This window comes from Tachypleus tridentatus, chromosome 13 (assembly GCF_004210375.1).
Source record: "Tachypleus tridentatus isolate NWPU-2018 chromosome 13, ASM421037v1, whole genome shotgun sequence".
In the NCBI taxonomy this organism is placed as follows: domain Eukaryota; kingdom Metazoa; phylum Arthropoda; class Merostomata; order Xiphosura; family Limulidae; genus Tachypleus; species Tachypleus tridentatus.
Window position 1 is genome coordinate 57590308 of NC_134837.1, and position 144179 is coordinate 57734486.

General features: G+C 33.2%; 2 protein-coding genes and 1 pseudogene across 9 annotated transcripts in view; 2 read left to right on the plus strand and 1 right to left on the minus strand.

The window, feature by feature from the left end:
• Positions 1 to 1555: 1555 nt before the first annotated feature.
• LOC143239434 (uncharacterized) lies at positions 1556 to 39730 on the minus strand (annotated as a pseudogene). Its single transcript, XR_013021179.1, has 12 exons — positions 39598 to 39730; positions 22996 to 23337; positions 22584 to 22837; positions 22054 to 22251; positions 17962 to 20954; positions 17246 to 17451; positions 16260 to 16538; positions 7704 to 7820; positions 6992 to 7117; positions 6131 to 6294; positions 4916 to 5033; positions 1556 to 3715 (listed from the first exon to the last, which is right to left on the minus strand). The product of XR_013021179.1 is annotated as an uncharacterized LOC143239434 (transcript).
• Positions 39731 to 53130: 13400 nt separating this feature from the next.
• Positions 53131 to 118592, plus strand: LOC143239435 (uncharacterized). Of its 7 annotated transcripts, none has more exons than XM_076480487.1 (14): positions 53172 to 53270; positions 56131 to 56187; positions 68712 to 68967; positions 89532 to 89815; positions 90464 to 90624; positions 92192 to 92283; positions 93001 to 93123; positions 102347 to 102496; positions 108774 to 109143; positions 111260 to 111480; positions 114638 to 114928; positions 115298 to 115473; positions 116300 to 116335; positions 117471 to 118592. In XM_076480487.1, the coding sequence occupies exons 3-14, from the start codon at positions 68727 to 68729 to the stop codon at positions 117636 to 117638; spliced, it is 2313 nt and encodes a 770-aa protein (XP_076336602.1). In that variant the 5' UTR covers positions 53172 to 53270; positions 56131 to 56187; positions 68712 to 68726; the 3' UTR covers positions 117639 to 118592. The 7 variants fall into 7 exon arrangements, with proteins under 7 accessions (XP_076336600.1, XP_076336606.1, XP_076336604.1 ...); XM_076480486.1 differs by lacking the exon at positions 56131 to 56187 and adding an exon at positions 67999 to 68109 and having other exon boundaries at positions 53179 to 53270; XM_076480485.1 differs by lacking the exon at positions 56131 to 56187 and having other exon boundaries at positions 53131 to 53270.
• A 6898-nt stretch (positions 118593 to 125490) lies between these two features.
• Positions 125491 to 144179, plus strand: part of LOC143239436 (potassium channel subfamily K member 18-like) — a 21309-nt gene continuing 2620 nt past the window's right edge. Inside the window, exons 1-2 of the mRNA XM_076480493.1 lie at positions 125491 to 126534; positions 141989 to 144179. The exon at positions 141989 to 144179 is cut by the window's right edge and continues 2620 nt beyond it. Coding sequence (XP_076336608.1) covers positions 126132 to 126534; positions 141989 to 143019 — 1434 coding nt within the window. The 5' untranslated portion in view covers positions 125491 to 126131 and the 3' untranslated portion in view covers positions 143020 to 144179. The remainder of the gene's footprint in view (positions 126535 to 141988) is intronic.

Sequence of the window (144179 nt, forward strand, 5' to 3'; positions counted from 1 at the left end):
ATGTCTATTCATTAACACAAGGTATTTTATGGTATTCTCATTATAAGATGCTAGCTCTTAAACATTGATGAAAGAAAATTTTAGTAGAATATCTGAAAAGGATACATTAATTAAAACTACATTTATATTTCCTATGTTAACAAATGAGTGTTTATGTAATATTTAAAATACATTTTTATGATTTCTCAGTCTTCATTATTATCCAAAAATTATGGATTATGGATGTCTATTATTCAATTCTGTATTAAATATTTGTAAAGTTACTATAACAATAGCAATAATAAAGGTTTAATTCTACAGTCTGAAAGCTGTAGATGACTAAAGTAAATTCACTGATGGTCATCCTTCCTAATGCAACAAGTAGTTAGTCATTTCTGCTCACTAAAGCAACTATTTTTCAAATGAAATTAACTGAAATATGACCATCAGTATAGGTTTTCAATAACTAGCCAAGCATGTTTTGCTTAAACTTAGTAATTTTTATGATTCTTGCCACAGTTGGAAATGTTTTTAAATGGAGAAAATTCACTTAAACAGTTAATAACTTTTTTATTTGTACAAAAACGTAATTCAGATAAGTTATTAAATACTTAATGTGTTGCTATATGTTTTACCTATGGCTTTAATTTCATAAACACAAACAAAGCAGTAAAAAATAAAATTGAAAGTCAAAATAACACACTATGTATCTTTACCCTATTTCGGCTCCACTGGTTTCAAACATAAATTAAAATTACAAAATAATAGCTCATTTCTTTAAAGACTTGATATGTGTTGAGATTTTGGGGGGAATAACAATCTTGATGATTGATGTTTACTGCCAAACATATTACATCTTGCTATGTCATTTTCACTACAAAAAAGCAAAACCAAAATTTACTATTATTATTCTTTTTTTGAAAGTTTTATTTTCATAGTTGATCACAGCAACATACTTTGGTTATAAGTTGTTTGAATAAAAAGACATAACATGGTGATCTCTAGTAACTACAACACATTATCTGCCAAATAATGCATTGGCTAAAAAAAGTAACTTCTGCAAACTGATACTTAAGAAAACTTCTTCAATACCTTGCTCAGTGTGATATATTCTTATCTTTCGAATCTACCCACAATGAACTATGCTCAATAATTTATAAGAAAAATGTTTAATTATTGCTATTAAAAATGGTAAAGTACACAGTTAAAAAGTATAATCGTTACTGTTAAATGGTTGCACTTTTAAAAAATTGAAATTTATAATGGCAATTTTAAATGTTAATATAATAATTTAAATCTGTGAACAGCTTATTCAATTCTTTATTAAGACGTATCATGCAACACATTTTACTAATTTTAAAATAGTAAAACAGAAAGTTTAAAATTTACATATTGCTACTACTGGCCTATCAGAAATATAAAGAAATCATAAAAAAACACTAAACCATGTGTTATATCTAACTCCCAAGAGAAGATCAATCAGTTCCATTGTCCAAAACCATGTCAAGGACTTCAAAAATGTTTCTGGGCTAATAACAATGCCTTACACAACATATACAAAATAAAACCAAATATTCTTATCCAACAAAAAAAGATATAAATTTTATAAAGCTTTGCAGTGCCACTTCTTAATACAGAAAAAAATCTATAGTTAATGCTTAAATAACACATACAATTAAGTACATATAATCATGAAATATTTACAGTATACAGAGTAAAAATCTTAATATTAACAAATAAAAAACCTTTAAAGTCAGATAATACTGTCCAAAAACTATGTCCTCAATTTAGCACAGCAAACTGTCCATCGGTTTCAACTATTTGGTAACTTTTATATCTTACTTCATATACAACACACACTAATGTGGTCCTCATAAAACACAGAAAAACTGAAGAGCAGTATTGTGCCTCCTACCATGTGTGGTATGTCTGATATGGCATTATTAATGCTCTAAACGAGCTCACCAAATGAAGATTAGCTACTTGCATAGACTGTTATGGTGCTTATGCCAGTGGAGGCACGTAACACATAGCATTTCAGTACTCACTATACATCTCTATTTACATATTGTGTGGCACAGAGTGCATCCAGCCTGAATGGTAGTTATTCTGATTCTACAATGGGCAAGTATCTCTAATCAAAGAGTAATTATCATTATATAGCACGGTTGGTACTATAACAGTTTCAAACTGAGGACATAGTTTGTGGAAATTAAATGTATGTTTCTAAAAGCACCTTAAAGTTATTTAAAACCATAAGCAGCCATTAACAGTTTCACAAACACTCACAGAGTATGTTAGATGATGCATTTAACAACCATTTCTTATATTTCAACAGTCATAACTCCCAACTTATTATAAGATATATATATATATATACGTCAGTGAAAATGAATACATTTTAATGAAGTTAAATAAGCAAAATTACAAGGAAAAACTGCATTAAAAATAGCAAATTCAAACCCCTGACTAATTATATTAGTTTGTTATAACTTAAACAAGCCAAAACAAGAATAAATTAAACAAAAAAACACTGCACTTTTCCTTATTTTTATTTCAATTTTTTTCTTCTTTACTTGGGAGAGGAGTCATCTTCCTACAACTGTCTGCAGGCAGATGTGGGACATATTGGGCTTTAGCACCCACATCTCACTCACCTAATTTCTATTTCTATACCTATTGTTATGATTTTATTTCTTGAGTGAGACTGGCAAATGGTGGTTAAGACTGATAGTCGGTGTATCCCCACCACAATGTGGGTCCTACTTCCACACTTATCTCCAAAATCTAGGATAATTTTATAAACCTACATTTTATAATCCCACTTTATAGCTTGTACCCTGGGATCTTTTCAATTAGTACAGCATTTTTTATTTAATTTATTCTTGTTTAGGCTTGTTTTTTGAGCTATAACAAATGTGTGTATATATATCTTCCAATAAAAGTTACTACAATACTGCACTGTCTTAAGGCAAGTAAAAATAAAAGCAAAAATGTTAGCACATAGTGAAGACTAGATTTCTGAAAGGTAAATTCGATTAGCTGTTTAATAATCTTGACTATCAAAATATTTACCCACTTTAACTACTGGGGCAAGCATTTTTCACAATAAAGAAAAAAAAAGAAAGAAAGAAAGAAAGATGCAAACTTGACTGTTTGTGAAACCACTCAACTATAAATGGGCCTACTCAGTGGTATACTTTTTCGTCAAATTTATAAGATGGAATAACTTCATATTTCTACATAATCACACAAGGACTATACATTTTGTTTCTTCACAAGTCTGAGAAACTAAGAACACCAGTTCTTACAGTATACAAAAAACTGAAGACCATATTCAAAAGTTGGTGAGTACATGTAAATGTTCTCAAAGTTCTGCTAAACACACAATACAAATGCTATTTGTTACTTCCAGTTCAAATTAAAACAATATATTTGCTCAATGTGCAAAGTCTACACATGACTTTTGAGACAGCATTTGCTAAAATAACAGTAAAGACAGAAATAGATATAAAAACTAAACTGGCTTAATAAATCATATATTTACAAGATATATATATAACACAACATTACAGTTTAACAAACAAACAACTAACATAAAAACAAAATTCATTGCACTTTTTTCTACCAAAGCAGGTGAAGATGTCCAGGAAGACAATTTAACAGTTTCATCTCAATGTATAGGGTGGTATCAGCTGTGCTAGTTGTTGACATGAGAATCACCCAATTTTTCAGCCTATATGTTAAAGCAAAATGAATTTATCATATCTTACCAGAGTTAATTAATTTAATACAAAACAGTAATCTCATAAAGTGTCCTGTGTATATTTTGAAAAAAATCATAACAAAAAAATCTTAAGAAAAAAAAAGTCAAAATTATAATATTTGGTTGACACACACATTTAACACAAATACAGCATTATTATATTAACAATATAATCTTTAAACATCCTTCAAAATAATATTCAGATTTCAAACTTCAGTGGTGGATTTGCAAAGATATCTCATATGAAACCAGGGGATTACAGATTAAGGCTTATAAATTTTAGCTCAGCTAGTTAGGAGAAGCACTTGCCAGAAAATGTGGTCAGAGGTTTAAGTTCAACTGAGTTTGTCTTTCACTTTTTTTAAACATTTACACCAAATGCAGAATGACCAACAAGTAACTCTACTGAATGCTTTTGTAAAATCCTTTTTCTGATATTGATTTCTAACTTTTCATTACTTGTATACTAAACATAATAAGTGTGATATTTTATTTTTGTACTAAGCAAGTTCCAGGCCTAGCATGGCCAGGTGGTTAAGGCATTTGACTCGCAATCCGAAGGTCGCGGGTTTGAATCCCCATCATGCCAAACACACCCACCCTTACAGTCATGGGGAGCATTATAATGTGATGGTCAATCCCACTATTTGTTGGTAAAAGAGTAGCCCAAGAGTTGGCAGTGGGTGGTGATGACTAGCTGCCTTCCCTCTAGTCTTATACTGTTAAATTAGGGACGGGTAGCGCAGATAGCCCTCGAGTAGCTTTGTGTGAAATACAAAACAACCAAACTAAGAAAGTTCGTGTAGAATGTGTAACCAAAAGTTCAACTGGTGAATAACTAATGATGTTTTCAGCCTAAAACTCTATAATCCAATCAGCTGAAACCTTCGGTTGATATCAACCAGTCAGCTGGACAAATACCTTGGAAAATTTAAGTGCAACTAATACAAAAAGCTAGTAAAGTTTTAGAACTAGTCAAATGTGTTACTTGTGAGAAATGTTTTGATAAGTAATCTTTCACATTTTTTAATTAATTAATGATGAATTGCCACATCATACTTTGAACTGTCTTATCTTAATAATTCCTCTAAATTTTTCAAAAGACAAAGACTCAGCTGAATAATTTGAAACAACAAAATATAGTTGAACTGAATTTCATATACAAGTTACCTAGAGCTGACACCTTCAAGAGCCAGCAGCTGTTTCAGTTTGGTCTTCCAACTGCTTTTGAAGAACAGCCATTTCTTTCTTCAGTGCATTTAGGCATGTCTGAAGATTACTTAGAGGTCTAAGAATAAATCCAAAATTTAATTCATTATAAATTATAGCTACAAATCCTAATAGTATAGATTAATTTTATGCTAAGTAAAGACAATAAACAATTACTGGGTCTCTTGTATATTTTAATTGCTGTTTACCACATTTATCTGTTTGAGAGGAAACACTGATAGAGAAATGATAAACAAATGTAAAGTAATCTAGCAATCAAATTAGTTATATTCTGTAACATTAAATAGTGTCTGTTTTACATCATTTCAAGATATAAAACCAGATTTTAGCAAAATATAACACAAAGGAAAATACTGATACAGCAAGTAGTAGCACAATGTACTACAAGGTTTCAGCATGGTAAAACATTTATTAAACCTTCAACTGCAGTTTGCAGCATATGATATTAGTGTAGAATACTGCAGTTGACAACACATGATGCAAGCATTTTGTGTGCAACATTTTGAATGGCCTGCTGCAAGAACTTGCAAGTCTTTGTGTGTAGATGGATAGGCAGATTTATACAAGCTTTAAACAAAGGGTTAATATCACATTACACAAGTATCAACTTCATGCAACATCCAGAACTGTTACAGTACAACAATAAGTATTGGCATGATACAAACAAGCATACATATACATATATAATACCTAACATTAATGAATCTCAACACCAAGTATTATTAACGCTATATAACGCCATTAGGATGAAACATCATGCAACATCAAGAATAATCACAATTAAATGCTATGTAATAAAATCGTAAACCGTCAAACATTATCACAATAAAACTCTTAATAACATTATAAAAAAACCTAATATCACAATTAATAAACAAGCAACATAATAAAGAATAAGAATTATTGCAAAGAAATAGTGAATAATATAAAAAATACAAGGATTATCAATATTAAACACCAAATAATAACATGATAAAACATAAAAACACCCTGCATTAGCATCACAGCACTGAACATTTTCAAATGAAACAACATACAACATACTAAAATTCCTAGTATTGCCATCGTAGTACAGAAAACTATCACAATTAAAACACCCAAGTAGTAATATGATATAAAACTTCACCCAGTATTTAATGAAACAAATAAAATTACCTGCTTTCAGGAAGAACAGCACTCTGCTGCAACAGGGTTGTAATAAAGGTGTCATCGTAAGGAAGTGGAGATGCTGGAGGTGCTATATCTAGAATGCTAGCATCTTTAGCTTGATCATTTTCTGAAGAACCAATTTTACACATCAAGAGTTGATTTTGGAGTTCCTATGTTTATACAACACTAGCATTATGATTCATAATAGGAGCCAGCTTAAGAGGTAAGAGTTCATACTAATTTACACAAATCACTAAGTTAAAGGCAAAGAACTGTAGAAAACGAACCAGTCTTAACTTTATGTAAACTTACTGGCAAACTGGTAGAAACATGGAGAATCAAGTTTTACTCTTTAACACTTAATATACTTTTACAGTTTCCACTAAAACCCAGATGGTAAGAAGACTGGACTGTCCTGGAACATTACCAAGTAATCTTAATTAGGGTTGGAGGTAAATGCAAAAGAATATTATGAACACTTAAATACATGTAATAACTTTCAAATCTTGTAATGTCTCTATACATACTTTGTTAAGATTACTTGTGAATAGCACTAAATCTTGGATTTAAGCTTAATATTTCTTATTTTATCTTTTAATGGAACTTATTAGAATGGATGAGCTCTAGTCTTGAATTAAAGGCCTTGTTGGCAGCAATGTGGTTCATGTCTTCTTAATGGAAAGCCATACAGGGCCAGAAAAGAAATATTCCTTAAAAATCAATATAAGTTACTGTGATGTAATGACACACAAAATATTGATGTATATGTCACATTTTCATAGCACAAGTCATTATGCACCATAATAATACAAAAATACTTCTTTATTGAAATGATAGTAAACATTGTAAAATGTATTTCTTACATACTTTGTTTCGATCCATTGTGGACTTCAAGGCACTCCTAAGCTCTGTTAACTTGGTTTGATAGCTAAACTTCTCTTTACGAGTGTTGGAAAGTTCAACTTTCAGGTCTTCAGTTTCTTTCTGTAGATGCTAGAGACAAATTAATTACTTGAATAAAATAATAAAAATACAATCCAATTCATATATATATAAAAATGCTTTTGAGGGTCTTAAATGGTAATTCAAATAATTATTTCTTAAACAGTTGAGGTCATTTTGTGAAAAGTGAAGAAATTAGATACCATTAGAAAAAAAATACTACCTGTATGAACTAATTTGCAAGCTAAAGAAACTATCTGATAACAACAAGGAAGGGAAACACAACCCCAGTAGGGATGCTGTGGTAAGGATCAAAGATTGGAAGCATACAGTAAAGACAGTTGCAAATGGCAGAGGTATAGAGGAGGTTCTTTTATAAAATAAATACCTAATGAACAAGAATAAAAACACAACAATAACTTGGATTATGAAACTTTATGTATGAAAGGTCTGATGAGAACATGTACAAAAAGGACAGATACTAGCACATATATAAATGAAAAACATGAACCAGTATTGAGACCTTTTTCATTGTTCATTTTAATTTTGTTTTTACAAATTGAAAGTTGTTTATAATATGCTAAAACCTAATGTACTGCCACTGTGTTAAACTACTCCAAAATCACTATAAATTTACCTGTAATTGTTGATTAAGACTTTCCAGCTCTCCCTTGTGGCTTGTCTCTGCAACACAGAGCTGTTCCTTTATAGCTGCTAGTTCCTGTGTTTTCTCCTTCAAGTGCCAGCTCAGTGTCTGATATAAAAAATAAAATAAGAATATGGAAGCTTCAACATGAATTGTTGCCCAACTTACTTAACCTATAAAGTTAAGCTAGCATCAAGTTTTGTTAGAGTAAACAAAGTGTATACTCTTCCTTTTTTTAAAAAGCAAAAAATGTCTTAATAAAGTTAAGTCATTCATTTTTAATCTTATATGTGAAAAATATGTGTTAATCATCTAATATGATAAAGTTTTGTTCCAACAACAATAACAAACTTGAATTTCCTAAAGACAGAAAAAGAAATGTGTGAAACTGTTTCTGTTGTATAGAAAGAATTGAAACAAAAATATATACTTTGAAACATTATATTAATATATAAATTAAGAACACCAGTAAAATATCATTTACTTCCTATTTTACATACAGAGTTGCGTGAGTTAATGTGCAAGTAAGAATTGTTGAGTTGGCCAGTACCATGCCTTTTACCACTACTGACAAATTCCTATTTATCTTACCACATATTCATAAACACGTGACTCAAACTTGTTTACACAAACCATGTTAAATAACGTTATTTCATACAATAAAAACTGTACTAGCAAAAAAAGGCCATATTTGTACATCAACATCATTTAAAGTAAAACACTGTATAATAAAATAAGTAAAATCCAATTTTTTTAATAAATTGTAACCTGATATAAGTGTCTCATTTCATTTTGCTGGCCCATAAAAATTATTTATAAGAGCAAAACTTAGTGTTATAGCAAATAACAAACTAAAGAGAAAGTTTGTATATGTCGTAGCAACTTTAACGCTCCCATAAAGTTATAACTGTCCTATACTGAAAAGATATTTCCAATAGATACATATTACCTCTCACACAATTAGCTATTCTCATCCAGTGCTTCCCTCTACATGTACACTTTTTATTTGTGCATGCCACAAGCCTTGCACTGTTCCCTCATTAAAATTAGTAAATTCCAACATGTGTCTCATGCAAATCATCATGCATCATCCATCAGTCAATAGCAGCACAGCATATTCATGTGATACATGTGACTCCCTCTACACTCCTCTACTGAACCTTCACTTCAAACTTTTGCAGAAAATGTGAGCACCAGAGAAGTTAGGAGGAAGGGTGGGAAGTGTGAACAGAGATAAGTACCTAAAAGAAGAACATTTTCAGTATATGAAAATTATAACTTCTAATACAGTACTTGTCTCCTCTCACAAAATTAGCTAGAATCCCACAGTGTGAGAGAATAACAGAAACCTGCATCAAAGCCTTTGAAGGATACCCCTGACCATGAGAGAAAGATATTCAGAGATCAGAGGACGAAAACCTCACTACTTCTGAGTTGAGTATGCTACTTGCTCTTGTGTATAATTCATAAAACAAAATGAAGGGAATTGAGACACGTAGATTGGCTAGGGCATGTCAAACAGAGAAAGATCAACAGGTGTTAAGAGGAGTACAGATTGGAGCCTTAGAAACCAAGGTTATGCTGGCCAACAAAGTGCAATCAAGATAACCCATCAAAGAGTGGAGTGTACCAGAGAAATCACCTAATGAAGCAATTGGATGGGAGGATATATAAAGCATAGCCTGTCAATGAGGTAACAGCAACTGAATGAGAAATAACTGAGTATTAAGGCCTATAGCAAATGCATCAAATTAGGTAGAACTCCCTTGAAGGTAAAGGTCTCAGAAAGCGAGTGAAACCAACAGCCACTTCATGAAAAAGATTGGGCCCAGACATGATAGATGACCTTCAACTGGAATGAAAGTACCTAGCACATGACATGCAATGAGATTAATGTGATGTGCATGAGCCAAGTACAGAAAATCCAAATTCCAAAGAGAGAGATCTCTTCTGTGTCAAATGCCCCCTTTGTGGTTGGATCAGAGCATTCACCACAGAACTGTTTGCAAGAACTGCCATCAAACAGTAACAGGTAAGATAAAGGAAATAATGTAATACCTGATGAACCACAAAAAGGTTGAGAAAATTAATAAGTAAGACAGTCTTGTCTGCAGATCAACAGCTCAAAGCTTTATGGTGATTGATCCAAAGAAGTGACATACCTGTTAATTTATGACTGTAAATTGTCTCTCAGAAAATGAGTAAGGTAAATGGTGGCAAAAGAGGATATTGTGCAAGATTCCATTCCAGCAGTAAATGGACCGAGCCGAGAAGGTAGAATGAGCTCAAAGGTCAATAGAATGTAGACATAACAGAGAGGGTAGAGTGCAACTGATGGTGATTTTGAAGACTCCAAAATGCACAGGGAGTGGGTTACTCTAAGTAAGGACCTCTCTCATATAAACAACCAGCCCCTAGAGCTGTTTCAGAAGAGGTGGAGAGTGTAAGTGGGTGACTCCTGTTCAGAAGGAGCTTAAAGGAGCCATACACCCATGCAATAATGGAATTGCAACCCCAGAGCAACCTGGGGTAAAATAGCCCAGTAAAATGTGGACTATTGCGACCTGAGTGACCCACAGACCACACATTGGTGCATCACTCCCAGATAAAAAAAAATGATGAGTTAAAAAACTGTGACCAATGCATAGTCTAATAAGGCCAACTTCTTTCCAAACCTTACAGAAACAAAACAGCCAAAGTCCAATAAAGGACCATATCTGGAAAAGCTTGTTTTCACATTGCTCTGAGTCGACTGGCAAATGGTGCGAAACTAAGCCTTGAATACAGGATCATAGTCATGTATGGAACAGGCACAGCAGTGATAGCACCAGAGCAGACAGACTTAGCTGCTGCATCAGCATGCTCATTCCCACAAATATCAACATGGCCTGGTATCCAGAAGAAATGGGCCAGTCAGTTTTGAATATCAGTGAAAACAGGGTAAGATCTAACGTGAAGCAATTCCAGGGCCAGTAGAGAGATAAGCGAGTTGGTATAAATAATTCAATAAGTACTGCTTAGCTTCTATGTGATCCAGGGCAAGAGAAATGGCGTAAAATTTGGCAGTGAACACAAACTGAAGAGGACACAACAAACCATGGCAAAACCTATCCGTATAAATAGGAATGGAAGGATGGTTTGAAAGATGCTCAGCAAATAAAAGATGGTATTTCCATTCAAGAGTATTTGCTTTTTTCAGATGACTCGAAGTAAGATCACACTTGGGGATGGTAATAAGCCATGGTAGGATGGGCTGACAAGTGGATACAGAAATGTCATCCAAAGACAGCTCCAATTCATCCAATTCTGTCTGGATATAAATGCCAAAAGGAACAATAGCAGATCAACTGTTCTGAAAAAGTATGTCCCAACAAGGAAGGGAAACACAAGCCCAGGTGGGATGCTGTGGTAAGGATCAAAAATTGGAAGCATACAGTAAAGACAGTTGCAAATGGCAGAGGTATAGAGGAGGTTAATGAGACTATGTACAAACTCAAGACTAGGGAAGTGCAAAAATCTCCCATGCAGAGCCAAAGCCCCTGATGAGGAAGGGGTTCAGCATCTTCAAGGCCAAGGTCCTAGTAGAGTCATAGACCAGAGACCCATAGTCCAGTTTTGATCGAATGAGAATACGATATATCTTTAGCACAGAGAATCAAACCACTCCCCAATAGGTGGAAGAGAGGACAAGGAGGATGTTCAGTGGTCTTGTGTACTTGACTCGTAGCTGCTTAACGTGTGGAACAAAGGTCAGATTATGGTCAAAGATAAGCCCCAAGAACTTTGCCTCATGGACCACAAAAAAGCACAACTTTGCCAAGACAAAGTTCAGGATTGGGGTGTATATACAGTTGGCAGCAAAAGTGCATGCAAACAATTTTAGAGAGAGAAAAGTTAAAACTGTTTGCTGTGGTCCATTTCAGTAAGTGATTGAGAGCAGTCTGTAGTTGCCACTCAATAAACCTCATGTTTAATGACTGACAGGAGATGTGGAAGCTGTCAGCATAGAGTCTGTTTGCATCACTAAGACGGAGTTATCCAGTTATGGCATTAATCTTTACATTAAAAAGTGTGACACTAAAGACAAAGACCTGAAGGACTCCAAGGAAAAAAATTGAAAAGTGTCAAACCCACAAAACTTGGAGGTGTCTGCCCATTCAAAAATTTTTAATAAAATTGGGGAAATGGCCAAGCAATCCATATTAATAGATGTCTCGCAAAATGCCATGCCTCCATGTAGTATCATAAGTCTTCTCAAGGTCAAAGAATATTGACAGAAGATGTTGTTGCTTGAGAAAGTCTTCGCTGATTGATGTTTCAAATAAAATTATGTGGTCCACGGTGGAGCACTGTTGTTGGAACCCACACTGGGAGGGTGAGAGGAGGTTGTTTGATTCCTTGAATCAAACAAGATGAACATTAACCATCCTCTCCAAGGTCTTACAGACAGCTCATCAAAGCAATTGGACAATAGTTTGAAGGAATATTGGGATCTTTCCCAGGCTTAGAGAAAGGTAGGATAATAGCCTGGTACATCACATCAAGAAAAACATTATCCTGCCAAATACGGTTAAAAACAACCAAAAGAATAGCAAGAGAAGCAGGAGCAAGATGGCACAGCATCTCATAGTGTATATCATCAGGTCCTATCAATGTACTGCCAAACTGATGAAGAGCCAGCTTAAGTTCCACCAGAGTAAAGGGGCATTTATAGTCATAGAAATGATCAGCCCAAAAGGAAAGAGACAATCACTCTGTCTGAGTCTTAATGATTAATAAGGTGGAGGATGAAGCAGAAGTGCTAGATACCCAGCAAAAGCTTTTGCTGACAGTATTGGCTATGATCTTAGCATCAGCAACTTCCTAGCTATCAGAGAGCAAGATCAAAAGAGGGATAGAATTATACTGCCCACTGACCTTCTGGATATTGTCCCATATGATTTTGAAACTGGTGGTAGAAGAGGTGCTGGTTGTGAGTGTAATCCAGGATTCCTTTTGGCTTTGACGTCTTACTTGCTGAGCATGTGAATGGGCTCACTGAAAAGCAATGAGGTTTGAAAAAGTCGGATACCTACAAAAGGTGTCCCAGGCCTGTTTTTTAGCCTTCTGTGCCATGTGGTAGGTGAGATTCCACCACAAACGAGGATACCATGGTAAACGTGTTAAGATTTCAGGTATATATTGAACAGCTGCCTGGATAATAAGTCAGTCACTGCTGCCACGCAGTTGTATTTCAATGGTACAATCAAATTCTGCAAGAGCAGTGAAATAGGGCTAGTTGTCTTGGTGCAGCTTCCACCAGGGAACATGGATCGGGTGGCATCAGTCATGGCCAGTTTCTCTCAGAATGATAAGAAAATCATCACTGCCTCGTAAGTTATTGTTAATCCTCCATGAAAAGTGGGAAAGTAGTGAAGGGGAGCATGCAGAGATCAATAGCAGTAAAAGACTGACTAGGTGCATGAAAATGAGTATGAGAACCAGTACTGAAGATAGAAAGATTGTGAGCTGAGACCATGTGCTCTATGTAGCGACCCCTACCTTCAATATCAGCACCTCCTGAGAGGGGATTATGTCCATTAAATTCTCCAGGATTAAAAAGGAACACAGCAACTGTTCAATGAGAGCATCACGGTCTGATTGATTATAGGTCTCTGTCTCTCCAGGCAACAGGGAGAGAGAACAAACAGTGATGGTATGACCCAAGAAAACATTGATGGCTATGACTTTTAAGGGTGTGTTGAGTGGCAAAGACAGGATGGGCACATGCTGATCATCCAGCAGTACCACCCCTCCATACACTTGTCCATCACACAACCTGTCATTTATTTACAAATAAAACTGCTTAAATGTGACTACTGCATTGCCGATTTCAGAAATTTTTCCTGTAAGGAAATACACACAGGATGGTAAGAATCAATCAGTGCTTTGATGTTATCCAGATTAGAATGTAAATCTGGACAGTTCCACTGTATCAAAGTGGCCATTTTTACTTATGTATAGGCAATTTGGGAGTAGAGCCCTTTTGTTTTTTACCATGTCTTTTTTGACTATTTTCTTTAATCGAAGGAGGTCTATCAACCTCCATGGATCCTGCCCTGAGTCAAATGGTCAGGTCTCTGTTGTTGGAAGATTCCAGTGACTGAGGGCATGAATAAATGATCATTCTTCATCTCTGGGCTGGAGAAAAAGATGGACACAAGGAAACATCTGACAATTGAACCAAAGAAAGAGGATCCAAGAATCTGCTGGAAGGAATGGTAGGGACAGAAATAGGTGTTGACATTGATTCATCAACTTTCTTAATCATGAACAGCAAAAGACTTTTCACATGGTTTGGGAATGACTGTTTTAGAGACACAGAGAGATCCGTCTGCACTCCCACTGGTGAACAGTAACTTTTAAGCTTCGAGTTAAGAACTGTTTTCAAATGCTGTACCTCTTTTTCATTCACCCACCTAGGGCATGAACAAAAGTAAGACAGGTGAGAGCCACTAAAATTAACAAAATGAGGGTCTATTTCACACTCATAGGCATCATAGTCCTTTCCACTACAATGATCATACATCAAGGAACCACAACATGATGTCTTTGAGTGACTGAACGTCTGACATTGAAAAAACCCAAGAGGGTTTGGAATATATAGTCATACCTTGCAATTTAGATAACCTGCCTTGATGGTGTCAGGTGAATGTAGTGATGTAATCGTCAAAATTAGTATATTAGCCTGCATGATAATTATATTTTTGTGAATGGAGATACATATGCCTCATTGCAGAAACTCCTTGGGTGGAGAAACCAATGAGAATTTCTGACTCAGGGATGTTTTTCAAATCCCTCTCAACAATAACTCCTTGTGATGAATTCAAAGTAGCATGGGGAGTAATTTCAATGGGTATATCCACAATAGCATTTGAACAGAAGAGGAGTTCACTGTGATTAGTAGTGGATGTTTCTACCAATATGCCACCAAAATGGAGCTTTTTTGACTGACCTAGGATAGCCAACAACCCCTCTAGTCCCTTCTGAATAAAAAAAAAGAGACATTTGTCCTAAAGATTGGTCTGAAAGAATATATAGTATCAGAAAATGAGGTACAGGTGTTGACGATTGCTGCTCAGAATCTTCAAAACGTGGTTGTTTACCTATGGTCTTTTTTTTCACTATTTTATTTTTATTTGGGGAACCCATAATAAAGAAATAATATTTTGGTGCCCACAAGGGGATGCACTGCAATGCTAAACTAGGACAATGCAGCAACATCAGGGTTTTGAATGCACTATACCCAAACACCAACATTAGACACAATGTCCACAACACCCATTTAGAATGTCCAACACTGGTACTTGGTTGACCCAAGCCCAAATGGACCAGCTGGATGACCCTGGAGGGGCCACCCCAAAGCTGTCCGTCTACATGAATTCAAGGCCAAAGTGGTGTCATAGGGTTGGATCCCTAAACCACCAGTATCCTCTCCTCTCCTTCACAAGTTGCCATGCACAGCAAACATGTGGGTGGATGTTTAAATCCTAGAGGAGATAAACTGAAAAAGGTCAGGAAGCAAGATATCAGAGAAGAGTTTGTGGTAGACTAACAGTAGATTTGGAATCCACCTCCAAAAGAGGTTAAAAAAAACAGCAGCTGCCAATCAAAAAAGTATAGTCTGCCCAATGGTAAGAAAGGGCAAATTGATTAGGAGTCTTTAGGGAGCACATTAGGTAAATGTGAAGTTAATAGAACAGCAATAACAGGAATATCGAGAGAGGAAGTGAAAACCAAATACAGGAAAATAAAACATATAAAATTGAGTACAAAGTGAAAAAGAAACAGGTGACAGGAATATAGCAACTCAAATGTGAGACAGAAATTCCAAGAAGACCAAACTATGCCAAGGAGAAAGGTTGGACCATGTAACATTTGACCTCCCGACATATGACACCACATAAATCCATTGTGAAGCCACCAGGCATGAGGCCCACAAAAAACATTTTGAATGAACATTTGATATCTTTAAAACAAAAAATCTGCTCTTTTATTTTTTCTCCATTAGTCCCATGATTATATGTTCCAAAAATCACAAATTGTTATTCCAAACTTTTATACAATTCTACAAAAAGTCCTGTACGTGTGCATTGAAACAGTTTAATTTCAAAACACAGGTTTGCCCAGAACAACATGCAAAATAAACAATATAAGTTGATCATAAAAACATTTCAAAACATTAAAGCAAAATATTTAAAGAAAATAAGAACCCAAAAGAAAAAATTTGACTTTATTTATATTTCTCTTTAGCAGCATATATTAATATTTTATCTAATATTAACACCATTTACTTTGTTTTTAGTGTGAGTATAATAGTTTTATTCACTTGCCTTGAAGAAAACTTAACACTCTAGAATTTCAAATGTAAGTTATTTATGTACTTACTAACCATTTTCCTGGCTGTATGTTTTAAGTTCAGATATGTATGATGTATTATTTTTATTAAATAATGTACTGAAAGTTAATTAATTTTGATACTAATTAAGTACGAATAAAAACAATAACCTTCATCTGGTCAGCAACAGCAGGGTCTCGAGCTGCATGTTCCTCCATCTCTTGTTTTAACTGTTTAACTTCAGCTTGTGTTTTTTTATAATCTGTTTGTAGGGTCTCCATTTCTGCTCGATGTTTCAATTCAGCCTGATGCTTAACATTTAACTCTGATTGTAATGTTAAAACTTCCAGTCGGCGAGAATCTGCTATCTGGTTGGCTTGTGCTAAGTTTGACTTTAAACTTGTCATGTTTCTTTTAAGTTGGCTATTTTCTCGTTTGTCTTGGAAGATCTGTAAAAAATGCATAACATGTTTTTGTGGTAAGTTGTAAATATTATAATTGCAAATATAATAATGAAAAATAAAATTACATTACTTTTTTTTTTTTTTTTAGCATATGTTTTTTTATAATGTAGCTTATGTACAGACATACATATACAAACAATACAAAATATTGAGTGACAACCAGCCCTTGAGCATTAACATATTTTATAATCAAACCCTTATTAAATGTCTTATAGGATGTATACTGATTCTGGCTTGGCTTTTCATAATTTTTTACTGTGCAGATTTTGGCATTTACAGCTATATTAAATTTTGTCTTTAAGCCAATACTTTCATGAATACAAAAATGTAAGTTGGGTTTAGACTCAGCCTTGTAACATCTTTCATTTTGGGCATAATAATACTTAAAAAAAGTGAAATAAGTTTTCATTCATTGCTACCCTAATTGCAAACACACATTCAAGAATAATATTGAAAAAAAACTTAAACAATACTGGTTTTCTTCCTAATGAAAAAAGGCTAATTCTGGCTTACAAGATTTTTTTTGGCTGTGAATGTACATGCTTTCTCATTATTACTTATATAATATTAAACATTATTTATATAAAAATAAACCAAAAAAAAAAGTACTGTCTCCAGTGTCACACTATTCTAAACACTAAACCATTGTTATTTATTTAATAGAGATTAAGAATAGGTGCAAACATCCTTACTTGTCGTCTTAACTCTTTTGTAACAGTCTTTTCTTTGGTGAGTTCTTGTTCCAATGTGCATAACTTGTCTTTGTTTTTAACAGCATCTTCCTTGTAAGACAGCTCAACTGTCTTCAACTGATGATTAAGTTCTGTTAGTTCAGACTGTTTTTCTAACAGCTGGTCTTCCAACCCTGTCACATGCTGTTTGGTTGTGCCTAAACTTTCTGTAAATAATGTTAAAAAACTTCTTTCTGTATCTCAGACTTGTGAGAAACATGTAATCTGTTTGACATCACAGTTTTTTGTCTACTTCATACTATATATTGTTTTAAAGATTGTTTAAAATTTTTAAAAGGTTCAATGTTCAACATTATGACATCAATAATAATTAAACAATTGAATAACTATGCAAATATTCTTAAGGGCATAACAAATATGCACAATATTATTCAATTGTTTGGATTAAAACAGTTGTTTTAAAACATATTGTTCTCTTCATAAGAATACAAAATGAACAAACTGTATGTAAAAGATTAAAAAAAACAATTCCCCTATTTTCAGTAGTAAAGAACTTACAAAGAATTGTGTTTACTTGAGCACTTACTCCTCTAGAACTTCTCCAGTAATTTGTTTACATAAGAACTTTTCTAATATTTATCAAAATACTAATTTTTTGTCACAGTACCAAATCACACACTAGAAGTTTTTTCAGGGTTTGGTATTTTTTCACTTACCAGCTAATTGTCCTTTATCCTTCTCCAGTTTAAGAATAAACTCTTGCCTTTGTTTTGCAGTGAGCCTGCTTTCTTCTGCTTTTCTATGCAAAACTTTCAGCTCTTCTTCTAAATAATCAATCCTTTTCCTATGCTTCTCAAGTTGCATTGAGTCACATTCAGATTTTAGCTGCTCATTTTTCTTGTTTCTAAGATTTTGATTTGCTAGAAATTGTTCATAGAGATCATCTTCTGTTTGCTGTTCAGTCTCAGCAGTAGAAACCTGGATCTGTTGAAGATTTTGTTCAATTTTCTTTTTGGCTTTCATTGACTCTTTTAGCTTCCTTGTTAAGAGCTTGATGTTGGATTCATACATTCTTTGCCTTTTTTCAAATTCCTTTTCAGTTGTTTCAAGCACTTCACTCAGCTGTTGATGCTTCATCTTACAAGTTTCTTCAACATTCATGGTTGGATCAGGCACCCCATGCTTGGCTTTGGTAATATATGAGTAAGTGTCAATGTCATCTTGGTCTCCTTTAAAATTACCTATCACTGCAGTAAACTGGCAGTTCTGATCTTTTAGAAAGCTGACTGTTTCTTCACTAGAATGAGACAACTTTGTAATTTCTGAAATATGTTTCTTTAAACCATCTCTTTCTTCTGTAAGCATAGAAGAAGATTTCTGGACCTGTAGTAGTTCCTTTCTGGTTGCTTCCAGCACAGTTTCTAATTCATTTTTCTGGCACTGAACATCTTGTAACATAATCTCTGCATTTTTATTTTCATTAGTGGACTTGAATTCAAACTCTTGCTTTTGATGAAGAAGTTTTGCTTCTGCCTTCTCGAGAGAGTCTTCAATGTAATTCTTTTCTTTTTGCAATTGTTCAACAAGAGAAGCCTTGGCAACTAACTCTGTTCTCATCTGTTTGAAAGTACCCTCAACACAATTCAAGTTGTCTTTCAGATTCCAAAGAGTCTCATTTACTGCCTTCTTTTCCTCATTAGCAGATGCAAGAGCTATTTCAACTGCAGTTTTTCTCCTTTCAGTGTCATAATCTGTTCTTCAAGGGTAGACAATTTAAGCTCTGCAAGCTTCAATTTTTGGTCTGAATCTTTTAGCTGCTGTTCCAGCCATTGGGAAGAAAGGTCCTTTTCATTAATGGTCTCTTCATAAAATACCAGTTGTTTTAATAAGTCTGCTTGATCTCTTTCACATTTCTTTATCATTTCTTCCTTAGAAGTAATATCATTTCTGGCTACACTAAGTTGATGTTCCAGTTCAGCAATGGTAAAATTAAGGTTGTTAAGATTAGACTGCTCTTCTTCTAACTTCTTCATCCTTATAGTAAGACTTTCTTCAGCTGCTCCTCTGTCTTTCTGAATCTGTTGAAAAAGTGATTCTCTCTCCATCATATCCATTTCAATGGTCTCAAGGTGTTTCATCAAGATTTCCTTCTCTTTGACAGCTTTCTGTTGAGTTTCTGTCAACTGCTGTCTTAACTGCTTGTTTTCAATCTTCATCTCTTCTAGGATCTTATTACAAAAAACCTTCTCAGCCTGAGTCTTAATAAGATCTTGGTGAATATTATTTCGATTCTCATGAACAGAACTGAGTTGCTGTTGGTACCACTCTTTTGATTTCCTTAGGGTTTCCATTTCTCCTTTTACACTGTTTATATCATTTTCAAGTTGAACTTTTATTTGCAACAAAGTCAACACTTCAACATGTAACTCAGCTATTTTCTTCTTTAGTCCCTCAACTGCTACATCTTTTGATTCCATATCAACCTTAGTCTCTTCCAAATTAACTTTAAGTTTTGCTTTTGATATCTGAGATTCAGAGAGATCTTCCTTTAAACCTTTTATCTCAGCAATCTTGGAGTCAATGACATTTTGATACTCAGTTATAACATTACTCCAACCTCTATGTTCCTTGCTTATTCTTTCAAATTCTGCCATTAGTTCCAAATTTTCTTTGTTTAAAACTTCTTTTTCTTCTAGCTCTGCTTTTAACCTGCTTTCTAATGTTGCTACTAATTCTTTAAGTTGCATTTTGTCCTTCATAAAAGATTCTATTTCACTTCTTAAAGTATGAATTTGACCTTGAAAGTTAGCATTCTGACAAAGAATTTCAAAATACTCCAAATTGTCAGTTTCAGTTGCTTTATCTTGAAGCTGAGATGATTGTCTTTCAACTGCTAATGGTTGTTGTTCTAACTGTTGGATCCCATCAAAAGAAGAATTTTTATCTCGGTGATTTCCTGATGAGAACTTTAAATGAGAAGAGGGAACATTAATAAGTAATTTTTTAATACAAAACATTTCTTCTTCAATGCCTGTAACACTAGAAAAATTTGATTCTGTTTCAAATGATTCTGAACACACTGAATTCAAATCTCCTTTGTCAGAATCAAACTTCACGATATTGTTTTTTGTGTTTGGCTCCTTCAAAGGATTTTCTGAGAAATTTGTAACTTTAGAAGTCTGTCCCATTCTTTCTTTTTCAAGCCTATCCAGTAATTCCTCAGGGACATGCTTCCTTCCAATATGTGTACCAGCCATCTCAATTTTGGCCCCTTTACGAGATTCAATGCTTCCAATACTGCTTTGACTACTATGCCTACTTCTAGAAAATGTTGCTTCAGCACTTTTACAAAGACTCTTTTTTGGAGTACTTGAAACAGATGATGAAGAAGGATTCTCTGCACCTGAGGAGGAACTTGAGTTGAAAAACCCAACTTTCTTTTCAAAAGTTGTTGTTATAGCTTCTCTGGGATAACGAATTAATTCATTAAAAATTACACCATCAGGTATTTTTTGCTGACTCTCTCCTTTAATAGGTATTTGTTTTTCATTCTCAAAGTTTAATGAAAATTTTTTGGAAGACTTTTCTGTCATCACAGCACAATCATCAGAAACTGAAGGACTTGAGATAGACTGGTTAAGTCGTGCTTTTGTGGAAGCTACAATCTTTGCAACAACTTCAGGGGATACTGGTTTTATACTAGCATTTCCTATTGGAAATAATGTTTAAATAATTTATTTTAACATAAATGTAACACACAAAAAAAAAACAATTTTTCAAAATAAACAATTACTATTAAATCTTACCAACTAATTATCTCATCTTACCCATGAACAAAACACAAGTTTGGAGATAATGTCAAGCTAAATACAGTATAAAATCAAAACACAAGATCAATAACTACAAGAATGTGTGTGTTTATATATTTATATATATATGTAGATATATACACACAATGCTCCCAGGTTATATCAACATCACATACACTGTGGATTTGGATAACTGCAAGTCTTCCTTTCTTCCCTTCATCCTATTTTGGACTTGCCCAGCAAGTCCACTGTGGGTTATCCTTGGGGTTTGAGAACTCATGGAAAACATGACAAAACAATGGGTTGATACAGAAAGTAAAGAGTCAATATGCCATGTTTTGGCTGATGAAGATGTTGAATATGCCATCAGGAAGAATGCAACCAAATGTAGTGATTAAAAGTTGAAAAATCAAGATAAAGAGCCTGCCAATCTGTCAACTGCTCGTAAAACATTAAGAAGCTCAGAAACTGTGTTTGCAATTAGCTTCTCTGAACAAAATTGGTATTGCAGAAACAATTCTCTGGTACAAAACAACAAAAATATTTTAAGAAAATGATTCAGCTACAATTTCATGCACTTTATGTTAATGTCTATACATTTTTGTTTTCTATTTTGTTGTATCAGTTAAATAAAATTAAAAACAAAAAATTGTGTGCACATACTGTATTAGGTAATATAACCATTTCCACACTTATACTACAGGAGGTCTTATAACAAGATCATCGTATCTCCTACAAAGCCCATGCTATAACCAGAAAGCACTGCATACACATACCATAATATCTCAAATATTATCAAAACTGCATGTAAATTTAATAGTGAAGGTTTTTCATTTTCCTGAAGAAAAAAAAAAAACACAAGTTGGTTGCAATTGCCATATAGCTATGTTGAAATAAGCTAAACAGAAATTTGAAAATGCAATACATAACAATTATGATAAGTTTAGAAATTATTCTTATGAAGATTGTAATTATGCAATATCACTTCAGTATACTCACCAATCACAGACTGTTGTAAGGCTAAAGCTTCCGATGTGTTTGTCATAGCTTTAAATGGAGATGGAAAAATATTTCCTTAAATTCTTTTGAATCATTATCATCTTGCAAACTAGGCAGAGACAAATTTATTTCTTTATGGTATGCCTCCAAGGCTTTGGCACTAAGCTCTGGATTGTGTTCATTAAGGTACTGAGCAACCTGAGAGCAGTAATACAACATTAGTGAAATAAAATTATTTTGAATAATGAACCAATTATACATTATCAATGCTATAAAATCCTTTTTTTGAGTAGAAATAATGCAGGTAACAGTGCTATTTTTAGCTAATTCAACTCAATATCTAATACTATGTAAAATTTTCTTATCTGTTAATTAATGTAAACTGCAATATTACCTTTGTCAATTTTTTATTACATGTATATACTATTATGTGTAATGGTTTATCAACTTTTCATCAGTGCAAGTAATTTGGGTGTTTAATCAAATTTTCATAAACATCAAATAAATAGAATAATGCCAATGATACATACTGAATTAGATATATAAGGATAGTTTACAACAGCAGCATGATATCCATAGCAATAAAGTATGTCTTCATCATCATCTATCATTTTGGAAGCTTTACCATTGGTTAGTTTATTTTGGTCCTCTTTAAGAATAGCTTTATCATCATTCTCACTCTCTTGAGCTTCTGGAGGAGTGGGTGAGTTACCTGGTGTCAATTTCCAGTCTGGTCGAGAGGAGTAAGTCAACTTTCGACTCTTTCTTGTATGGTTTGTTTTTTCTGTAAACGTACAAACACAAATTTTAAAATTAGCATTTTAAATTTCAAACAAATATTTCAGATTATAATAAACAAAAACAGACACGTCACTTGAACATATAGAACACGATAAAAAGATGCAAGTTTATGAGAATAAAATACAAAACAATAATATTTACTTCTGTTTATGTCAGCATCACTTGACATAGCGAATTGGTGTGAAGAGTAAATGTCCTGTGAAATAGCAGATGATTCGTCTCTATGTTGACAGCTGTCTGTTGGAAAATCTGTAAATGGATCAACCACACTGTCAAAAGACTTTACACTGTGTTCATGATGAGGATGAGTCCCTTCTTCAAAGTTTACCTGTTCAACTGCCAACTGTACTGTAGCCATCAGCACAAGAAATTTTATCCTTTTCAGGATGTTTTCCTCCAGTAAGACAAAAATAACTCAACGTGATATCTTGATTGTGCATTTAGTATGGTAGCCAGTCATCCTGACTGTATGATTCCAGATGCCTAAAAAAAAAAAAGTAATGTAGAATGTCTTCAGTGAAACATTTAAACAATTTAAAACAGTTTCAAAGAGCCATTAGAACAATTGTTTACTTAGAAATTAAAATACATTTCAATCATTACAAACTTTTCAATATGTCAACAAATTTGTCTGATTTAGATAATAACTCATCTACAAAAATACAAATGCAACACTAACATCTTCATTCATAAGTATCAAAGACAAATTAGAAATTTGGGTAAAATTAGATTTTAAATATTAAGATCAAACATGTAAAAAATTTTTGTGAAAGTATACTATTTATAATCTTTTCAACTCAATCCAAATTTCAGTTGAGATAACAATATTACTTTTTATAAGTGAAAATTTTAAGATATATATTATTCATACAGATATAAACAAGTAAAGAAAACTTTTCAAAAAAGAATGTAAATGTATGGATGGCTAATGTGAATCCTCTAAGCCCAATGCAAACAAGATAGTAGGGATAACATTTGCATAAACCCTACTTAATAGCACAGGCACATAGTGTAGTTGTATATTTACATATTACTATGTGTTAATTCTTGCCTGTGCTATTTGTATGGATGATGTAATTGCTATATCCCTACTATCTTATTTGCATTGTTTTAGAAGGATTGATATTAGCCATTCCGAAATTTACTTCCATTTTTGAAATGTTTTCCTTTACTTGTTTCTTTATTGTTGTTTTTAATAGTCTTTAACAGACATAGGAAGGTTATATTTATAATCAAGTTCTAAATGCAATAAGGTTCCAACTATAACATTTTTTTATATATTATTGGCTGGTAATTCTTACTTCACACTGTACTTAAAACCTTTTAAAGGAACACAAAATTTCTGTAAGAATGCTAACTTCAAGGGTAATGACAATACTGTTTACTTTAGAATTATGATTTCTTTTATTAATACTGGTTATTAATAATACTTATAAAAGTGGATACTCAATTTGAACCTTTGTCACCTCAGTGAATTTGGGTGACACCATTATTTTTGATTTTTGAGTTACTAAGTAATAAAAAAAGAAGCAAAAGACAGAAAAACAAGAAATTTAAATTTTTTTGCTGTAATACTTACAGAGATTCCTAGAACCTGTGGATCAGTCATTACATAGATATTGTTATAAAAGGAAACACCGTATAGTATTGTAAAGTTCTGATTACCTATTGAGGAAATACTTAAAATACCATTTTAATAAACAATCATAGCCATCCTTACATAGACAATGCTGCCATATGCCCAATATATGTGAAAAATTAAGTTATCACAATTTCTTCCTCCAGATGTAGGCCTCTCTCAACACCCACTCATTACGGCTGGTATTAATAAAACTTTTATTAATATAAAATATAGAATAATGTTTTGACCTTCTTAAGTCATCTTCATGTCAGCAACAAGTGTTTTCAATTGCCTGTTGTTAGGCGAATGTCTTAGGGATAGGTCAAAAACATGAGGTGTTCTTGTTGTGTTCTTTGAATCTGGTGTCTATTCTTCTACTTGTTTCTCCAATACAAAGTTGTGACAACCATTGATTTGTATTTTATAAATAATATTGATGTTGTGTTTGTCAGTAGTTTTTACATAGTATGGACTTTTAGTTATGTACCTGGTTTTTGAATAAATTTGGTGTTTACTGGAATGTTGTGTTCCAAGTTTTTTCCAAATATTGGTTACTTTTTCCCTGATGTCAAGAATATATATACAGCAGTGTAAACTTTTGTAGTCTGTTGTTTCTTGGGATTTATTACTGTTTGTTTGTTGTTGATCTAAGCATGAGTATATAATTTTTTCAACAGTTTTTGAAGGAAATTTGTTGATGGTGATGAAATGTTGTTTTATTTTCTTGATAAAAAGCCGGAGTATCCTAAAACAAAAGACCTTGTGTACAAGATGTGAAAGAAAATCACAAATTGGGGTGCCAAGACATTCCATTAGTCATAATTGAGGTAAAGAAAGCTGAACCTGATGAAGATAGGACTGGACAAACACACCGAGATGAATAAAATACAAAGTCACTGTGAGAAAAGACATGGAAAGCTTGAAAAGCTAACCCAGACAAACAGACTAAAAGAATATTGCAGCTGTGTGAAGAGTCCACTTGAAAATGGGTTAGAAGAAGCAGATCATCCATGAAAAATAGAACCTCTTTTCCAATGCATGAATGAAGTGGGCTAATGGTAATACCCCACAATTCAAATAAACACATATGGAGTAGATGCAATACCAAAAGGAAAAGCATAGAAGTGAAAGACATGATCTTAGTGGGAAAACAAAAACATTTCTAGAAGATGGGATGATTGGAATGTAAACATAGATATAAACATTGGTCATCTGCATTCCGGGTGAAAAGAACCACTAGGGAGAAATGAACCCCTTCAAATGGATCCAAAGAATGATAAGAAAAAAACAACTGAAATAGCAGGTAAATAACTGGATGCCAGTCTCAAGAGCACTTGAAAACCACAAGACAAGAGCAACAACCAGGTGTAGGGGTAAATACCTTCTTGAAGGTACACTTGGCCAACAGACTTCAGACTACATCCTCAAGACACTGAATGTAAAGGAAAACAGAGAAAGGAGAAAAGGAAAAATAAAGGAAGTGAAGAGAAGAGGAAAAGTGGGAGGTGAGATCCTGCAGAACCAATCTGTTAAACTTAGGGAGGACAAAAGCTGATAAAGAGAGGCAGACAAATCCCAATCAGACCAGACCCAGCAGTGTAGTCACCAACAAGATGAATGATGACCCTGACACATGAAAGTTGGAAGACAAGTAGCAGTTAGGAATCTGAAATGGAAAGGAAAGACACAGATTCAGCAGACCTAGGAATAAGTCCAGAATGTTGAGAAAAAAACCAAAGTGAACAACGACTAATGCAGAACCACCTTAGCACAAATATCCAATGAGTCAGAAACACCCATGATAACCTCAAGGTGAAGAAATAGAACTTAACAGGTCATGGAGGTAAGCATGAGGAAGGTATATACAGTGGTACCTCGATTGTCAAACATACTGTTTGAGAAAAAATATGTCTTGGTTGTCGAACATAAACTCGGTTCCCGAACCAAGCTCTTGTGGTCCGAACACCTGAAATACCCAGACCGATGACCAAAACGACCCTTCGACCATTTTTGGCCCACGCCAAGCTTGCCCAAAACATTTTACCTGCAGTCGCCCAGTCCACACCCCCGCTAAAATCTGCTGTAAACATTCTCATTTTTCTTTTTTGTTGTTGTTTTTCTAAATATTCTGAGTAAATAAGCCACCATGGGGTCAAAAAAGTATAATGAAAGCAGCAAACCCAAAAGTTGTTAGAGCCACAATAGAGGTGAAAAAAGATCTCATAACAAAGTATGAGAGTGGTGTTCATGTGTCTGACCTTGCTACACAGTTTGGTGTGGCAAAGTCTACAGTATGCACCATACTGAAAAATAAAGAAGTCATCAAAGGAGCTAATGTTACAAAAGGAGTGACAATGCTTATGAAACAAAGATCACAAACAATGGAAGAGGTAGAAAAACTGTTGTTGATTTGGGTAAACGAAAAACAGTTAGCTGGTGACAGCATTTCTGAGACTATCATTTGTGAGAAAGCAAAGCAGTTGCATGCTGACCTCCTGAAAAACACCCCTGAAACAAGTGCTGATACAAGTGATGCCTTTAAGGCTAGTAGGGGGTGGTTTGAAAAATTTAGGAAGAGAAGTGGCATACATAGTGTGGTGAGACATGGGGAGGGTACCAGTTCTAACAAACATGCTGCTGATAAATTTGTTAGGGAATTTAAGGACTATGTAGAAGCAGAGGGTTTTATTCCCCAACAAGTGTTCAACTGCAATGAGACAGGCCTCTTTTGGAAGAAAATGCCAAAAAGGACCTACTTCACCAAGGAGGAAAAGTCACTGCTAGGACACAAGCCAATGAAGAACAGGCTAATTCTATTGTTATGTAGTAATGCAAGTGGGGACTTAAAACGTAAGCCTTTGCTTGTGTACCATTTTGAGAACCCGAGGGTTTTTAAGAAAAATAATGTCCTGAAAAGTAAACTAAATGTCATGTGGAAAGCTAATAGTAAAGCATGAGTAACCAGGCAATATTTTATGGAGCGGGTCCATGACGTGTTTACCCCAAGTGTAAAGAATTACCTCACGGAAAAACAGTTGCCACTCAAGGCCCTTCTTGTGATGGACAATGCACCTGCTCACCCACCAGGTTTGGTGGAGGAGTACAGTTTCATTACGGTGAAGCTCTTGCCCCTTAACACAACTCCTTGCATTCAGCCCATGGATCAGCAGGTCATATAGAACTTTAAGAAACTCTACACCAGTAAATGACCCAATTAAGAAGAAATAGAGCAGAAGATGTACAGGCCAGTGTAGTGAAAAGAAAAGGACAAACTTATCCAGAAAACTAGTTCTGAACACAATGAAGTGCCTCAGACATAAGAAGTGACAAGAAGTAACACAAGAAAGTGATAAAGAAAGAGACAACCATGCAAAGATTAGCCTCTGGAAAATTAAGATCACCCCAAACAAGTAAAAGAAAACCTAAAGTCTGGGAATTGAGGAACATAAGAAGAATTCTAGTAAGCTAGAACTATAAGACTAAAGTAAAGACAAAGACAATGCATGTTAGAATAGGTGTGCAAGTGTTTGAGAAACTAGCTACATGGATCCTTATGTCTTGTTAAGGAAGGAAAATAAAATAGTCTCAAGTACAAGTTTCATGTATTAAAGAATGGGATGAATCAAAAGACAAAGGAGAATGAAAAGAACAAACTTGTGAAATCATGTGGCTACAGTAAGTCTTGTCAGGGAAGATAATCATCATTCTAATGATCTAATCATAGTCAAGCTGGGAAGAAACAATAGTAGCTGAATGGACAAGAGGAGGTCAGTGTGCATCAAGGAACTCCACAAATACTGAACCCTGACCAGTGGCCACAACAGATAGAGGTCCCATGTTAGGATCATCACCACCAACACTGAATAAAGTAGAAGTTACCATCACCAGAGAATTCATAATTGGTAAGAAGAAAATAAAAATATTTTCTTAAGTTATAACAGAAATCAGTGAAACTTAAAATTTAGGTTTCATAAACTATCACAAATCTCACTTAATTGATTAATAATTTTAAAGTTACATCCATTCCAGAGAATTCCAAGGAAAAGAATGAAGTTATTTTGAGTGCAAGTGCTTAAGGGAAGTCACTGATCAAGGAGGTTGTGTCACCCTCCAACTGGTAGAGGGCTATCAACATAATGTTGCTATCATACATTAGCATAGCTCATGTTAAGTTAGTTGGTTGGTTGGTTTGGTGTCTTATGGCACAAAGCAACTAGGTTATCTGCACCAAACATCCAGTAAAAAGTTAAAATTAAAGTAAAATTATTAAAATTCATGAAAGGAATTTTAGGTAAAACAAAAAGTTTAATTTTTGAATTAAAACAACATAAATAACATTAAAACCAATTTTTACATCTAGCCTTCAGCAGTAAGAGAAAAACTACAGTAATACAAGCTGTAAAGGACTTTCTGTAGCATAACTGTAATTATCATAACTTGTCAGGAAGACTAACAGGTAAGCTCAAAAACCACCATTGGTCACCTGAAGTCGGCTTTTCCAGTCCTGGTTTTGAGTTATTTGACGCTATGGCCATTTTCTAATTTCTAATCAAACTAGATGTACTTTGATTCTCAAAAGGGAATCATATTAAAAAAGGTCTAATGTACAAATTAATAAACTTAAATGGCATTAAAAAGATTAATGGCCTTTAAAGTACTAAAAACATTTCCAAGGTGGACAGTGTCACCATCACAAATAACACTTTCTTGCATTATGGATAAACCTTGGGACAGAACATGTTTAAAATGTTGCCATCGTTGCAAGTTATAACGACGGCAAGACAGTAAAATGTGGCTTATTGTGACCTGAGTGTTACACACATTGGTGCATTAGTCCCAGATAACAGAAAATAATGAGTTTAAAACTGTGACCAATGTGTAGTCTAGTGAGAACAACTTCCTCTTTCTGATCATTACAGAAGCAAGACAACCAAAATCCAATATAGGGTTTTATTTGGAAAAGCTTGTATTCACGTTGCTCACTCCAAGTCGACTGACAACTGGCATGGAGCCAAGCCTTGAATACAGGACCATAGTCCATGTATGGAAAAGGCACAGCAGTGATTGTGCCAGAGCAGATAGGTTTAGCTGCAGTGCCAGCGAGCTCATTCCCACAAATACCAACATGACCTGGTATCCAGAAAAACTGGATAGAAGTACATGTTAAAGAGAAATGGGCCACTGTTTTCCAGGACCAGTAGAAAACTAAGAGTCAGTAAAAGTAGTGCAATTTGAGTACTGATTAGCTTCTATGTGATCCAGGACAAGAGAAACGTCGTACAGTTCAGCAGTGAACACAGAAGCTGTAGAGGGGATTCTGCATGCAACCACCAAACCACAACAAACCATGACACAGCCCACACAGTCACCTGATTTCAAACCATCTGTATAAATAGGAATTGAAAGATGGTTTGGAAGATGTCCAGCAAATAACAAACAGTATTTCCAATCAAGAGTGTATGCTTTTCTCAAATGAATTAAAGATAGGTCACTTTTGAGGACTGTAATAAGACATGGTGGAATGGGCTGAACAGTGGATACAGCAATGTTATCCAAGAACAGACCCAATTCATCCAACTTTGCCTGGATATGAAGGCCAAAAGGAGCAATGGCAGATCTCTGTTCTGAAAATGTATTACACACCAAAGAAGGAAAACAGCCCCAGGTGTGATGTTTTGGTAAGGAATGAAGTTTTGAAGAGTACAGTAAAGACAATTGCAAAGGGCAGAGGAGCAGAGTAGGTTCATGAGACTGTGTGTATGATCTCCAAATTGGGGAAGTGCAGAAAGCCCTGGTGCAGAGCCAAAGTCCTTGATAGTAAATGGGGTCCAGCATCTTAAAGGCCAAGGTCCTGGAAGTTACAGACTAGTGATCCATAGTCGAGTGTCAATCAAATAAGAGCACGATATATCCTTAGCATAGAACATTGATCTGCTCCCAAGTGGTGGAAGAGAGGACACGGAGGATGTTCAGTGCTCTTGTACATTTGACCCATAGCTGCTTGATGTGTGTTATAAAGGTCAGCTACAGTCACAGATAAGCCCCAAGAACTCTGTCTCAAGGACCACAAGCAGCACAACTTCACCAATACAGTATTCAGGATAAGGGTGAATACCCCATTGGCAGTAAAAGTGCATGCAAACAGTTTTAGAGAGAGAGAAGTTAAAGCTATTTGCTGTGGTCCCCTTCAGTAAACGACTGAGGGCAGTCTGTAGCTGCTGCTCAATATACCTCATGTTCGACAACTGACATGAAATGTGAAAGTCATCGACATAGAACCCATAGGCAAGAGCAAGAGGAAGTTGTTCAGTGAGGACATTAATCTTTATACTGAAAAGTGTGACACTCAAAACACAGCCCTCAAGGACTCCAAGTTCCTGCAGAAAAGAACAGGAAAGTGTTGAATCCAAATGAACTTGGAATCACCTGTTGATTAAAAAATGTTTAATAAAAATGGGCAAATGGCCATGTAGCCCATAAATATAAAGACTTTGTAAAATGCCATACCTCCATGTTGTATCATAAGCCTTCTCAATGTCAAAGAATATTAACATAAGATGTTGTCATTTGAGAAAGGCTTCTCTGACTGATGTTTCATGTCAAATCAGGTGGTCCATGGTGGAGCCCTGTCATCTGAACCCATGCTGGGTGGGTGAGAGGAGGATGTTTGACTTGAGGAATCAAACATTAACCATCCTCTCTAAGGTCTTACAGAGACAGCTCATCAAAGCAATTAGATGGTAGTTCGAAGGAATCTTGGGATCCTTCCCAGGCTTAGAGGAAGATAGGACAATAGCCTGATGCCAGGCATCAGGAAAAACATTCTCTTGCCAGATTTAGTTAAAAACAATCAGAACAATGGCAAGAGAAGCAGGAAATAGATGGCGCAGCATTTCATAGTGTACATCATCAGGTCCGACCAATGTACTGCCAGCCCGATGAATGGCCAGTTTGAATTCTACTGATGTAAATGGAGGATTGTAGTCACTGAGACAATCAGCTCTAAAGGAAAGAGGTGATCATTCTGCCCAAGTCATAATGGCTAAGGTGGAGGAAGAAGCGGAAGTGCTTGATACCCAGCAAAAGCTTTCACCTTGAGTATCGGCAATGCTCCAGGTATCAGGTACTTCGTGGCCATCAGAGAGCAAGATCAAGAGGGGGACAGAATTATATTATCCACTGACTTTTTGAATCCTATCCCATATGACTTTGGAACTGGTGGTAGAAGATATGCTTATTGTAAACTTAATCCAAGATCTCTTCTGGCTTTGCTGTCTTTCCCACCAAGCATGTGCACAGATCTGCTGGAAAGTGATGTGGAGCAAGAGTGTGGGATACCTAAGTAAAGTATCCCAGGCCCATTTTTGAGCCTTATGTGCCATGTGGCAGGCAGGATTCCACCACTGATAAGGACATCATGGAAAACGTGTCAAGGTTTTAGGAATACATTGAGCAGTTTCCTGTATAATACAGTCAGTTATTGCTGCCACACAGTCGTCTACTGATGGCTTACAGACGATGGCAGGATCAAGTTCTACAAGAACAGTGAAAGAGGGCCAGTTTGCTTGATCCAGCTTACAATGATAGGGAGCAAACTGAGATGCATGAAAATAGGTATAAGAACTACTACTGAAAAGAGAAAGGTTGTGATCAGAGAGCATACGCTCTACAGAGCAACTTCTCCCACCAATATCAGCACTTCCCAAGAGGGGATGATGTCCATTAAAGTGCCCCAGGATTAGAAAGGGAGATAGCAACTGTTCAATAAGAGCATCAAGGTTTGATTGATGAAAGATCTCTCTTGGTGACAGGTAGAGAGAACAAACAGCGATTGTATGATCCTAGGAAACACAGCTACAGCCTCCAAGAGTGTGTCGAGTGGTATAGACAGGGTGGGCACATGCTGATCAACCAACAGTACCATCCCTCCATGTACTTGCCCATCACACAGCCTGTCATTTCTGTACAAAGAAAACTGCCAAAAGGTGACTGTATTGGCAGGTTTCAAAAATGTTTCCTGTAAGGAAAGACATACAAAATGGTAGGAAGCTATCAGTGCATTGATGTCATCCAGCTTATAACGTAAACCTCGACAGTTCCATGGTATCAATGTGGCCATTTTTATTTATGTATAGGCAAATTAGGTGAAGAGCCCTTCTGTTTATGGCCATGCCTTTTTTCTTCACTGTCTTTATTTGAGGGAGGTCTATTGACCTCCATGGAACCTGTCCTGGGTAGACTGGGCAGGTCTTTGATGTTAAAGAGGATTTCAGCAACTGAGGATGGCATGAATGAATGATTGTTTTGCATCTTGGGGTGGGAGAAGAAGATGTACTTGAAGAGATGGCTGAACCCAGAACCAAAGAAAGTGGATCTTGGGATTTGCTGGAAAGTATTTGTGTTTTTGTGTTTTTTCTTATAGCAAAGCCACATCGGGCTATCTGCTCAGCCCACCGAGGGGAATCGAACCCCTGATTTTAGCGTTGTAAATCCGGAGACATACCGCTGTACTAGTGGGGGGCGGCTGGAAAGTAAGTTTGGGACAGAGATGGGTGTTGAAGTTGATTCATTAACTTTTTAACCATGGAGATCAAAAGCCTTTTCATTTGGTTTGAGAACAATTATTGTGGAGGCACAGAGAGAACCATCTGTGCTCCCACTGTGTAGTGAAATAAAGTGCAGCAATATATGTTACAAGATGAAGTGGTGGACAGCAACTTTTGTGCAATGGGGGTCCATTTCACACTCATAGGCATCATGGTACTTGCCATTGCAATGAGCACATGTCAAGGAACCTTGACATGACATCTTTGAGTGACCAAACTACTGACACTGGAAACATTTGAGAGGGTTTGGAATGTATGGCTGTATCCTACTATTAATATAATCTGCCTTGATGGTGGCAGGTGGACGTGATGATGTAAATGTCAGAATGAGAACATTGGTCAGCATCATAATTCCATCTGCAGAAACTCTTTGGGTGGAGAAACCACAAAGAATCTCTAACTGAGGGATGTTCTTCAAATCCCTCTCAACTATAACTCCTCATGATGAATTCAAAGTAGCATGAGGTGTAACCTCAACAGATATATCCCCAATTGCCTTTGAATGCAACATGAGTTTGTTGTGTTGAGATGTGGATGTTTCCACCAATGTCACCAGAGCGAAGCTTCTTTACTGACTTTAGAGAGCCAACAAGACCCTCTAGTTGCTTCTGAATGAAAAAGGGAGACATTTGCCCTAAAGGTTTGTCTGAAAGAGAATGTAGTATAAGAAAATGAGGTACAGGTGTTATAGATATTGAATATTACCGCTCAGAATCTTTAAAACATGGATGTTTACCTTTAAACTGTTTTTCACTAATTGAGAAAATGTTAACTTCTGATACAATATCTTACCTTACCTCCTCTCATAAAAAACTAGAATCCCACATTAAACTGGTAGATGGCCAGAGGGAAGACAATCACTCTTTTGGGATGTGTCGTCTTTTATTTCTTACCTTTTATAGTGATGCATAGAAGACATTAGATGGAGTTGATCAACCAATACCTAATGGTATTTGGAATGGAAAATTAGGTAGTAAGAGTCTCAACATTGCAATCATCTAGCATATTTAAAATTTAAGACTAAGTGTACCTTGTAAGGCAACGTTCTCCACAGAATGGTATCCAAATATGCGTTAAAGACTCCTGGAAAGTAAAATAAACAGAGTATTTACTACCACAGATAAACAGTTACAGTACTGATGTCCCCCAAGGAAAGATGGAAATGTATAGTCAGTAACATGGTAAGGCAATGGATCAGATGGGATGAAAACAAGAAAAAGTTAAAATCATCAGGAGAAAATGAAGAAAATGCCTGGTAATGGAACTAGGGTATTCAACACAAAAAGATGATAGGAAAAGATTGCATGAAAGGTGACTACTTCATGGAAGATATGTACTTGAAAACCAATATACATGTGATATAACCCCAGAGAGCCCTGACCTGACATAGGAAATGGTAAGATTGGAACATTCTAGAAGGACAGGGATGGAACATAGGAAATGAAATATAGTACAGAACATAATATACCTGAATAATAGATTCACCAAAGGGTAAAGATTCTGGAAATGGCACACGAATAAAAGGCATAATCAGGAAGGGAGAAACTGTCTAAATTAAAAAAAATCACTGAAGACCTGGTTAAGACAATCATCAGTGTGTTGTGATCATAGCACAAAAGTGGTCCACTCCTGATGGAAGAGAGGGGTCACTTCAAGGAATAAGAATTGTGGTGTTGACTCGTTAGACATGGTCAGGAATTCTGCTACCTCAGAAAGAGCAATCATATTTGTGACCACCCCAAATTGTAATTGCATAATATTGAAAGAGGGGGAAAAGATAGAATAAATTGTAACTTTCCAAGAAACAGAAAGAAAATGCAAAATAGCAAATTAACTGATTAAAGAACTTACAGAAAGTAAAACGTTGTGAATAAATTAATTAAACAAGTGAAAAACGTTTAATCAGTAGGACAGCCAATAAACAAGTAATTAACATGCATGATCATTTGCACATTAATATGCAGTAATAAATGGGAGTAACAAAGCTAATGGCAAGCAAAAGATCTGTGCCAAAAGATGGTAGTACAAGTCAAGAAAGCTTTTTGTGAACACGATTAAAATATTGTATCATAATTTATACTTCTTAAAGTGAAAGTAAGAATACTAATAGTAAGAAAGTCAATATACATATGATTGGAATATTGCTTGAGAGATGCTTTAGCAAAGTTTTTGGTATTACAATTGAGAATAAATTGGTCTGAACATATAACAACTGTAAAAAGTATGTATGTGTATCTCAGGACAGCTGGTATGGGTATTAACTCTTTCTAATAAAGCAAAGAACATTGTTTCGATCTTCTTAGATCATCTTCAGGTTAACCATCTTTGGTAACATGAAGATGACCTAAAAAGATTGAAATGTTGTTCTCTACTTTATTGGTATTAACACTTACTAATACCAGCTGTCCTGAGATACATTTTTACTTCAAGTGGGTTTCTCCTCATCACAGATGTTAAAAAAAGTAATTGCTAAATGTATGTAGGTATAAAAAAGTAAAGTAAAAAATCAGTTAACATGAAACATTTGACAACTATGTCAGTTTTATTGATCCACAATTAATACATGCATCTATACTTGTTGAAGACGTTCATTAGAATATAAATCCTTTGATGCTTCTGCAAAAACTTTATGAGAACAGCTTTGGATGTAAACTATTACAATTTTGTGTCAGTTATTTCACAACTACATCAAATTAAATATATATGAAATAATTATTTAATAAGTACTTTTATGTTTATAATGGAAAATATATTAAAAAAACCCAGTCTTCAAACCTTTTTCTAACAAAAATAACAAGAACATCTAATGTCATCATATAAGAATTAATGCTGGTTTACACATACTTTTTTTTTGTTTTAAAAAGTCAATAGACCAATGTTCAATAACTTATATGGGGATAAAAACCTGGAATGTAAAAGCAAATAATAAAAGAGAAACTATCTCTTTAAAATAGTTAAGTTTTGTATCAAAAACTATATATTAAATTTATTATGTACTTAATTATTTATATAGTTAATTAAAAAATTATAATGCTACTGTCAGTTAGTAGTACCAACTATATTACATGTAAATTGTGTCCTGATACAGGTTTGTTCATTTTTTAAATTACCAACATTTTATTCTTATTAGAAGGCATACACTTTGTATAAGCATTCTCTTTTACTTTTTATTTCCTTTTCATATACTAGACTGAATGTAGTTAAAATCTGTTACTTATTTCAAGAACATTGTATTAGTCAGTATGTGGACAAATTTGAAATAAGGAAACCACTCTAGCCAGGCACATTATGCAAAAAACATTCTTATTGACATTCTTCCATGTGGAAATTTCTCCAACTGGTGATACAAAGTTTCCAAACTCCTGACTAAAATTTATCAATTCCCTTATTCAGTAGTTAAACTTAAAATTTTCCCTGGATTGTAGATATCCTGTTGAAAACTAAAAAAGTAGATTTAACTTATAAAGTCTTATATTTAAAAGAAAGTCCTTTTACAACAAAATAGGAATAGAAAAATTATGCAAACAATCAAAACAAAAATAATAAATCATTGATATATACAAATTAAAAACAAAAAGTTACAGAAGACCAATAGATCCACAACTGCCAATCAAAACCAAAATATAGTCCTTCACACCTTCATTCCAATTCAATAAAAGTTAAAAATAATCAAAACAAACAGCATACACCAATATCATTGAACAAATTTCTTAAGGCAATGAATTTTACTATCATGTAAGTCTTACCAAAATTACTATCACATTATTAACTTTGTTGCCCAACTTGGTGCATCCTGCACTAAAAGATGAAATTGCATCATTAAACTGTGGTAATTTTAGACAGTAAACTAGTAACTGCTTATATATATTAACAATAATATTCAGGATTTAAATTTATTTAACAAAAATTGCCTTATTTATTTAATTTTATATAAACAATTTTTAAATCACATTTTGATTTTCAAATTTATTTCAGAATGCTGAAAATGAAAAATGTAATGTTTTTTAATTTCCTAATTTTTTCCTATATATATATATATATATGTTAAAGTCACTTATAACCCATAGCACAAAAGTTGAAACAGCAGTGAACAAAACAGTGCCAAGCTAGATCTCATAACTTCAATATAATATAGTTTTATTGATTTTAGCCAATCATCATTTATCAACATTTGTTGCCACAAAACTGATTATATCTCAGCTTCAAGAAGTTACAGGCTAGTGACCTGAATACAAAGTGACTATTCTTTTTTCAGTTCTTTTAAACTGTTTAAGCCAAATACGGTTTTCATATCAACAAATATTAACATAAAGACCAGAACAAAGTGAAAAAAGCTTAGCTTGTTGATACATTACTAGAAGAAAATATGCTTATGAACAACTTCCTCCACAAGTATAGTCCTAATTTATTTTCATTTCATACTTCATTATAACACAGCTGTTTGTTAGGCCATTCTTATATTAAGCTTTTTCAGCCTAATTAACTGCTTAAATGGCTAAATCAATTCTTAAAAAAATAAATTAAAACAAAACATATAAATGAATATAAAGTTGGTCTAAAACTCATTACATATATTAAACCTTTTGATTAATAAGTTTAAGAAAATTGGCTTGCTAATACCTTTGGTGCAATAAAAAGGTACTTTTATCATATGCCAATAATCATAAATACAGTGAAACTGTGTTTTTCAAATAAAACCAAAGATAAAACTTCAACAAAAACTCAAGTGGAAAAATTTGGAATACAGAAAGAATTAAGAAATAATCATTTAAACATACAACAATGGTAATCAATTTTGATTGTTTATTAACAACATGTCACAACAAAATTTTTCACTTTCCAAAAATATAACAAATTCATACAGATATCACCTACAAAAATAATATTTTTATTCTGCAGAAGCAAAAACTCTAGAAAGTTCATCTTCTCAAGTTTCAAATAATTCCATCCAGTATATTATTTAGTGTAATAAAAACAACACAGGTGCATCAAATCAATATACTAGGGCATTTGAGAGCAAAAAAAAAGAGAATTACATTATCAACTTACTAATTTTAGTTTCCACACCTTGCTTTCTTTACTAAACAGTTGTGCAAATTATGGAAACAATGTCATACAGACTTTTAAAAGCCTAAAACACTTCACTGTTTAGAGCAGGTCAATTAACTTGATAAAGCTTGGCAATCAGTGATATGCATTAATCAATTTACACAGCACTGTTCTTTTGTACAGCATTCCTCAAACTTTAGCAAATATAAAGGAAAAAAAAAGGTGGTATGGGAGCCACTAGACAGTTGACCTCACTCTAGTCAACAGATGAATATAAAGAAACAACTGATGACTAATGGGAATCAAACACAATACCCTCCAATCATGAGCCCCAAATACCAAATAATGCAAACTGAAGTAAAAGGAAAACAAATGACTACTTATAGGGCTGAAAGAGGGTACAACAAATATAATTAATTATTGGTAAATTTTATCAATAGAATTAAACTTTTAAATTAAGGCTTGGTAGTGTATTAATAATGTTATAATAGGCTTAGTGTGTGTAGTATGATGGTACCTGCACTTCAGCTCATCCAAATATGTTTAAGGATCTGACTGATTAATATTCTTATTTTTAGTAACTGTGTATTGACAATCCAAATACAAGTTGCTTCAACAAAAATTTCACTGTATAAATCACTTGTTAATCCATATTTGGAATATTTGTTGAGTATTGGGCTCCTCACATCACGAAGAACATTGAACTGTTGGAAAAGGTTCAGAAAAAGGCTATTAAGATACCTTGTATGAAACAGTCATTACACAAGGACATTAAAATCTCTTGAAACTGTTTTCTCTTGAGAACAGAAGGGTAAAAGGGGATTTAACTGAGATTTATAAGACTTTTAAGGGAATTAATAGTGTCAACACATCATCACATCAGTGGACCACAATCACATCCAATTTGTATTGAAAATTTTATAAATGGAAGTATTTTCTGATAATTAATCCTTTAACTGCCGTGTGTTTTGGTATCTTTCGATTCTTAATACAATTTATCTTCTTTATATCACTGAGGCATTAAATGTTTACATATTTAACTTTTGCCTTGGCATTTTCAAATCACAAAAACTTGAATTTCTGAATTGTTAATTCATCATGAGGCATTGAAAGTGATTCAGTTTAAATTAAGTTTTAATTATTGTTTTGATAGATATTAATTATTTAGCCAATTTTTTATTTTAATACCAACAGCCATAAAAAGGCCAACCAATTGTAACTACTACTAATAGTACTAGCAGTGTCGACGCATCTTATATATCAGGGTAAAAGTGTCAAATTTTACTTTATACGATGCTTATTTCTATAGTACTATTAGTAAACCACTTAATTTTAATCTTTATTGTCATCTATATTTATATTTCGTAAATATGCTTCATTTTCAACTTTAAACTAAAAGTTAAAACTAAACATAAAATGAAAACAGAACCTTCTTTTCTAAATACTTCAATAATGAAGGCCACATACCTGTAGAAAATGTTGAATTCTTGTGAATCTATTCTACTTCTAATAATCCTAACGAAAAACTACAAACATGAACCTACGTGGACATGTTTCTATCTGATTTCGCCATCTGGAGGTAATTTTCCTTCAAAATAGAGAATAGGTAATATACAATGAAAGTAAACGTATTGGATAACTAAAAGCCCAACAGTACCATAGATTAAAATCTACAATTCCGTATAAATATAGACTATTATATATTCTTTACCAATATCTTTACAAATCATAATTTTAAAACATTATAAACTGAATATAACTTTCCTAACTATTTTATAAAGGCTTTTCTTTTTCAACTGTAAAACTTTTATATAAAATATTGATTAACAATGAAACTTAAAGCAATTACATCTCTTTTGTACGATAAAGAGCACTGAAAAAGATACTACAGTCGATGATTTCAATACACTAAAAACATGATTTCGAATGAAAGAGCACACTTGAAGATGCAGTGGTGTGGTATGTAAACTCATAAGTGTCTAGTTCCCCTCTGGTACAGCGATAAGTCTAAGGATTTACAACTCTAAAATCAGAGGTTTGATTCCCCTCGGTGAACTCAACAGATAGTCCGATGTGGCTTTGTAATAAGAAAAAACACACACACACAAGTGTATCGGAAGAGAATGGTCAGAAAAGTTGTTGTTGTTTGAAATTAAGCACAAAGCTACACAATGGGCTATGTGTGATCTGCCCACTACGCATATCGAAACACGGTTTTTAGCGTTGTAAGTCCACAGACATACCACTGTGCCACTGGGAGGCGATCAGAAGAAAAACGTGCTATCTCACATTAAATATTTGTTTAAACAAAACACTTTCTCACCTCCCTTCGTTCTCCAGTTCTACCTTACAATCGTTTTATCCTCCACATTTTTTTTAAACGTAGAGGTCATATGTATACTAAAATAATATTGATCAGACGTACTTTTAAACAAAATGTTATAAAAGAGCATGATCGTGAACTGGCTTCGAATCCACGTGATATTACAAAATATTCCCCGTACTATAGGTTGTTGATGCGTTTTTAGAGTGACTGTTAATCCTTTATCAACCTAAACTTGGCACTTATACAGTGTTTTCAGACGGTTTGAGGTTAATTGGAGGATGATGTTATTATGAATCCAGTTGATAAGTGTTTGTCATATTTAAGAGTTTTTAGATATTTAGTATGTTTTTTACTTTTTTGCTACATTTATATATATCATAAAATACTACTTTCTGAGACTGTATAAAATTATTTGCAATTGTGAATACTTTTGTAAAGTTTTACAAGAATTATCTGCAATTGCTGTTCCTGATTTCGAATGAATAGACTAAGCAGAAAGTAGATGGTCATCAACATCTCTTACTATCTCTTGGACTACTCTCATCAAATTTGACCATGATTTATGATAAAACACAGGTATGATTTTCCATTAACTAAGGCACACCATAGACCCCTGAATCCACAGTAAGTCCAGCATACCAACAACTAAACATTCATATAAAACTAGCGGTGATGATAAGGAAGCTGTAGTTGAGATGAGAGCACGATATGAGAATGATGTAGAGATTAGATTAAGAGAGGCCCTCTTCTGAATTGATTCCTCTCTTCAGTAATGGTGAGATCTATATCTGCTTTCTTAATTTACATTCAGGTCTTACATATTACCATGCAGCAAAGGGAACTCTTACCTCCCCTATTCATGAGCACTGGATTGTAACTATTGATCAGCAAGGTAATGGCCAATCTGAAAGTCTAATGACCAGTTCTAGTGAACTCTGTGGGGAAATCAATGATTAGCATAGATATTACCAAGCACTGGACAATATTATCTTTCACAAGAAAGAGAATACGTGTGAATAGTAGGTAAAATTCATCAAAAAATAACAACACTGCCCTTATAAAGCAGCTAGAATTTCACAAAACAGTCAGAAGAATTCCAGGCAATGTATCTACACTGTATATTGTGGCTGAGATGAATGCAGACTATAGTCCTGATGAGCCGTTTGAAAGAAAAAGAAGCATCCTTCTACACTGATACTTTAGCTACCCAGTAGTGGAAACACTAGCAGCAGCTACATGTCTGCATCACTATTTAACAACGGTGGTGAGTTGAAGTAGGTTAACACATTAGTGTTTAAAGATACAGCAAAGGATAACGTGGATTATTTCATAAAATGCTTGAGGAAACTTGTCATCTGGAACAGCTGGACCTGGAAAAAACAGTGCAACATCCAGTGCTGAGCTTGGATGGCTCAGAATTCAATGCCTAAGTGCATCTGTTTAAACTCAGCAGATATTACGACTGATCCTTCCACTCAACAATCTTAAGAGACAGCAATGAACACAAACTATCATCAGAAATTTAAATGGTAGTGCCTCTGATTTTATTTCATAAGGACAAAGTTTTGAAAAAAGGTACAAATATTCGAATTGTCAGAAATTTAAAATGTTACTCTACCAACACCATTATACCCGGCATGGCCAGGTGGTTAAGGCACTCCATTCGTAGTTCTATGGTTGCGGGTTCCAATCCCCGTCACACCAAACATGCTTGCCCTTTCACCGTAGGGGCGTTATAATGTGACGATCAATCCCACTATTCGTTGGTAAAAGGCCCGGCATGGCCAGGTGTGTTAAGGCGTTCGACTAGTAATCTGAGGGTCGTGGTTTCGAATCCTCGTTGCACCAAACATGCTTGCCTTTTCACCGTGGGGGCGTTATAATGTGATGGTCAACCCCACTATTCGTTGGTAAAAGAGTAGCCCAAGAGATGGCGGTGGATGGTGATGACTAGCTGCCTTCCCTCTAGTCTTACACTGCTAAATTAGGAACGGCTAGTGCAGATAGTCATCGTGTAGCTTTGCGCGGAATTCCAAACAAACCAGCCCTTACCATTGGGAAGTGTCATTGGTAATGATGATTCTGTCCAGATCAACAATATCTTTAATTTTGTTTAATTTCCTAGCTTTCGGTTAGCCTGATATAGTGTATTTTTATTGTATACATTTCATTTTTATTTTTAGACAATTTTAACAAAAACAAGCAATGAGTAGCACAGATTGATTGTAGGTTTCTATAAAATAACAATATTAATTAGTTATTATAAGGAGGAAAAGAAGGAAGTCATAGTTCAGCGTATAATTCAAATGCATAAATTCATTAATGCTTTTTATTTTACATGGTTCAATACACCCTTGATGTATTGCAAGGTTACCTTTTGTTCTATATGTGATTATTATAAAGTCAGGCTGGATGACAGCAGTAGACCTAAGACGGATTTGAAAACTCAGAAAGGACTCTATAAATTTAGTGCTGTGTTATTCAACATATGCAATGCACCTGTTGATCTTGAAGAAACAACTGAATTTATGTTTAAGAGGCTACAATGATAGAGATGTGATACTTTGGCTTTTACTTTTATATTTCAGGCCATTGCTAAGAACCTCTTACAGTACATCATAAATGTAGGGTTGAAATTGATACTAGTAAAGGGAAAATTATAATATTCTGCAAAGAGCAAATTTTTTGTTATACAGTAAGAAGGAAGTGGTTATTTGTTAATTCTATCAATATTATAGTGGTCAAAGGAAAAATAAGAGTCTGCAGCTCTCCATATTTCACACCATGGTATATGACCACTTTCTTCAAAGCAAATATGTAAAATATGTTTGTAGCTACATTCACATCAAGGAACGAAGAAATGGCGTGAGCAATGTACCCTATGTGCAACAAACAGGAAAAGTAAATCATCATAGAATATGTTTGCTATTTTAGCCATGAGGGAGTTATAATGTGACAGCCGATCCCACTATTCAATTAGAGTAGCACAAGAGTTGGCATTGACTAGTTGACTTTCTTCTTGTATATCACTTTTAAATTAGTGGCAGATAATGAAGATAGACCTCAAGTAGTTTTGCATCAAATTCAACAAATGAGCAAGCAAAAAAGTTGTCCTGGATGTAGCTTGTACTCTGTCCAAAATTAATAAAAAAGAGTTGTTCTCCATTGTGTTAACAAGTGGGCCAATGTTTGCCATTAGTTGATACTGTAATGTAGTCTGTAGTCAATATATTTTGGTTGAGTAGTGAATAGCATGATTCAGTGCATTTGGAGAGATGCATATTAGTCAATGATTGAACTTCAACCCCCAGTTGTTTGCGGTGATGAATGAATTTTTAGGTGTGGTGAAAACATAAAATTCATGCAATAATTCTCAGTTTGGCTATTTGGCTCAATGGATAATTATGCTTGTAAATGAATTATTGTTAAGAACCAGCTAGAATGAACGTCTTCCATACTTTGTTAGAACATATCATATAATTAAATCGAGTGGTTGTGTTATTAATATTTTAATTGCATTTTATGAAGCAACTACAATTTTTAGTAGCTTTGTACATTAATTCTACATCTTAACAGCTTGTTTATAGCTTGATTACTTGGTATATGATTAAGATACATGCCTGTATCTTGCTCCTAGTTGGACTTGTCCATATGTCTTTTTTTTTACTGCTCAGTTAAGCAAATATGAACAGCAATAGTTGATTGATGCATTCAAACATTGTTAACGTGTCAACAAACTTAAACTCTATGTCACTGACAATCTTTTCAAAAATTGATTGATCAAGGAGTCATAGATGGATTAATATGTGAATTTTTATGTAAAAGACAATGTGCTGTGTTATCTTGACCTGATTTATAAGAAGGAAGATGGTGGCTGTACACATCTGACAGTTCACAAAGGGTAAGATGAGAAAATGATAGTAGGGGAATAGTTTGGCTGCGGTGATGATTAGCTAACATGCGAGAATCAGTCTTCGAATTACTATAGCTAAAATTAATTGATTGATTAGCAGTTTGGTTCGTTAAAAATAAATAGCTGAAAATACGTGAAATTACTTACTTTCTAAGAAGGTAGTCATATTTTTAAAGAATATCATAATGTAACCACTTAATTATAAATCAGTTAGGAAAGTATTGGGGATCAGCAGCTAAGACAAATTATAATCCAAATGTACATTCTCTCAGAAATAGTTATTGGTATTTGACTTGACGGAAATACTTTGGTTTGATATCTTGTTAGATAATTATTTGAACTACCTAGTAAGTTATATTGATATTTCTACATAGCAAGCTGCATGGTACTAAGTCAACACAACTAAGGCAGTTGATGCAATTGGTGAAGATCCACCGAAACTGACAGTTGGTATGGGTATTGAGGAAAGCTGGGTATTATAGTATATCAATAAGCCAGAAGGAGTACAGGAGCCTTGCATTTCGTGCAATGAGTTTAAGATTTGTTCCAAATTTTGGTAGATACTTGTAGAAAGTTTCTGGGTGATGTTTCTCTGTGCGTGTAGTTTACAGTTCATAATATATAAGGTTAGCTTGTCGATAGATAATTGCAAAATGTCCATTTTCCGTAGTTATTTACGTACTATTTTTCAAGTTGGTGTTGAGGCTCCCTAGTGGCACAGCGGAATGTCTGCGGACTTACAACGCTAAAAACCGGGTTTCGATACCCGTGGTGGGCAAAGTACAGATAGCTCTTTGTGTAGCTTTGTGCTTAATTACAAGCAACAGTAACAATTGGCGTTGAGCTGAATCATTATGTGGTAATCACAAGATTTATGTGTCCAAGCCCACCAGAAAACTGATTAATGTTTCTATTGTTTGCCACAGAATGTGGGTGGTATAATTTACTGCATGGCTAATGTGCGTGTGTGTATAATCGTCTTACATTATATGTGGTTTTGTTTGCGTATGTCTAATTATTTGCAAGAGTACAAACTTTCAGGCAAATGAAAAACTTGGTTTAAATGTTGATATGTAAATATATTTGATGTTTAGTGAAGGTTGTCATTATTAGCCATAACGAGAGAGAAAAATACTTCGTGATTCAGGTATACTTGTTGTTGATAATTGATATCTTTGGTTTAATTCTAAACTGAATATTCTCAAATGTTTGATTTTTTTATTAAGAGAAAGACTGAAGACATCTTAGGTAAGCTATGTCACACCAAATATAAAATATGATACTTGTGTCAAGAGCACACTATGCTTATAGAATGAGTTGGTAAATAACGATTTATAAGCAAAATGAAGTGATTTAGTTGGGAAGGGGTATACTACATGATCTATCTGCTCTCTGTTCACCTGCATAAGCAAAACCCGATTTTTGCGTTGTTAGTCTATAACCCCTGATTCATCACGAGACAGTGGTGTTGGTTTGTTTGTTTTTGAATTTCGTTCAAAGCTACACGATGGCTGTCTGCGCTAGCCGTACCTAATTAAGTAGTGTAAGACTGGAGGGAAGACACTTGTCATCACCCCCTCTCCGCCATCTCTTGGGCTACTCTTTTACCAACGAATAGTGGGATTGACTCACATTATAACACCTCCACGGCTGAAAAGGCAAGCATGTTTGGTGTGACAGTGATTCGAACACTTGACCCTCAGATTATTAATCGAGTGTCTTAACCACCTAGCCATGCCGGGCCAGTGGTGTTGGTGAAGTAATATTTTTAATTTCTAGCAATTTGAATATTTGTACCTTTTTTAAAAACTTTGTCCTTATAAAATGAAATCAGAGGCACTGATTTCTTAAAAGAAATTACATATAACTATAGTTCCAAATTATTTGAATTAATAAATAAGTTTAATTTGTAAAATTTAACTTTTTCATAATCTTCTTAATTTTAATGAATGTCTCGTATTGGTTTTATTTTTTAACAACAGCTGTTACTCAAGAATATATTACAAAATAAGTACCATTATTTGTGTTTGATAAGACTATTTTTGGACTGGCTAGTGATTTAGGCGTAATTTTACATTTTATTTATTTAAACTGTATTTAACGTATTCAAAATACAAGTTGATGTTTCTAAACAAATAAAGCAAGAAGCATCAGTCTTTGATGATATTAATATTATCATATTTTATCCTGTTCGAGACTAATTGAGATAAAATCTTTGTTCAAGTACATTCAGCTAATTTTCTAAAATTTCGTTTTAATATTTTGCACATAGTTTGCAATTTCGTAACAAAAACAGGTCTATGAAGGTCATAAACTTGTAGTAATCCTTTACTCTAAATAAAGGTTTCATACTAAATGAAATTTTATAGAACTTATTCTCCTCGACCATGTTTTTCTAAATGAGGTTATTCTTACTTCAAGGGACAATGCTGAAACTTTTAAAAGTTAGAACGTGTTTGGTGTTCTCTATTTTTAATATGTGTCTATTAGAAGAGTAATTGTTTTAAGTATTTTTAATGACTATGAGATATCACACCAAAACTGTATTCTAGCATGAAAGTGTGGTATTTCCCTATTTTGATCTTGTCCTTGTTTTGTGTAGATATATTTTAAAAAACTAACTTCCTCAATATCTAATTTATACTCCTAACCAACCAAGTTCGTTATTGTTCACTGTTTAATATTTTTATAATCTATATTTTGCTATACTTGCAACAATCTGATAGGTATCACTGTATCTGAATACTACAGAACACTAGTTATGAATCAGTTGGCTTAATTTTACTATCTAGTATCGGGAATTAGTTTACAGTTTTACCTCTTTACTCTCTGGAACCAAAATTGTCCCTTTTAAATCAAATAACGGTGGAAGAAACACGCGTGAGTGTGAAATGGCTATACTTACTGACCAATACGTCTTTTGACAGGGGGCACTGAATGGTCAATGATATAGTTAATATAGCTGTTAATGCAATGTGCCTTAGTAGTTTTGTGAAATGAAAAATCACAAGTGCCTGGGACAATATATTCTTGCAGTAAAGGGTTGAATATATTCATCGTTTTAGCTCTAAGGAATGGCAAATTGAGTTCATGAAAATGAAATAAAGAGACTTGATAAATTGTAAAATACAAAACACTATCATTTTATAAAACAAAGATATAAACAGTGTATTTACATGTTTTATACGGTAGACTCTCCCTTATAGTAGAATTAAACTTTTTTTCTAACTGATCAGATCAAATTCATTTACCAGATAACTTAAACACCAACATTCCTATTTCACAGGTAATGTAATGTTTGCCAGAGCAACTAGAACTACCCATTCAATCATAGAAGAAATAGTAACCTTAAGATACCAAGCAATCTTGCTGTCCACATTCGTCCATAATGTGTAGCACAGCAACTATAAGATCCATGGCAAAACAGGTGTGTTCTCAATAGAATAATGAAGGAACAAAGGCACTTAGAATGAAATTAATGACATTTTATCCAAGTGTTGTGTGAAAACTGAAACTACTTGGAATAAGTTATCAATTTATAGTAACACTATAATAATATAAGAAGTTAGAAAATACATGATATAGTAATATCTAATCAAAAACACCTTAAATATGAAAAAAGGGAATAAATTTTGTCCTCAAGGAATGAAATCAAAACTGGCGGTCTAATTAAGAACTATACTTATAACATTCATAAGAATTTTACAGAAAGTATTCAGTCATTAGTCAGCCAGACCGCGTTTACTGTGCAAGGATAAAACTGGGTAAAATGAAATACGCGACCTGGCTAACTAATGAATGAATATTTCTTGTAAAATTGTTATGAGTGCTATAAGTATGATTACCAGTTTCGTCACTAATGTTGATTTCATTCCTTTAAGTTGCATGTTTAGCCGTTTTGTGGCTGCATATTTTTTTTTTCCACCTAATATGTTTTTTTTTTTAATTACACATCATATTTTTTTTTGTCAATACACACCTACAAATCACAGAAAGTAAGAAAGTGATACTCGATAGTAACAAACAACAGCTTTAGGATCACAACCCTATTACTTAAAATAGGTCTATACTTTACAAAACCAACCAGATTCTTTAAAATATATGATGATAGTTTTTCTTTCTAAAATAGAATTAATAAATTCCTTCATAGCAACACCATGGAATCTAGATTAGCGGTGTTATTGTCATCACCCGTATGCACTCTGTAAAGCTATATCAAACATCATTTTTTATGCTAATTGCTAAAGTTAAAATAACATCATGCTAAACATTCTTTAACGAAGAGAATCTTATCTCCTTAAAAGCCGACAATGGATAATAAATAAAAACTGTTCACCCATACGATTCTTTTGAAAATTTAAGCTATAAACTGATAATATAGTTTTCTTGGCCTAACTAATACTTATGGATCTCCGCGTCCTTTCAGCTTATATTTTTACTAGCTTGAATCAATCTCTGAGAAACAAAAGCTGAAAACAGTACACTTCTAGGTGAAGCTGTAGTAAAATTTCGGACAAACAGCTCAAGTTATATTTTGCGTATGAGCTGTTTTTGTTGAATAATTACATACGTATGGCTTTACTTAAACCAAATATGACACTTAATTGTAGGTTTTAGAGATCTATCAGTGTACTGCATTTGAAAAAATCCATAAAGGCATGTTCTATATCAAATAAAGTTTCCGTACTTCTGGCGCGAAGAAAAAAAAAAACAGGAAAAATTTTTATCAAAATTGGATATTTCATATCTCGTATATTTCTTAATAGACTGTCTTGAAATTTGTCCAGTAGAACTCTTCCACTGAAAATGTATAATCGTTTGGATTACTTCAGTCCGAGCTACAAAAAATACAAATCTCTAAACTATCACAACTGTTAATAATAAACAGTGTGTCCTGCAGGTTGTTTTGGACGCATGACATACTACCGTGTGTCTTGATATCATTATTTAACTCTCTCTTTTACTTCAACTTTGTCCTCAGCCCAAAATTTAAGTTACATTTCTATGAACATCACTTGTATTCATTCCCTATTTGCTCATACAATATATATCTCTAATGTCTGAATTTCTTTGCCCCTTGCTTCAATTGGCGTTTGGTTGACCATGACCTATATTTGTGCTGTCTTCTACTGCAATTCCAATGACACTGGTTAACACAACTTATTATTCGATCCAGGACTATTTCCTCTAGTTCTTACACAAATAAGTTGGCCCAGATTAACAGACGCCAATCTATATTTCTTATCATAAAATTACAGTAACATTTCCATCATCTCTCCTAGAGTCTTTCTTCCAAGAAAGGTTTATTACTATAGTTCGTGTGTGACTTTAAAAAAAGTTTCACCATGCAGATGTTACATTCTAACACCTTTAAAACACATATAGCCTGCAGTTTTATGCATCATTTGTTATATCTGATATTGAAACAATATTGAGAAGATATTAATAAAATAGTGCTAACTAAATATTCCAATTTGCATGACAAAATAAAACTCTCGATAGACCAGTTTTACATTTGCTACTGATAATTTTATGCACTTAAAAATATTTCAATTCGATCCACCTTTTGAAATATCTTGCACTATTCTTGAAGAAAACATCGGGTCAAACTGTGAATTTTTTTCAGGCATAGTGTGAGTTTCTCCATTTTTTATCACTCAGTGAAATCCATTAATTGATGAATATTTTACTATCGAAAATGAAACATTCTCTTACAAGTGTTAATGTAACGAGTGCACTGTACCTTCTCATAGATCAGTAACTGCAGTTAACCTCATATCACAAGATTTTAACATTTAGTTTAAATCCATATTTACCATTCATTTGGTGCATGATTGTTGTTTTCTTTGTGCAATTGGTTAATTCATGTTATACATGCTTATGAATGTCTGCTTATAATATATATTATAAATATATTCATACATGCTTGTAAGATCATGTATCATGACCCACACATATACATATGTCCCACGCTGTTACAGCGGTAAGTCTACATACTTACTACACTAGCCTCCCGCTAGTACAGCGGTATGTCTCCGGATTTCCAACGCTAAAATCAGGGGTTCGATTCCCCTCGGTGGGCTGAGCAGATAGCCCTTTGTGGCTTTGCTATACGAAAAACACAAACACACTTACTACACTAAAATCATGGGTTCGATTCTCCTCGGTGGACTCAGCAGATTGCCAAATGTGGCTTTGCTATAAGAGAACACACACATAAACACACATATGCATATACATAAATACAAATATATTACCATATACATATATCTTCATTCAATGTTGTCACATACATCAGTAGTTTAAAAAAGACTGCCTCTGGCTTCTGTGCAAATTAGTTTGGAAACCTTTGATTATAGTTTGGTACAGCGGTACAGAAACGAAACCCTAATTTAGCAGTGTAAGACTAGAGGGAAGGCAGCTAGTCATCACCACCCACCACTAACTCATGAGCTACTCTTTTTCCAACGAATAGTGGGATTGACCGTAACATTATAAAGCCTCAACGGCTGAAAGGACGAGGATGTTTGGTGTGACGGGAATTCGAATCCGCGACCCTCGGATTACGAGTCGAGTGCCTAAATCACCTGGCCATGCAGAGCCGTGATTTAACAGAAGGTAGATTAATTCAGAAACGATTAAGGTTTAAAATTAAATCGTTATATTTATTTTCATCATAAATTTTATGCACTTGGGTCTAGGCTAGGTGATCCAACACTACGACTTTACTTTAGGCTTATTTTACTATCATTCACTACACTTAGAAGGTTTCAAGATCCTCTCACACGGCTTCCTTGAACCTCCGCCGTTAAAATTGTAATAGGCAAACAGTAATCGCTCTATTGTATCTAAATAAACACATTTTGTCTTTTGTGAAGAAAAAAACAAACAACAAGTGTGACGTGACACACATTTGGTTTTATATGTGTTAGATTAGGAATTCTAATATCAGTGGAACACAACACAATTAACATAAAAATCAGAAAATTTGTAAGAAGCCCTATCTAAGCTTTCCACATACTCTATTCACTTAAGGACACACTCTACTTGCAAAGAGTCACCAGTATGTTTTTCCTCTAAAACTGACAAAAATGGTACCGCATATTTTTCAATCGTGCCAGAGGAAAAACAGTTGCATTCTTCGCATTAATGGATAAGTGTTTAAAATATGGATCTTTGTAACTAGGCGTTTTATATATTTTTCAAAAATTACTCCTGGATTCGTAATTTAAAAGTTTGTTTGTTTGTTTTTGAATTTCGCACAAAGCTACACGAGAGCTATATGTGCTAGCTATTCCTAATTTAGCAGCGTAGGATTAGAGGGAGGGCAGCTAGTCACCACCAACTCTTGGGCTACTCTTTTCCTAACGAATAGGGGGATTGACCGTAACATTATAACGCCGCCATGGCTGAAAGGGCGAGCATGTTTGATGCGACAGAGATTCTAACCCGCGACCCTTAAATTACGAGTCGAATGCCTTAACCCACCTCACAATGCTGGGCCATAATTAAGAAGTAATTAACAAAAAGGGCTATGCAAGCCTGACAATCTTGAGAACTACTGGGTTAGATATTATGTACCTTTCTTTTAATTCTTCTGTTATATTCCTTCTTTGTCTTCTTTTACTCTGTCTCTTTGTTCGTGGTCCTTTCGTAATTTTCTGTTAATTTATTCTTATTTTTATTTTTTATTTTTCTGTCTTGCTCATTTTTTATCTTTAAAAATTTCTGTTTAGTTCCCCTGATTAGTCTTAGTAATTTCATCATCTGAAGTAACGATCTGGTTTTTCCCAAGTGGCTCAGCAGCAAGTCTTCCTGCTTACAACTGGCCCGGCATGGCCAGGTGGGTTCAGGCGTTCGACTCGTAATCTGAGGATCGCGGGTTCGAATCTCCGTCGCACCAAACATGCTCGCCCTTTCAGCCATGGCGGCGTTACAATGTGACGGTCAAACCCACTGTTCGTTGATAAAAGAGTAGCCCAAAAGTTGGCGGTGGGTGGTAATGACAAGCTGCCTTCCCTCTAGTCTTACACTGCTAAATTAGGGACGGTTAGCACAGATAGCTCTCGAGTAGCTTTGAGCGAAATTAAGAAAAAACAAAAAACAATGCTTACAACTTTAAAAATCGGTTTTTGATGCTAGTGGTGGACAGAGTATAGGTGGCTTATTGTGCACCGTTGACTTAACAGTGTGCACCGCTGGTACAGCGGTAAGTCTTTGGATTTACAACGCTCAAATCAGGGACTCGATTCCCGTCGGTGGACTCAGGAGATAGCCTAATATAGCTTTGCTATAAGAAAATAATTAAACAAACAAAGCCTTAACAGCAGCAACAACAAAAAAGCTTCGTTTTCACTCTTTCACTTTGTGGTCGTTATCTTCAATAGTTAACGTTTTGTGACAATTATTTTATGCTGTATCTGAATACTCAGTGTCTAATACTAGAAGTTGAACGCACTGTCAAAACACCTTACATTGAGAAAATATGAAGAAACAATAGAAATGAGCTTCTATCGTTGAATATTAGATAGACTAAAAACAAGTTTTCTATGACATTAATGTATAATGTTTCAACAAAGTTTTATCATTATCAGGTAAAATTGTTGTATAATCGCTAGTTTCCTTGTTATAAAGTTTTCTTCATCACACATTCAATCAGTCTATTTTAGTTTCGAAATGGGTTCCTTGCAATCAAATTTTCACTCAATATATAATATTATATGTAATAGAAGTTATCATCAACAGAGGGCGAATAATTCCTCTGACGTTTAGCTTTCTGATTGGTAGTAATTTTGACTGCGGTTATTTCAAATATTAACTTGATATTAGGCTAAAGTGAAAGATTCGTTTTGTGATAAAAGTCTTCATGTCTGCATTAAATTTTCATTCTCAAGAAGTGTGGTATGTTAAGAAATTTTATTTTTTTGCATTATGACAATAAAAAGTATGGTGATATTGAAGTTTATGATAGACCACTGTATGTCATGATGATGATATACTCGTTTGAAGTAAAAATGTATTTTCAAGATGGCTGGTATGGGTATTAAAACTAATTAAAGTACATAACATCGTTTCAATCTCAGAATAGAGATCAACGTCTTTGTTTCACACTAGTTCTAACAGTAGAGTTATAACTCATAATACTTCCAGAATGAAAAACGAACATTTTTTATCATACGGAATGGCACTGTAACAGCACCAAAAGAGAATAGGTTATATTTTTATAAGACTTAGTTTTACCATTTAATAAATAACCATGTTTATTGCATCACGGTTTAGCTATGAAAAACTAAATTTAGTAAAAGCTTGTTAAGGTAAAAAAACAAACAAAGTAACTTTTTAAGTTGTTTTGAACCTACTTAATAAGTAACTTGGTGAACAAAAGTGATTGAAAAGAAAAATATTGCATCTTCGTTTCCCTGTTTGCTACAGGCAAGTTTTTAAATCTTAATTTCTGTAGCTAATCGATGGTAGTTTAGGTTAAGAAAACGAGCCATGTAACTTGTTCTTGTCAGATATTTTACCAAGTAATTAGTAAATAAAAGGAGACGTGCATAGTAACATTCCGTATATGTTAGACTAAAAATGTATATCGAATTCACACATTAGATTGGAGAAACTGTGATAATTTAATACTTTAAATTTCTGTGGCATTCCATTTTTACTGGAATGTCTGGTAACCCTACCCAATACTAGAGTAAAACTCGGTAATGTGATTAAACTGAAAAAGTGTACAGCATAATATCAATAATAGTGGATAAGTCACTCAGTCTGTCAATGCTACCTTTTTTGCTTGAATTTTAGGTTATATTTATAAAGATACTAATAACAAGTCAAAACTCAGAATTATTTCTAAAATTCTAGACAATTACAGGTCAGTGGTAAGGCCTCTTGGATTACTGTATGCACAGTATTACCTTAATTGTTACTAATATAGTATGTAATGGAATAAAACTAACAATTGCTTCAAATAGGTCAAATAAATAAAAACAAATTTTCTAAACTTTGACAACTACAAAAATCCAAAATACTTTTTTTTAATAAATTGGAATAAAAAATTTATCACTGAAAAATACAGTTAATAAATGTGATTAGCTAGGACTTGGTACTAATGTTAATAAACAATATAACATAAATATTAATGTTAATAATCATTTCAATAATTCAAGGCATCAGGAAACAGAACTAGCAAAAAAACTTAATTCTGAACAACACAATAAATATTCCAAATTTGAAAAACTTCAAGATCTGTAACTGTTGAGTGATAATTGGTAATAATACATTTAATTATATCTTGTAAACTAATTTGTTTAAGCTAAAAGCATGGTTTTTATGGGTTAGACCATGAGATGATATCTCGTAGCCAGCTGATTTGCATAATTCTTCACAACATTAATACATGTTGTCACTAGAGGAAGCTTGTGTCAATTTCATACTAATTTTTATTAACCCCTTAGCTGCAGAGTTTTATGAAATAAATTATCAACCAATCAAAGTTCAGTTATCAATGGGGTGTGTTCTATAGGCTGTTGCTTGAAAGAAATTAAAGTGTACCATATGGTGCATTCTGCAACTGCTTGTCAGTTTACAGTCACACCATATGGCATGTTCTGTAGCTAAGAGGACAATATTTAAATTGTTAACTTCAACATGCTCTAGCTAGAAGGTGAGTTAGCAATTTAATGTAAAAAGCCATAGTTGATTTATAAAAAATTGAAAGAATAATAAATGAATGATAAATGAAACTGCAGAATAAAATTAAAATTTGCTATCTCACAAGTAATACTATTAATTGTACAAATAATGTTGAGTTGGCTTCCATTATTATCAAATGATTCAAATTACAAAAGCCCAAATGCACAATATTGCATTTTTTATAATTGAAACATTTGCCAAATTTATTTTCAGCTTGCAATTTGATATAGTTATTCAGCAAGAAATACCACAGAATTTAGTATCATCTGCAAAATTTACTAATTTAATGCCTTAAATTAAATTTAATTTAACTAATCTAATTATAGTATTGACAAGTGAGAAAAAGTAAGAGCCCAAGCAATGATCACTGAGGCACTTTACTAATAATAAGGGTATATTTATACATACTATTAATAATATCCTTTTACTTTCATTCAGTAAATCACCAAATAATTATAATACAATAACTAGATTTTTCACAACTTTCACTAGTGCAAGTTTTAGCTGATATTTTTGGAAATGTAAATATACCAAGTACATACCCTTTCCGTTATCAACACAAGTATCTTTCTTGAGAAAATTTAAAAGATTAACAAGGCATAATTTCTTTCTGGTGAATCTGTATTGACTTTAATCTATGAATCTCTTCAGGGGTAAACTGGAAATGATGATGTAATAATTAGAATTAGTGATATATATAAAGGGAGCTGAATGATGTTATGTGAAGATCATCTGGTGTTCCAGGAAGTGTTAACATATTTTTCCATGTATTTTTGTGTGTTCCATTTCTGGTACAATGTGTTTAGCATTTAAAACATTATGTAAAAAGTTGTTAGGGTTATTTTGCTTTAGAAATGGCTAAAAAAAAGAAATGAATAAATAAAACTATACTTAAATGTTTAAGTAAAATAAGGTAAGACCTAGAGGCTGAGTGGAAAAGATATGTTATACTGATCAATTTATAAAAATATGCATGAAAAATTATTGTAAACAAATAAGTTTCAGGAAATCCATCTTGAACATAATATGAAAAATAAGCAAAGAATAAAAAACATTTTTCTGACAGAGATGAACACCAATGAATGGAGACCACTGATTCCAGGATCTTGATTTGTTATGAAAGGTTGGCCAGTGTTTAGATCAGCAACCCAATAAGCTTTTTTTATTTCTCTATCTGCTGGGTTAGCTAAAGTGTTGAACAACAAGGGGAGTTTTTTCACTGTTAACTGAAGATTTATTGTTGTGGAAACATTCTCTTATAGTTGTTTGCATATGTTCTATATTTTGGTAATTGCATCTTTTATGCTGTGTAAGATAAATGGTTTTTTTTTTGTGTCACATGATTAGTTTTGATATTTTAAAGTTTCTTTTATGTTTGTCAGGAAATGAGTCTGTGATTTTTTAATGAACTTGAAGATTTGACATTGGGTTTTATTGCATGAACAACAACCAGTTTTGGATGGGATATAATTCACTTTTGTGTGAACAAGGATATCTTTTTATTGTTTTGCTTTTTTATGAGGAGACAATAGGAACTTCAGGAAATATCTGTTTAAGGCAATTGTTAAATTCTAGGAGATGAAAATGTTTCTGAGGTTAAAGTAATAGGTAATAATAAGAGGAATTTGAAATTTTAGTATTACTTTGTTTTAGGATGTTTTTCCACTGAATGTTGGCCTTTTTTATCTGTCAGTTGATTTTGGTATATTTATATCTTCTTTGTAGTCTTTGTGTTTTTTCTATAATCTTTTTCACCTGAGTGTATTTTCTTTATTTTAAGAGCTTTGCTCTAAGTAATATTCCCTTTAGAGTGAGCAGAGTAACAGCTTTTATATAGTGAAGGTATTGTGGTCTGTCTGTAGAATTGTTACATAAATTGGTGTGTAATATGTAATCATAGAGACTGATGTCAAGAAATTTAATTTGGGTAAGTGAGTAATCAAAGATAAAATTGATTGTTTTGTAAAAGGAGTTTGCATATGAGATAAATTTTTTAAGCATTCTAGACTGATTATCTATATGAAAAAATGTGTAATCTATGTAATGTTTCCATGTGTGATATTTTACAGGACTTAGTTGTAAAAGTTGGCTTTCAATATGACCCCAAAAAATGTTAGTATAATTGGGAGTCATTTTGTACCCTTGCAGTACCATTCACCTTAAGGTAATGCTCATTATTAAATTTGAAGTATTTCAGAGTTAAAACAAGACTAGCAAGATGAATTACTATTTGAGATTCTGATGGATTAGAAAGGTTTTATGTGGACTTTAATAGAGTTTCTATTTCTTCATCATGTGGAGTATCAGTGTAGAAAAAAGAAACATTCATCATGCAAAGAAGACTGTTGGGTGGTAACTGTCTGTCAGTGTTAATATATCCTATGATGTTAAGAAAGTGGGTAGTATTCTTTATGTAAGATGGGAAGGTACAGGGAATATATTTTGTATGTTCGTCAATAAAAGTGGACATTTTTTCAGTAGCCATGTTTATATTAGAAATTACGGGATGGCCAGGATTGTTTGGTTTTGCATGTTTTTGGTAAGAGATCAAATCTACCAGGGAAATTTTATCTGGGTATCAAATGCTGAAAGGTTTCTTTGTTAATTTTATTGTTTTGGATATATTTTTTAAGTTTATCAGTTAATTGTCTTCAGAAACTGAGTTGTTGGATCATGTGAGAGTTTCTTGTAGAAAGTAGTGTTTTTTAGTTGTCAGTTAGTTTCCATGATATAGTTATCTTTGTTAAGAATAACAGTATTGGATTTTGTTTTCATTGTTGTTGGTTTCCATTTTTGCTTGATCTTATTATTTAATGAGCTTTTCGGAGACAAAATCCTGAGGTTGTGAACATCAAACTCATTTTAATGTGTCTCACATTTTATGAAAGTAGTAAACTTCACTTTTTATTAATTCAGTTGGTCAATGATTTTTAAAAGTTGCCACAAAGCAAAACTGTACCTTTTTTTGGACTTTTATCACAGATAGTTTTATTTTAATAAAATTAGAGTCCTTCTGATAATGTTTACAGATCCTTCAGTGGTTTTTGAAGATGTAAGTTTGTAAGACCGATGTTTAGGCAGATTCTGCATTTGTGCTCAGTAATGCCATCTTGCAGTAGTAGAACAAATTTGATTTCTCAAGTGTGGCTAGAAAACAATTGGTCAACTGAGAGTTCTTGTGAAATTTAAAAAAAGTATTTCCTACAATAACAAATTAGCTTATAAGTTTGCATGAAGAAAGTCATAACTTAAGAAACAATTGAAAAGTATTAATTCAAGATGTGAATTAACAAACACAATATATAGTTTTGATAGAATTCAGAAAGGAAAACTCATTATACATTGCCCAGTTCTCAAACTTCACTCAGAATGTAGATATTTATTGAACTCCCATGCACACAATACACACAGAATAAATATAATGCAATGGGTTGCAATGCCCTACCAGCGAATGAGCAAGTGACGGCTTGGGAGTGTACCTTAAAAGTAAAATATGGGACTAGCAAAGGTTAACAAGGACTTTATTAGAACATAAAGGTTTCTGATATCCCCCCTTCATAATCTAAACCACTGAAAATTAAAATATATTCACAAAATAATGAACAAGGAAAAGACAATTCTAATAGTGCTAGAGTGAATGCTCCACTAAAATATTAGAATCTATCCACATTCAGCAAATGCAAGTAATTATAAATCAGTGGCAAAATCCTTGTGGTGTGTTTTCTAATTTAAGCGAGGATAATGACACCTTACACTAAACTACATTTAACATTTTCAGGTATTCCTCTGAAGCAAGGCAGAATGAAACAAATAATATGCATATAGCATCCAAAATTACACAATTGTCATGTGAGATACTCCAGAGTTTTTGCTTTATGTTAAACTGGTATAATGGTGATATATAGCTATTAAAATTTGTAAAATAAAAAACTTTAAAGTGTAATATATTCTTTGTAAAAAAAAAATTGAAAAGTCTACCAAAAATCTACTTTTTTAAGTCCAAAAACTGTTTTAAATATGGCAATAAACTTGAGTATCTAACACAAGAAATCATCAATTATTGCCTATTAGATCAATTGACTAACAAGCAGTGACCCTCATGGGTAAACTCATCTGTAGCTATTGTACGATGTACTGACAAGAATTAATTCACTGTGCTAAATAAAAAGCATGTTTTCATTCCTGCAAGAGAATTATACAAGAATGCACCTAATATCCACTTGACCCAGATAGTTTCCAGAGGATATTAGACACTTGCTTGAGTTGTGCTATGTTCTAAGTTTGGGAATTATAGTGAACAAAATTTGTTAACTTTTATGCTATAAGGAGAAGAAGGCATATAGTACAGTCCAGTGTTACAGTGTTGTTGACATTTTTTGAAATTAGGTATCTGCTCATTTGTAATACAACTTAAGTCTGAATGCATCATCTCATGTACTTCCAGTAAGGTTGTGGAAAGTTTAGCTGATATTAGTCATTGTTTAGTTGTTAATTATTAGCATTTATTATTATTATTTAGATACTAATATTATGTAAAGAAAATTGGATATGTACAATGTTATTTTGAAAGAAGTATTATGCTTAGGTTGACTGTGTACATCTGTAAGCTTAAATTTGTTTTTGAAGAGGTTGTACATATGACAAAAACATTAGTTTTGCTTTAAAAAAAAAGTGTCTAACTCTACTATAGAAGTACATGTATGTGTAAGTAATGCTTAATACATGTTGAAATTTCTGAAGTACTGTATTATGACCATGCTAAAGGTGTGGGATGTGGCTCTTTCTACCAACACCATATTAACTGAATGCTTCTTAAAATTTAAAGCTGTGAAAAAGTATTAGCTATTTGACTTATGCTAGGCCTGAAATAGTCTTCACTTTTTTTTAATCCTAGTTTATTATTTGATTTCAGAGTGGTGAAGTGTAGACATGCTTGTTTGTTTTTTTGTTTTAAGTATTTCATATTTCTCCTACAAAAAATGTAAAGACTCACAAATATATATATCATAAATATGATAGATCAACTCTTCTCAAAATATATTATAAATTTTCTTACTTCTTAATGATGTTGTTACATGTAAATATTCAGATTAAAATTTTTGTCGTTAAAACCAAAGCCAATTTAAAAAAATATATGCACATGTATTTTTCATTCACAACTTTATTAACAATCACAATATAAAGTATAAAAGTTGTCAATATTTCCAAATTATTTTTCTGTTTGATTTGTAAATATATAACATAAAAAGATGTGTATCTTAAGATTTTCTTTTTTAGTCATGAATATTTCTTTAGTCAAGTGTTATTAGTTGTTTTACTTTATTCATTCTTATCACTTACTTTGTTCTAGAAATTCAATTTTTAAAATTGTACATTACCTCCCTATTCTATTCTACTGAACTGTTAATTCTAAATTGGCAGTACTCATGTCAAAACATTTTTTGTTGTGTTTTTCAGTCATATTTTGTCATTCAACTTGGTGTGTGTTTTCAATTTTTATTACAAAGTGGATTTGTTATTCTTCTCTTTTTCTTCCCTAAAGTTCATACATTTTATGATAACTTATTTTTCCCTGTTTTCAACTTTTTCATCAAACAGTTGTGTTTCATTATGCATTGCTATACAATGAATTGTAAATTACACCTCTTAGTGTGGATGCCTGTGTATTATGAGGTGACCTCCCAGAGAAGATTCTGTCTTTTCATTTTACTTCCTCTGGAATCTAAACAATATCTTGTGTTTGCCATGTGTGGCAACTTGTAAAAGGGAGGAGAGGACCCTGGTGGTTGAGAGGTCCAACCCCAGCACACCACTTTGTCTTTGAATTGCTGTAGACAGGTGCCCTCAGGATCAGCTGGCTGATCCTTTGGGACTAGGGTCGACCAAGTACCAGAACTAGATGTTCTCAACATGTTGTGGATCTTGCATCTGATGCTTGTGTTTGGATATCATGTTGACAAAACCCTGACATAACAATTTACCAAGCCTTTTGCTTTTAGCTCTATAATGCATCCTTTTATAGGGCTCCATGGTGGGTAGTGTCAGTTGACACCAAACGTTTCCTCATAGCTTCTAACACATCTTACCTACTCACTGCTAAAGAACCCTTGATTGGTAAGTGACCTTGCTTGAAGGACCATAATACTCAGTCCTAAATTACAGTTGATAATGTACCTCTATTCCTCATTTTATTCTCACTATCTAAAAAGTCCCTCAGGCAGGTGTTGTAGTTTTTTTTATTCAGAAAGGAATGGAAGATCTCGCCAGTTCTCCCAAATTTGTCAAAAATTGAGATCTGGAGAAATTCTGGTTGAAACTAGAACATACCAAACTTCTCTTGAAGTCCAATCTAATTGATTGCCACTTCCATTTTTAGGAAGTGGGTGTTTCTGACTACAGTTGCCCTTTCACCATGGTGGAACTGCAGACTGCTCTTCATTGGTGTGGCAGCACATCAGTTGGACTGAACAGTTTTCATAACAAGATGTTGGACCATTTATCTCCTACCTCTATTTATACTTCTGATTATTTTCAAATAGATTTCACAGGAAGATGTCTTTTCTGATGTTTGGTACTAGACTATTATACTAACCTTTTCTAAGCCTAGGAAGGATCTCAAGGTTTTAAAAAGCTATTGACCAATTGCTTTCATGAGCTGGCTTTGTAAAGTATTAGAGAGGATGGTCAATGCTCGTTTTATTTGGTTCTTAGAATTAAATAACCCTCTCTCACCCACCAGTCTGGGTTTCAATGGCAGTACTCTACCAGGAACTACCTGATTCAACTTGAAACATCTATTAAGGAACCCTTTCTCAAGAGAAAACATCTACTTTTTGTCTTCTTTAATCATGAGAAGGCTTATGTCACAGTTTGAAGAAACTGAACCTTGTGACCTCCACTCCTACAGGTTCCATAGCCACTTATCCATTTTTATTCCTAATTTTTTACTTGGCATATGATTCCAGACTTGTATAGGTTTACACTTTCTTGTTTATTCTCACAGAAATATGGAATCCCTTAGGATTGTATCATGAGTGTCACATTTTTCAATATTAAAATCAACACCATTACTCATCAGCTTCCTCCCACTATTATAAATGGTTTATTATATGTTGACTATTTCCATAGTTCATGTTGGTTACATAAGGTATACTGTGCAGCAGCTTCAGGATGCCCTCAGTTGTCTTGTGCATTGGACAATTGCACATGGTTTTCCTTTTTCCTTTTTTGAAAACCAATTAAAGGCACTTTTGCCACCAGCAGGGATTGCATCTTGATCCTGATCTTTGGGTCAGTAACGATGTTCTTCCTGTGATGCCAGAAATGAAGTTCTTGTTACTTATTTTTATTGCAAGCCAATGTTTATTCCACACATCAAGCAGCTTCATGTCAGGTGTACCAGTACAGCGAACATCCTCTGCATCCTCTTTCATACAACTCACCCTGCAGTATGCTGCCAAACTATGTTCCTGGTCACAGAATCCCATCTTAGATTTGTTTTCCATTCTCAGTGGGCTGGTGTTCTGGTTAGTAAAAGGTGGTCCATAATTCCACTGTTTGTCCTCCATATCTGGGCACGTACGACTGACTTTGGTCTTGCATTGGATGACATTTTTGAGTCCAATGTGTGGCCCATTCTTTCATGGCATTTTAACATTCCTACATGTGATCTTCCTATGAGTCTCCTAAAGAAGGTGGACACTCCAGACTGGAAATACCTCCTTCTCTTTGACAAACATTTCTTGAACAATCCCTTCTTAACTATTTATACAGATAGTTTAAAGTTGGGTGCCTCTGTGGCTCTGCCATAATTTTTTATGGCTTGGTGGTTGTGCATAGACTATTCTTTACAGTTTTTGTCTTCATTGCAGCTAAGCAGTTTTTTGACTGTACTGTTTACACGGACTCTCTTAACTGTTTACAGGCCCTGGAATAGCTTTGTGTGACGTCTTATTCTGTTCTCCTTAAGGATTGCAACCACCTGGCCAAATTTTCTGTGTCATCTGTTTGAATTCATTTTTGTGGATACTAGATGATGTCAGCATTTGGGAGGAGAAGCTTACTGACACCACTATTATAAATGGTTTATTATATGTTCTGTTCTGGTGTCATTACGGCCAGGTCTGTTCTGCATGTGGGCTATGGTCCTGTGATCAAGACTCAGATTTGTGCTAGTTGACAGTTAGTTTGTGGTAAAGAAAATTCCAACAAGCTTTTCCAGATCAAAATCACTACTGCTCATTGGTCATCTAGTTCCTGCAGGGATTGTTAGGAGGAAGTTGTCCTGACAAAGCTTCACGTTGATCATAGGCTTTTAACCCATTGTTTTCTTATATCTGGTGCTGATGCAACATGTGAGGTCTCTGTAACACTCGTGTCACAGTAGCCCATATTTTACTGCTGTGCCATAGTTACAATTGAGGTCAGTAGCATAATGTCTATGTTTGCATTCAGAATTTACCATTAACTTTGAACAGTGCAGTTGGTGTTAGTTTTGCTGTCTTGACTTTGTTTTTACCTTTTTGTGTGCTGTTGGCTTTTTAATTTTATTTAAGTTATACCTTGTTCTGGTATTTCAACAACAACATTAAAAAAATGAAATCCCATGATTTAGCATGTACCATTTTTCCTTTACTTTTAACTATTATATATTTGTTGCTATGTGTTTATTTTTTTCATCTTTTTAATGTTTTTCAGGGAATTGTTTTACTTTAAAAAAATGAAACAATTCCTATTTCATAATAAAGCTTGGTTTGTTCTTTTATCAAATGTTTTTTTACAGATAGTCTCATTGCTTTGGACCATTAATCACTAATCAACCAACCAACAGAAGTATTAGGTTGCTCAGAAATAAATGTCAGAATTCTCATGATGATATTTAGAAGCCGAATATTGAGTAACTTATCATTGGTTGGTTGTTTGGTTTAATCCAATGCTTGTTGCTTACAGGGTGTCTTAATTATCTGCTGTTTCAACTGTACTTAGAGTAAGTTTCTAAACCCCCAAGGTAGCATGGACGAGAAGAACTTTCATCTGATTTTCATCTACGACTTCAAACTTGGACAAAAAGCTACCGAAACTACATAGATCATTAACCAGGCTTTGGCCATGGATCTGTTACTGAAAATACAGGTTTTGACATGAAGATGAAAGTCTTGAAGACCACAAAGTACTATTGGAAAAATAAAAATGTGGATAAGTGGGTTCTGCATGATCTGACTGAAGGTCAACAAAATTGGTGTTATGAGACCTGTCAAGAATGACACTCTAAAAATTGAACAAATTGGGAATTGAGGTTCTGCCTCATCCACCTTACTCTCCAGACCTTTCACCCACAGATTTACATTTTTTCAAGCACCTTAACAGCTTTTTGAACAATAAATGCTTTCAAAACCAGGCAGCTGCAGAAGAAGCTTTCAAGGAGTTCATTGACCATAGAAACTGACTTCTACAGCAGGGGGATAAACAGCATCGTCACATATTGGCAAAAGTGTATTGAAGCATATGGTGCTTATTTTATTAAAGCATGTTTTACAACACTGGTTCATACTTTTCCAAACTTTTCAGTTTAAAAATGACATTTCTGGATAACTTAATACAAGTTACCATTTCAGAGGGAATACCTTCTACTTGCACATTTACACAGGTTACAGGTGGAGTAACTAATCTATGTACTTAATAACTTTCACCTGTTGTGAGGTTGATCACTGTATAAGTTGACTTGTTTTCCTGATGTTTCCCTTGTTTGTCTTGAACAAGAATTTTGACAGCTTTTTTCCTCCACCTGAATTTGCCATGCCTTCCTATGCAATATATTTAGACATGAGGAGAGTGAGATGTGGGTGATTAAGCCCACAATGTCCCACATCTATATTACCCTTCACTGCAGGTAATAAATACAAAAATGTATTAAATAAATACAAAGAAAGTAAAATCGGAGAAATTCTGTTAAAAATTACTAAACATTTTTGGTTAAAAATAAGGTCACCTAAGAACTTGGCTCTGCTTTATGCGGATGCGCACCTTAAGCTGCATATAAAAGCACAGTAAACTATCACTTTGCTGATGTCGTGTTAATTAGTGCCTCTACTATATTAGGGGCTGGAATACTAACTTCAAGAGGTAAGTTTTATCTTACCTACTCCCAAATGGTAGTATCTTGTTTTCTTTTCTTCTTTTTTTATTGTGTTTATCTCTTTCTTGTTCTAACTTGGGAGAGCAGTCATTTCCCACAACTGTCTGCAGGCAGTGAAGGATAATATAGATGTGGGACATCGTGGGCTTACTCTCCTAATTTCTAATTTTATTTATGTGAGACTAGGGAATCAGAGGTTAAGACTGATAAATGGTGTATCCCCATGCAGTGTGGGTCTTACTTCTGCAGTCACCTCCAAAACCTATGATTTTATAATCCTATGTTTTAGCTTGTACCCTTGTAGGATTCTTTTTTTAAAAATGTGCAGTGTATTTAAAAAAAATAATTCAGATTTCATGTTAATGTGTTTTGGTTTATGGCTTGAAAAGTTTATGGTTATATATATAATCTATAATAATTGAAATGTGACTGTATTAGAAAATACTAGTCCACCAAAACACAGCAAAGACTAAAGGTCAATTTTTATATTACTGAATACAAGTGCATATGTACTGCATAAATGCAAATTATGCAATGTTAGCTAGGCATGACTGGAAGGTCAATATAATAAAAAATAATAAATGCATATGTAAAAAATATAGCATTATGAGACTTAAGCTATTTAAACTAAACATGTATTTTTGTGTTATCATATGTAGTCGTTCTAGCATAGAAAAAATCATAATTTGTATTTACTTGCTAATTTTTTATGACATTTACAAGGTTGGTAAAGTGATAGTCCCCACATTGAGTATAGAAAATAACATATATAAAGTTTTATTGAAAACAAATATTTGGAATGTATTTAGGAGGTATCAGAGATTATGAAAATATTTGAAATTCTTGGGATGAAGAATAGTTTTTTAGTCATAACATGAAATCATTTTGCACTTGGACAACTAATGAAACAGACTGTGTTTTCACAATGAATCGTTAGTAAAAACATTTAATTAAAAAATCTGATTTTTGTATACAAAATACTTGTAAGCTTTACTAAAAGTCTTCCAAATTCTGTGAAGATACACATGCTGCATTGAAAGTTATAATGCAAATACTTAATGTGTGCAAGTGTGTAGATGAACTTGTATATTATACTGAAGTGAAATGATTAATTGATTTTTTTTTTCCCCTTTTGTGACTATCACAGATCTGTGAGTTATTTAGGTTTTATCTGAAGGACTTCTCATCCACTTCCTTTTTCCTCCTCCATTGTCAATTACAATACAATTTGTACCATAAGGTACCCTTATCCTTTCCATTGCCTTAAGATCCTATCACCAGTCTGTATGAGATGGTACAAGATCTTCTCTCTCAAAATGCCATTAAACCTGTTGTTCATGCTTCAAGTTTTTATTCCTGACTGCTTGTGGTATTCAAGAAACCTAGGTACTGATATCCTGTAATCAATTTGGTCTGCTTCAATCAGTTTTTGGTCTTACCCCAATTTATCATGGAGTCTTTTTTTTTCACCGTCAAGTGGGCATTTCTTTGGGTTTGTGGATGACTAAAGTAGATGTTGCATCTGCTTATTTTCGTATTCTGATATCTCATCTGTTGGCATGCTATCTTCAATTTGTTCATCATGGAGTAGTTTATTTGTTTCTTGTCCTACACTTTGGACTTGCTTTAGCCCAGTATGTCTTGTCTAGTGGTCAAGGCTTTTGTCCAACATTTGCATGCTTGGGGGTTGTGCTTACATCAGCATGTAGGTGATTCAGATCTGTTAGCTCATTCCAAATGGTAATCCACCAATCATACTCATCTACTGTTCCTGGGAGCAGGTCATGTGGTTTGGTTAATAAAATTGGAGAAGTCATTCTTTATACTTACCCAGTATCTTGTCCATTGGAGTGTTTCTATCAACACTCATCTCAGTTGGGCTCAAAAAGATGCTCATTGTTGAGGTGGGGTGTTCCACAAGGACCGTTGTAGATCTTTCTTTGCAATATATTTGCTTCATTAATATGTCTGTTCTGCACTGTACTCAGCCATGGAGTTCATGGGAAGGGCAGAAAAAGAGATTTGGTACTTGTCCTTACCCTGCCTTTGATTAAATAAATCGAGTGTGGTCTGTTTTTTTAAATAGGGTTTATGTTGTCACCCCTTCCACTGTCTCCTGAATTGATGTTCCTATGGACTTTTCCTTCTTTTTCTTGCAATAGAATATGAGAGTCCTTATCACTTTCCAGTTTGAAACTGCTGAGGTGGCAGCCCACAAGAGACATCTTCCTGAATGTGGGATTGATAGATAATACAAATAATTTTAAAGCCATTCTGAAGAGATTAGGGTGTTGATGTTTTGCTGGTGTAAATGATGATATTTGCTCCAATCTAATGCTCCAATTCTGTAGAAGTTTATCCAAGGGAATGTTACAGCTTTGGAGTGAGCCATCATAATTACAGTCTACCCCTTAAGTTGGGATTTCTCATCCTACTGCCACATGGATCTTGGTTCCCACTGGCTTGGATTAAGAGCTGAACCAATTGATATAAGTCCTTAAACATGCATTATAAGAGTCTCTGTCCCTCACATTCTTTTACTCTCACCCACATTGAGGTACTATTTGGGATTGAGATTCAAACATATTTTGGTTTGTATCCATATTTAATCATTGTTCTCTCCCATTTGGATTTACTCCTAATTTTTTACCTGTATCTGTTACACCTCTTTCCACATTGGCTGAAGAGTATACCTGGTACAGAAGTGGTCATCTTCCATACATGATCCCCTAATACAAATATCTACACTTTTAGGATGTTTGTTGAATGCTTTTGAAAAATGCTGTGTTTTTCTCACAGATCTCTCCACCCATTCAATGTGAAGTGAAATTCTAGCTATTTATGCGAGAGGAGATAACGTATCATAACAGAAGATATAATTTTCTTTCACTGTTAATGTATTTTCTATGGGTAAGTACCTCCATTCATATTTTCTACCCTTCTCCCCAGAGAAAACCAATGCTTCCATTTTCTCACAAGACTCAAAGTGATAGTTTGATAGAATAGAGGAGAGTGTGTTCTAATCCTATTAGCTGAGGGTCGTTGCATAATGATTTACATATAAGATATAGTTGAACCATTTGACAGTAAGGTATGTGGGAGCTCAAGGCTTGTAGCATACAAAACAATTTGCATATAAAGGACAGCACTGAACAAGAATAACTGCTTGTGAGAGGAAGTAAGTACCTAGCAGAAGTATATTTTCATTATAGGAAAATTATTACTTTGAATAAAGGAATAGACATTATGCAACAGTTATCTGTATTAATATATCTTGTGCATCTTTTTTTGATAAATTATTAATATTTAAGTAGTAATGCTTGAGTTTTATATGCAAAGCATTCAATTTGGATATAGATATATTATTGTGTTTTGTAAATGTTTGTATATAAAGGAAAATGGTTAGTGAAAAAATAATTTTATTCACATAGATTATAGCTACTCTCCTTTAAAATAATATTTTATGTATTATACCAACCTGTGAAATGTATAACTTTGAATTTTTATTTTAGTGAGCATATAGTGTGATGATGATGATAGGAGAAGAAAAAGAGTACCCAGTGAAAGTTGCCATAAGATCTCGACCTCTTTCTATTGAAGAAGAGCAGTTTGGAGCAACATGCTGCCTTGAATTTATTAAAGATAAACCACAAATCATTGTTGCTCTTGAGAAAGGGTTTACATTTGACTATACTTTTGATGCTGAAACAACACAAGAAGTTATCTACAAGAAATGTGCAGCTTACCTTATTGACAAGGTCTTTGAAGGTAATCACAGCATGTGACATTTTAAACCAAAAACTTGTATAATTATGGGAAATTAGATGTGAGTGAAACAGATTCAGCATTTACAATTAATGTTTTAGTGGAAAAACCCTGAACTAATGAAGGAAGGAATATAGCAGTGCAAATTGATAGTATTTTACCCTTCCATAACTAGTGTTTGAATATATCTTTATTACTTAGAATTTTTCAAGTTTTTCAAGAAGATGCTGTTGTATTTAGTTAGTATCATTGTAAAGTAACTGTAGTTGCAACTACAGTAAACTTTCATTTAGCTACTGAATTGTGAAATGTACCACACAAATACACTGTTGTTATGTAATCACATCTATTACAGAACATATGACAGTAATACATATGATCTCTGTATTACTGTCATGATATGTTGAGAGTATCACTGTCACCCAGTTAAAATTAATTAAGTTTAATACAACTTAAATTACTATTTAGTTGTATTTTTATAACTAAAAAGGTTAGTTTGTTTTTTAAGTAAACATGTATAGTAATTTTCATGTTACTATGTGTAAGTTATACCTTTGTATAGGTATTTTTACTATACAGGGTACATAGTAAAAATTGGGTTTCAGTTCCCATGGTTGGCAGAGTCCAGATAGCCCATTATGTAGCTTTGTACTTAATACTTAATAAACAAACAATCACAGGAGGAAGTAGTTTGGTGGATTTGATTAGCAGAAACTTCTAATCAGTATTGAATTTGATTAGTAATTAGCAACTATTGCTTAGCATTTTTCAATATTCATCATTTTAACACACTATTTCAACAAAATGTTTTTAACTCTTTTGTGAAAACATAACGTGAAGTAAATGGTACGTTTTTACTTTAATAACACTTATTCATCTTTATAACTTAATATTTAATTGTATCATACATGGTATTTTATGAACAAAAGTAGTTCTGGTATAATTATGGGAAATTAGATGTGAGTGAAACAAATTCAGCATTCACAGTTAATGTTTTAGTGGAAAAACCCTGAACTAATGAAGGAAGGAATATAGCAGTGAGAAATATTGTCACAAAGTAATACAACAATTGATTAACCAGAGAAATATGTGATTTGGAGATAATACAACTGAACAAGGTTGCCATAAATTGTGTTTTTTTTAAATAATGTTTCTTTCTTTCATTTTTTGTAAGACTTCATCATTTTCTTTACAACATGGTTTCCTTGACTTTTTTAAAAAGAAAATGTCTAGTAATTTTTCAGTGGTAATTAGCCCTCTCACCATAGGAATCCCTTTATTGTGCATGTCATTTAGTATTTAGTGAGCTACATTCAACATTTAATTAAACTGTTTGCTTGTTCATGTTATAGCAATTAGTATAGCATAAAACTGTAACTAATAATTCATATTTTAAAAGTATATGTTTTAAGTTAATAATTTTGAAAGGCAATGATAAAAGAAAACCTGAATTTCCCCTAGCATGAGAAATGTGATATTTTCTCTCTAGGCTTCCTGTCTTCCTTAACTTATTTGCCACTCCTCCAAGCAGTGTAAAATTTAATGTATTACAACCAATAGAAAGCCAAGGTTTTCATTTGTCAAATGACATCATATATTACATTATTTTATGTACAGAAAAATGTTAATTTCTCTTTTAGTACAAATTTTGTTCTCACAGAAAACACATCAACTAACTTGAGTGAAACTGTAATGGCACTTGTTGCAGTTAGAAAGTCAGAAAATTAGTGATAGTTATGAGACATTGTCTGCTTTTTTGCATGTTATTATGTTTTTAGGCATTATTTAATTAAATAAAAAAGTATCAAGTTAAAAGCAAAAGAAAAGGAAGATCCAGGTAAATACTTATCTTGTTTTTTATGTGCATTCTTTATTATTGTAAAAGTAACTAAGATGTAAAAAAATAGGAAAGTATTTGTATTTGTTAAGGTTAGATTAGGTAGAATAATTAATAATAATATATCAAAATATTTTCACAAAGCATGCACATGAGCAGGCTAGAATAGCTTTTTGGTTAATATAAATTTAATATCATAACATGAACTGTGCATTCTCCAAGTGATTTACAACCTATATTATAATGGCTCAAATAGTTAGGAATGGTTCTAAGAGACATAAACTAATAAAATTTAAGTATAAATAGATATATACTGTTATGAATTTAAAGCTACTTAGGATAAACAAATGTAGTTTCATATTATGAAATCGAAGTCATTCTAGAAGAAAAGGATAATTGTGATTTTTTTTTTTTTTTGGTAGTTATGAAGCTGATCAAATTGACCTATCTTGTAGAGTTAGCATAGAGAAAATACCTGATAAACTATAAAATTTTACTGAAAACAAATGAAATATATTTAGAATATTTGAGAAATTATGTAAATGATATTTGATATTTTTGAAATTTAAAAAGTATTTTTCATCTTTTAATTTTTAAAAATCATTTGCATTCAGATTGGGGAGAAATATTTTATCTTCAAGAACAAATCTTTAGTAAAAGCACTTCATTAAATAAATGATTTTTTTGTGTATAAATGACTTGTAATGCTTACTATGAACCTGACAAATTTTGTGGAAATATACATACTGTATTAAAAGTCACAGTTATAAAACTATATACAAGTAAAAATGGCCATGTGGTCAGTCTTTGGGATATAACCAAGATTAAGAGAGTTTATAACTGGCTAAATGCTTAATTGGCTAGGAAGCTGGCACCAAACAGCTGCATTACAAACATCATGAACAGACTACTATAAAATATACATGTATACAATATGTATATGATAAAGTGTGAAAATACAGTATATAGCTTTTGATGAGAATTTCCAAGAAATGAACATCAGCTTTGGTATATCAAACTCAAATGTTACAAAACTTTTACTATGTTTTTGGAGGTCTCAAAGGCAACATACTAGAGAAAGAAATGATTTGCAGGTTTAAGTAAAGAGGAAATTGATTCTCATCTGAGGTTGTTTTAATCCTTTTATTGTGCCAACCTTGTCGTGTATTGGTAGGATTGGAAATATCAGTGCTTTTGAATTTTGGTTCCTAGCCTCAATACTCTGCTTATTGCTTGTGTTCAGCATCTGACTATCTGCATCAGTGGAAAGGCATCATTTGTCTTTACTTTGTAAAGGTATAATTCCTTCAAAACCTATGATCTCTGTTTCTATTTGCAACTTACCTCTGGTAATGGGTATTCCAGTGTTGTAATCTTGCAATAAATCCTGCTTCAATATACCAGATGATTCTAAATCTGTTTACAGATATGAAACTCGTGTTCAAGTTTTAAGTTTTCTATTTCTATTTGAAAAATGTACATGTTTAGTGTTTTGGAAGGATGCTCTGCTATGGAAGTTAAAATCCATTTTGAAATTTCTTTCCATGCATTATATGACAATGTCAGATTTTTCTTTACTAATTCTGCATTAGCAGGGAAGATAAAGTGCCTGTGTCAACTAAAAACCAACATTCTGCATCTTCTGCTTTTATGGTAACCACTGGCACAACTTTATTAACACATTTTAGCACTCAATCTTTTATCTCCTTTTGCCATAACTATCTCTAGTTTTTGCTCCTTAATTTTGGCTAGAATAATGTTTTTTGCTTCTCCTGAAAATGAAAGTACTGTATGTGAACTATTTCATATTAGTTTCAACCTTTGTGGCTATCTTGTTTTCTGCTCTCTGTGAATGATTACAGACTGGCCTTTTAGTCCAGAGTGTGTTCACTCCCATTCTTTAACCAGTTTTTAACAATATACCCTAACTTAGTGTGCTTAAATGAAACATTTTTGTGCTCTGTAACCTATTTTGTTTCCTGTTCTGCCAGTTTCATCTGCCATTTTTATTATTGACAGTATTTATAGCAGAATTCTGTTGTCTGTATAACTGCATTTTTGCATACTTCTTCTCTAGTAGCTACTATAGTTAAGTCGTAAGAATTATATCTGGAGAATTTTTCATTTACATTTCATTTCATCTCATTACTGACTAAACCTCATTCATGGTCTCATTTTAAGATGTCCTGTATTGTTAGTTTGTTAGCATATCTGTATGCACTGCAAAGTTTGTTACCTGTAATTTGTGACCTAATACTCTGATTGGTTTTCCTATGTAGTAGATTTTTTTTAAAATCTTCAATTTCATCCTTATATGAGAAGTGCAACATTTCTTCTCTAGGTATACTACCCTCTAATTTATTTACCACCACTCTCAGAAGTGCAGAATGTAAGTTAATTATAATGTAATTATTATTCAGGCAAAGTAAAATTTTTACAGTCTTCAACCTTATTTGTTTACAGAGTTGAAAATTGGCTTGAGGTAGCTTTTATAGAATATCTTAGTCTAAATGAATTTTTGAATAAAGAAATTTGTTACAATTACATGTTACCTTTCACAAATTGCATTTTCAATAAGAAATGTGTACTCATAAATGGGATACTATAACAAGTTAAGTTAGAGCATGTGAGCAGGTGTGGTTCTGTCATAAAATGTTACATAAGAGATGTACCAGTGTGAGAGGATTAACTGTGTTCTATCCTGAGTGTGGTTGAATTTCCTTCCATTAAGTTTAAATGACCAAAGCAAATGCAAATAAATAAAATCCAAAACTACAAAAGGATAAAACAAAGAAGAATGTTACACTTTTGTTACAGTTTATGCTTAATAATTCATATAACATTAAAAAAAAAGAAAATTAAGAAAATACTTCATAGGAATTATCTAATTGTACAAAGTAATTGTATTTTATAGAGTACAATATGTGACTTATCTAGGTACAATCTATAAATAATTCCACGGTTCAATATACAGTTTCACTGTAGTAACATCACCATTTAGTAAGATTTCTATAAATGTTCCTGACCTATGATGGAAAGTTCACTCATTTATCCTTATATTTTAAAGCAGTTTTCAAAACTGTGTACTCTTACTTTATATGGCCCAGCATGGCCAGGTGGTTAAGGCACTCGTCTCGTCATTCAAGGGTCGTAGGTTCAAATTCCCATCACACCAAACATTCTCGTCCTTTCATCCATGGGAGCATTATAAAGTTACAGTCAATCCCATTATTTGTTAGTAAAAGAGTAGCCCAAGAGTTGGCAGTGGGTGGTGATGACTAGCTGCCTTCCCTCCAGTCATACACTGCTAAATTAGGGAAGGCTAGTGCAGATAGCCCTCGTGTAGCTTTGTGCAAAATTCAAAATACACTAAACTTTATATACATATTTATAACCAGGAGGAAGAGCTCATTTCTTTTATCAAGTTGTAACTGTCATTTTCAAATTTTAGCAACAGATGTTATTAGAAGAATTGAATGGATGTATGTTGGAAAGCAAAGCAGAAGTTTAAAGCATTTAAGAATTTTTGTTCATTTTAAATAGTTTAGTTAGAAAAACATTTATATTATAGTTGGTTTTGGACATTCTACTGTGGTGGTTTAAGTGCTATATATGTTTTAAAATACATCATTGAAAGATGTATAAATTTTTGTTTTGACAATGAGGATAGAAAGAAAAAAGGTTAGGTAACTATGAATGCAGAGATTGAGGCACAAGTACATAAGTGTGTAGAAATCAACTAATATGTTCCCACTATAGTATGTTCATTATCAGGGATGACTAAACTATATGAGAAAAAGTAAACAACTGAAATTATGAAGTTAGTGAAATTGATGGTATTGCAACAAATAACTCATTCAAAGAAAATAAACAATTGTTATTCCATTTATTTCATGATTTTAATAATTTCATATGCCTGTATGTTGATGACTTAGCTACAGTTAGTGTTAGGGCAGAGAGGATTAGAGACAAAACAAAGTTTTTCCCTTCAAAATTTTAAAGCGTTCATTTAGAAGGTTCAAGAGGTTAGGCCAATAAAATGATTAAAATAAGTATTTTTGTGCTTTGCAAGAAAATCATCTTGAACTCAGATTAAATCAGTAAAGGTTTTAAAAATTAACAGTGAAGATTTTACTATAAAACAGTCATGAATTTCAAGCTCATAAAATTGTTGTGAAAAAGAATACAAAAACCACATACAATTTAATTTCCTGGTGAGATCTGAGTTCGTGTAAGGAATGTAATTGTCTTTTGACTTCCACCAGCACAAAGGTTATTGATTACATTACCCAAAACAAAAAGACACAAGTTTATGTTAACACCTAAAAACAAAGAGTAGGGTGAAATTCTGTGATGAAGATTAACTATTATCAGTATAACTACAGAATAAGAATATTTAAAAATAGTCATGATCAGCAAAACATTTGTGGTTGTTGTCATGCCTTTTACTTGAATTTTCCCAACTATATTATTTTCACATGCACCATTTAAACTATGTCTTCTTACAGCTATTATGTGTTAGATTGATAAATCCTGATATAATTGAAAAAATTTACTACAAAGTTAGAGAAACAATCTTATATACATGCAACTTTCTTTTCAATGAAACTGAGCTTAAACAATAAAGTAATGGTATATATAATATTCAGAGTATGAAACAGTTATAAGCATTTAGAGTGTGGCAATTTTATGAGATGAAAAAAGTTGCAATAATGAAGAATGAAACTCTTTGTAAAGAAAAAATAGCTGAAAGGTGTTTATAGTAGTCTATAAAATGAACTGAAGCAACATCTTTGCAATGTAAAATGTAATAAAAGCAAATTTAGCTTTTATTTTAAGAACCAAGACCCCTTAATTCCAACCCCAAGTAGTGGAATCTTGGCTATCTGGTTGGAGCTGACCTCTAGAGATGATCACTCATGCAGTTCTGCCCTTGATGTAGAAACTAAGGTCAGGGTGAATAGCATACCTGTGGTGGATAAAAGGTATTGATTAAAGAGTATTAATCTTATTTTTCTATACCCATGATCTTTGCAGATGCTTTCTTTATATATAAAGTCTCTACTGGATCTTCGAAATTCTCAGGGTTGGATTCTAGCTATAAGTGTCAGTGAAAGTATGTATATTTTGTAAGTTAACATTTTCATAAATTTTAAATGTATTCCAATAATACCTCCACTGACATTCTCCCACCCTTCCTCCCCACTAAGAGCTGGTGTTAAAGACTGTTGGTAAGATCAGTCTTGAAAAAGTAACAACATTATCTGAAGGAGGTGCTTATGTACAGCTCCAGTATAGAGGGCACAATGACCAGTGTGGAGTTTATCACAAGACGTATATCATCAAGGACAATGGGGTGAAGTTTAAAAGACTTTAGCAAGCAAGCAAGGAAAAAAAAATCAGACTAATGCTTAGAGAGGCAAAAAAGAATCTTTACTGGTTGAGTGATAGCTATTAGTGTCAGTGGAGGTAAGTGTTATTAGAAATACATTTTCAATTTAGGAAATATGTTAACTTGTGTGAAAATTGTATGGCAGAGATTTTCCCATGCAGTTAAAATGGACATCTTTAGCTGTGCTTTGAGAGCAAACTCAAAAAGTTTTATACTAGCCTGGATCTCAGCAGTCAAACTTAGAACAGAACCATAACATTACTAAATTTGATACAATATTTAACTCTTAGTCTTTACAGTGTGCAGATAAGAATTTGACACTATTCCAAAAAGAACCAAAACTACAATAAACAACATACCAACTTTGGCTCAACTATTTTATACATGCTACTATGATGTCTTGCTAATTTTTCATGCCACTGAAAATATTTGTTTTTCTTATTTCTTAGAATTTGGTGTGCTCTTTGTATAATAGTAACTGTATTTCCTGGACATGCTTGGTGTCCATATAATTTGACCTCCACATGTCTTTTTAGTGTAAGCATCTGGCCTCTAGAACTTGAATTTCCTTTTATGATCCAATTATTTCATTTCTGAACCCTTTCCAAGATGTGGTATGTAATATCTCATCCACCCCTTTGACAAATGTCTTAAAAATTTGTAAACATATTTCAGACTTGTTGATTTGATCACATTTGTTCAATAATGATAAAGTGAACCTTGGGTTTTTGATATCCACATTTTAATCCTGGAACTTCCTTTAAATTGAACACATGTCCTTATTGATCTTAGTTTGTTATCTAGCACTCGTGTTACATTTAATACTGAAATTCTTTGCTGCCATATATAGTTAGCTAATACACTATATATTTGTCTTTTACATTCAAGTCACTATAATTATTAGTAATTAATTTTCAAGGAAAACATAATACAATTAAAACACTTGCTATTGAAAACTGTGTCAATGTTGTTGTGTCTTTGAGTACCTTACAAAACTCGTGTTTAATTACTGAATTTTTCTTAAAAGAGCTGTAATTCTAATAAAATGTGCTTTTCCAATGACACGTGACCTGCTTGCCTGCAATAAGTGTAGAATGTGGCCTCCCAATTCATACAATAATTAACTGAACTGTTGGTACCATGATCTTTGAAATCTTTGGTGAAGTGTAATTTGAACAGTTTCAGAACAAGAAAACTTTGTATTCATGGGTTTGGTATCTGACTTGCATGATGATATTCTGTTGCTGCTGCTATGAACTTTCTTTGATTTTGAGATTAAGATTTTGTTGTGTTGTATGCTCAGAACCATCCTTTTTGGTGTCTCACTTTTTTATGGTGCATGTTTCTTCACCTAACAGATTGTGGGTATAAATTTTACATAATGTGGCAAGATTCCATATTTCACTAATACAAAATTTTAACTCAAAATATCATATGGAAAAATCTTTACTGATCAAAACTGATTACCACACATTTATCATTCAGTTTTTCTATCCTGAGAGCCATGAGTACAAATTATCACATTTTTTCTAGGTATAGTAATAAGACTACCTGTAGTTTTATAGGAAGTAGCTGGTAATACATTATTGGATGACAGTCAATCACAGTATACCCTATCAACATATGACAGTGCTCTGGTGCAGTTCGTTTTCAGACAGTGATGTGAGTAATCCCATAATATTAGCATTTTATATCTATTTATACAATGTCTCCATAATTAATTCAATTACTGATAAACAATAACTTTTATTAGTAAAAAGCTATTAATAAGTTAACAGCTGTCCAATATACAGGAAGAAGCATAAGTAATTATATATTTTTTTCTATTTAGAACATAGTTTAATTTCTGGCAATTGATTGGCTCAGGAAACCTACTAAGGAAAATTCTAATTTAGATTTAGTATTAACTTCTTGCAAATAAATTGTTGATAGGGTAGTAGTTGGAGAATATCTGGGTGCAAGTGATCATTACTCAATTAGATATGATTTTCTTGTTCACATGAATTGGGATTTTGGCTCAAAAATTACAAAGAATTATGTGCTGTGAATTGGGCGACTGAATTATGTGGAAAAAAGTTTTAAAATAAATGATTAAATATTCAAGATATTCCTGATGTTTATAGAAAAAATGGTAACTGTAAGTAAACTATTAGGTTAGCATACAATACAGGTCCAAGCATTCATCTGTCTCATGTTTGGAAAGCTGCACATGCAGGCAAAACTCAACATTTACTCTTGAAATGATGGGAGAGTAGACTTGAATAATGTTGATGCTATATTTTGTGTTGCAAACAGGATTTTCTACACTAAATTGTTAGGAATTAATCATACTATCATTCACATTTGAAAATGTGATATAACTTAAAGAATAAAAAATTATCACATGTTATTGTTGAGCAGCTCTTAGCATGATTGAAATGCTCAACAATTAATTTTCACAGTGATCAGTATAAAATGCTCAGAGTTTTGGCTCTGAGTGAAACCAAAACTACAACAAAAAAGTTTTTTAGAGTTCCATGAAATAATTTAAGTTGATAAACTTTCCCTATCACTATTGCTAGATTAACTTGTACTTATTCTATCAGCAAGGATGGGTAATTTTGCTTCTAAAAGATTAATGAAAAGCACTATAAACGTCAAAAGTTTAAGTTCATTGCTATGATGGAAGATTTTGATGAGTAAAGAACTAAAAACTATAGAAAGAAAGGGTTGGTGGAAAATGTAAAAGTAGTAAGGATTTGGTCTAATAGATTAATGGTAAACAGAATGTTAGTATGTGACTAAGTCTTTTGAAGAATGATATCAGAAAGCTAATAATGATGATTGTGGTATGTATGAGTTATTAAATTCTACTTTTTCTCCAGTTTTACTTAGAAAGATTTCAGTACTATTTCTTAATCAAAACAGTTGTTGGATGGAAACAAGGTTGAACAATTCTGTGCTTGTTAAGAAAAAATTGGGAAGTGTAAAGAATGATACAGCACGTGTGCCAGGTATTTACCCAAGGGTTATGAAAGAGATTAAGTATTGGATAGGAATGCTTATGTAATCATAGCATTTTTGATTACATAAATAATCACCAAATGGCTTGGTGATTTCTCCAAGCCCGTTCCCTTGGCTGTGGTTTCGCTAGATAGCCAACTGCTATTATTTTTTCTATGGCCTTAAATAGTGGACAGGTCCAAGAGATTGGAAGTTGGCAAATGTTACTCTTTTTTTATTACCTTCTTTAAAAACAAAATTGTGCCAGCAATCTTAGATCTATTAGCCTTGCATCTGCAGTGGAAAAAGTCTCATAAAAGATGTTCTGCAAAGTAATTTAATAAAGTTTAAAATTTTGTTAAATAGTAAAATCTTGCCTTACTTATCCTTTAATGTTCTATGCAAAGGTTACTGCTTATGTAAATGAAGGTATTGATGTGGATATAGTTTGTCTGGATTTTTAGAAAGCATTTGACAAGGTGATGCATAAAAGGCTGTGAAAAAAAAAATTCTTTAGATGTGGGAGATAGGTTGGTTTACATGTTAAATGAAAGAAAATACATGGTTGTTATAAATGGAGTTAAACTAGATTAATGCTTTTGTAGTGAGTCAAGGGTCAAAGGCCATGCCATCACATTTATTGACTACATTCAAAATTTTATTAAAGTACTATTTTATGAATTTGTTAGTAAGTTTGGAACAAATTGTACATTATAATTTGAACTGTAATATAATAACTGAGTTTATTTCTTAAACGTGAATATTAAAAGAATACGAAAATATAGATTTTGGTAAGTCATATGATGAATGCAGCGCTGTTTAAAATTAGATGTTTGTGTTGTCAAAATACTAACCCTACAGTTTCGTACAAATTAGGAACTCAAATTACTAATATTATCAAGCTAGAATATAAAATTAGAACCTTGTATCATCTTATTTGGCTGAAATATGGCTTATGTACTTAATTATACACAATGGCCCTGTTCACTTTCCATTTTTGAAAACAGTCCCTCATAAACACTTACTTCAATATATGACATATAAATAACCAATCAACAGCTTAGAATGTCCCTGAACAGATTTTCTCAACCATTTTAATCTGTGGAAAGACTGCCCTGTTTTTTTTTTTTTATCCAAGATTTCAAGGAGGTAGGTTGTGTCTATGGTCTGATCAAAGTTTCATACTTTTTAAAATCTAAATATATCTTATTTACAAAGCTTAATAAATTATAGTAGAATTCTGTGGTATCAATGTAGTTATTTATGATTTTTTGATTATTGAACTGTGTTTGTAAAACCTAAAAAAAATTTTGTTTGATGTCTTCCATTAGCAAAATTTTAACAGGCATGCAACCAATGTCCAGCAGCAACCAAGTACAAAAGTTATAGCAAGAAGAAATAATTGTTCATTTACTTTTTGATTTATTGTTCTATATTTTAAGAAAAATAAATTTAATCATTTATTTCTAAATAGCAATAATCTATATAATGTACAAAAATTGAAATATGACTGTGTATTACAAAATACTAGTGCACTGAAATACAGCCAGGACAGGGAATACTGAAAGTCAGTTTTATATTACTGGATAGATGACTTGAGTGCACATGCACCACATCAATGCAAATTATGTAATGTTAGGTAGGCATGACTGAAAGGTCAATATAATGAAAAGTAATGTATAGTGTTATGAGACTTATGCTACTTAGACTAAACACTTGTATTTTTCTGTTATAATATGTAGTCATTCTAGTACGAAGAAAGCATAATTTATATTCCTAATTTTTATATGATTGTTATGAGGTTGGTTAAGTGACAGGCCCCAAATTTGAAATGTATTTAGGAGTTTTAATAGATTGTGCAAATATTTGAGATTTTTGGGAAGAAGGATAATTTATAAATCACAACATGAAATCACTTTGTACTCAGACTTATGAGTGTAATTGGTTACACAAACAGATCTTTAGTAAAAAGATTTCATTAAAAGATCTGATTCTTTTGTGAACAAAAAGCTTGTAATCTTTACTAAAAGTCAATCATATGCTGTATCAAAAGTTCTAATGCAAATACATAATGTATGCAAGTTTCTAAACAAACTTGTGTATATTATACTGAGCCCTTTGCAAAAGAGTAAATGTTATGAGTGAGGTACAACAGGGCTTAGTGTTAGGAAATTTGCTATTTTTTTTTTATATCAATGACACAAAGAAATGATATATAATTTAGAAATGCTGGTGGCATTAAAATTTGGGATATTTATGACTGTGAGGAGGGTGCTACTGCCTTACTAAAGGATTTGGGTTATTTGATGAGTTTGGCAAATAAATGGTAGATCATTTTTAATTATAGATGCAAGGCAATGCATCTGAGATATTACAGTTTAAATTATAAATATCATTTTGATGGAAGTAACCTTGTTGTTGTTGTTGATAAGTCTTTTAAGCCATCCAATGCAAATAATATTTTAGGTTTTGTCTAAAGAAATACTATGTATGAGGCTAAAGAGGTTAAAATGTCATTGTTAGGCTATTGTTTAGGTCACTTCTGAAGCACTGTGTTCAGTCTTGGGCTTGCTATTTAAGAAAACAACATTGAATTGATGGAAAGGGCTCAGAGGAGAGCCACAAGGATGATACCTGAGATGGAAATGTTATCGTATGAAGATGGGTTAGAATCTCTTGAAAAAGTTAGAGAGGAAGTGATTGAGGTGTTTTAAGATTGTTAATGGGAGTGACAGAGTTGATGCAATGTCTTTTTCATATGTAATTGTGAAAATAGTAAGATTAGAGAACACAAGTGTTAATTTTGACAGGGAAAGAAGTCATTTTCAGTTAAGGCAGATTTATTTTCCTGACAGGGTGGTTGTTCTTAGGAATGGGTTGTTTTAAATGTGGTGGATGCTATTAATTTACGTGAGTTAGAGGAAGCTTGATAAATATTTGAATGACAAGGGCTGAGTTATTGAAAGGGGGGGGTAATTTAATGAATAAGACGACCAGAATGGGCCCAAAGATCACTTGTATTTTAATATTATGTAACTGGTTACAAGGTTTTGACTCATACCATGAAGCTTTTGATAAACATTGGAATGTTTTAATCATTATAATCAAAGCTTGCCAAGTGTAAAGTTTCCTAGGGTTTATTTTCCTATGCCCACTTGAGCATTGGTCTGATTTTTTTCTCATCTGCTGCAGTCTTTTATTCCCTCACTTTAATTGCCCATAGCAATATCTGTCACTCTCTACCTACATCAATGTACCTTCTATCCTGGTACTGTATATAATACCTCTTTCAGATGATAATGCCACTTTTCTCAACAAATGTTTATTAACAGGTTTCTCTATAGTATGACTGTTGGAGATACTTTGAATGTTATACTTGCTACTCCTTTTCAGAAGTCTCTCAGCAATTTCCACATCACTTTGATGATGTGTTGAGTTTAACTATTGGCTTCTGCAGTTTCCCTAGTCTCTTGTCTGGTATGTTATTGGAATTAGTTGGGTAGAGATGCATTGTTGCTACCCTCCATGAGGTACATGAGGCTCCATATCTTTGACCATTAATTTGTGTGGGTGTTTCATAATCGTTGGACTCGGGGTTTATGCCACTTATCTGCATTCATTCCCGTCATTGTTGTCTTGACTTTCTTGGCTTTTACAGGGTCATACAGTTACGACAGAAAGTGTTCGTACCCCTGTATCCCAGGTAGTTTTTTGCTCATAACTTAAAAAGTATCATGATTAGGCTAATAGACATATAGTATATTATAAATATTATACTAACACACATCTACATAAATTTTTATGTAAATTAAATGACAAATAAACTATTAATAAACAAATAACCAAAAATAGGCAGGGGAAAGTATTTGTACATTTCAGAACGTGTGAAAACAACTGATATTCCCATAACAATTTTGTTTAGTTTGGCAAATAAACAACATTATACCATTCCAAAACTAGACACTGGGTTCATAATTATTGGAATTTAGCCAGCAAAAAATTTACTTCTGGCAATTTAGTGTCGTCTCTGTCATTATCTGCTTGGTCATCATGGTGAACAGGAAACAACTGTCCAGTGATTTAAAAAAACAAATTATTGTAAAATACAAGTCTCGTGTGTCTCTTTCCGGTATTGCTACACAACTTAATGTGCCTAAATCTACTGTTCAAAGCATAATTGCCAAGTTTAAGCTTACAGGATCAACTGCTGACTTCCCTCGTTCTGGACGCCCCACCAAAATTCCAGAGAGAACCAAGAGGAAGGTTCGCAGAGAAGTTAATAGGAACCCTCATTTATAACGTAATGACATACAGGAACTGGTAAGGGAAACTGGGGTTGAAGTAAGCACCTCTACAGTTGTGAACATGTTACACTCTTCTGGGTTCAAAGCATGCCATCCTCGTAGAACTTCGTATTTAAAGCCTGTTCATTTAGAAGCATGATTGAGGTATGCATGAAAGCATGTAGATAAACCCTTTTCCTATTGGAAGAGTATTCTTTGGTCAGATGAGACTAAGATCAAGCTTTTCAGCCACAATTATGTTCACAATATTTTCTGTAAGAAGGAGGAATGAAATCTTCCAAAGAACACCATCCCTACAGTTAAACATGGAGGTGGCTCGATCATGCTATGGGGTTTCTTCAGCTCTTCTGGTGTAGGCAGCCTTCACCACGTCAACGGAATAATGAAAAAAGAAGAGTACATTGATATATTAGGCACTTATATCAAGAACGATGCTTGGAACTTGCAGCTTAGGCATTGTTCAATCTTCCAGCACGACAATGAATCTAAGTGCACATCAAAATATGTGCAATCCTGGTTGCAGAGGAACGATATAAGCGTTCTGGAGTGGCCATTACAGTCACCCGATTGAAAACATTTGGCATGAGTTCAAGACCCAGGATTCATCAGCATCATCCAAAAAACTTGCAAGAGTTGGAGGCTTTCTGTAAAGAAGAATGAAAGAAAATACCAGCCAAGTACTGTCAAATGATCATGGAGGGCTATGAGGAGAGATTGTGCCAAGTAATTCACCTGAAAGGCTACACAACTGACCATTAAAGTGAATGCATGAACACTTTCTGCTCCTCCTCGTTTGATTATTTGTTTATAAACAGTTTACTTGTTCAATTTACATAAAAATTTATGTAGATGTGTGTTTGTATAATATTTATAATATACTATACTTTCATTATCCTAATCATGATACTTTTCAAGTTATGAGGAAAAACTATTCACAACGCAGGGGTACGAACACTTTCTGTCGTAACTGTAGTTCCACCACTGTTTGAGTGTCCCAAACCCTGACATCAGTCCCTTGGTCCATTGTTACCTAGAATATATTTTGTCCATATCCACAAGGTTCTCCCACCTGGTTGGAATGTCACCAGTAGCAGAGGGGAGTATGATTATCATGTGCCTTTGAGGTTTATGTGGGCACAGCTCTGAAAATTACTGGATTTGTTAAGACAGTTGTTCTTGGTCTTTGCTGGCTTTTATTCCTGTCTGTTTGGTTTATTCAAGAGATGAGAAATTGACATTCTATCATTAATCTTTCTTATCTAAATCAATTTCTAACCCTTTCTCACTATGCATTAATATTTTTTGTCAGGACTATGGATGATCAATTTCAATATTGCTAATACCTATCTGTACATTCCCAGGATGAATATGAGTTATACTGCCACTGTTTGCATTTTGTGCACAATGATCTAGTGCTACAGTTCAGGGCTCATATTCATTTTGCCAAATTGATCAAACCTTTTTTCATCACCTCTCATGGTCATGTTGTTAGGGTACTCAACTCACAATTTGAAGGCCACAGGTTCAAATTCCTATCACCCCAAACATGCTTACCCTTTTAGCTATGGGGGCAGCATATGTGATGGTTAATTTGTTGGTAAAAGAGCCTAAAAGTTGGTGGTAGGTGATGATGACTAACTGTCTTCCCTCTAGTCTTACACTGCTAAATTATGGACAGTTAGTGTAGAACAGATAGGCTCTTATGTAGCTTTGCATGAACTTCAAAACAAACTCATCACCTCCTTTCCGTGGACCTGTGCACATGCCATTCCATGGATGCCTAGCTTCTGCTGGTACTGCCTCATCATTTAGTGGAATTTCACACACACATGTACTGCTTTCTGAAGCAATTAAGGCAAGTTTCTTATCAGAGCTGAGACATCTCTTCAACACAACACATTCCAACACTATATATAATCTATCTGGGTCTGTTTTTTTAACACATATCTCAATCAGGCTCAGCTGACTCCCATCAAGCTTATCACTATGGAACAGGCAGTCTGATTCTTATTCACATCCCCTCCTCCTATGTTTCTTCCTTCTTGGGAATGTGGTTATTACTCAAATCCATCATTCTTTTGGGAGTAACAAGATTATTTCAGTGGTCTCTATGTGACCTCCACTGGATTCCCCAGTTTCCTTATTCAGGATCAACATCTTCAATCTTGAGTGGTAGTTAGATTGGAAAGATGTTATGATTGGTGTTCTATGCTGCCATCTCATTCAGAGTTTCAGAAATGAAGTGAATATCTAAATGGTCAGGAATTCTGAGGGCTATGAACAGCTAAAGGCTTTCCTTCTCATCAATGTTTTGGAATATTTTGCTGTCACAAGGTTTTGGAATTATTGACAGATGGATTAAGGCAAGCATACTTTGCTCCAACAGTTCTACAGTAGTGTCTCACATTTCCTTTCAAGTTGTCATTTGATCCAGGTCTCTGTTTTTGAACCTTAGGTCTTCTATTACTGAGCTCACTCCCATCATATGATTCTAGTAGCTTTCCATGTTATGAGGATGTTGAATTTGGTGGTGAATCAGTTACCTTAACCTAATGGCATTCTCCTGAAAAAAATTGGATATTTCATTGAAGGTTTTTCCATTGCATTTGCTCTTGATTTGGGACACCAATGATTTATGCATTTACCACTTATTAGAACACTCAACAACTGGCATTTTGGCCTCCAGTATCTCACCCTGGGGCACTGGAAACAGATACATTCATCCATCTGTCTCCCCCCATTTGTCTTTTACCCAGGATCCTAGCAATGATTTGTTCAGCTCTGATCATGTTCTATTAGTAGTACTGGATTGACCATCTCAAATATACTTTCAGGTTCTGCTGTAACTTTGGTGTGCCCACTCCCTCTTTAGCCATCCCTGTTAAGACAGTTATGATCTAATGTCCCACACCCATCCATCCTGAAGATCAAGCTTCTTTGTGTGGAGGTTATGCAGTGCCTCTAACATCATCGGGGTCTAACTTTCTAAGGTTGCCATGTACTTGTTTCAGTTTGTGTGTCTTCCCACAATGGACATTTAGCAAGAGAATTGACACATATATCAACAGTGAGGTATTGCAAAGAGTTTGAATCCACACTGTCCAGACAGACCAGCCATAACTCAGTTTTTGACAGGCTTTTTTGAAAATGGTTTCATATCTTTCACAATCACTCCATATAAGGCAGCTTTATTGACTACCTTTAGATATTAAAAAAACTACATAAATTCATTGATTTTCAGTGCTCCCTCGCCTCTTCAAAATTTTTTTGGGTCCCTTATCCAAAAAGACCATTTGAGTTACCTAACTGATATACAAAGGGGGTGTTACATGCTCTTTCTCAACATTTATTTGAGTTCTTACCTTCATATTCAATGTATCACTTTTCTCTTAAGGTTTATTTTTAGTTTCTACTGGCCTGTAGACAGGACTGGTCAGGCTTGTTTACACTGTCCATGCACAGAATGCTTTATCATTCTACTTGCATCATTCTATGCCCAGACTTACCAAAGACTGGCAACCAGCAAGGGGAACAAATCCTTTCCAATGATTCATCTGATTGTTATTTCTTTCCTTTATGATTGATTAAATCCCAGTTGTTTGTTATAATTAGTGATGACATTGAAGTGTAATATTGCACATACTAAAGCTCTTAGAATTACTTGACATTATTTTTTTATTCATTGTGACTATTCAAGTTTCTGGGATGTATCTGCAATTACCTTGACAGGATGGATTTAGCAATTGATTCATATTGCTTATTCTGAACTCTGTTTAGAGGGAAGGTTTCTGTGAATCACATCTCATCAGATTTATCACAATTTCTGTGTTCTTTACATCGTAGTTGAATTGCCCATTTGATGACATTGTGTGGACTGGTATGTTGACCTTTCCCAGTACATTTATTTAACATTATTTGCAGTACTTGGTAGTATCCTAATCTGAGAGTTTTTAACTACTCTTGTAACTATGCACTAGTTAATAAAGAAGGATGAGCATTTTCTTTATTCATCTTATATCTTCTTCACATTCCAAGGCCCCTTACCACTTTTTTTCATAGAATTTCACTCTGTGGCAAGTATTGCTAAGTCAGCTGTGCTTTTATCATACCAAATCTGCATTAGCAACCACTAACACAATATACTTTACCTATGCTGTAACAGTCCCTGTGGAAATAAAGTGTTCCATAATACCACCTAAAGGAAGACTGGTTGATCCTACTGTACTATGCTGGACTGCTGCTCATGAGTGAAGCAAAGGGGATCATGCCTGTCACTGCTGATTAGTGAATTGCATAAATTGGGGTCTGTTTGCTTTTAAAAATTTAGCAAACTTGGTTCACCTATTATACAGTTTCCACAGCATTGTTCCTCAGTACTCTCCAATGCACACTCTCAACCTTATATTCTACTATTGGAGCAGGGATTCCTTACCACTGGTTGTTGTTTTCCCAAATGTTGGAAGAGCATCATCAGCCTACACTACAAGCTACTATTAATACCAGTTCAGATTTGATGATCAGATATCCATTTGGGTTGAGGGTAGCCCTTCATTTTGATCAATATTGGTTCAGCATATTGTTCATGAAAGAGGGTTCATTGTCTCTTCATAATTCTGAATGCAGAATGGTCCCATCTTTAATCCTTGGTTGAGCAATGTTTGTTTCATGTCTTTCCTATAATTCTGGGAGAATGTGGAATTTACCTTACCAACGTGGTTGGATAGTAAGGATAAGTGTTAATAATTTCAGACCGGGTAAGTTCTGTTTCCTTAGATTGAGTATGGTGTGAAGGATCTCATCATTACCAATTTGGAATGCTGCTTTTCAGATTTCTTCAGGTTGAGGAGAAGGTTTATCCACTTAAGTGTTGCTTACCTTTTCATCACAAATCTGGTGGTTTTGAATGCATCACTCTATAACTACAGGTCGGGATTCATTCAACAGTGGTGCATTGTGTCTTCATCCTGGCTCTTTGTGGAAGTCTTTGATACAAGACTAAGTATTGTTGTCCAAATAACTGAACCAACAAAGTAGGATTTAAGGGCCATGGTTACATAAATTCAATACCAAGTAGTGAGACATCAGCTACCTGGTTGGGGACTCACTAATGATGACATTTAATTCCATTCAGTGTGTGATTTTCATTCCAATGAAGAGAATACCTGTTCTGGATGTAGCACTGTTCCCCCACTAACTTCCTAATCTTCTACTAACATGACCATGATCTATACAGACACATTCTGTATATATAATGCCCTTACCAGATCCTCCACCTTACGAATGTGGAGTTCTAGTTGTAGTGTGAAGAGAGATAAGTACATTTTGGATGTTACATTTTTCTTAAATTGAAAATGGATTTCTAATGATATTTACCTCCTCCGTCCATCCATTCTTCCTTCCTCCCTACTGAAGAGCTGGTGTTAGAGACTGTGGTTTGGGTCAATGTCGAAAGAGTGACAATATTACCTGAAGGAGGTGCTTATACACAGTATCAAGATAGAGGGTGCAATGATGTAGGTGGACAGTGTCATAAAACAGATATTGCTGAGGGCATTTAAGTGGAGAATAAAAGACTGGAAAAAAAATCAGACCAGTGATAAGATGGACAAAGGAAATAAACTATAGCAGTCTATTAGTAGCTGTATTGTGAGAAGATGCTAATATTATTGGACATACATTTTTGATTTTTGAGAATATTAACTTTGTTTTGTTTGTCTTTGTAATATTTTCTTTAGTAACAACTATATAAGTAACCTTTGCTCCCTCATATATAAATCACTTTATTTATTTAAACTGATTATTAGCTCAATTGATTAGTCTTTAGAGCTAATCTTAACAATATTATAGAGTTAATATGAAAGCATAATGAACCAAAGATAAATTTAAACAAGATTTAAAGTCTACAATTCAGAATAAAATGTATTCACATTTCAGTTTTTCCAATGTTCATCATCTTCCTTATTTAAAAACTGGAAGCATCACAACATTTTTTGAAAATTTACAAACTAGAGACTGTGGGAAGGTTCATATAGGAGGCTTTTTTATCACATAGGTTACAATGCTACTGTATTAGCATATGGACAAACCGGATCTGGAAAAACCTACACAATGGGTACTGATTATTATTCCAATACTGAACTTAATGAAACAGAAACTCAAGGGATTGTATCACAAGCTCTCACAGACATATTTAAGAAACTAAAGGATGTGGAAGAATCAAAATGCCAAGTTGCAATTTCCTTTTTGGAAATTTATAATGAAGAAGTATATGATTTGTTGAGCACAGAGATACAGAGAAAACCTGTTCGCATTCGAGAATCTGGTACTTCTGTGTTGGTGAGTGTATGTATTTACAGTTGCAGAGAAATTTTCTTTCTTGAAAATTTAAATTAACTTAGGTTCTTTCTTTTGTAACAAATAGGGCAATTGGTTTTTTCTTCAGAAAATTTAGTGACACAAATAGGATTTAATTTAAGATAATATAATTAAGACAATACTTACAGTCATGATTTATATTAAAAATGCTTAAATTTATCTAAATGCATATTTGATATTCTACATAATACTTGTAAGACAGTTTATTTGTAACCATTCAGTGAACTAACATGTTTGCAATGTTCTTCAGGTCTACATCAGGTTAAAAGTAAAAAATGAAGCAGTATTTTTCATCTACAAGTTTGAAACAAAATTATGTGAAATATAATATTGTCATTAATCATAATCAAAATTAAAATTGACATTATTAATTTTATAACTTGTAAAAACAGTTTTTAAAATAAATTTGAGTTTTTGTTATCATTTTGGTTGTATTTTAAAAATGTATTTGATTACTTGGCTTTTTTAAATACAAAATCAAAGTAACTTTATTTCATTCACACAAACCCCATGCATATATATTATCTTACTGATATGTGAATTAAATGTTGATGTTGAATTATATAGACATTTTTGTATTATTTGTTTGTGTTGCTTGTTATTCTAAAGGCTCTTGGATTGGAAGAAGTAGAAGTGTACAGTATTGAAGATGCTATTTGCTGTTTAAAGCAAGGTTGTGAAGCTCGGACTAAAGGAGCAACAGCCATGAATGCCAATTCCAGTAGATCTCACGCAATTTTTACAGTGCACCTTAAACAGATACTGGGAGAGTTAGTTAATTTCAATAACTAATTTGATATGCAAATAATATCTGTTTTTGCTTGTTACAAAATATTTTGAGAAGGAAATTATGGAAATTTTTAAACTTAAATATACAAATTCTTGAGAACTTATAGTTGGTATTATCAAAGAAAAAAGACTCAAAAGTTAGTACATACAAAGTAAAACTACAGTTAGATATCTAGTACTTGTATTATAGCTCAACATGCAGTTTATGGTATTAATTTAAAGAATAAAAGTTACAGTAAAGAAATCTTAACATAATACTTTTCAGTCTCAAGAAACAAGGACATATTTGCTGTGTTGTCTGAGCATTTTGTGACATTAGTAATAAACTTATTGTAAATCTGCTACAAGGTTTGGAATTTACAATTTACCAGTTTCTAAAAAAAGGTTTCATATCTAAATATAGGAATGTTTCATTTTGGCAGTTTATATGACATTTTTTGTAAAGGTAATCATATACTGAGTGGCATTAAAAATGCAACAATGCACATACAGTAACACAATTTTAATTCACTAGGTTAAACATATGTTTTGAATATACATATCATGAAAACATCATGTCTTTGCACTACACAATATTCAAATTTGATTAGAAACTGCACCCAAACAATTTAATCAGGATTTCATTGTCCAGAACATTAATAATGGGTATGTCCTCTATTTGCTGCCAGAAGAGCCTGGATCCTACATGGCACAGATGTCACCAGATTGTCAATCTTCCTCTGGATAATGATGTCCCACTCAGCCAGAAGTACTGCACATAGTTCAGCAAAATGGCTGGTGGCAAGATTCCGATGATGGATGCACTGATTCAGAATGTCCCAGAGATGCTCAATGGGATTCATATCAGGCAAATATGGAGGCCAATCCAGAACATTCACATTGTTTTCACTCAAACAATTTGTACACACCCTTGCCATGTGCATTGTTGTGCATGAAGGTGCACCTCAAAGTGTGCCTCGACCCTGATTGGTGTCATTAGCATCCTGACCTCCTGATCTCTGCTTTCTTGCATCAACCATTGTGGTGAAATTAAACTTTTAAAACCTGACATTTTATAGACTGAAGGAACAGTGTGTACTGCAAACAAAAGTTTTTCCATACACTCGCATTATGTACAACAGCAAGGGATTGTTAAGTTTTGACCGGTTTAAATACTGACATGTGATCTGAACTACTGAATTGTTTTCAGAGAATACTCATTACTAAAACCCAGGCATGTTTGCACTGTTATTGCTCAACCTGTGTGAAACAACTCATTTTATTATTTGTTGCATTATTAATGAAACTCAGTACATGTTAAGTGAATTGTATTAGTCTTACACTTTAACTGTTCAAAGCTTTAATTTGGTTCTTGTAGTCTTATGAACATAATTGCATATGTAACTTTTGAAAAAGTGTTTTACCAAAATTTTGAATTATCAGAAATTATGATGTTTTTCAAACTTTCCATAAGATGTATACTTTTATATTTAGATTCCCGTGAATTCAGCACATACACAAATTATTGTTATTATTGTTTTTTAGTTATTTTTGTTTTTGTTTTTGAAGACATAAAAGGACTTCCAAACTCCACTTGGTAGATCTGGCTGGATCTGAAACTGTGAGAAAAACTAAGTCCCAAGGGGACAGGTTTAAAGAAGGTAATAGTTTGTTTTCATATGCTCTAGATAGTTTTAAAAATTTAAGAAATATTATCTTAGACTTTCCTTAGCTTGAATACAATTTAATATTACAGCTATATAAATAATACATTTCCATTTGCTTGCTGGAAAATTTTCTCACAAATTTCTTGATCAAACTCTACAAATCTCACACCATTAGAAAGGCCTTTATCTGAGAAATCTGGATTGCATATTGACTTTTCAGTTCAGAATCATCTTACTCATTTTTTACTTTATCAAACATTTCAGTGTAACAAGTATGGTACACAATAAATGCTTTTCTCTTTACTACAGATTTTATTCTTCATTTCTGTTTCAACTCGTAAAACAATGACACACTAAATGTTCATGACTGTTTCCTTCTCTGAACACTTATAAATACCATTACCTTATTCTTTGCTGTATGTGTAGTTTATTAAATCAAATTATGTCTACATAAATTTGTTTCTCTGACCTTGTAAATTTTTTTTTCAAATACATCAGTATTTATCAGTTTAATACATAATAGCTGCAAGAAAGAGTGGTTTAAATTGTGTATATGAAAATGATGTGATAAGGAGAATTCAAGTAAAAGGTAAGACAAATACCATACATGTTTTGCTAGTTGTGACTAGTTTTAAATGTTCTTACATTGTAGTTAAACTGATAAAAGGTAACTTTTGTCATAGAATTTCACCCCATTCTTTTTATTATTAGGTGTTAACATAAACTTAGGTCTTCTTGCTTTGGGGAATGTAATCAGTAACCTTTGTGCTGATGGAGGTCGAAAACAGAACTACATTCCTTACAGGAACTCGGCTCTTACTAGGATTTTAAAAGGTATGTGTTCTTTTTTGACAATTTTACATGCTCTTTAAATATGGGTGGGCAATTTTTATGTGTTGCATTTTGTAAATCTGAATTTATTTAATATAACTGCATGAAATTTAGCAGCGTTTTAGTAAGCATTACAAGTCTGTTGTACACACACACACACACACACACACACACAAAGAATTTATAATTAAAGGTTGTCTATGGATTCTCAAGGCCTTTGTTAAGTTAACCCTATCACCATATGCACCCTTTACTGCATGCCATAAGATTTTACTGACTTACATTCAAAATTTAATAAACTACTTTTTGTTTATGTTATACCAAATAGCATAGCATAAAATGAAAGCTAATAATCTGTATCTTAAAACTATATACTGAAATTCCTCTACTGTGAGGCATCTTCTCAATAAGTAAAAAATTTAAAGTCAGTTATTCACTACAAAATAATCATTGCTCAAACAAACCATAACTGTTATAACATTAAATCTTGTTTGGTTACAGAGCCGTGAAATAGAAAATCATTCCTCTCTTGTCACAGTCATCCATCACATCCTCTCTTTTACGATTTTTTAATAGTTCTCTCTTGCACTTAAAACTATGTTATGTATAACCAACAGAAAGCCAAAGTTTTCATCTATCAAGTGATGTATTATATTACTTTATTTTCTGAACAGAATTGTAATTGTTACTGTCAGTACAAGATTAGTTCACACAGGAAAGATAATTTGTAGTATCTTTTGTTACACAATTAAAAATTGTGATAGTTAGGTAAAATTGTCTGCTTTTTGCATGTTGTTGTTCTTTTGTGCATTATTTATTTAAATAAAAATTTAGTGCATTACTAGCATTCATATTAAAAAAGTGTTATTGATAGTTGAGAGAAAAAAAAATCTGTGAAGTACTTTTTTCATGTTTATTCTGTATTTATTATTATGAAAATAACTAAAAAATATGAATCGAAGTTTAATTAAGGTTTGAGTAGATAAAATAAAAGTAATGTAATAAAAATGTTTCATGAAGCATGTGCACAAGCAGTTAAGAGTAGTTCATGGGTAATGTAATTTGATAACGTAACATGAACTCCATATTCCCCAAGTGAATTCCAACTTATAATGGCATGAATATTAGTCAGACATGGTTAAATTGGCAATAAAACAATAAAATTTAAGTATAAATAGATGCATATTGTTACAAGTTTAAACCTACTTAGGATAAACAAATGTAATTTCATGTTACAATCTGAGTTATTCTCGAAAGAAAAAAAAAAAAAAGAGTGATATTTCTTTTTCTTATTTTTAATATAAATACTTAATGTGCAAATGTACATAAAATTTGGTATTTTATACTGAGTCCATTGCAATAGAGCTAATCTGAGTGCAGGATGATTTTCTTGCAAAGTATAAAAATACTTCTATTTATTGCACATATTTCATTTGCCTAAGTTCTAAAACCTTGTAATTGAACACTTAAAATAATTTGAAGCTAAAAGTTTGTCTTATCTGTTATTTCTCTTCCATAACATTCACTGTAGCTAAGTCATCAACACATAGGGATATGAAATCAATGGTGTGAAACCTTGTTTATTCTTTATTAAATGAATTAGTTATAGCAATACTGTCAATTTCATTAACTTTACAATTTTAGTTGTTTGCCTTTCTTATGAAGTTTATTGTTTTATTGCCTAGTTTGTATGACGAAGTTTGTTCATCCCTGAAAATGAACACATCACAATGGGAAGGTATTAGCAGATTCCCATACACTTGCATGCTTGTGCCTGAAGCACTGGACTCAATGCATTATAAATATATATGTAAAGTAAGAGCATATTGTTTTGAAAACTACTTGGAAAGTTAAGGATAAATGGGCAAGGCTTTTGTCATAGATTAGGAAAATTTATTGTGTTAAAACAGTGAAACAGTTAATTGCATCTCAGAATTGTCTATAGATTGTGTCTAGATAAGTTTAACATTATAGATTGTATGTGATACAATTAAATTATACTTTTGGACAATTCCTGTGAAGTATTTTTTTAATTTTCTCTTTTGATGTGATATGACTTTTTAAATGTAAACTCTTAAGAACAGTGTCACTTTTTTCTTTGCAATATATACATGCTTAATACTTTCATAATTTTTGGATATTATTTTATTTATTTGCCTTTGCTTTGCTTACTTAAACTTAATGGACTAAAATTCAGTCACACTCATGATTGGACACAGTTAATTTTACCACACTGATACATCTCTTTTATGTAACTTTTTTTATGACAGAACTACACCACCCTTTGAGGTGGATTCCTGTACGTGGTGTGGGGACCTTTCAGAGAGTGTTCTTTAATTTCAATTTACCTCCTTTGGGATCTAAACGTCAACCCATGCATTTTCTACTTGTGGCAACCCATGAAGGAGAAGATAGGCTTTGAATTCCTGTAGAGGGGCAGCCTTAGGGTGCCCCTTCCTCCAATCCATTGGCTGGTCCACTTTGCCTAGGATCAATGAAGTACCAGTGTTGAACGTTCTCAATGGGTGTTGTGGACACTGTGTCTGATGCGTTCTGTTATAGGATACCCCAATCCAAAAAAAAAAAAGGTAATTGGTAAACAACCACGTATGGATGACTCTGTTATACAGTCACCATCACAGTATGATTCCATGTCTTAATTTTTCATTATGCATTCATTGTCTGAGAAATCCTTTGGGCAGATGTCTTTGTTTCTCAAAAAGGATTAGAGAGGCTTGCTAGCTCCTCAATGTCAATAAGGAAGTTTTGTTCTGGAGACAATTTGTTGGAAACATCAACACCACAACACACCAAACTCTTGAAGTCAAAGACCATTGGGGAATTACCCATTGAGGTTAATACCCATGTAACTTTGAATTATTCAAGAGGAGTTAGTGTTGAGAGGGCTTTAAAGCACATTTTCGAGTCTGGTATCTTTTCTGGTTTCTTTAGTAAAAGAGTTTCTGCAGTGTGCTGAATCTCCACTTGGGAGGGTGTAATAATGCTGCCTTATGAATTTTCTGATTTTGACGTTTACAGCACCGTGTTGTCATGCCACTGTCAAGGCAGGTTATCTGCACTGTAAGGTGCAGTCCTATATTCCCAACCCTCTCAGATGTTTCTAGTATCAGCAATTTGGTTGCTTGGAAGACCTGTTCTTTGAAATATGCTCGTTGTGGTAGCAAACACCATGACACCTAAGAATGTGAACTGGAAGCACACTGGGTTAAGTGTAGTGATTTACACCCATCTTACTTTAATTCTTGCCTTAAATGGATGGAGGAAAAAAAGTGCAATGTTTGAAGACTTTGAACAACATCTACCCAGATGCTCAGAAGTTATTGTCCCTCACTCCATCTTGGACATATGCTGCTGTACTCCATTCCATTGTTACAGTGCAAGTGCAGACAGATGTGTCTGTGCTTCCAACAGAGTCATTCTCAAACCATTTGAAGAGTCTTATGCCCTCCATGGTTAAGAGAATTGACAAGTCAACATCTACTGCCATCTCTGTTCCCACTATTCCTTCCAGTGGCTCCCCATATCTACTTCCTTGGGCTTTGTCTTTTGACATTTCTTCAGGTTGATCTTCTTCATTACCAAGACAGAGAATGACTGTTTCTTTATGCCCTTAGTTTCTGGAATCTACATCCACCAACAGAGACCTGTCCAAATTAAGTAAATCATGTGGTCAAAAACAGAAAGGCTCTCTGCCCAATTCTTCTCCACCTAATTAAAAATGGCTGCTTTGATACAGTAGAACTGTCAAGGTTTCATTCTTATTTGGATGACATCAAGACCCTTATTGAATCTTATCATCTTGTGTGTCTTTCTTTACATGAATAATTTTTGAAACCAGTCGATACAGTCATCTTTTGGCAGATGACGTAATACCGTAATGACAGGTTGTGTGATGGACGAATGCATGGAGGAGTAGCACTTTTGGTTGAACAGCATGTGTCCACCCTATCTTTGCCACTTGATACACTGTTGCAAGCTGTGGCCATCTGCTTTTCCTTGAGTTATACCATCACTGTTTGTTCTCTCTACTTGTCTTCTTGAGAGACCTATGATCACTCAGACCTTGATGCTTTCATTGAGCAGTTGCCATCTCCAATTTTAGTTTGGGGAGACTAGTGAAATAATACCTTCTGGAGTGGTACTGATATTGATGGGAGAGGTTGTTTCATAGAGCGTATGCTCTTGGATTACAATCTTTCTCTCTTATTTTAATGCACCTAGTCAGTCTTTTACTTCTGTTGATCTCTCTGTCTGCTCTCCTCCACTTTTCACAGAAAGTTGAAAGCAGGGTAGTGGAATTCTGCTGATGTAGATGGTGTGATGCCCTACCTGGTATGGAACTGATGCACATTTCCAAATGTTGCATGTTGGATGTATTCCTCCCTCCACCATATATCACACTTTGTCTCTCTGGATGAGGCACCTTCCATCTTACCCATCTGCCAGGTGTTGGTTGGAGCCAGACAAGCTACACAAGTGTTAACATGTGTTTGGATACCACCCTCCTAATATTGCAGACTGGATGATAAATTCCCAGTGTCACCAGGTTTTGGACTGAAATACAACCCCAAATATCAGTCCCTCTTCCTACTGTGTGCATGGTGTAAGTTCTCAGTGGATCCCACATGTGGAAGACTGGGTACTCTCTTTGTCCCACTGACTGGGCAAAAACTTCTTAATGCTTCCTGGTTTTGAACTAAAGAGGAACACCCACCTGAGTTCTTCACTTACTTGCCATTTGCTAAATGTCAGTTCCTGGCAGATGTGTTGGAAGTGTGTGCATGTGGATTTGGGTTATTGGTATGGTAGCTCCTATTCTCTCCTGGTACCTGTTTTATGAGGTTAAAGGTAGAGGAACCTCTTCCTATTGCATGACTTTGTATTGGTTGTGGTTGGTTGAACTCCCAGTTGTAATGTGTTGTGCCCTAGCCACAGTACACCAGAAGATTCCATTATTTGTCTTTTTTTGGGGGGGTACCTTGATGTTTCCATCCTTTTTTGGTGACACATTGCTAAAGGTGAGTAATATACCTAGCTCAGAAATAGTGCAGTCTCCACAGGAGTGTTGTTTTTAACTCCTCACTTTCTATGGTTTTCTCTTGGGCACTTCTTACAGGGAAATCATTTTCTCATCAGCCTTCCACCTTTTTGATGTGAGATTCTAATTTTTGTGAAAGGAGATAAGGTATTGCACCAAAAGTTAACTTTTTCCAAAACTGAAAATGTATTTATGATAGAAACTTACCTCCCTCTCACATTTCCAGTGTGATTTGGCACGACCTGACCAATTTCGAGGTGGTTAATACCTACAAGCTTAAAGTGGGCACTAGAGACAATAGAGGTAGTGTTGTACTCTTGTTAACAATTGTTGCTGCATAATCATTTGCATATTAGTATGTAGAGATAAGTGGATGTATCAAGGCTAGTGGCAAGCAAAAAATCGCATTAATAGAGGGCAGTTTAAGCAGAGAAAGATTTTTGTGAGAGGAGGTATCTATAAGAAATATATTTTTAGTTTAAGAATATGTTAATTTAAAAAGTCATTTATCATGATGAAGTGTATGCCAGATTAGATATAGAATCCATATTGACATATACCCTGTACATGAAACAATAAAACTATATAATTTTCTTTCTTTTTTCTTTTACAACAGAAAAGGTAAAGTCAATGGTTTATGAAAAATTTGTAAAACTTTATTAAATCTTGCTAGTGAGTGATTTCTGTTTTCTTTTTTTTTCAGTGGTTATATCTGTAAATACCTTGATGTAGTAATGACGAGGCTAGATTGTCACTTATTCTACTTAATACTTTTCTCTGTTTTCATGAGAAACAGTGGTTAAAGTGCCCAATCTCATTCTTTCCTGTTTTTATTATAGTTAGCGTGTTGATGATATTTTTACAGTTGTTTAAACATGTAAACAAGCTGAGAATTTTCAGACTTACTGAAGTCAAAAACATGGTAACATTAAATTTACAGATGAATACGAGGAGAACAATACTTAACCACTTTGGGGTACTCGTCTCTTGAATAAGGAAAGCATGTTCACTAAATTTTCTTGCTGTAAATCTGCCTTTACAAAATACACAATCTTGAACAGGCATGCTCTTAAATTAGTGAATAATAATGAGTTGTATCATACTGAGTTGAATAAATTTAAGAATACCTTTGTATAAAATGCTTTGAAGTAATGAAGGACTACAAATACTGAGTTTTGATGTACCTGTGAAAAAAAGTGGCACTGATCATACAGTTTGTAGGTAAAATTGCATAGCATAAAAACAAAATTGTGAAAATACTTCATAAAAAGTATCCAAAGCTCCACTTTACTTGTATCTTTAAAACAAAAAACAGCAGATAAATTCTACATCTGCAATTTATTTTAGCTTATAGATGCTTTAGTTCATGACATAATTCTTAATGTTTCTATAAATACTAACTGCTTTTAGCACAGTGGTTATTACCATAAATACCATATTGCTTACACAATACTAAATGTTTCTTTAACTAACTGTCATAACACAAGAATGATTGTTTTCCGAAATTGCCACTGTCATAGAATAATAAATATTTTCAAATGTTTCTGTAATTACTTCCAATATTGTAAGTATGCTGAAAAAAAAGTGATTGATAATAATTTTTAACAGAAGAAAATGGGATAATTAGTTTGAACTCTACATTGTTGTTAGATGTATGAAATTATTCAAATCTATAAACCAATTATTAGCAAAAGTAATTAGTCTTTAGATTTAATATTAATAATTAAGATTAAACAATGAGAAACTGCAACTGAAAGGTCAATTTATTATTATTATGATACATTACAAAAATTAAAGTTGTACAATGCACAAGTATTGTGTATTTGCTTTAAATAGAACAGTACTTCTTGTTCTCTTGGTACAAGAAGTTTAAACAATGTAACATTATGAAATATTGTTCTAATTATTTTGTATTACTCCTCACATACTTTTATTTAAAAAAACAAACTCATCGGTTTATTTGAATTAATACTAATAATTGTAAGGAACATATTTGATGGCTTTTTTGGAAGGATTTGGACTACTAATAAGTTTTCAATGCTTCTAGATACAAAACAAGGTTGAGTTAATTTTTTAAAATGAAAAACTTATCAATTTCCTATTAAGAATGTAGCAATGGCTTTATACTACAAGTTTCAAGTGAATTATGTGAAAAATAAATTGAATATCATTAATAAAAAACGAAATTAAAATTAGAAATTTTAGAAACAATTATTTTAAACTAAATTTTAGTTTTTTATTTGTTTTGTGTTCATTGGAGATGCTAAAAATTTGTTTGTATTTAAATGCAATTCTAGTTAATTAAAACTCTTTCAGCACAAGCTTGGTAACCTAGGACTGACCTCAAAACTTTTTTTGTACTTGTTACAGTTTTCATGCTATTACTTTTAAATTAGTAAATATGTGTTCACAAAATTTGGCACATTATAAGTAAACATTACAAGGCTTTAATACAAAAAATATCAATTTTTTTCTAAAGTTCTTTGTTAAGCAATGTTTTTACTTGTATCTATTTTATTTTTGCATGTTGCTTATCTAACATGTGAGGTAATTTTTATTTTAAGATTAAAAATACTTTTATGTATTAGAAAATTTTCATATTTCACATACAAAATCCTTATAATGAATGACTTTTAACAAACATTTCTTAAGAAAAAACTATTTTATATTTTCACTAACGAATCTTTCTATAGGTTCAGTCGATTTGATCGATCTTGTAACTACCATACAAAATTAAGAAATTAATATAAGTTATGTCTTTTCTTTCTAGAATCACTAAAGATTATGAAACAAAAACAAAAATGTTTGGATTAAATATCTTGAATTTCTTAGCATTATATGTTAATAGACTTATGCTAATTATATTGACCTTTCAGTCATGCCTGGCTAACAACACAGAAGTTACAATGAAGCACACATGTACTCATGTTACCATATCCAATAATATGAAACTGATCTTTAGCTTTTACAAAGTGACCTGTTTTGCCTGTGTTTTAGTGGGCTAGTATTTGATAAAATGCAGTCATATTTCAGTTATTATAAATTACATTATACATATATATATATTCTATTGTTTTCACAATTAAATATTTGTTCTTAAAGTTAATTTTGTATACTACCAACTTTAATGATTTTATCCATTTTTTCTTCACAAAAACATGATTTTCAGGGAAGAATCTATGAATGGTGTTAGTGGTGGGTAAAAGACCATGCATGTACATTAAAGCTTATAAACTGTTTGAATTCCATCCCAATATAAAGTATTTGTATGCTTCATTTTCTCATGTAGTACTTCATGAACCATGAATCTGGTTGAAACTACTCAACTGCAAATTAAAGAATGGACTACACATTTACATTATTCATGGATTCTGTCTCTTCCCTGATATTGCATGTTATGGTGAAGAAAAGAAAACTTTACAAATAAGTTACCAGTTAACCCTATAACAACAAGATGGAACTCAAATTTATCAGTACTGACAAGCTAGAATATAAAATAAGAACCTTGCATCTATTTTATTTTGCTGAGATATGGTTTATGTACTGAATCAAACACAGTGGCCTCATTTATTCACCTCTTTCCATTTTTGTAAATGGTCCCTTATATACACTTACTGCAATATATGACATGAATAACCAGACAACAGCTTAGAAGGCTACCTTGTTCTTTTAAACTAAGATTTCAAGGAGATAGGTTGTGTTTTTAGTCTTCTTGATATTTCATAGTTTTTAGATTCAAACACAACTTATTTATTAAGCTTGATAAATTATAGTGAAATTCCATGGTATTGTCAGAGTAATTTATGATTTTTTTGCTTATTCAAGTGTATATATAAAACCTTAAAAAAATGTTTTGTTTCATAATATAGTCGTATTCATATAGTAAAGGACTGTATATGAAAACCTACAAACCTTAATGTTTATGAAACAGGCTCTGAACAATGAATGAAGTGCTTTGCAAGTATAACATTCTTATTGAAAAAGATGTCAAAATCTTTCAAGTGTGTAAATTAGAAGAAATACTCAGTGAAAATTAAAGGAGAATATTATTCTTGAGGAGTTTATCTTTTACAGGTCAGTTGAAACTGAAATGTTTTAGAATATTTATTTAGTGATATCCTGTTAACAAGTTGTTATGGGATTGAAAAAGTTGTTTCAATTTCACAGATTCTCTCAGTGGAAACAGCTTTACTGTAATGATTGCTTGTGTCAGTCCTGCTGATTCTAATCTGGTGGAAACTATAGACACATTGCGATATGCTGATCGTGCACGACAGATTAAGAACAAACCTTTTATTAACAAGTCTTTAATTAAAGGTGAGCCTAATTATTTTTCTCCTTGTACAGAAATTTGGTTTCAGTCCTTTTTTTTTTAAACCAAATCACAAGAATGTACACAAAGTTACATTAACACTTGCATTACAAATAAGTTACCATGGTATGTTATATATTTTTAATACAAAAATTCAACTTTTATCAAGAATAATGTCTATTGGTGTGAATAATAGAATAGTAATGTTACACTTTAATAAAAGCAAAATGCATCCTCATTTTCACAGATGATATGCTATCAACAAATAGTCAACAAAAATAATAAACTGAGCCAAATTGTTTTTTGGTATTTACAATCAAGAATAACAAAAATATTCAGTGATAAATTTAAACACTTTTGATTATAAAAAATTGAGCTACATTTTATTTTTTATTAGGCAATGGTAGAATAGCCTATTTAGGGATGGCATGATTGTTCATCATTTTTCAATGTCTGTAAATATCATAGCAAAGACTTTGAATTTCTTGTTCTTCTTTCTTCTGTTTTTTTTTTTATAATATAATTCAAAAATCAAATAAAAAAAGGTGTCAACCAGTTTCATTAAGATGATATACTTTTGAACAAAATATGTGCTTTTATAAGTATTTCCAGTGAAAGTGCTCTGTTTCTTTCAGGTTATTATATGCTATCAATATTCTGAAGAAATTGTTGGAATGCATTGTTACCAAAAATGCTCTGGATTTTATATATATTAGAAGTTATATAAGAAACCATTTATTTTGTGTGTGTGGTTTTTTTCCCTAGCTGAACTCATTAAAAAGATACATGTACACAGTAATGGTGCAAATGTCTGTTTGTGATTTTTATTTATAATATAAGGAACCACTTCTTTTCTATGTGTTTTTTGCTAGCTTGCTTGATTAAAATAATGCATTTATGTGCATAGATATAAGTAACAATACCCATGTGCACAAACTCAGAGTCCACTTAGCATGGGTGCACAAAATTTTGGGTTTCTACGTTTTTTGCCCTTGAAGCTATGGCAGTCACACACACACAGAGACTTGCAAACATGCTCTTTTTATTATTAGAAATTAATAACTAGGAGTAATTTTAAGAAAAGTATAATTCTAGTGCAAAGAATGTTATGATTACTCCTTGTAGTTAGCTTTCTTATAGAAATTTGTGCTCCTTTAAAAAACATAAGTACAGGATGAAACCTGAATTGCCATCTAATAATAGATAAAACAATAAATATTACAGTTGGAACTTAATTTTATTTAACACAACATTTAGGGGACAACAAGGGATGTGTTGGTCCATCTCAGCTGTCCCATCCTCTAAGCCAAACTAAAACATAAATAAATAAAGAAAACAGCAACAAAACAATTTTAAAGCTAGCCCATATCATTCATATATCTATCAAACTTTTTTTTAAACTTGCTTAAATTTACTGCCTCCATGACATCTGAAGGCAACCCTTACCACAGGCCAACCACCCTAATTGAAAAATAAGATTGTCTCATATGAAGATGGCATCCACCTTGCCTATATCTGTATTGGTGTTCCCTGGCTCTGTAATTCTCATTGTTAAGTATGAAAAATTTTGGTGCATCAACATTATGAATTTCTTTTACAATCTTAAACATTTTAATCAGATTCTATCTGACTTTGCTTTTTTCAAGAGAAAACAATTTCAAGGTCTCTCCTCATATGACAACCCATGCCCCAATTTAGTAACTCTCCTCTGAATCTTTTCCAAGAATTCAGTGCTCTTCCCAAAGTAAGAGTGAGGGAAACTATCAGAGAAGGTTCTGTCTTCTTAGTTTACCTCCTCTGAGATATGAACGTTCACCCATGTGCTTACCAACACTACTACAGCTGGGATTGTTCCACGTATGGACGACAGCCCTGTGTCCAACATTTGGCGTTGTGCCAATTGGCAGTCAGCTAGGTAAAGAACATTTCAACGAGCGTTTCTGGTAACACCTACTATTGCTTTTTGGCTGTCTAGTTTTCTCAGAAATTGTAAGGAGGAAGTTATCCTTATGACAGGCTTCACATTGTTCACAGCCTTTTAACCTATCATTTCATTTTATCTATTACTTATGGACTATTGTGTGGCCTTTGTGACACATCACAATAAGCCACATTTTACTGTTGTGCCATCGTTACAATCATGAGAAGCAGCACCGTGTTTACACTCACAATTTACTTTTGACTTTGGTTGTTGTTATTGGTGCTGGTAACACTGTCCATCATGACTGTTTTTAGTTTTTTATTGACCATTGGCCTTTTTAATTCCATTTAGGTTTTACATTTTCCTGGGATTTCAACACTACCACCAAATAACAAAACAGAAATCCCATATTTTAGCATACATCATTTTTACCTTGTTTACTTTTAATTATTATATATTTGTTGCTATATTTTTGTTTACCCTTTTAACGTTTTTCAGGGATACTTCCAAAAGGAAATAAAACAATTTTTTGTTGTTGTTTTTTTTATAAAAGTTGGTTTCTTTTTTACCAACTGTTTGATGTACATAGCCTCTTTGCTTTGTACCATTAAATACCAAACAACTAACACCCAATCTAAATGTAAGGAACCCAAGACTGAACATTATATTCTATATGTGGCCTAACAAGTGACCTATATAATGATTTAGAAATACATTATTAAATTTATTTTTCCTAAAATATAGAACAATAAATCAAGAAGTAAAACAAACAATTATCTCTTGTTGCTATGACCTCTGTACTCAGTTCTTGCTGGACATAAGCTGGTAAGCTTTTTAATATTTTGCACATTGATAATATCAAACAAAACTGTTTTTAGGTTTTATATATATAAATATATATATATATACAGTTAAATAACAAAAAACTCATAAATAACTACACTGATACCATAGAATTTTACTATAATTTATTAAGCTTAGTAACTAAGATTTATTTAGACTTTAAAAAATATGAAACTTCAATCAGACAAAAGATACAACCTTCTTCCTTGAAAAATTAGATTAATAGAATGCAGTAGCTTTTTCAAAGACAAAAATGGCTGAGAAAACCACTCCAGGGATATTCTAAGCTGTTGATTGGATATTCACATGTAATGTACTGTAGTAAGAGTATATAAGGAACAGTTTCAAAAATGGGAAAGAGTTGAATGAGGCCACCATGTTTGATTCAGTATATAAGCCATATTTAAATAAAATTATATTGATATTGGTAATTTGAGTTCCTAATTTGTACCAAACTATAGACTTAATATTTTGTCATCACAAACATCTAATTTTAAACAGTGCTGTATTCAACATACTCACTAAAAATTTATATTTATATTTGTTTTTTTTAATATTCACTTTTAAATTGAGAATTTAACTCACATAGAACATTAAAGTTTGAATTATAACCTACAATTTGATTCCAAACGTATTGACATAAATTCATAAAATAGTAGTTCAATGAAATTTTGAATGCATGTCAACAATCATGATGACATGGCCTTTGAACCTTGACTTGTCATGAAAGGGTTAATATGTTGAGTATTTGTTTTGAACAGTCTGTGTGAAAAGTTATTTTCTTGTTAAGATTAAAAATGCTTTTCCTCATCTTAAAAATCTCAAATTTCCTATGTGTAATCCCTAAAACATCCTAAATACATTTCTAACTACTTTTTCCAGTAAAACTATATTTTATCTATTATTTTCACTACCCTAACTGAAAACAAAATTGGTCAATTTGAAAGACCTGTTAACCACAAGAAAAAACTAAATTACTTTTTTTTCTATCTGGAATTTCTTCAGATTGTAATATTAAACTATATTCGTTTATGCTAAGTAGCTTTAAGCTCGTAATAGTATACATGTATTTGTAATTACATTTTGTTGTTTTATTCTCCTTTTGATTTATTTCTGAACTGTGTCTGATGACTATCTGCACCATTATAAGCTGTAAATCACTCAATATGTGCAGCTCAAGTTATGCTATCAAATTACATTACCCATGTGCTGCTCACATAGGTACTTCATGAAAATGTTTTATCATATTATCATTATTTATTTTACCTAATCGAATTTTAATTGACTAAAAAATCCATATTTTTACATTTTAGTTACTTTTATAATAACAAATAAAAATAATTATGAAAAACAAAAGATAAGGTACTTGATCTTTTTTCTTGCCATCAGTTATCGAGGACATTTAAACCTACTTTTGTATATTAATGGTAGTAATGCAATAAATAATTTTAATTTAATTGGAATACATACCAAAAAATATAGCTAATAACATAGAAAAATTATACAATTTCCCCTACCACTCCTACTGGTTTTCTAACTATGTGACAAGAGCCATTAGAAATTCATCCAAACTAGTCATCAGGTTTCTCACTGGAATGTTGCTTGCACTGTGAATAAAATTGACTATTATGTGTTAAGAACATGATGTTATGTTATATGTAATATATGATTAATGGTGAGAGAGAACTGTTAAAATATCTTGAAAAGATGGTGTGGCAGGAAAGGCCTGATTTTCTGTTGATATCTCTGTACCCAAACAAAATTGTGGTTCGTCTGAGGAATAACAATTCTGTAGTGAGTAATTTACATTTAATTTTTTACTGTTTCAAGGGATGTGGATAAAATAGAGAAGACAAGATCCTCAGAGAAAGTATCATGTCATTATAGGAGAAATTATATATTAACATTTCATTAATGCATCAACCTGTTACTATTTTTGCAATTAATAGTGCACTGTGTGAAACATTAGATTAGGAAATGAATCTTTAATTTTTTTTCTTATGTGGCTTTCCAGTCTTTTAATTATCAAAACACTTATCAAAATTAAATGAACTGTTTCCATTGTATGATTTCAGTTAAATCTTAAAATAAAGTTTATATGTAAAATAAACAAAATTGAGAAGGAAACTTGTATTTCAAGTTAACAGAGCTTATAGCAATAGTGAGTAAAGTAAAAAATACATCCAACATGAAATTGTGGTAGAAAAATCAATTTGGCAGCAAGAAATGTAAATGTAAACATAACTTACTTCGTTAGGTTTGTAAAAAAATGGAAACTATGTTTGCTTAACACCTGCAACTCTTCCCTCCCTTTCTTATTGTACTTTAAAATCTAGCTTCAAAGAAAATGAGATTTAATATGATGATATAATTCACTGTTGCATTTATATCAAATATAGCTTAAATTTGTATTTGCTTTGTATTAACTAATGCTGTGAAAGACCATGGTAGTGACTTACACTGCCACATCCTACTGTATAGTAACATTAGACACTCAGATGTCTCACACATGGTTCACATCAGTAGTAAGTTTGATACAATGCTTAATATAAACTTGGAGCTTTTGATGCTCCAAGTAAACGGAGCAAGCATGATTGAATTAATAAAATTTGAGAGCCTTAGAAAGTGGTTCAGAAATTGCCTACCACTGATATCTAGCTCATTTAGATTAAATGTAATTGCATTCTTTTTTAATTATTAAAGGAACATGCATTTATAAGGGCTGATATTGTATAGATTATTGAGTTGATGGTACTGTAGAAACTGGTGTTTAACACTATGTTGTATAGACAATATTTTATCATATATTGTGATTACAAATTAGCATCAAAGAGAAAATTTCCTCAGTGAGACAGCTGTAAATCATTGGATTTACAATGCTGAAATCAGGGGCTCAATTTCTTTTGGTGGACACTGTAGATACAGCTTTGCTGTAAGAAAACATGCACATATACATCAGATGAAACGACTTCCATAAGGAGTTTTCAGACGATGTAATAAAACTAGAAAGTTATCTTTACAAATGATAAAAGTTTTGTGGAATAAAGTGTTTAAGGTGTTTTTTTTAATAAAACAAATATGAATATATATATAATCATGTCACTTAAGTAGCTTCACAATGATAATTCAGCTCTTGACTTATTAGTACAAGAAGAACATGGAAATATTTAAAGAAACATTCAATTTCTAATGAAACAATATGTGAAAATAAAATAAATAAGTATTTAAGTTTTTTTGCAGTACATCATAATAATTCTTGGGAGCATAGTTATTATTTTATTTTGAACTAGAATTGTGTGTGAATTTTAAGTATTGAAATATGAAGCCAAACAAAAACCTATAATCAGTAATGTTTTACCACTGCTATACTGAAATTCCTTTTTTTGCTTATAGTTTTACGTGTATTAACTGAGTAGGTATAAATTAACTTTTCAGGTGTTTACAAAATTTGTGATGAAATTGATCCACAAATCACATTTTGATACTGGTTATTAGAGATTCTTCTTTACTTTCTCTAGATGACTTATTAAAGAGAAAACTAGAGATGATTCCTCCAACCCCTGCCCTCTGGAGACAAGGGCCAGGCTTTAACAACTCTGTTAATACTCCTGTATGTGTTCCAACCCCTTTGAAGCGACCATGTCTTAACTCTACCATTCAGACACCCTACCAATCAAAGTCTTCTTACCAAGAACAGAAAACATCATTTCACATGATTCCTTCACCACCCTCTACCATTCCTCTGACTCTGGAGGGTATTCATGAAAAAGCACATAATAGTACCTGTTTAGAAAAGAGCTTGGTGCACACAGCACCAGGTTCACCAGTTCTCAGCTGCAGTTCCATTGCACCTCAGTTAAACATCACACAGAATCCAGACCAGTTCAGGTATCAAATATACATAACTTTTCTTATTCTTTATTGAAATAGAGTTTAATTACTTTTCAACATTATTTGGTAAAATTCTTAACTGTAGAAAAAGGAAAATAAATATAATTTAGTTGATACTTATAGATTTTTTATATTAAATTATTTTATAGTTCTATACTCAATACCTGACATGCAATATTTGATTTTTATGGATAATTCACTTTGGAGTATGTTAACACACATTTATATTAAATAATGTAGTAATGGCAGTTTTTTTTAAATGGTGTTTATTTTGTGAGAAATAAAGGTATTGACAATATTGCTGTAAAATAAAATTAATAAAAGTGAATGACAAATAATAATATTGAACAACTTAGTAAAACATAATATACTTGTCATAAGACATTAGTATTAGACCTGTTATGTTTTTAAACACTATGTTCTTTATCTAGGATTTACAAGAATTGGAAGAGTGTACAATAATAGTATACAGTCACTATATTTGCCACATTCATTGCTGACAATGCATTTTGCTCAATTCGGAGCTTTCCAATAATGGCCGAAACACTTTATAAAATAATTATTGAAAAAATGTTAATGGAAGGTCTGTATCTTTAGTTATTCATGGAATTGCTATAAGAAGTATTCAAAACAAAATAAATGCTGCAATAAAAAGTGCCCAAACAAGTAAAATGATACTAGTTTGATAGATTTTAAAACAATTTTCAATCCATACTTTGCTTTGCAAATTTAGACTGCTTCATTTAGCTGTATGGATCACAATAACAACCTTACATTGGCCTGCAAATAAGTATATAAAGCTGCCAAATTTAGGGATCAAATTTTATAAATTTGTGATTATAGATGTCATTCTGGTATTTATTACTCAATAAGCAGGATCCCTTCTTTGCAAAATGTATCATTTTTAAACACTCTTGTTTGTTTGCTTTTTATGTTATACCTGTATAAAATATATACTTTACATTTAGAAACTATCGCGTATCTATCTATCGATGTTTAGTGCCATCTGTTGGGTTGAATTAGGTTGAAAAGATATTTAAGTACTTGCATGATGAAGAAATCTTATAGTGATAGTCCAAGCCATCTAGGGGCTAGCCCTGCTGTTATGATCAGGTAGGTGGTAGTACACAAAAAAGCTGCTGTTGTAGAAATGTTTTTAATTATTATACTGGAAATTTTAGAGACCTTCTTAAGGTATTGTTAGTATATACATATATGCATAATATATTATAACCAATATTTTGAATGGTCGTTTGCTTTTTTGTGCTTAATAATTTATTAGGATGGTTTTTATCACATTAATTATTTGAAAACCTTGTTTATCCCTACAGTCAAGTAGAATCATACTTCCTTACGTTATGAACATCTCTTACAAGGTGACAAAACACAATTATACTTATCATAAGGCATTATTAGTTGCTCTATTTTATTTTAAAACACTATATACTTTTTCAAGGCCCTTAAAGATTTTCAAGAGTTAAGAGAGATAATAGTATTCTTAACATATTATATTTGTCATATTCACTGCTGACAGTGCACACTGCTTAATCCAGAGCTCTTCAGGCCAGCATGTTTACAACAAACATTAGTAGTTGGAACACTGTTAACATAAGATATTTTTTAGAACAACAGTTATTATTTAGTGACTGTCCTTTACAAGCTGGAGAAGTAAGATTATGCATGCCATAAGATATTAGTATTTAAAATATAATAGGCTTAATACTCATGTCTTATGACAAATATAATTATAATCATGCTTCAGAGCTTGTAAAAAGCTTTCACACCATAGCAACTGTTGTTAGTAAAGTATACATCAAATTCCTTAGTGTTTGAAGAAATAGAAGATTTACATTGAATATTTTGGTTACTCCAAAATGCATTGTTTGGTAATTTTGAGAGCTGACTATCTGAAATAATTGAAATAATACTGACAACAATTTGTTACTGAAGTTTAAGCACAAGCAAATGAAAAATATTCATAGTGAAATGACATAATGACTTTTTGGAAACAAATTGCTTCAGGTCTTGTAAATAGGCTACATAACTATATTATTCTTAGAAGAAAAACAGATAGTGAGCTTATACTAAAAATCTTTTTTGCATATATTTTTAGTCCCTTTGCTAGAAAACTGTACAATGTTTTAGAAGAGAGTGTGAGTGAAAAACTTGAGGAACTAGAAGCACGTTTAATAAAGAAACTTGCTGAGAGAACAACTGTGCCTAAGGACTTAGAGAACAGGATTTTAAATCCACTGAATCTTTCTAAAGAAACAGAAGTGCTCAGAATCCATAAAGAAGCTGAGGAAGCTCGATTTTTTCCTTCTCCATTGAAAGGTATTTTTGACTTTAGCAATTATTTTTGAGAGGGAAAATAGATAGATAGTTATATTTGTTTAACAGGGTATTTTCGTGGAGTATCAAAATTACCCATCAATTTAGCAATATTTTAAAGTCTCAAAAATATTCTTGCCTCTTCTCAAACTAAAAGTTGTCTGTTCTCTAAGCATTGCAAAAACATTTTAGTAATCAACACACCAGTCTTTGTATCCTATCAGTTTTGAATGTGTGTATATCATGTAACTACTCTCAACCACTGATATTGTGCCACCTGTAATCGTACAACTGGTTCCTTCTGTTTATCCTCAATCCCTATTTTCTCGATTGACCTGACACAGCTTAGGTGTCTTAAGTTTTGAATCTTAATCCTGATATTGTTGACCTTAGCAAGTCTCTGAAAGGATTTTCAAAAGTGAATTCATAATTAAACTTACTCTACGTTATTAGTATTATTCATGTTGTAATTTCTCTTTATTAGTATTATTTCCTACATGTTGCATCCCATTATCATTTTCTTTATTTCCCATCACCTTTTGCCATTATTTTATTTTTAATTTTACCTTTTTAAAAATTGTTAACATTTTGTAGAACTTATCACACTGAAGTTTTTTATATACTGTACACACTTCTTTGGTACAAACTAAACCTGACAACAATGGCTCTGGGTTATGATTGGCTGGTTCTTAAGACTAACTCATATTGAACATACAGTTTGTGACATCAGCATCTGTGCCTATATATTTCATTACTCTTATTATATATAAAATTTTATTCTTCTGAAAAAGAGTGAATTATTAGAAAACTTGAATTTTTGAGTTTCATTTAAAACCATTACAACTTTTGTATGTGATCCTGTGTGCTAACTTCTTAATCAGAATGTTTTTGTGGTATTATTAATTCAAAACTTATACATCTTCCCACTGTAACAAAAAGCCAATACAGTTTTGTGAAAAACAGGATATGAATCACACTTAAATGTTTATCTTATTTATGATGGTTTAAAATCTTCATTCCCTGAATTTAATTTGAAGCATAATTAAAAATTTCAAGTTACATTATGATCATATTTTGGCTTAAAATAATTATTGTGTGTGTTAAATATAATTTCACGTTGTAATGTTTTGAACTGGTACTGTTTAGGATGTTTTGAACTGGTACTGTTTAGGATGAAGGAGATCATGATATTTGTTTTTTATTAGCCTGTTATATGTCATACTCCCTAACCATATCTGTTTTTCTTAAGCTGTGAATGCCATTATAATGTTTAAGCTGATTAAAGTTAAAATTGTTTGTTATATTTGTGTAGTAAAGAAGAGTATTATTCTGTTATGTAAAGGTGTTTCAGATCCATGTAGAGATTGCTATTGTATGATCTAGCTTGTATATGAATAATGTGTTGTTGATTATCTAGTTACATAAAATTAAGGCCTTACTTGATTATCTAACTGTACTTCAATTCTGTGTGTGGCTAGAGTTATCTCGTGCTTCAGACCCAAGTATGAACAAGTATTTACTTAAATACCTAGCTTTACCTCAGTTTTATTGAGTGGGTAAAGAATTGTGTTGAGTCTCAGACCTGATTATGGACAAAAACTTGCTTGATTATTTAGCTTTACCTCAAAACTTTATGGAATTGAAAACTTATTTATGTAACTGTGCCTCAAATCTTTATGGTTAAAAATTACTATTGAGTTATTTATGTATCAGATATCCATAAGGTTAAAATATTTAATTTTCTATTCCCACATAAAACTTGTAATGTGAATGCCTCTTTTGTTTAGTTACAGCTAAGTATAGTTAGTTAGTGTATTAAACAAAATAATTGAGGTAAATGTTTGTTTTTAACATGTACAGAATAAACAGTTAAATTAGAACCAGTTACTTTTCTGTATCCTCAGAATATTGTCTGTCTGACTTTAGCTTTGAAAATCATCCTTTTTAAAGGCGGCATGTTATATCATTCTATAAACACAGAATGTAAAATGTGTTACTCATGGTGTGGAGTTTTACATGCTTTAGGAAAGTGAATGAAATTGTAGAATTTTTAACAAAAATAAGTGACAATAATTTTTATTGGTACAAAAAAAGAACTTGCATGTGTTGTTACTCAGTATTAAAAGTGCACATTATATTTTAACAATTTAATAATCTTACTAAAAGCAAGACCTACAACTGCATTAAAAGCCAGTAAAAGCAGTTTTGGTTAGCTTTTACATATTCAAAATTTTGAAGATTTCAGCAATAATAGATGTGTACTTCCTTCCAGTAGTCAGATAATATAAAAAGCCATAATAATTAAGTGGTGAGTTTTATAGAGAGTTCTTACAGGCCTTTGGAAAAACTGAAACTGGACTTGTTAATTCCATAGTCTTGAAATTTCAGTTTTGTGGGAAATGTAACAGGTTTATTGTCATACATTTATTTAAATACCTTTGCTTGTTTTAGTATAGGTTTTCTTCTTTGTATGTGACATGTATTCTTGACTGTATATTGCACAAGTCTGGCCTGTTCTTGAAATTCATAGAAGATTCTTGAGAGTAAGAACGAACAAAATTTGTTTTACAATAATATGCTAGAACATTGTCGAAATTTCAAGAAACTTGCATGATTTGTATAAAAGCAGCTAAGTGAGAGACAGTAAAAGAATATTATTAGTCAGCGAGCTATAGGCCTTGGAAGCTGCAATTACAATTAATCTCTATTAATTGAAAAACCACAGAATTTGACCAGAAATGTTTATAGATTTTTAACATTATGAACTGTTCAACTTTAGTGAATTAACTTCAGATGTTAGTGATTCTCCGAGGACATTAGATATCTTCACTGGATATACGTGTATGTGTATATCTTTAAATCAGTGTAAATACCTCAAATGTATTTATTGTCTCAACATGATTCACAACATTTTTAAAAGACAAAAAATGAAATTAAGTATTTAAGCTTTATTTATACATATATATAGCTATTAACCTAATATTAGTATGCAAATGTTGTAAATTTGGGTCCTTGCAAATTATGGTAAAATTCCTTGAATTTTGGGTCTGTAAGTTTGTATTATGATTCACACCACATATAATTTCTGTAGCTCTTTTTTCTTTAACTTTTTTTGTTGTTAATTTATATAGGCACTAATAACATTGTCTTCTTTTTGTAGATAGGAGTAATGTTCTAATTGAAGAATCATCTTCCCCATTTCTTAAACCTAAGAATCCTGTCTCAAAAAGATTGCCAAAACTAAATTCTGTACAGCAGAAAGAAACTTTAAAGGATCGAGAAAAGGAGAATTCCATGTTACCTTTTTCTATGTTTACTGGATCACCAGAATTAAACAATCCTGAACCAGGAAAAAGACGATCTACACGTCGTTCTATTTCAACTGTCAGGTTTTGTGAAGACTTTCAACGTAAGAAGAATCTAAAGCAGAGACGCAAAAGCACTTTAGTTGGTAAGGAAAAATAATTTTCATTATTTCTCTTTATGTAGTTATAAAAATAATTGATACAGGCAGGTGATGGAGAAGACAAATGTAACTACCAAAAATGTTAGTGCATATTCATTTGTGATTATGATTATTTTAACATTTTTAACTGTGTAGAAATCATAATTTTATATTTAAAATTCTGTTTATTTCATCAATTGTGTTATAAAAAAATATATCTTTTAAGAACTTGCTCTGCATTAGTGACTTTGTTTTTCAAAAAAAAATTTGATTTTTTTTATTGTAGTGATTTTTATATCTTAACTGTGTTTTCAGCTACAAAATAGATGTAATACTACTAATTCCACTATAATGGAGTTACTTGTGAATTTTCAGTTTTCAATTCTAAACCCAAAAGAGTTGATATGGACAGTGAACAATCCACTAATATTATAATAGCTTCAAACAAACATCTGCAGGAGAAACACAATTCTCAAGTCTTGGATCTATTGAATACAGGATCATTAAAACAGTTACAGAGTCTGCCATGTGTGGGTCCAAAGACAGCTCAGGTAAGAAAGATTGATGAGCTATGAAAAAGTGCAGAGAATAAGAAAAATTTTGTTTTCTATTAAGATTTTTCTTGTTCCAGGAAGCAAAATAATTTTAAATAATTTTTTAGAGAGTAACATATACCAGGTTGATATACTGTCTTTGTGTATGTATTTATAAATAAATATGAATAAAGTTTTAAAAATTCAAGAAGAAGAAGCTAAACAATGATACTGCCAGTATAAAAACCTTCTGTTGAGTAGCATGATGTAAGTGGAACTATTACATATTTTTATATTGTTATTTATTCATTCTTTATAATAACAACAAAATACAAACTGTGACCATTAGGTCTTCCCCACCTCAGTATTTTTTGCATCCTCATTTACCATATCACATTTAAAACAGTTTAAATAGTTATCTATTGTACCAATAGGCTCAAGAAAAGCATGACAATGAGTGATTGCTCTAAATGTCATCCAATCCAATAAGAATTTTTTTTTTGTCCATTTATGTTAGTTTTGTACAGAATTTAATTTTTTTTTAAAGTGGACAACACAGACACACACATTTGCTGTAGTTAATTGCGGTATATATTTTGCCCTTTGCTTTTGAATTTGCATGTTTTATGTGGTATCTTACAATCTTTGAAGTTTTTCACAGGTGAGAAGAGGATCATAATTTAAAATTGTAGTTGGTAAACTTCAGGTTTAACTCTTAGTGTAGTAAAATCTTAAGTATTTCTTAGAGGAAGGAGAAGCAGTTGTTTTTCAACAATTAGTTGTGTACAATTTTGTTTTCCAATAAGCAAACTTCAGAACAAAGTAATAATGTTTTTCTTGGCAGGTTCTCATCACATGGCGAGAATTGCGAGGATTGCTGGTAAGTTTCAAAGACCTGAAGAAAGTCCATGGACTACCTACAAATTTTTATCATCGATTTCTGAAAACAAACCTTTTGACCACGAGCCCATAAACTTGCTCTCTGTTTTTACCCTCACAATGTATACAGACTCTTTCTTCTGTATTTACATGATTCATTTCTTTACTTTCTGTATAACTGCAAAATGTTTTCAACATTTCTATTCAGTGAATCTGAATATTATGTTTTATGTATATTTTCCATCCCATAAAAGTACCATTAGGTTTGTGGGCTCAGTACGTAGTTAATAGTTTACTTCTTCACCATTTGCAATAGTAATAACCTTTTAATTACTTTTTCTAGTGTCATCATGTAAATTTAATTTGTTGATAATAGAAATCCATCACTCAACAAGACTGCAAATTTTGAGACATGTTTTTCTTTTATGTTTCAAACCTACTAACTAACTCATCAGAAATGTGTCATCTTGCAAAGCATACATATTCCAGTTTAAAATAACAGGAAACATATCAGAAGTAGATTTCTCTGTTCCAAGAGTTTGTGTCTCTTCTACCATACTCTTCATGGCTAATGCTTTTCTCACTTATGTACCATTGTGAGTGGATATTTACAAAGCGTAAAGGCATGTGATGTTAAAAGTGTTGAGTGTATGATGCTTTTATAATGCTCACATCACATTTATTGAAACTATATCATTGTTATTAGCCATAGTGTTTTTGTGGGTAATGTATTACAGCATTTATATTGTAATGTCTTTTTTAACTCATGACAGATAAAAGCCACTAAAATGAAATATGGAAGCAGTTTAATTGTTTATATAAGCAGTATAGACATTGTATATGTTGTTTTCATTTTAATCAAAAGTGCAGAAAATATTTAAATTTAATTAAAATGTCATTTTACACAAATCAGATTTTGTTATTCTAAAACAAATGAAATTAAATGTATTTCCTCAACATTTTAACTTGTTTACATTCTATTTCCACAAATGAAACTATTATTTAGAAAAATGTATGCATATATATAATTTTCTCTGCAAGTGGGTTTTTATGTCATCATGGATTAAGTTTGAAACGTTTTATCAGTGAGCAACATGTAATATATAATTTAATGACCTTATTTTGGGTGTTGCAAGTTTTTGAAGAAAAGAAATAGGAAGTGTGTTAAATGCCATGGAGGAAATCTTAACTTCATGCAAAAACTCCATTTGGACATGAAAGCAACATTACAAGAGGGTGCTTCTACATATTCAACAGTGAAAAAGTGTGGTGTGAGGAGCTTAAGCATGGTAGACATCATGTAAAGATGATCCCAGATCAAGTTAGCCCTTAATATTGAAATCTTAGATAATGTTAATAATTTGGGTATATATGATACAAGAATTACTATTAGAAAGTTAGCAGAAAACATTGGAATTGGTACAACACTAGCAAGCATTCTGAGTGATAGTTTTGGCATGAGTAAGATTAATGTCAGATAGGTTCCAAAAATGTTGTCATCTGAGCAGAAATGTGTCTGAGTTGTTGAAAGCTAATGTCTAATTCAAAGGTTTCACGGATGAAATTTTGGTTCACCAATTTGATCTATAGGCAAAAATGCAATTTACAATGGAAACACCGAAGTTCATCCACCCCGTAGAAGGTCAAGTCACAATCCTTTGCTGGGAAGGTCATGGCATCAATTTTTTGGAATGCTGAGGGTATTTTACTTGATGATTATTTGGAAAGGGTTCAGTCTGTTACAGGAGATTAGTATGCATCCTTGATCAACATTTTGCATCAATAAAGTGTGCTCTTGCATCAGGACAGTGTCCCTGCCCACAAATCATGTACTGTTTTGAACACTATCTGTGATGTTGACTTTGAATTACTCAGTCACCAGATTTAGTCCCAAGTGACTTTTTTCTCTTTTCTAACCTTAAAATCTTTCTGAGAGGTCAAAGATTTCAAAGTTATAATGATTTCATACATTCTGTACAATCATGGATTGAAGACCAAGAGGAAGATTTCTTTTAGAAGGGCATAAAGGCTTAAAGCACAACTGGAACAAGTGTATCGACTGAGAAGGAGACTAATTTGAAAAATAAGTCATAGTTGAACCACTGTCTTTTCTTTATAGCTTGAGCCATGAACTTTTTGTGCATCCCTTGTAATAGTAAATAAAAATTTTTGTGGTTTCCATGCTTTGAACAATAAAATTGTTAACAATACAGATGTTACCCTAACATACAATCTGTATAAGAGCAATCATATGTAAATATTTTTGCATAACTTTTGTTTATGTTGTATTTATTCAGAACATGTAAGCTGCCTGTCTTATAAATCAACACCACATACCTGGTCCCTTTATTTTGAGGGCTGTTTAAGCTGTACTGAAATTATAATCGTGTGCAACAGACTGGAAAACAAGTAATGAAATCAGTAGTTAAACATATAGATATTAGCACTTTTACTAATAAAGCAGAGAACAACGTTTCGACCTTCATCAAGAACAACAGTTAAACATCACACACATTACATTTGTCGAATAAATGCAAGTCCCAGATAAACATAAAATGTTATGATCAAAAAGATTTATTTGAAGTTATCTTCTGCAATTATAAAACAACTTATAACAGGAGGGTTAGGTAGACTTGATAATCAAAATACCAAGTTCAATGTAATGATGTTTCAGTTTTAAGTTAAACTGAACTAACTCGGTTTGTTTTTCTCAGGTATTGCAAACTTTTATTAAGTGTACATGGAAGCTTAACTTTTGCTGTTTTTTTTACCTACAGAGAAACAAGCTTGTACTAAAAATAAAAATATAGAAGTAGAAAAAATATATGTAAACCACATACTTATTACTTCAGAAAACTGTAAGACGTTAACACCTTGTACATATTTAATGAACTAAGATATTGAACGTATAGTTCTTTAAAATGTACTCGAGCACTGTCTGTGAACTGACGATGCAAGTCTCACAAGTCGAGAAGGCACTAAGTTGTTTGTTGTTGACCAATACTTTATTATGTTCTTATTTCCGACATACATTTCTTATCTACAAAATTGGACCATGGCATTCCTAACCATGTTACTAGTGGTAATGGCATTGTTACGTTTATCTCGGATGAAGCTCTGATTTATTATGTTACGTACGTCATGCATTACAATTTCAAAAAGCCAGAAAGGTTAATTTAGATTGAATGTCAAGATGTATCAAATTTATGATATTTGTCAATAAAATTAATAAAAAAGTTTCTATATTTTAATATAGAAACAACAGTACAATTTATAATAACGGTTATTAAAAATAATGATATATATACAAAAGGTTTGTAAACTTACAAACAACGAGTCTCCTATCTAGTCTGGAACTGAAAATTTTATCGATGGTTCACAACGAACGAATAATTGTTTGTTTATATCGGTACAATTCACTTAACGGGGAAGGTATCTCTCGCTGCTCCCACTTGAGCTTTCCTGCTGAAGTTATGTGATGTCTTCGTAAAAATAGTAGTTAAATCTAAAGTTCAAGTTCGAAATCTATAAACAATCCTGGTTAAATATGTCCTTTTATGATTAATAAGCGTTTATCACAATTATAGCTTCCGATATTCATAGTATATTGGCTGTAGCGAACTACCAATATTAAACTGTCTCTACAAGTTCCTGATGACGAGAAACTCACTTGAAGTACAAAGATGGCTGGTATGGGTATCAAAATAAAGTATAGAACAACGTTTCGACCTCGTTAGGCCATATTCAGGTTAACAATCAAATTCCTTATTTTTTCTAAAGATGGCCTGAGAAGGTCGAAACATTGTTCTCTACTTTATTACGGCTCGGCATGACCAGGTGGTTAAGGCGTTTGACTCGTAATCTGAGGGTCGCGGGTTCGAATCCCCGTCGCGCCAAACATGCTAGCCCTTTCAGCCGTGGGTGCATTATTATGTGACGGTCAATCCCAATATTCCTTGGTAAACGAGTTGGCAGTAAGTGGTGATGACTAGCTGCCTTCCCCTCTGGTCTTACACTGCTAAATTGGGGACAGCTAGCGCAGATAGCCTCCGTGTAGCTTTGCGCGAAATTAAAAAACAATCTACTTTATTGTAATAAAAGTTTTAATACCCTTACTAGCCGTCTTGAAATACATTTTGTATCTACGAGTATTGTGATTTATGAACTTTAAAGCGAGAGTCTAGAAAGTTTAGTTGGCACAACAATAGTGGTATTTACGTAAACATATATATATACATTGTTGATTCTTATGCTCAAGAGTAATCTTCAAACTAGGAGTACAGGCGGGATTTCCACAATACAAATTACACGAGTTTCTAAATATATGTGAAACTGAAACAAATAGTAAAATAAATACATAATAGTAAATATGTTACACCATATATAGGTGAATAGGCTTACCAGTTAAAATTGCATATATTAAGACACTGAAACTGTATTTAATTCACATATCGGTGAATATTTAATCATGTCTGAATTGATAATCAGTAGAGCATACTTAAATTTCAATAGACCATAACAGTTTTATTTTATTTACAGACAAATGATGAAATACATGCCAAAAACTCAATGGTTTCCGTCAGATGTGGATTACAAAGATATTTCCACAAGACACACTCCATAAGAATTAAGACTAAGCTTTATTTTGTATTCATCCATTTCATCAGAACTCTTGTAAGACGAACACATTTCTGATAAACAATGGCGTTGCAATTCTACTTCACATTTTCATTTTTTAGCACCAATTATAGATACTTTAACGTCATTATTTAGATTAAAAATTAAACAACAGGCCAGGTGGTTAGGGCTCTCGACTCGTAATCTGCGATTCGAATCCCCGTTTCAACCAATATGCTCGCCCTTTCAGCTGTGGGAGCGTTATAAAGTTACAATAAATCCCACTATTCGTTGGTAAAATAGTAGCCCAAGAATTGACTGTGGGTGGTAATGACTAGCTGCCTTCCCTCTAGTCTTACAGCGCTAAATTAGAGATGGCTAGCGCAGACAGCCCTCGTGTAGCTTTGCGTGAAATTTAAAAACAATCAAGCCAAACACAACATTTTGATGTTAAATTTCTTAGAGAATGTAAACCAAACAAAATTACTTTATTAGTAGTTCCAAAGAATAACACGTTTTCTCAGTGCGTCGCACATGATCTGTCACAATCGAAACATCACCCGCGCTTTTCCGTAATAGTTAGTAAAAACACTGATGTAATTATAAATCAGGTTTGGACTACGTTCGATTATATGACTCAAATGCGAAACTTATGGCTAACACTGATTAAGCGAAAAACAATAGCATAGTACCAGTGTGACCACTGAAACTCAACGGCTGAAATAAATAATGGGATTTTTTAATTAAAACAAGTGCACAAACAAAATTACCACACTATTTGAAATAAACAATAGCAAATTGCTATAGTAGCCAAAAATAGAAGAAACGTAACCTGAAATACTTTAGTTTATGAGAATGATGGGATTTGGACTTATCTCACATCATACGCACAAAGTATCAATGCAAAAGAATTATTTACATTCGAGATGGTGAGTACTTTTGCAGAGTTTGAGCCCCAGTTTTCGTGACAGAAATATACTGTATTAGGTGAAATATGATTATATAGCGATTTTATTGAAAGGAGTGAAAAATATAGCATTTACAAAGTTTAGCGGTTCTTTTTTTTGCATAATAATACAGCAGTGAATTTCAACTGGTAGGAAATAAGAAGCGTACTTATGGGTTGCAAAGGACTGGGAAAAGGATGACTGCCTAAAATTAACGAATCATCAATTATTTATGTGGAATTTACTTTGTACCAAATAATTAAGTGGGCTTTGTAACAGATTTACCGTTATACGTTTTCTTTTAATACCTAAATTTGTTGCAGCATAATTTTCTTTTTTTGCTTGTGACGTATGTTTCCGACTGTGTGTTGGGCAACTGCTGCCTGTTCTCGAAATTTATAGAAGATTCTTGAGAGTAAGAATCACAATACTTGTTTTACGAAAACGCCTGCGTGTTTTCAAACACTGATGAAACTTCGAAAACCTAGCGTGAGTTGTATAAAAGCAGTTAGCTGAGAGACAGTTGAAAAATATTATTAGTAAGCAACAGTCAGTATGCTTTTGGCCTCAGAAGCTACAATTGTGATTAACGCCTATTCATCGGGAAACTACATAATTTGACCAGAAAAGTTTACATATATCGAACATCGCAAACCGTTCAACTTCAGTGAATTAACTTTCGACGATAGTTTGTTTTCGAATTTCGCACAAAGCTACTCGAGGGCTATCTGTGCTAGCCGTCTCTAATTTAGCAGTATAAGACTAAAGGGAAAGCAGCTAGTCATCACCACCCACCGCCAACTCTTGGGATACTTTTTCACTAATGAATAGTGGGATTCACTGTTACGTTATAACGCCCTCATGGTTAAAAAGGCGATCATGTTTGGTGTGACTGGGATTCGAATCCGCGACCCTCAGATTACGAGTCGCACGCCTTAAACACGCTTGGCCATGCCGGGCCAACTTTGGACGTTAGTATTTCTTCTAGGTCATTATATATTGTTGCTGGTAAAACTTGCGGATGCTTCGAGCTTAGCCAGCAGTCAAAAGAAGCATACAGGTGTATCAACAAAGAATTAACTTTCTCTCCGTGAACGTCGATAAAAGATTCAGTTCTATGTCAGATATAAGATTCTGTGTTGTTTGTAAAACTCTGGTATTTAAATCATCATTTGTAAGAACTATTAGTATAACCGTTATTACATGTATTTTTGTTGTTGCTTGTATATTAAAATATATTTCTGTAAAAAAAGAAAATTGTGTGTATCAATCTTGTTGAAAAATACCATAAATTTGACACATATTGGCATTTAATTATCTTCCAAATTAAAATTTCTGGTGAACATGAAATGTTTGTTTGTTTTGGAATTTCGCACAAAGCTACTCGAGGGCTATCTGTGCTAGCCGTCCCTAATTTAGCAGTGTAAGACTAGAGGGAAGGCAGCTAGTCATCACCACCCACCGCCAACTCTTGGGCTACTTTTTTACCAACGAATAGTGGGATTGACCGTCACATTATACGCCCCCACGGGTGGGAGGGCGAGCATGTTTAGCGCGACGCGGGCGCGAACCCGCAACCCTCGGATTACGAGTCGCACGCCTTACGCGCTTGGCCATGCCAGGCCCTAACATGAAATAATAATACGTAACATGTGTACATCGGTAACTTTTCCAAAATAAATTTTAATATGTAACAGCTTTGAGATGCAAAAGGTTAAATTTTGCACTACAGCGTGACAATCAGCTTTGTGTGCGTAAAATCTAATTCTCTTTGTGAGTGAATCCTACTTTTTGGAAAGCCAATATTCCTTCTGTTAATTTAACAATGACTAATTTAGAGGAGTCTTTCACCTGCAATAACTATTGTAACGCACCTCATAAAGTTTTCTTAGATCACGAAATCTTAGTTTAAAATAAAGAATATTTAATGTAATGACACAACTTAAGTTTATCAAAGCTTATTGATTACATAACCACTCTTTGATTTACGTTATGTTTATGAGAAAAACTAAGAAATGTTTGATATACATGAAAAAGAGTAGGGAGTAACTGTGATAATGCGAATTGGACACAAGAAAAGGAAATAACGCTTCGATAACAATACATACAGATGAAAAAAACAACAACATTATTAATGTTCAATTCAATGGTGCTCTGTTACGTTTTTTGATTAAACGTGATGCCCAGTTTCTGTGTTAAGCATTCATTATAATGCACATTATAATTTGATAAAAAACATATTAATCTTATTAACTTTATTTAAGAAAATAAAAATGACTATGGAACTTACATCTTGTGGTGGATGAAAATAATAATCCCACTTCACAAAATTATATTTATTATAAGTCTAGAAAAAATATTTTAGGTAATTGTCTCGACTCGAATAATCTTTAATGTGACTGATATTCAATAACTAATCGAAACAGTAGTTTTTCTTGCATCCAGTAATCAAAGCGACATTACAGAGTGAAGTGTTTGTCTCGCATATAATCCATGATTCAAACATCTACAGTACTCGTCAGTATTTTATATGGTCTTCTCTGAGTAGTTATTGTATTCATTTAGTATGTTGATGTATCAATCAATTCAAACACTATCTTAGGCAGCTATTTTATCATTTTATTCCATTAATATCTTTGGCTGTCACCTTTATGTGATTTTATTCAACCAGCATCTTAATTAATGTAATTCCTAATCTAACTGATTATTTGATTCAGTTATTATGCTAAGTATTGCCCCTCTACAAACAAGATACAGTTTTTCAGATGTATTCATGTAATTTGATTGTTTATTCTATTAACCCAGTGCCGTGGATGTCTTTTCCTATGTATGCAAATAACTGTCCAAGTGGGTGTATTCATTTTGTTTTTCATACTATTAATAATTAACTTAGTTGTTTCTATTTGCACTGTTTTTTTCTATTTATTAAAATTTCCACTCTCCCGGTCTCCGTTATTGATTGCCCTATGCACTAAGCTCTTTACAATAAACAAGTGTTTGTTTATAAATACCTTTTGTTAAATACATTTTAGTTCAAAACTGGCACTACCTCGTTAATAACTCGATACTTATTCAGTATTTCTCAAAAAAGAAATGAGTATGGAGTTACGTTGAGACTGTCGGGTACAAGAAGGTAATTACTATCTCGACTTGTCTAGCAAACAAAGGTTAAATTATAATTATATATATATATATACTTTATATAGCACTTAGTACTAGCATAGGCCCCAGCTTCAAAATTGTTGAAGCGAGTGCTGCTTGGAATACTGAAGCTTGCAACAAATACATCCAGTGCCCTAAACATTGGGAAAAGTTGGTGCTAATGAGTAAGAACGACGATTACATGTAAATATATCTATATGATGTATTATTAGTTCATTAAGATATGATTTAAATTTACTGTACTTACAAAGAAGTTAAAGGTTAATGAATATGTGAAATAAAATGTGATATAAACCTCAGAGTAAGTTGGTGCACTATTAGTTATTAGTCTAAATCGAAACTTCGAAATTAAGGTAACTAACAAGTGAAGATAACGTGAAGGGGCTATGATAAAATATCATCTGAAAAATAAATTTTAATGCCTCTGTTCAGGATTATACAATTAAATCCAGATACATTCTTTCGTTTGTATACACCATTTAAAACGCTGTTTTTCGGGTAACATGGCACGTGACGTCTGCTTGCTGCACAAGTGCCAGTAACAAGGCGGCTAGGTCTCTTTATATATACCCCCAAGAGGGAAGGAAGATAACAGCTTGTCTTCGTCGGCAGAGATCCGGTTTATTTAGAGGCACCTTGTGAGAAAACAAGAGACCCAGTTGGAGTTTATAGCATAACAGCCAGTGATTCTCTGTCTTCCCTATGTGACGATTATACGTGCTAAACGATAAATGTTTCTCCTTGAATCAAGACACTTGGAAACGAACAAAATATTTACGACGTTGTTATTATATAGATTTCATGCATATATATTTTACTGGCTTATTTGAAGTTACTAAAGCAATTATCTTTTCCATTGTTAACAATACTGTGTATGTTCAATAGCTAGGTCGAATATCATAATCAACAACTGACCAGAGTGAGATCTCAAGTTTATTTAGGGTAGTAATGCGAAGTAATTAAGGCCAAGAACGTTGTTGAGACCTACAACATCATCATCTTTCGGCTTAAATATTGGGAAACGTGCGACAGCCCATTCCGAGCTCTATTGGGCTTGCTAATGGCCCCGAGATGCAGGAAGAACCGTCTCGATGCGCTAAGTGTCGTTATTACTGTAGAACTGGTTCGACGTTCGTTTTTTCACACATCGGCCTTTGTGGCTTAGTGGTGGGTTACACCATCATGGGAGCATTCACTTTCGAAGCTCTCGAAGCTCAGAACGAACAAACAAAACGTGAAGAAATCAGGAACAAACGGTCAGCGATGGTAGAGTCCCTATGGGACATCACAGCAGAAACAAGCGTGTTGCACGAGGCTAACTGGACGAAACAAGCAGCATCTGCGCTCAGAGAATTCGAGTGGACCTTGATAAGAGCCGCAAGGAAAGAAGGATACGACGGAAAGGACGAACTTCCTTTACAGTGGAATTTTTCTGGTGCATTGTTGTACTCTATTATTGTCATCACAACTATAGGTAAAACCGCACTGCTCTCGCATTTAGATTATTTTTGTATTTCATATTCACTATCATGACTATAGATAAAAATGTATTCCTCTCTAATTCATATTATTGTCATATTCCAACATTGTTATGACGACTGTAGGTATATATACATATCTATACACTACTTTCGTATTCAGGTCATTAGTATATTCTGTTATTGTCATAATGATTTTGGTAAGTAAATTATTTTTTGTATTCGTACAATTTTTACATTTCATCATTGTTGTCATGACTATGGATGAATGTATATATGTGTATATATTAGTTTCATATTTTTATATATGTTATATTCTCTACTATCGTCTTTGCTATTATATGTAAGTGTATTGCTCTTAAAAGATAAATAACAAATTGTGGATTTAAAAACTGTAACTAGGGTTCGTAAAAAAAGAGCAAAAAGGCTGGAGATGATGTAGACATTACTTATTCAAACTACAAACCCGTATTTTGGCTCCATGCTGTTACCTCGAATTACATTTAGTGGAATCAGAATAGCAGTTTGAGTGAATAACGTCTACTATATACCAACCATATTTGCTTACTTTTTCACGATCCCTAGTTACAGGTTTTTAAATTTCCAACTATGCTCAACTATGAGCAAAGAGTTACTTAATGTGATAGCTAACCCTATACATTGTAATGATAATCAACATAGCTAATAGTTGGTTGATACAGTTCATGACGATTTAGTGTAGGTAGTGACTATTTTATTACATTAATTAGAGATCTTAAATGTTAATCTACAGCTGGAAACTATTATGGAGATTTGTTTGAAAATATTGAGTATTTATAGTTTCTTCGTAACTAAAACTCTATTCAAGTATTTGAACGTTTCGGAATAACTTATTCCGACATATATCATAAAATGACTTTTACTGGCCTCTCAACAGTTTCAGTAATTTTATCCACAAATTATTCAAGTGTAATCTGGCTATTTCATTGTTAAACATAATTTCTGATATTTGTTCTAATTATTTTAGTTTACACGAATAAATTGCACTTCTACATAAACACGTGTTAAATAATGTCTATCCAACTGATTTCTTTTAAAGATTACAGGAAATTTCTTAAACAACAAATTTTAACCACCAGCCAATGTACACACCGTCCGAAGCTTTCCTCTTATTGTTTTCCTTCCTTGTGTGAACTCACAATCTCTACCAATTAAAAAAAAACAACACTTTCTTCCCTAATTACAACCTTCTATCCTCAAATTTAGCTTAGAATAATATACAGACCGAGCCTCCGCGTTAAAATCCTATTTCAGTACAAAGATTAAGTACTTAACTTCTACGCTCATGACTCAAGTATAAATATGCGTGTAGGTCACATGCATTAGAAAAAGAAAACGCCACTTAAAATCTAGACTGTGAACATTTAGGAGTACCTAAGAGAACCAACCTTCCACTCTTTAACCCAGCCAGTCTTCCATTCCTACAAATTTTTAAACCATAGATGGCAATATTTCATTTAACGATTATTCTATCATTACCACAGGATTTTCAGACCTTGAACTTTAAATTGAAAAAAGTTTTCTCAAAGCTAAAGACTGTTCGACCCTTAATGATTCACAAAGATCTTTATATATATAAACATTGTTTTATCCATCCATTTCCGTTTTCCCTAATAACTAAACAAACTAATATTTATATTATATTATGTCATAATTGTAGTAATAATTATCTCTGTAACACAATTTTCAGGTTTCGCTGATGACGGAATAAGTTATTCTGAAACGTTCAAACTTGCAAATAAAATGTTTTATGTTTTGTCAATCGTCTTCATCGTCATTATTAAATTCCCTAAATATAATACACAGTAATGATATGTATAGATAAAGATATAACATCCATAAAGTGTCCATAAAATGCTATCAGTAGAAAAGAAAGAAGTATTTCCAAATAAAACATTTATGTCTAAAACATCACTTTAAATAAACTTTCGTGCCTTTTAAAGTGGGCCCTGCATGGCCAGGTGGGTTAAGGCGTTCGACTCGTAATCTGAGGGTCACGGGTTCGAATCCCCGTCGTCCCAAACATGCTCACCATTTCAGCAGTGGGGATGTTAACTGTGATGGTCAATTCCACTATTCGTTGGTAAAAGAATAGCCCAAGAGTTGGCGGTGGGTAGCTGCCTTCCCTCTAGTCTTACACTGATAAATTAGGGACGGCTAACTCAGATAGACTTGTGTAGCTTTGCGCGAAATTCAAAAGAAATAAACAAGCCTTTTGAAGTAATTATTACATGAATGTGTGTAATAAAATTTAATATCATATGTGTATTGATTTTTTTATTCCCTCACTTCATACATAATATAGGGATTAGATCCCTGAAGATACCGATTATATAGTGTACAATGAGTTGAATGTCTACATGTTACGGTCATTTAATGCTCATCTATTACTGGCTGGTAATTTCGGTTTAACCCTGTACTTATGCTTCTTAAAAGATGCACTTTCTGTAGTTTCCCGATTAACAGACATTAATCACAATTATCGCTTCCTAGGCCTATAGTGTATTGACCGTAGCTGTCTAATAATATTCTCTTTCTGTCTCTCAGCTGGCTGCTATTTATACAAATCACAAGAGAGACTCTAAAAACTTCAGCAAAGCTCGATAAAGTACTGTCAATCACTACACATCTAGTACATTGTTGGCCCCCCGCTAGTACAGCGGTAAGCCTACGTAGTTACAACACTAAAATTCCCCTCGGTGGGCTCAGCAGATAGCTCGATATGGCTTTGCTATCAGAAAACAACACATTGTTGATTCTTACGTACACGAACGTTCTACAATTTTCGAGGACAGGCGAGACTTGCGCAATATACAGTTAAAAATATACGTCACAAACAAAAAAGAAAACTTTACAGAAGCAAACGTAGGCACTAAAATATATGTACAATAGTAAATCTGTTATAGGCTACAGAATCCATATTAAAACATGAGTCACACTAAAAAATGTAAAAGTAAACAAAAATATAACTAAGTTTTAATTAGTTCCGCTAATAACTTACGAGACTTTATGTATAATTTACATAGAAACTGAATGATATCACTTTCATGGTTTGGTCTCTTTTTTTTTTTTCTACATACACAATTATATTATACAACAAACAAGAACCTAAAATTAGCCAATATGACGCAATATTTGGACCTCATCAGTACTGAACTATATATATACACACACACATACAAGTCGATAATTCGAGGATTAACATTACAACGCAAGTACTAAAATTAGTTTATCAGGTTCGTTCCTTGTATGGCCAATATAGACAGAATCTAAATAGAATACGTTACACTAAATATTTTTGTACTTTCAAGAATCACGAGTGCTAAGGAAATGTTAACAAAACGTAAATATAGAAGTCAACTATTGTTTGCTGTGTAGATAGTAAAACGATGCTGAGCAAAATCTTTTAAACATCTTTCTTACTAATCAAGCTGTTAAAAAAGAATAGTTCTTCAAATTTTATTAAACCTGGCTTTCATTTGACTAATATTTGTGAACCACTGACTTTTTATATTTTGTCGATTTTGGCGTTCATACTGATGACCGCTCTTTCGGACATTTTTCTCTGGGACACGAATTGCGGGAGTAAACTAAGTTTCTAATGTGTGCAAAAGGTTTTTTTATTTTCGCGATATTCATAAGTAATTACCTTTTGTTTCTTCTCGCATCATATAAACTGTTGATAGCAAAATACATCAACGTAATAGTTCACTACTTGATGACAAATAATATATGTGCTTGTTTTCTAAATCACAATATAGTCGCATAATAAAATGGCAACTCACCAAACATGACATTATTTTTTAGGCACGCATAAAAACTCGCCACGGTTTTTCTTCCAAACAGATGTCTTTTCAGCTAACATGCAAGACAGCTACAAGGTCTGTGGCTGTGCCTACGAATTGCATAGTTGAAGGAGGTGAGGTAATACACGTACAGGGTGGCCCATAAGTCCCTACCCATCCATATATCTTATGTATCCAGTGTACCTGTGTACTGCCCCTCATTCTCGCTGCATAATATTATGCGACGCTATGTTTTGTGAGACATTTTCCTCAACATAGCAGGGGTTATTGTTCCAAATGTCGCAGTAACAGCTGCCTTCAACTCATCATTAGTATTATTGAATATAACATAATAACATATGGATGGGTAGGGACTTACGGGCCACCCTGTACATTGGCACCTTCTTGCTGTGATGAGTCACACTTAAGCTGAAAGTGTTTTGTCGAGCAAATGGAAAAATAGATACATTTGTTCTGCGCTAAACTTTTTTTTCAGTTCTCATGCATTTGCCAAGTCTAAATTTATTTAAGTTGTGGTAATATTCAAATACTACGCTGTAGACAAAACCTTTTCGTTTGTACTTGGTGAAAACAATTTTAGGGGACCTTAAATAAGAAATATTCTATACCTTTGCTACACGTTTTTCTTAATAAAGGTTAATTAATTTAAATTCTAAGAGCTTCCTTTTCCAAAACGGACAAAAATACAACTGCATTAAAAAATATCTCGTAGCAAAATTGGAAAGTTACAGAGGTAATAATATTGAGAAAGATATGTAGATTTTGGTTATATAGATTATCTAAAATTTTAGAATTTTGTAATTTTAGAAAAAACCTTGAAAGTTCAACCTAACTTTTATATTTGTTTGACTGATTGAAATCAAACGCAAGCTACACAATGGGCTATCTATGCTCTGTTCACCACGGCTCTTCAAGTCGGCTGAGATACGACAAGCATAGCACATTATAACAACTTTTCTAAATCTCATGCACTTTCTGGATGTAGTTAATTGCATAGTTTTTGACAGTATGTCACTAGGAAGTTGTAAACATGTGCTAATTAGTTTATACAGGTAAAGGTTATATACTGCAACCTTTGTTATTACGTTTCCAACTGTCATGTACGCGTTTGTATATAGATTTCTTTAAAGGTAGCCAATCCAAACAAGCAATAAAGAAACCTATAGAACTGGCTTGGAATGACTTAGAATTTTATGTAGACTAACTCACATGAAAACTAATTTTTGAGACCACTCATACTACATAACTTGAGCCGAAAGAAGTATTTCCAGTCAGATGAGACCTGGAGGGTAAGATTAATGTAGCTGGACAGTCAGACCGTGAAAAGAAAGCCCGAGTAATTTTGGCTTTTTAAGGCAATTAAAAATTAACACACATTCTTAAATGCAAAAACAACAACAACGAAAAGCAATGTGATAATTCGAAGTGCAACTAAGAAAATATTTTGTTGCTTGGGTCTTTTACCCTTAATTCATAATACAAAAGTTTGTTTCTTTGTTTAATATTAAGCAGAAAGCTACATAATGAGCTATCTGTGCTCTGCCCACTACAGACATCGAAATGTGGTTTCTAGTGATATGAATCCACAGACATACCACTGCGCCACTGCGTATTTATCATTTATGTGTTGTATGACTTTGGTAAGTAATTCTAAGTTTTTAAAACCTGTATAAATATTAAAGTTACAGCTTCATGAACTTACGATATTGAGAGACAATATGAAGCTTACCCCTCCTCAGAGAAAAGTAATCTAAATCAGCAATATTACTAAGTGCCTTTTTTCATACAAAAATTGGCCCCCTCCCAGTAACACAGCGGCATGTCTGTGGATTTACATGTACTTAACTATAAACAAACTTACAAAAACTACGAAGACTTATCAATGTCATTAAATTTCTACTTATTTAATTGTACAACTATGGAATTGAATGTTTTGTAAACTGTGAAGTCTCTCCACTCTTACCAAACGTAATAATAACTGTTGATCTTTGTCTCAGCCGTCAACTGTTGCTTCGAGGCTTCGTGTTTTAAACTATACAGCCGTATGAAATATAGTGTGAATACTAAAATACTCGGACAGTGTTTATAAGAAGTCTTAAAGTTCATCCTTTATACAAATACTGAAATAGGAGCATGAAACCCTTTCATGCTAAAAAGTGTGATGAAATATTACAATAAATTACTAGTAATTTATTTAAGTACATCATTTATTCTAGTAAAATTATTACTTTCTGTTTTTAATCTAATAGGAGAGATATTCAGATTGCTTGAAGTATGTTTTGTGTTTTAAATCACAGTTCGTTACAGAAGAGGATTTTCATTCTCTATATCAACTCAATCGGCCGATCATTGTTATTTGTGCAAGTTTTTGGCTGAAAAAGTGCAAATGATTATTACTAAAGTATTGTGTTTAAAATAACAGTGGTCAGTCTTTTGTGAGCCTGGCATGGCTAGGTTGGTTGAGGCGTTCGACTCGTAATCTGAGGGTCGCGAGTTCGAATCTCCATCGCATCAAACATGCTCTCTCTTTCAGCCGGGGGCGCTATAATGTGACGGTCAATCTTATTATTCGTTGGTAAAAGAGTAGCCCATGAGTTTGCGGTGGGTGGTGATGACAAGCTGCCTTCCCTCTAGTCTTACACTGCTAAATTCGGGACGGCTAGCGCAGATAGCTTTCATGCAGCTTTCAGCGAAATTAAAAAGAAAGCAAACAAACAAACAGACTTTTGTGTTGCTTACTCATTTGCAGAAAATATTCCTTCCTTCTTTACTTTATATTATCTTAAACACGCGTTTATTGTTCTAAATACTTATTTTATTTAAGATTAGGTACGTCAGAGGGCGTGTAGTATCCGGGCAGGTGTTCATCATGCTATTGATATGACAATTAAATGTAGTCTGTCTTTATTACAGACTGCAACAGCTGTAGAATACGTAATTAATTGGTTCAAATTTTAGCCCTTGTCTGGTAATCTTAGATCTCAAATTCTAATTCCTTTTTTTGTTGTTGTTGTTAAACACAAATCTATATAATTGGCTATCTGTGATCTACCCACCGTGGATATCAAAACCCGGATTTTAGCATTATAAGCCCTCATACTCATTGCTGAGCCACGGGTGGCTTTTCGCGAGTAAAACTTATACTGTCTAGAAAAGAAACATTTTATCAGGTTGCAATACGAAAAGGCCAGGTGTGGCCTAGTAGTTATTTCACACAGACTGTATTCCTAGCTCGCGATTTTCTGCCTCCGATTTGCGGTTCTCTCTTTGGAGCTGTCAGTGCGCTTTAAAAACAACAGCAGCAGTTAAATCTCATTCATTTAGTGAAAAATAGGCCAACAGTTGGGGGGTTAGGGAACTAGTTGCTTAACTAGTTGAACTAGTTGTTCAAAATTATAAATAGCCCTTGTGTAACACTGTGCGAAATTCTGAAACAAACAAAAGCATTCTAGTGTGTGTGTGTGTGTTTTCTTAAAGCGAAGCTACATCAGGCTATTTGCTGAGTCTACCGAGGGATATCGAACCCCTGATTTTAGCTTTGTAAATCCGTAGACTTGCTGCTGTTCCAGCAGGGTACAAGCTTTCTGGTAATTTTGTTTTTGTGCTGTTCTACAAACTTTGATAAGCTTTCCTGGAAACGTGGTCTTACATTCCATCATTAAATAGTATATTAATAAATAATCAACACTTTTTCCACACACTTTATTCTCATGTCAAATGAAGTCTCATTATTAATAATCAACAAAAATTATACTGGCCATCAATAAGCTCAGCAGGTATAAAATGTGAAAAATATGATGCTTTTCTTTTCCTCGTTAGTATTATGTACTCATTATAGAAACCACATGTAGAGACTTGTACGTGTTTCGTGCTAGACAATCCGAAAGTTCTGATATTTAAAATAGTAACATAGGATTATGCATGATTTGTGAAACATTATTTTGCAAAACACTGAAAGAAGTTACGTGCATTTGGAGGTGTTAATTGGCTATATAGAAAATGGACGAATTAGTAGCAAGTCAATCACTTATTATTTTTAGTACAGATGTTAAAATATGTAAAATAATGATTTTAACACAATTAAATCGAGAAGTTGATGACTTGTAGAAGTACCGTCAACTATATTTGTTAAAATCCTATGACCGTTGCTAAAATAATAGTTATTAAATATATAACTTAAATGTGAAAGTCCTTTGTAAAATATCATGTAAAATAAAATATGTAAATTATTTTGGTGTTTAAAGTCAAATTAGTAAAATTGTCATTGCATAATAAAAGTTTTATTCAATAAGTAAAATATTCTATAAGGTCAAATTAGTAAAAGCATAGATTTTAAATATTGTACGATTTTGCGTTTTTAGGGCAATTTAACCCTATAGTCATGTATTGCATTCGTCGGATTGAGTAAGATGTCGTCTTTTCAGTACAGAAAATGTAGTGCTGAAAATCTTTAATCACTTGATTGAATATGCTTTAATTATTGTATTAACCATGATGGAATAATTAGATGATTAGGAAATGTAATTACTTTTTGTTTTTGAATTTCGTACAAAGCTATGAAAGTTATCTACGATAACCATCCCTAATTTAGCAGTTTAAGACTAGAGGAAAAATAGCTAGTCATCACCACCCACCACCAACTATTGGGCTACTCTCTTACCAACGAATAGTGGGATTGGCTGACTTTATAACGCTCCCATGGCTGAAAGGGCGAGCATACTTTATGTAACGGGTAAGGAGTAAAAGGCACAGTATTTGAAAATGGTTCACACCATTTCTTATCCTGAGGCTTGGAGGTTATTGTCTCAACCTCTCTTTCGGACACATGCTGTTGCAATATATGCCACTGCTTTATTGGAAATGCAGACAGATCTTCCCCTTCAAACTATGTGCAGTCCTTCGACCTTGCCCTTCTCCAATAAACATGTTGACAAGTCCACATCTGCTCCTGTTTCTGTTTCCACCATTCCTTCCAATGATTACTCAGATCGACTTCTTTCAACTTTGAGATGTCAAACGATTATTTATTCTCGCCCTCAGTTACTGAAATATAGATCTACTGACAGAGATCTACCTACTTAATCTAGGACAGAATCAAAAAAGGTCGAAGAACTTCCTTCCAACAACAACAACAAAATGGCATGGTCGTATATCAAAGGTTCTCTACCCAGTTATTCTCAGTTCCGAGTTGTATATGATTCATTATAATACAATGAAACTGTTGAGCTTTCAATTTTAATCTGTATGACAGTAAAGCCTTGATTGGTTCCTATCATTCTGTGTGTTTTTCCTTACAGGAAATGTTTCTGAAACTATATAGCCTTTCAGCAATTTCTTTATAACAGAATGAGAGGTTGTGTGATGGATAAGTGCATGGAGAGATGTCACTACTGGTCGGTTAGCATATCCTGCCCTGCCCATTTCACTCAATACATTCTTAGAGGTCATCACCATATGTGCTTCCTTGGGTCATACTATCACTGTTTGTTTTCTCTGCCTGTCTTCTGGAGATACCTATGATCAGTCAGACCTTGGCCCTCATTCAACAGTTACAATATCCATTTCCAATCCTGGGGAACTTTAATAAATATACTTACCTCTAGGGTAGTGCTGATATTAATTGAACGAGTCATTTTATAGATCTCTCTATCTGCTCCTCGTCTCTGCAGGTGGCTGAATTGTGTCAGTCCTCAGATGATGTTGCTGTCTTTCCTAGTCAGTTTATCCCACCATTGAATTTTACCATCTTTTCCTGTGACCTTTCTTTGAGTTATCTGATTGTAAGTATCGTATTCTGTTTGTCAAATATGTTTTGAAACATCTTTCTGTTATAATTTATATGGATGGTTCGAAATCAGATGAGTCTGTGGGCTCTGCCATTGTTTGTTGTGGTTTGGTGGTTGCACACAGGATCTCATCTATAGTTTGTGTTCACTACCATTTCCCTTGCCTTGGATCACGTAGAAGCTATGCAGCACACCAACTGTACTCCTTATACCAATTCTCTCAGCTCCCCACTGGCCCTGGAATCGCTCCACATTCGTTCTCACCCTGTTATTGTTGATATTTAAAACCGGCTAGCTCGTTTTTCTTCATATTCTATTTATATCCAGTTTTATGGATACCAGTTCATTCGTAGGAATGAATTTGCTGGCACTGCAGGAAAGTGCTCCTGCTCTGCTATCACTGTCATGTCTGTCCCATATATGGGCTGTCCTGTATTCAAGGCTCAGCTCCACGCCAATTGGCAGTTGACCAGGAATTAGAAACGTGATAACAAACTTTTCGGATTAAATCTTCTTTTATTCTTTCGCCATCTTCTTTCTGGAAGGATCAGAAGGAGGAAGTTGTTCTGGCAAGGAAACGCATTGGTCACACTTTAACTCATCTTTTTCTTTTATCTGGAACTGATCTATAATGTGTGGCCTTTGCGACACTCAAGTCACAATAGCCAACGTTTTACTGTTGTGCCGTGATTACGATTATGAGCAATAGCACAATTTTAGACATGTTTTTTCATAGGTTTATCCCTGAAGCTGAACAGTGTAATTGGCGATGGTGACACTATCCACTTTACTTGTGTTTTTAAATTTTAAAAGCTATTGGTCTTTTTAATTCTATTTAAGTTTTTGTTGCTTTTTCAAGTTTCTCTAGTTTTACATTTTACATTTTACAACGATTTTACTTTTATGTTTCTTACTAGTTGTTTGACATAGATAATCCAGTTGCTTTGCGCCATTAAACACCAAACAACCAACATTATATAATCGTAAATCATGGCAGCCTAATAACGCATTCTTCTGGTAGCTAAACTTAAAACTATGACATTGTCATCTTGATGACATTACACCTTTCTTCTCCTACCTTCTGCTGTGATTACATCCTTTGGACGCTAAAGCACTAGGTTTACTACTTGTTTTTCTGTTTCATTATAATTGTAAAACAGTATAAAATTCATGTTTTTACCACTTATATTTAAATTACCTTTTTAAAAAGTTAACGTTGAAGGAAAATGATATTTTAACTAGGTTGACAAATGATTCATGCATGTGCTAAACGGCCAAATCATGTCCTAAACGTTCAGGTATAAACATTGAGCTATTGAACAAAAGAAAAGCGTTCTGTCATTAGCATCTAGGTCATTAAACAGAAAACATATGGTAGCTAAGTATTAAGTTTAAGGACTTATAATGCTCATTACTGAGTTTAATACCACTCGTTAGCAAAGCACAGATAACCTATTGTTTAAACGTACGCCCAACAATAAAGAATTGAATTGAAAAACGAGATTGACAGTTCTTCTGAAAATGTGGAATATGATAAATGGCATCACTCCTTGAATCCCAAATCCTTCAACCACACATCTTGAAACATTAATCATTGGTCCACGTCAAGCCTTAACATTTGTTTATCTTCTGTTATTTCTTAGTCAGAGAAAAGATAAATCAATACTTATAAAGCATTCAATTTATATTTTAAAAGTATTATAATTTTTTTATGACTAATGATTTTTACGTAATGTAATTTTTAAATCAACTTCAAAAGCACGTCTAGGGCTTTGGTGATGGTACGGAGTGATGGCATATGATAACATGCGATTAACATTAACTATTTTTGTCATGTTTCTTTGCTTTTTCTTTAACTTGTGTACACGAGAATGATGAAAGCAATACAAGTGGGGGTTTTAATTTAAAGCAAAGGCTATCTGTTCTAGCTATACACAATTTAGCAGTGAAAGACTAGAGGAAATGCAGCTAGTCATCATCATCCAATGCTAACTCTTTGGCTACTCATTTACCAATGAATAGTGGGATTGACCAACATAGTACAATACTCCCACGGCTGAAAAAGCGAGCATGTTTGGTGGGATGGGTCGTACAATTTATCAAAATGTTGCGCCTGTTTCAAAAATAAATTTTAGTGTAAAAGCTGTAACTTGTAGAAAAGTACACTTAGTAAGTAAACTCAAAATGAAACAATTTTCAAGTTTATGCAACTATAGAAGAAACTTGAAAATTGTTTCAACATATTTGAAAAGAATAGTTAATAAAACTGCAAGACTTATTTCACACATAACAACTGAAAATTTTTTAAAAGCTTGTAGTTTCAAATGAACCTTAGTTTGACATGATATACAAGAAATGAGTCCATTATATATTAAAAGCATTCAGAATATACAAATCAATAAGTCATGTGACAATCATGTCCAATACATAATAGCAGTGAAGAGGCCTGTAACAGAACTGCATTTTTGATAATTTTTTAGTATTGTGTAAGTGGCCATCTAAAGCTAACTACTTTTGGGAAGAGTGTGCAACAATCCTTTCTTATGCAAAATATTAATACACTAATCATAAAGATGTGTTTAGATCGGAGATTTAGAATTCCTAAGACGGGGTATTCCTTGTAATTAATAGCAATGAATATCAAAGGAATATGAATCAGTTTGGGTAACCATGACCATTCAGAAAGGTACCTGTAAAAAAAAACGTTGCACCCAGCTAAGGTAAGCAGTATCTTCTTATAGATGAGAATTTTCGACACAAAGATCACTGTCAGAATTAAACCACGTGTCCCAAAGTAAAGGGACTCAACATAATAAAGGATCACCATCTCGAGAAGCAAGACAAGTCATGTGTACACAAGTTGCATCCTTCACTTACTTATTTAACAATCTAATACTTCAAGCAGCTGAAGAATTAAACGAACATTCATACTGTTTCCTATGTAGAAATGTCTGTCAAGTCACGAGATGTGATATCCATAAATATCTGTAGGATCTTACTATTGTAAAGCGCATTAAAAAAACATCATTCTCATAAGCTAGATGGATTATAGAATGTTTTATGGGGAATGGGTGTATTTTGAACATGAAGCCCTACAATGGAACTGTTTGCTATAAAACTATGTTCCATTGCTATTACAAAAATGCATGGTTATCAACTGGGGCACAATCAGAAGTCGTCATATGCACTATTATGACGTGAAAAGGCTCCAACTTCTCTTAATACAACGTGAATAAAATGTTTAAACCATACTAACTTACATCACCAATCATGCGCTATCTGTGGTGCATATTAAATTCCTTCTTAGTTCACTATAATTATCTATCAGCCTTATTGTGGATTATGATATCTTATACAAATCCTCTTATATGGATTGTGTAGTGGTTGAAACAAACAAAAAGACAGTTTTTCTTAATAGTGAAATAATTGTATAAAATTAGTAAGAAAAGGGTAGAGCATTTATTGTCCAAAAGTAGTTTTTACTAGTTTTATAACATTAAAATTATTTTATTGCTCTTTGAAAATTTGCATTTGTTTAAAAATATAACCTTGTAAGTTAAAGGAAAAATTACCATGCCTCGGATTTAGTACACTTTATTATCACTTTTAGGTTCAACCTCCAAAGACTTTAAAATCTGTACACAAACATTTTGTTTAAAATGTTACGTTCGTCAATTGCTAATTAATTTTACTTGTCATTCTCAATTCTATATATAAATATAAACTGTCTTGTTGTCGGGCTTGGGATTCATCTGCAGTAAGTGTCTGTGATAAGTTCACTGATAAATTAATAGCACTCATTTCACCTATTATTAACATAACATACATATTCGGAACTACTTTTTCTCAAAAGTCCACTTAAGCCTATTCAACTGCTTTGGAATCTCAGTTGACAAACCGAACTATTTCTCTACTACTGTCGCCAAACTTTACGAGCATAGTTCACCTATGTTTCTAAAATCATCTGTTCACTAATCGTATTTCAATAAACGTACACACAGGCAGGTTCAATTATTTTAAAACTTTCTTAAATGAAATAAACTATTAAATCTTATCTCTTTCAACGCCACTAGTCTCGCTCTAATATATATCAACCGTTGGGCTTATATTAATTGTTAGGCCTTCCCTCACTGACAGACGTCTTTTTTCATGCGAATATTTTGTTTCTCGTCTGTTCAATATTTGTCTATCTGTACAATTTTTTCTTTTGTTATGTAATTTGTTTAATTTCTCGTATATTTATCTCACTGTCACCATTTTTTGTCATTATTTCATTGTACTTTTTGCTTTTTGTACAGTTTCTTGTTTTTTAATAAACACAACAGTATGTTCTATCTTTGTCTGTCTGTTACTTTTCTGTTCATCTCATACTATTTTTATGTATATTACTAAATTGTCTGCTCGTTATATATCCTCGGCATCAATAAATTTCAGCAACGTTCTATAACGTTGACATCAGTGAGCTATAAAAACACAACTGACGACTAATACTGAGTGAAGTAATTAAACTTGTCATAGTATTTACTTCAAAAATTGCTTCTAGCTTTCTTGTTATGGACAAAACAATAATAAAATATTTACTCGCAAAATAAATAATTAATAATATCTACACTAAAACAGTCTTTTACATTGCCATATAGATTATATAATTTACTTTTTATATAGTTACGAATTCTTTCAAAATTTTCCATAAAGGTAGACATGTCTGAAATAATTTGTTTTTTTGCTCTTAGAACAACGTCATATTGTGTTATCTGCTGTGTCTACTGTGGGGAACTAACCTCGGATTTTAGCATTGTAAATCAATAAAGTTAGTGCTGTTCCAGGGTGTTGACGCCTGAAATAGGCACAATGTATTATTAAACACTTATAAATAATAAGAGTATAAAATTTCTGGATTCAAAAGAAAACATTTCGGTTATCCATACCTTTCTAGTCTTATTATTTTCGTTTTATTAGTGAAAATTATGATTACAGTGTATTCACTAACCATACACAATAAATTATTTACACTGAATTTTACTAAATATGAAAATGTTATTTTTAAGATTTTAAATCCTTTTACTTCCCATTATTAGATTTTGTACAGATTCAATTACATGTAGGAAAATTATTTAAATTAGTGGGATTGACCGTAACGTTATAACGCCCACACGGCTGATAGGGTGAGCATGTTTGGTGTGACGAATGTCCAAGCCCGCGACCCTTGGATTACGAGTCGAGTGCCTTAACCACCTGGTCATGCCTGGCCCAGAAAGTTGTCGAGATTGTAACAATTGTATATAAAATTATAATGATTGCACACCGGAAAACATGCCATTTCTAAAAGGGAACATCATCACGTAGTGATCATAGAGGAAAGAACATATCATCGTCTCGTGCGCTGTTTGATTGTCAAGATATATGGTCGTTAGACAGAGCATGAACGGACGTGACGACACACACTGAACAACGTGGCTAGGCTTTAAACTCGTTTTAATAGAATATATTCAAGCTCTGTTGCAGTTTCAACATTTTTTCATTAGCTGTTTTTGATCCTCATGTACTCATCTTTGGAATCGATTATTCCAAATAATTAATCCAACTAAAGTCTCAATAAAATGTTAAAATTATAAAGAACATTTTGTCTAAGCTAACAATTTACCTTAATAATTAATCCAACTAAAGTCTCAATAAAATGTTAAAATTATAAAGAACATTTTGTCTAAGCTAACAATTTACCTTAATAAAAGTTATATGTAACAGTGCAACTGTCTCCACAATCATTATTTATTAGTTCTCGTTTATTTAATTAATGCTCGTTTTTCTTTTTATTACAGGTTACGGAAACATTGCTCCCAAAACGCCATGGGGTAAAATGGTTACCATCCTATACGCCATTACTGGGATACCACTGATGCTCTTGTGTTTGTCAAATATAGGGGATGCCATGGCTCATTCATTTAAATTCGTTTACTGGAAGGTTTGTTGTTACTTATGTATCAAGCCACGGAAAAAGCGCCGAGAAACCAGATCTTTTCGCCATAGCACACAATATTCGGCTGACCGGGATCCTTTCATAGTCTACGGGAAAACCCCAGAATTTGTGGATACTATCAGTCGAAGTAGCTACTACACCGCTCCAGGTAAAGGGATAATAGTTAATGATTATAGCCCCCATTCTCCTACTTCGCCACCTACTTCCCCAACTTCTACTGGACTGGGATCCCCTCGTTTTACAGTACCCCGTGCATTACCACTTCATGGGAGATCCTGTAGGGATTACAATGATATCAACCAGGTACCAGTGATACCTAACAAGTACGTACTTCAGGGTAAAGAAGATGTCCCATTTGGCTTGTTTACTCCAAATGTGGTGCGAACAGAGCAATCTAGCTTATCTAGCCCAGCTACCAAGTCCAAACGTGCGGACCAGTGTAGTTGGGGAAACCGTCGACAGGCGGAGCCTGTAGATTTAGATTTTATGGAAGGGGAATCTGGGTCGGAAGATAGCAATATAGAAGAAGAAGAAGAAGTGACTGTTCCTATCTGGTTATGTTCAGCAGTTGTGATTGGCTATATTTGTGGTGGGGCAGTCCTTTTCACTATCTGGGAGGGCTGGAACTTTCTAGACAGTTCATACTTCTGTTTTATTACATTGACGACCATTGGATTTGGGGATTTGGTCCCTGGTACAGCTGTATTGTCGGAAGATGCCCAATTAACCTTAGGATTGTGCGCTCTCTACTTACTGTTTGGCATGGCACTTCTGGCAATGTCCTTCAACTTGGTACAGGAGGAGGTAACTAAGTCAGTAACATGTGTGGGGCGGAGAATTGGAATACTCTCAGAAGAAGTGGACGATGATTGATACTGAACCTGGCATTCCAGAAATAAAGTACAAAGAACCAAATCTATTTTGCACTGGTAGGCTTCGATAATTTCCAGCTGCGTTTATCCATCATGGGATGCTTTAAATCACGACGATGTAATTAAAAGCAGAAACAGGAAGAAAAGACAAACATTGAAAGTTTGGTATATCTGTAAGTTATGAACTATAACACGAAATCTGTAAGATAGATCCAAAAATAATAGACTTCAAGTTCAAGTAAGGACTGTCGCGAAGAAATAATACGGTTATAGAAGTAGACAAACACTGTAAGAGGCAAGAACAGGAATGTATGAAAGTTCATACCAATCACCTTAAGGATTTTGGTATTTGATTTTACGCAGCAAATAAAAAAAAAAAACAGTTTCGCTTTCTACCTCGGCCCGGCATGACTGGGTAGTTAAGGCAGTCAGCTTGTAATCTGAGGGTCGTGGGTTTGAATCCCCGTCACACCAAACATGGTCACCCTTTCAGTTGTGGGGGCGTTATAAGGTGACAGACAATCCCACTATTCGTTGGTAAAAAAGTATCCCAAGAGTAAGCGGTGGGTGGTGATGACTATCTGCCTTCCCTCTAGTCTTACACTACAAAATTAGGGACAGCTAGCGTAGATAGCTCTTGTGTAGTTTTGCATGAAATTCAAACCAATCTTTCTACCTCTGAATGTAGCGACTTTTGTGAATAACACATAAGCCTTAATTTAAATTTTTGAGTTCATATTTATTTTTGGAAAATATACTTAACACAGTAGATTTTGCTTTACTTTTTTTTTCATTGAAGAACGTCCTTAGTTGTTAGAAGGAGTTATATTTTTTGGTGTCTTTTCTCAGTTCTAGCACCATACTATAGGAAGAGATTCAAATCACAATTAATTTTATTATGTCGGATTAATAAATTTTAATATTTTTAATTTTTTTCATAAATTGTAGTTTAAAGTAGCTTTTTATCTAAGTGCAAAATTAATTCTTTTCTCTAAAAAACAATATATCCATATGTAATGATTACAAATTTTTGAACAACAAAAAAGGGATGTTAAAAGGCTAAACTTTATAAATCACAGTATTTTGTAAATATGCTTTCTCTAAAGCTGATTATAGTGTAACCAACAGCTGTAAGAAACGTACGAAATATACACGAAAAGC

Excerpts from the sequence above, each read along its gene's own strand:
- LOC143239435 (XM_076480485.1), top strand. The coding sequence starts at position 68,727 with ATGATGATGATAGGAGAAGAAAAAGAGTACCCAGTGAAAGTTGCCATA. Across the intron at positions 68,968-89,531 it reads TATTGACAAGGTCTTTGAAG|GTTACAATGCTACTGTATTA; the intron begins GTAATCACAGCA and ends TTTATCACATAG. Across the intron at positions 89,816-90,463 it reads AATCTGGTACTTCTGTGTTG|GCTCTTGGATTGGAAGAAGT; the intron begins GTGAGTGTATGT and ends GTTATTCTAAAG.